Source organism: Vigna angularis, chromosome 4 (assembly GCF_016808095.1).
Source record: "Vigna angularis cultivar LongXiaoDou No.4 chromosome 4, ASM1680809v1, whole genome shotgun sequence".
NCBI classification, from domain to species: domain Eukaryota; kingdom Viridiplantae; phylum Streptophyta; class Magnoliopsida; order Fabales; family Fabaceae; genus Vigna; species Vigna angularis.
In genome coordinates, this window is record NC_068973.1 from 18,674,717 (window position 1) to 18,818,895 (window position 144,179).

The 144,179-nt window shown below is 35.1% G+C and overlaps 3 protein-coding genes across 5 annotated transcripts; all 3 read left to right on the plus strand.

Moving 5' to 3' along the window:
* The first annotated feature begins 44,827 nt into the window (after positions 1–44,827).
* LOC108331905 (F-box protein At5g39450) lies at positions 44,828–48,488 on the plus strand. Its single transcript, XM_017566908.2, has 2 exons — positions 44,828–47,164; positions 48,189–48,488. The coding sequence occupies exons 1-2, from the start codon at positions 45,291–45,293 to the stop codon at positions 48,199–48,201; spliced, it is 1,887 nt and encodes a 628-aa protein (XP_017422397.1). The 5' UTR covers positions 44,828–45,290; the 3' UTR covers positions 48,202–48,488.
* Positions 48,489–60,678: 12,190 nt separating this feature from the next.
* Positions 60,679–105,277, plus strand: LOC108331574 (DNA topoisomerase 3-alpha). 3 transcript variants are annotated; one of them, XM_052876375.1, is made up of 25 exons: positions 60,679–61,126; positions 61,217–61,395; positions 61,477–61,549; positions 61,721–61,843; positions 61,936–62,057; positions 62,152–62,224; positions 62,307–62,423; positions 62,932–63,015; positions 77,368–77,547; positions 77,633–77,761; positions 84,008–84,082; positions 85,266–85,355; positions 85,480–85,584; positions 86,426–86,460; positions 89,352–89,481; positions 91,263–91,315; positions 91,388–91,484; positions 92,170–92,208; positions 93,136–93,214; positions 101,890–101,961; positions 102,136–102,207; positions 102,625–102,780; positions 103,713–103,833; positions 104,157–104,442; positions 105,011–105,277. In XM_052876375.1, exons 1-24 carry the CDS (start codon positions 60,851–60,853, stop codon positions 104,398–104,400), a joined length of 2,724 nt encoding a protein of 907 aa, XP_052732335.1. In that variant the 5' UTR covers positions 60,679–60,850; the 3' UTR covers positions 104,401–104,442; positions 105,011–105,277. The 3 variants fall into 3 exon arrangements, with proteins under 3 accessions (XP_052732335.1, XP_017421836.1, XP_017421837.1); XM_017566347.2 differs by lacking the exon at positions 105,011–105,277 and having other exon boundaries at positions 60,680–61,126; positions 104,157–104,601; XM_017566348.2 differs by lacking the exons at positions 60,679–61,126; positions 61,217–61,395; positions 105,011–105,277 and having other exon boundaries at positions 61,478–61,549; positions 61,728–61,843; positions 104,157–104,601.
* Positions 105,278–128,327: 23,050 nt separating this feature from the next.
* Positions 128,328–131,801, plus strand: LOC108329905 (proline-rich receptor-like protein kinase PERK9). The gene is made up of 10 exons (XM_017564284.2): positions 128,328–128,693; positions 128,809–128,891; positions 128,974–129,217; positions 129,370–129,954; positions 130,050–130,298; positions 130,385–130,548; positions 130,668–130,744; positions 130,818–130,965; positions 131,118–131,267; positions 131,356–131,801. Exons 1-10 carry the CDS (start codon positions 128,540–128,542, stop codon positions 131,593–131,595), a joined length of 2,094 nt encoding a protein of 697 aa, XP_017419773.2. The 5' UTR covers positions 128,328–128,539; the 3' UTR covers positions 131,596–131,801.
* Positions 131,802–144,179: the final 12,378 nt, after the last annotated feature.

Genomic DNA, 144,179 nt, shown 5'->3' on the forward strand with positions numbered 1-144,179 from the left:
AGAACCCAATTTTTCATTCATCTATTCACAGTATTCATCTAATCACAATAATCTATTAACAATTTTAAAGCTGCACAAGAAAATGCTACTATCATGAAAAGGAAAAACCTAAAGCTATAGCTATTTAAAATGTTTATTCAAATATCCTGCCCAATCCTCTCTTATCGTCTTTATTATTGAAGTGGACAATGAAGAGGTAGTGTTGAACCGCTGCAAAATCAAGGAAACTTTACTACTATATTCATTTTAATGTCAAAAGTTTATTAATATTTGTAAGATTTTCAAATGTAAATTTCTACCTCAGTCCATTCCCCTCTGATTTCTGCTCGGATGATTGCCTTTATCCATGACATGATGTAGTAGCCACATGCCCAGGAATCATTATGCTTATTACACTAAACATGTGAAAGAACTTAGTCAAATGTAATGGTTTAAATTTGACTACGAAAATTAAAGGTTAAAGATCAACGAATTTCAACCTTAGGATATATAATTTCAAGTTGTTGACCTCTGGTCCTAGTCACAACTCTAAACAAATTTGAAACATTAGAAACATAAGTTAATATATTAATATCATAATGAATTGATAAGAATGAATGTAATACTTATGTTTGTATCAAGGACTTCAACTCCGTTTTCATCTTCCTATGAAGAGAACAAAACCATACAACTTGTGTTTTTTTGGGAATGATCACCATGAGTTGCCAATGGCTCCTATCATGTACCAAAACCTAGTGAGTTTATTGATTAAAATTTGATAAAAGTTGACAATATTGGGAAACACATACGCATCAATGTATGGCACGATATATATCTCTCTGTTAGAATCAGTCATCCATGTTTGAATATATCATTTTCTGGAATCTAATGTGTTTCTAGATGGTTGAATGGTCTGAGGTTCAAGAAAGCCATAAATTGACGCCCGACCTGATTCCACTACGATGGTGTCCTTGTACCTATATGAATAAAGTTAAGTATATTTATTAAAATGTAATAATACTAATATACAAATTGGAAAATAAAAAATAAAAAACTTACATGCACCATAGTTGTATGCATGCAATGTTCAACGTTTTTTCTCCACCAATGATCTCATATGCATCATCAAAATTAATATACAATGGAACATGGCACTCGTGGCGAAATGTTCTTAACTCCCATAGCAGCTCTATTGCTCCTTTTCTCAACTTATTTAATCACGAGGTCAATATGGATACAGGATTGAGCCATTGGTTGTTTCTCAGGATGGTAGACCTGTAACTCACATTTACAAAAGTTAGGAATCATTTAATTATAACTTGAAGATTTAAGATAATAAAAAGAAGAATATAATACCGCTGGTGGGCCGAAATATGGCATCATGATAGCCTTAGGCCAAGCTATAAATGTGCCTAAGGCCTCCCCCACAAATTGGATTTCAGATATAGGCATTGGCACTCGAGCCTGGGGGTCTCTTGGATCATCAATCGTTACTCGTGCGTGAGTGGGCAATAAAGGAGCACAATGAATGGTCTGGCCTCCTGCAATTTGTCGTCCCACGGCCACTACGCGCGGAGGATCCTCATCAACCAAAAACTCATACTGAATATTGTAATCAGTACGATCTGCAGTAGAGCATGAGCCTTTTGTGCTCACATGAGGTGCAGTAGGATCATCTATAGGGGCATCCTCCTGCTGTGACTGTTTTTGTTGCTCTTGTTGTTGTTGTTGATGTTGTTGTTGTTGTTGTATCTGTTGTTGGGTGATCATTGCGAGTTTTTTTTCGAGCGTTCTTAAGCGTTCACCCATGCTTTCCTCTAATTCGACTTGCACCTATTGCCTGATGCTATTAACCATTTCCTGAGTCACGGCTTCTATGCTTCTTCGTTTAGGGCCAAAGTAGTCCCTCAATCCAGTAGCTCCTCCTACAGCATGCACACGACCTGGACGATCTAGCTGACCTGTGGCTGCTACTAGGAGGTCCTCCATACCTTGTGCCACAAATGTGCCTTGACTCTGTTGGTCAACCAAGTCATCCTGCATATCATAATGAAGTTAAACACATTAAAAAGTTTGTTACATAATTTTTTTATGAACTATGGTAATTAGTTAAAAGTTTCCACTTACAATTCTCTGGGATATCTCCTGAGTAGACTGGGATGTAAACTGGCCATTGGACTTTGTCCGTGCAGCCTTCCACAATTCATGTCTAGCTGGTGGAGGTGCTAGATCAGGTGACTCAAGACCTAACTCCTTAGCATGAGGTTTTCTCATCTTTTTCTCTAATAACCCATAACCACCACGTGACAGTACGTGTGGTGTATCATTAAGCTTCTACCTCTGCTGGGCGGCTATCCTTTTCACCTATGAAAAAATGAAAATCATTAAGCATAAATCACAAATTAACATCTTGTATGACTAGAGCAAAATATTAAAAAACATACCTGCCATTCAGGAGTAAGTCTAGATTCTTTAAACTACACCTACTCCTCCTCAGTTATTTTATATTTTGTACAAGGAGTGTCGTTCTGTTTAGAACCAAAGACGTATTGGCGTGTCATTCTCGTTTTGAAGTCCCTCCATCGGACTGCAATATGGGATAAAATCTTCTTCCTTATCCTCTCATCATTAGGGATATCCCAATTTTCCTGTTAAAAACAAAATTAATGTTAAAGCATGATCAACAAAAATAAGTCAATGATGGAAGTAAAACATCTTAAACATACCAAAATATCCTGCCATAGTAGATTTTTGTCAACCTGTGGGACATCATCCCAACAGGTAGCGACAATAGGGACATGATATTTTGTCATCACGCCCAAGTAACTCCTAAACGATGTTGCATGTGCCCCAATAGGCACAAATGTTCGGGGATCAAACTCCACCGTCAATGGTTTATCATTAACCCAACGGGATGTGACATCAGGCATCCGAGTCACAGATCTACCACCTCTTCCCGTCGGACCTGATCCAAAGCTCGTCATACCTGTTTACAAAGTGTTAGTAAATTTTAGATAGATTAGACAAAATAAATAAATTGTACAAGTAATTAAAACAATGTTAAGACACCTATTTATCCCATATGCCTTCGTTGTGATCACATCGAGTTGCATGTATTTCATCGGGTACATCATCAACCTTATTTTCAACGGTTCTTGATGAGAAGGAGCTTGTCTCAAGTATATCTAGAGAGTCTTCATCATCAGTTGTGTGCATGGCTCTGCCTTCCAATACCACTGACCTTTTATGATTCACTAGGTCAGTGGCATAGAATAGTTGTCTTGCTTGACTAGCCATAATAAATGGTTCATCCGTGTAACTCATTTTGTTAAGATCCACCAAAGTCAATCTGAGGTCTTCTGTCACCACACCAGAATTACTATCAACGCATTTACACTTGAAAACTGGAACTCTAAAAGTGACATAATCAATTTCCCAAATTTCTTGTATTATTCCAAAATAACTGATTGATGTTGTAATTGGATTCTTATCCTTGGAACTGGAAAAGTGTACAGCCTCACCTTGTAGGGTAACTCCACTATTTTGAACTCTACTTTTATCCTTTTCCTTCTTTGAATAAAACAAGTAATTTTTTATGTAATAGCCGCCGAAAGTGATCACATCAGTGTGAGGTCCACGAGCTAGTCTCAATAGATTTTCAGAAACATTCAGAGTCGCATAAATATTTTTCTTAAACCAAGCTAAAAAGGATTTATGTTCATTAAGTGTCCACTTTTCACTCATACGTGGATGTGCTGACTTAATTTTATCAATGTGTTGGGAAATGTAAGGAATAACATCCTTTGTGTTGTTTAAAATGTACAAATGAGCTTGATTAACTTCTTTCCCACTAACACTTTCAATCCTTACTCCTTGAACTCCTTTTCCTTCACGTCTGTTTTCATGTCTTTTCTTTGGAAGTCCTATTGGGTCTCAACTTGGCATATAACTTAAGCAGAATTCAATGGTTTCCTCTGCAATGTAGCACTCTATAATCGAAGCTTCTGGTGTCAATTGATTCTTAACATATCCCTTTAAGATCTTGATGGAAGCTTGCTTTGGGTGATACTCATCGAACCAGGAAGCCAAACAGCAAACGTTCCAGTGAGCAGAATGAATGCAGCGGAATTCTGAAATAGATGTAGAGAATGGTATGGGTTCAGTGAAGAATGGAGTGGGTTAGAACCTCTCAGCTCAGAGGGACTTCCTACTTTGGAAGGAAGCTAGAGGTAAGGAGAAAGAAAGTGAAGAATTGGGTTGACTCAAGAGCAAAGGTAAGCTGGAATTTCATTTCTACATCAATTAGACTAAGCTCAAAAGTGACTACAAAAGGGGGAAGAGGTCTCCTATTTATAGGAAGATAAGAGCCTCAAATCTGAAATGAAATTCAATCCAAAAGCAAATGAAATTAAAGGAAAAGGCGCCAATTTGCTTCAGCTTCAAACATGCATCATTCCAACTCAGCAGCACACGTGAAACAACACATATTCTGAAACGCTGGGCTAGCTAGGTTATTGGCTGAGCTTTTTGATAGCTTTGGCAGCAAGCTTCTCCCTCCAAGTCTCTCTTTTCACGTGCTCAAATGATGTGCTGGCAGCTGCTCCCTCCAATTTTATTAATCCTACAAAGCAAAGAAAAATGTGTTGTTAATTATGGGAAGAAGGATTAATGTAAATTACCTTCCATAGAAGCAAAATGGTAGGTGATCCTTCTTCCTCTTGAATCCTCTTTGCCATGGCTCTAGTAAGAGGTCCAATGTGTGTCTTAGATGGTCTTCCATCAGATCTTCATGTATCTTTCAACCGGGTACCTCCACCTCAAGAAAACCGGCCCACATATTCGAATTTCTCTCACTAGATGGACAATCAAATGAACCATGATATCAAAAAATGAGGGTGGGAAATACATTTCCAATTGGCACAATAGTCTGATGCCCTCATTTTGCAAATCATCTAACTATCAAGGATCAACAACTTTCTTGTAAATGGCATTGCAAAACAAACTCAAACGTGTGAGAATACCTCTAACAGAAGCAGGTAATATGGCTCGAATAGCTACTGGTAAAAGTTGTTGCATTAAGACATGACAATCGTGAGACTATAAACCAACTAACTTCAAATCTTTCATAGAAACAAGGCTACTAATAATCGATGAATAACCTTGTGGAACCTGCACATTATGTAAACATTAAAAAAATTATTTTTCTTTTTTTGAAAGAGTGTGACAAGTTGAAGGAAGATAGGTGCGTCTTCCTATGGATTGCAGATGTAACTCAGAACGGATTCCCATGTCAACCAAGTATTGTCGTTCTTTCACTCCATCTCTTTTCTTTCCTTTAACGTTTAGTAAAGCCCTAACAACACTATCACATACATTTTTCAACATGCATCACATATATGCAATGTCGTACATCAAGTTTACTCCAATATGGAAGATTAAAGAATATTGATCGCTTTTTCCAAATGTTTTTCTCAATGGTCTTCTTTTTATGTTTTCCGAAGACAACATCAATGTTCCTAACTTGGTCATATACTTCTTCCCAATTACGTGGTCTGCACACTACATCATCCCCAATTTCGAGGAAGGAATCTTCGATGTCTTGTGTACACACACTAATACAAAAACAGCGTATAACGTGACGCGGTCAACGTTGAATAACGCAATATCCAACGTTATAAATGACCGGTGGCATTTTCGTAAATAAAATGAATCGCTCCACATCATTTACTAAAACAGTTCATCGTCTAAAATATATTAACGTCAAACAAGGAGCATATCAACGTAATCTAAAATGTATTAACGTAAAATAAGGCCCAGATCGACGTAAAACAATGACCTTAGAATCACATAACGTCAACTTAAGAAACATCTGACGTTCAATTTAAAATAAAAAAATAACGAAATATTGGTTTGCTTCCAGCAATATTACTGCTACCCACATTTGACGTCAACCACGACAAATATTCGACGTTTTATATGCCAGCATGAAGCCAAAGACTAAATCCCTTTTTTATTCTTTATTTTTTTTTCTCTTATAAACCAAACATAACGTCACACACTTTATGGGGTCGACGTTTAAAACAATATAGAACGTCGAACAAGTTGGGGTTCGGACGTGATGATCGTAATCACATAACGCCCAAAAGGAAATACGCGACGTCCAATACAAAATAAATAAATACTAAATATTGATTTAATTAATATGATGTCAACCGTAACAAAAGAAGGACGTTGTATATTATAGCTAACAGTTATTTGTTAATTTTTCATTTAAATCAACCCATAAAATGTCAGTCTTATACTAGCTAAGACGTTGTTCCATTTTTATTAATTTTTCTTTTTCTTTTAAACCAACCACAAAACGTCGAATTCTTCTTCGCGTTCGACGTTTTAATTTCCAGAAATTATATTTTTAATTTTTTCTTCTAAACCAAACGAAAAAAACGTCCTTGTACTCGTGGCTTCGACATTTAATTAAGCGGAGGAAGCGTATAACGTCAAAGTTCAACGTCCCATAACAGAACAAGCAACGTTAACAATAACCTCAGTCCCTCTTTTTTTTCTTTTTTCTTTTTTCTTTTAAACCAACCAAAGAATGTTGAACTCTTTCACCAATTCGACGTTTTTTTGCTAGAAATAATTTTTTTTTTCTTTTAAACCAACGAATAAAATGCCATAAAAAAAAGAACACATGATAAAAAAGGACATCACAACTTAATACTATGACTTTAAGACCATATTATGATTTAGACGTCTTCCTAGAATCTTCTTCAGTAGACTCTTCATCAGAATCCTCTATTTTTGGATTGTTGGATTAAAAGAAAAAAGAATTAAACCAAAAGGACACTATGGAAGTCTGAAGAAATTGACGTCAACCTCTTCGTTTCTAGTCGCAAACTGCATTTTTCCATATATCATTTAAGTAGACTGTCTTTTATTATTGAAGCCCATATCAGGCTTTTCCCAACAGTAATTATTTATTATGATATCCATTTATAAAATTTATTGTAACAACTCCAAGGTTTCTTTGTGTTAACTTGTAACAACTCCAAGGCCTTTCAAAACGCTACAACTTCCATTCATAAAATTCGTAAACTCCTTCAAGGAATTTCAAAAATAGACCCTATAGAGGAGGTCGAATATTTTCAAAATCAACGTGTTATAGGAGGTTAAAAAGGAAAAAGAATAAAAGATAAAAATAAAAAAAAGGAGTTATTATATTCAAAAATGATCAAACTGTGCAAATTGTATAGAGTTAAGCATTACATTTATAGACTCAATTCAAAACCTCTGGTAACAGCACAAAATGAATTCTCACACACCTTTCACGTCGAAGTCCCTAGAGTACGACGTTCTATGAGTATTTAAAAAGGAAAAAGAAAAAAAAAGGAGTGACCTTTGCCTTCGGACTGCCTTTTAATTGAAGCCAAAGGTCACCCACATCAGGCCTTTCCCAATAGTCATTCCTTTTTTCGGAGCCTTAGATATCCTGTAGACATCCATTTATAACACTTATGAATTTAAAACAGACTCTATAGCGGACGTCCAAATATCTCGTAACAATCTGTTAACTTTCTTCTTTGTTTCGCTATCATCTCTTTCAAGTTCACCAAAGCGAGTAATTTCCTTGTGGTTTGATTCTTCGTCATGGCGAAGAGCTTGAAAGAGTGTGTCATGACGAAGAGCTTGAAAGAGTGATAGAGAAACAAAGAAAAAGGTTGAAAGATTTGGATTTTGCACCCTTTCAAAACGCTACAACCTCCATTCACAAAAATATTTCTACATTTAAACAATCCTGCTCATCTTTTCGTGGTTTGATTTTCATTTTTTTCCTATGTTTAGTGTTATTATGTTTTTCCTTTGTTTCGTTTCCATTTATGAACATACGTAATAATGGATTTCTTCTAGAAATCCTTCAAATAATTTTACGTCGAATACTGAAGGAAAAATGACGTTCCTATGTATTTCCCAAATAACGTGGACATCAAGTGGTGTCAATATTTGACATGTATCTCTTCGTTTTAACGTAGCATTTATCATGCCCTGCCAACAGTCTTTTCCCATATACCTGGACGTCGAGTGGTGTCAGTATAAGACGTGGATCTCTTTGTTTCTAACACAACATTTATCAAGCCCAACCAACTGCGTTCTATTTGAATTTAAAAAGGATAAATAAAAAAAGGGAGCAACCTTTGGGTTTGGTTAACGAATAATACGTCACATGCCCAAGAAATTAGACATTTATTGTTGGTTTAAAGGAAAAAGAAATAAAAAGGGAGTAATCTGGCTGACAATAATACGTTAACCTCTTCATTTCAAAACTCTTTCTATTAATAATACGTCGAGTACTTTACCAATAGGCGTACTATTGGTGTTGTAAAGAAAAAAAAATAGTGCAATGGTATATCAATGTAATGATGTAACATTAAAGTGTTCAATTACATTCTTTGTTTTAACGTAGCATTTATCATGTCCTGCCAACCGTCTTTTCCCATATACCTGGACGTCGAGTGGTGTCAGTATATGACATGGATCTCTTCGTTTCTAACAGCATTTATCAAGCCCATAAAAATTTGGACGTTCTATTTGAATTTAAAAAGGATTATTATGTCGAGTAGCTTTACCAACAACGTACTGGTGGTGTTCAAAAAAAAACAAAAAGAGTGTAATGGTATATTCAATGTAATTATGTAACCTTAAAATGTTCAATTACAATCATACAAATGATTTAATCAATTTAAATAATTCAATCATTTATTAATATTCAAAAGATGATTACAACCAGCAAAACAAAAGATGGCTTAAAAAGTCACTGATTACAAAATTAAAATCAAATAACGAAAATCCATATTCTTTTGTTGCAGAATTATTATTGATCCTTTCTGATTGTTCACATCACCTTCCTTTCCATTTTGATCGGTAATTTTTCAATCCATAGAGTCTTTTGACAATGACTATGTTAGCTTTCAATTTACTTGAGTCCCAAGTATCTTTTTGAGCGATTCTAACATACAATCTATTTTCACCGCATAACCATCTAGCCCACTCATCTTCTTCAGTTTTTGTCGAATCTATTTTGTTTGCACTCAAAGATTCAGATATGGGATAGACTTGCTGATGATCATCATCTTTTATCATGGTGAATCCAATAAGTCCTTGATGACCAATCCAAATTTGAAAGAGAAAAACTTCTTTGCTGATTGATTAAAAAACGGCAATCCCAATCCAAACCTCTTTGATCAGCTTCATATCAACCCCCTTGACTTTGTTACAAAATGTTTCATCACTCATTTTTAAGTTGGAGTAGAACACGTTCACTAGTTTCAAATATCTGTGAGAAACCACGGTTTTATTCTTCCTTAGACTAAAATGCTTTCGTCAAATGTCTTCATCACTAATCCTACCTGTAGGATTAGCATTCCTTGAAATCCAGGCAACCTTCCATTTTCTTCTTGATGATGATGAAGAAGCCATTTTTTATCAGATTCTGGAACGTCTTTCACATTTCTAGGGTTTGTAACTCTTCAGTTTAGAAAACACTAAGTCCGTTTTCAAATCTAGTATTTATAAAGTTGTGCATCAAATCTTATCAGTTTCAGGCCAACTAAAATTTTCAATCTTATATATCCCAATAAAATAATTTCAACAACGACGAATTTCTAAAGGCCTCAACGTTTTATTATGCAGTTGAAGTTGAACTCTGACAATATAAGGATTGACTTGATGGGCGACGAATTTCTAAAGGGTTCGATGTTTTATTATGCATAACTCTGACAATATAATTTTCAATCTTATATATCCTAATAAAATAATTTCAACAACGATAGATTTCTACAGGGTTCGACGTTTTATTATGCAGAACTCTGACAATATAAGGATTGACTTGATGGGCACTAGAGTAGTTGGGCCCATTAGTGGCTCCCAGCATTTTCTTTAAATACAGTTTCGGATCCTTTGGAACTACCATTTGAAAACCTACACTACAGAGGTTCCGTAACCAAATTATGTTAACTTTTTCCTTAGGGTTTCCATTAGTTCCTCTACTTAAACGAAGACATTTCTTTGTTAACGATGAAGGCATGGTGGAAATCCTACGGAAAATGTTAACACTTATGAATTTCAAAAACATTCTCCATTGTTTTTCTGTTTTTTTTAATGTAGTTTCTTGTTCATGTAAAATCCTGAGGAAAATGTTAACACTTATGAACTTCAAAAACATTCTCCATTGTTTTTCTATTTTTTTTTATTTAATTCCTGTGTTTTTTAATGTAGTTTCTTGTTCCTGTGTTTTCTTTAAATACAGTTTCGGATCCTTTGGAACTACCCTTTGAAAACCTACACTATAGATATAGCAGGTCGAATTGAAATCGAATTCGACGACAAACTTTAAGAGGGAAATTAAAAGTTAATAAACTTCAAAGTTTAAAAATGAATACTTCTGCAGGCAAATAAACCGTCATATAATTTGATTAAATCTATCATGTATCATTGTCAGAAACAAAATTCTTAAACCCTTCCTGTAAATGTCTAAATCTTGTTCTCAAATGGCTTCTTCATCTTCACAGCGTGGAAAAAAGGCTGCACACTTTGTAAGAAATGCTAGTCCAAATGGGTGGATCAGTGATGACGAAGAATGATACAAATTTGGATGTTATTGAAAACTCTTCGAGGTGGTCCCTCACAAGTTCTTGGATCTAGAATTATTCAGAAGATAGGGGTTTCTCTTTCAAGATTGGCTTGTAGATGTTGGTCTTGCAAAATTTGTAGAAATGACCAGTGATTGCTATCCTAACCTGGTACAGGTCTTCTACCACAATCTAAAGGTTGTCGATGGTGTTATATGCTCTCGGGTGAAAGATGTCGATATCAAAATTGATGACGAAATATGGCTATCTTTTACTGGTCTCAAAGTAGAAGGCTTCATGTCTCATGAAAGAAATTCTGAACTCAACCAATGGACCAACAAGAAGAAAATTTATAAGGAATATCTGAGAAGTCCAACAAGTCTAAAGGTATACAAGCCGTATCTACTTGATGGTTTGAAAATGGAAGAAAAAATGTGTGCTTTTGTACTAACTTGGGTAATACTACATGGAAGATGTTTACGTGATCGTCTAACTATTGCAAATTTATTTTTGGTTCATGCCATAAAAACCCGGATACCAACCAACTGTTGCTGCTATGAGTGAGCACATGATTGAAATTGCAAGTAGTCATGGACATATTCTGCCATATCGTGTTTTTATCAGTAATGTATTGAAGCATCATCAAGTTGATCTTACTGGTGAAAAAAATAAATTAGTGCACCGAATCAAATGAAATAGGAAAAGCGGCATTGCGACATAATGGTCTAAAGAAAACAAAAGATGGTTGGGTGTTCAACGATGTTGACGAAACTCCTTCTACCTTCACTCCACAGACTGAGTTTGAAAGATTTGTTGTGGATCAATTTATATGGCTTTCAACAAGAATTTCAAAAGTTGAAAAATCTCTGATCATGATTCATAATAAATGAGATGAAGACAATGCTCTCATAACTCCCTCAGCAAGTCAATCTGATGATGAAGACGACACAACAGAAGATGAGTCTATGGAGACATTTGACTCAGATTAGGAAGAAGAGTCCATTTTAGTTTATTTTTCTAAAATTAATGTAATATTTTAATATATTATAGTATGTTTTTCTATGTTTGAATTTTGTTTGAAATTTTAATATATACTTTTCGTTGTTATATTTTCATATTTTTCCTTTGTTTAATGTTATTATGGGTTTTTTTTTAAATCCTTCAAGTTTTTTTACGTCGAATTGTGACGTTTTAAAAGATAAAAATAAGAAAATATGAATGTTATGTCGCATATTGTCAAAGTTGACGTCAAAGATCAAGCCCATTTCTTTAAATACAATTACGGATCCTTGATGTAGTCCTCCACTTCTAACATTTAGGCGTAACTTGTCACTCTGATAACATTTTTTTTTTGTTTTCTCAAAGCTCTTTCAAGGTCACAAAAGTTAGGGTGAGGCATGAAGGAGCTATAAAAATCCAAAGAAATAAGTTAACAGATTTGGATTTCGTTTCAAGTAGTACAATTTCATTCATATTCATAGTGATTACAATCATATTCAGAAAAAACAGACACAAAATAGAAACACAAAACAAACTCCATACTAAAATTCTAAGCCTCTATTCGGCTTCAGAAAATTTCCATTGAATTCTCCTCACTAAACTCTTCACTTGAGTCTTCAGTTAGAGAATCATTTTTATTCTTTTTTTGATGCAGAGCGTCTATCTTCTGTTCGAGTCTCCTAAGTTTTTCAACAACAAATCTTTCAAAATTGGTTTCAGGGAAGAAGTTGGTGCGGTCATCATTTAGTGCAGGTGTGCTTCTAGAACTTTGAACCATATTCTCTTCATCCTTGAAGCACCATCCCTTTGTGGTCTTTACAAGGCCAATGGAAGTCAAGTTGTTTTGATTTATCACATTTGAGCAGTTACAAAAGCATTTCTTTTCACCACTAACATCCATACCTTGAAGGGTCAGGATTTTGCTGATAAACACAGCATATGGTAGATGTCATGCATGTTTGGTTTCTGCATCAATCATATGATCTTTTATTACTTCCACCCAATTGGTAGGAACATCATTCTTGATGGCATACAGCAGGAAAACATCTTCAATTGTCATTTTGTCTTATACAGGTCTAGCAGGTAACACCACCCAAGCAAGAATGTGTGCTGTTATCTTTTCTTCTTTATTCATTCCCTCATGCAGATATAATCTTTCAATTGTGTATCTCCCAGGAAACCTTAACCAGTTACTGTACACGTCCTTTTTCTTCAACCATCTGTTTGTTTCTGAGTACCGTAAGTGCTAAAATAACCCTTCGGCTTTTAATCCTGCAAGTTGAAACCAGACATCATTGACAATGTGAACATTTACTCCTTTTACTCGAGAATGAAGGACACCATCTATGTTTCTCATATTATTGTAGATGACCCTTACTAAGTCAGGGTACGAATCACCCTTCATCTGGACAAGTATAGAGAGACCTTTAGTTTCAATCCATTCCTCGAAGTGAAATCCCTCTTTTTCAAATAAGTCGAGGTTTAGATATTTATGACAAACAATATGTTTAAACTTCATCCACCTCAGAAACTCTAAACGAGTCTCGCTGGGATTCGACGTTCATACAAGATACTGAGCATAATTACACAATCTAAAGTACGTCATCGGTTCATATATTGTCAATACCAAATTTCGTCCGGATTGATTTTTGGCTTTACTGTAGTCTATTATATTATTTACTTATTTTTATTTTTATTTTGTTATTTTTATTTTTTATTTTTATTTTTATCTTTTATTTTCGTTTTTTTATCTTTTATTTATTTATTTATTGTTATTTATTTATTTATTTCTTTTCTCATTATTTTTTATTATTATTATTTTTGTATTATCCTAGTTTTATTTATATATATATATATATATATATATATATATATATGTATATTTATTTCTTCTTACATTTTTATTATTTTATTTTTTATTTTTTATTTTATTTTCATCTTTAGTTTTACCTATTTAAAGTTTATTTTGTTTAATATAATTAATACGGTTAAAAGAGAAAAAAAAAAGAAAAAAGAGAGATATGAGAAACGAGAGAATGTTTTCGGGTTGGGGGAAAAAACGAAATAATGTGTGTTGGAGGGGGAGAGGCAGAAACGATTTTCTGCAGAGAGCGAGTGGTGGCAGATGCATGAGGGACGTACGAAATTGGTACAAGGCAATTTGGGCATACGGGCTGGGTACGGAACGATTTGGGGGCAGAGAGAATTGCACAAAAACAAAGAGAGAGCAGAGGGAAGGGGAGGATTCTGGTTTTGGGGAGAAAAGCAAAGGAGTGGATACTACTTCTTCGGACCTTCATCTTGAGTCATCATCCAGTCACAGAAGGGCATCCACCATTGGCACCGGCAAAGAAAGACAAGGGCCAGAGGAGGAAGGAGAGGAAGTCAATGGATACTCGCAGCTAGCAGCAGCCATAGAGCTCCGAGAGGTAAGCCTCTTGCTCACCTGTGTGGTCATGTATGCTTACTGCATAACTGCCTTTTATGCTTATTCCATTTTCCTTGTGCTACGGTGAGTCTGCCACATTCCCCATTTTAGAATCTTATAGCATTCGTTCATCCTTTTCCTCTAAGCATCAATCTTCATCCCTTCATGACACTGAACCTCCAACACCCATCATCCATATTCACCCACTACCACAAGCCATATTGACACCCACGGCCAACATCTATCATCTTCGTCCCTTCCCTCTTCGTTTTCACCTCCAACATTTTATCTCAAGCACACTGACACAATTCCCTTTTTGCTCGCCACCCCATCTTCATCCTTACCTCTCAGCCAACATCCATCTCGTCTTCCCCACGGGATACCACCTCCAGCATCATCATCTTCACCCGTAACCATCTTCAACACGGCAAACATTCATCATCAACCGAACAAACATAACCTGTGTCACTCCCCCTCACCTGCAATCAACCAAACTCAGAAACAGAAACAAAAACAAAACTCATTCTTCTCTTCTCTTTTCTTCCCACTTTCATGGAACCCTTCAACGTTTCTGTTCATCTCCAATCCCCAGAAAAATTGAATCCTCAAGCAGCAAATACCACATCTCCAAACACACGCATAAAGTCGAGCCTCTAACCGTTTTTTTTCTCACCATCTCCACGCCTTCATCTTCTTCCTCACCAAACAACACCCACGCACATAACAACCCATCATACAATCAAGGAAATAATGACAGAAAGAGGGAGAGATTGGAGGGTGGCGCACGTCGGCGGTTGGCTCTGCTCGTAGTGGTGAGGATTCATCGTAGAGCAGCAACGTGTCTTCCCTCTCGCGCGAAGAAGAGGAGGAGAGCCGAGAACCTAGAGCTGTAGCCGGCGGCGACGGGCATCGTTGGCGGCGGCGAGCGCATGTCCAAACTCGCGCGCGACGAGCGGCGGAAAAGGGAGAGCTTTCGCCTCGACTGGGGACGGCTTTGGCGACGAACGTCGTCACGGGCGACGACCGTGGCTCGCGGCTGCCAGTTGTGTGAAGGTTGAGTGGTGATCGTCGTGTGGTAGAGGTGAATGTCCACGGTTTCTGTTTGTTCAGAGGAGGAGGAAAGGGGACCTCTCGGACGCTGAGGTAAAAATGGGGGCATTCAACCAAACCCCTAATGGGATTAGGGTTTCTGAATAGAGAGGCTTTGGGCCTAGTAGGGGCTGCCTCTTCTCCATGTTGACACGCATTTCTCACTCACACCCCCCTCTGTTTGGGTTGAAGCCCATTCCGTTTCTGCAAACCAAAAGAGCCTCGATTCCGTTATGCATACCCTGTTTTCTCACCCCCGCACCCCCATACCACCCCCAGGCCAGTGCTGGGTCAAGCCCAAAAAAAAAACTCCTTTCTCCTTCGCGCAGCCCCTGTTTCTCACTTCTGCACCCCGTTTCAGTTTGGGTTTAGGCCCAATCTGTTTACAAAAGAAAAGAATAGTTTAGACACCCCAGTTTATCATTTTGGCACCCCCTACTATTTGTTTTATTTTTATTACTTATTTGTTTTTCTTTATCTATTTTATTTTGTTCCCTTATTTATCTTATTCTATTTTTTTTTTATTTTATTATTTTTATTGTTGTTTTGGTTTTTATTGTTTTCATTTTATTTTATTTATCTATTCTAAATATTTATTTATTTTAAAATACATATTTAATAATACATAAAAAATAAAATATTTATATATATATATACAAAATTTATAAAAATATTTTAAAGGTTTAGGCACATGTGTGATCGCACGCATCGTCCTTGTGCTAAAACTTTATCTTCTTCTTTTCTCAAATAATAATAAAATATTTTAAAGGTTTAGCCACATGTGTGATCGCACGCATCGTCCTTGTGCTAAAACCTTTTCTTCTTCTTCTCTCAAAAAAATAATAAAATATTTTAAAGGTTTAGGCACATGTGTGATCGCACGCATCGTCCTTGTGCTAAAACCTTTTCTTCTTCTTTTCTCAAAAAATAATAAAATATTTTAAAGGTTTAGGCACATGTGTGATCGCACGCATCGTCCTTGTGCTAAAACCTTTTCTTCTTCTTCTCTCAAATAATAATAAAATATTTTAAAGGTTTAGGCACATGTGTGATCGCACGCATCGTCCTTGTGATAAAACCTTTTCTTCTTCTTCTCTCAAAAAAAAATATTTTAAGGGTTTAGGCACATGTGTGATCGCACGCATCGTCCTTGTGCTAAAACCTTTTCTTCTTCTTTTCTCAAAAAATAATAAAATATTTTAAAGGTTTAGTCACATGTGTGATCGCATGCATCGTCCTTGTGCTAAAACCTTTTCTTCTTCTTTTCTCAAATAATAATAAAATATTTTAAAGGTTTAGGCACATGTGTGATCGCACGCATCGTCCTTATGCTAAAACCTTTTCTTCTTCTTTTCTCAAATAATAATAAAATATTTTAAAGGTTTAGGCACATGTGTGATCGCACGCATCGTCCTTGTGCTAAAACCTTTTCTTCTTCTTTTCTCAAATAAAATACAAAAATACATTTTAAAGGTCAAGCACATGTGTGATCGCTCGCATCGTCCTTGTGCCAAAAAACCTTTTCTCTTTCTTTTATAAAAAAAAATACAAAAAATATGTTTTTAAGGTTTAGGTACATGTGTGATCATTCGCATCGTCCTCGTGCTAAAAACTTTTCTCCTTCTCATATGAAAATACCAAAATATAAAACATTCACATCTTTAAACAACAATCAACCTTTCTGCCAGAACTACGTGATCCTTGATTCTCCATCAAGAGTGGAGATACGTAGGAGCAAGGTTAGTCCTTGTCAGGTTCACTTCCCAAAATCCAAAATCATTTCAAAACAAATTTTTCAAACAATTTCCAAACAAACTTCTCAAACAGTTTCAAAAGAACTACGTAACCCTGATTTCTCATTTTGAATGAGAATACGTAGGAGCAAGGTCAATCCTTGTCGGGCCCAAAAAACTAAAAAAATATGTTTTGTTTATTTAAAATTTGATTTTAGGGGATAGTTAAACATTTTGAAAACCACATCATATTCGTGCATTTAGTTAAAGGTACTGCCTTAGGGCAGGCGTTGTAGGGTGCTAACACCTTCCCTATGCGTAACCGACTCCCGAACCCAGAATCTGGTTTTCGCGGACCGTGTCTTATTATTTTATGGTTTTTCCGTAGTTTTCCATAATAAACTATGGTGGCGACTCCAAATCTCTTTTTCAAGCCCGTTTTCTTTGGATCGTCGTCCCGTCGCGATTTCCGGTTTCGACAGATGGCGACTTCACTAGGGACTTTTAGAGAGTCAAGCCATTTAATTAGATATGCGAATTTGATGTGGTTTTTCTTTATGTTTTCCTTTCCTTTTTCTTTATCTATGTTTGATATTTATAATAATTGCATGTGAGTTGTTTTGCTTGTTCTTTGAAAAAATTGTTGTATGTTGAACCCTAGGGTAGAAACCATGTTTATATCTGCCTGGGAATTTTTCTGGTTGTTTTGCAGGTGAGGGTTTGGGTATGCATTGCATTCTCCCTTCACACACGTACATTATGCATATCATGAGTGGGACCCTATACCCGGGTCTGAGTGTAACTTAGAAATAGAGGGGTTGTGTAGCAGTGCCATTTGGGACATACTTCCTATTTGGCTATCGTGAGAACCCTAGCTAGAGTCTGTTCTCTTCATTTGTGTTTTCACATCTAGTTGATTACTCGACTGTTGTGGAGATGTTGTGAAGGGGGCCATAGCTCTAGTGACCATTGATCTTTAGGTTCAGGTAACCATCCCTGTGAGATTCCATATACTTAACCTTGGATCTTAAGTGCTCAACCTTCATTAGGGCACAAAGGGAGATGTGTGTAGTCTTATAACCCTCATTTTTGCTTAATAAAATCCAACACCTTGTACATATCACTATATCTTTGGATACATTTTTTTTTCTTCTTTCTTTTCTTTCTTTTCTCATGCATTTTTATGGTCTTGTCACTGGTTCTAGTCAGGAAATTATAAATTTGTGACTAAGCCTTTGAGATAAAATGGAAATTAACATGAGATCTGAGGTCAAGGGGGTTCAAGTTCAGACATTTTAAAGGAAATGTTAGCCATTGAAGTAAAGGAAGGTAATATGGATGGCTTGAGAGAACGGCTGAAGGAAATGAAGACAACCCAAAAGGATGCATTCAGGAAGGAGTATGGGAATTTGTTGAGCCTGTTAGAGGTGGAAGTTCAAACATCGGCCATTACGGTTTTAGCCTAGTCTTATGAACTACCATTGAGATGTTTCACTTTCTGGGATTTCCAATTGGTGCCTATGGTAGAAGAATTCGAGCAAATTTTAGATGTACCTCTCGAGGAAAAAATTCCCTACAACTACCTAGGACAGTATACCCCTATCCTGCAGCTAGCAAGAATCATGAAAATACACCCTATGCAATTGGAAAGTGGGTTCACAATCAAGGGCAAAGTGAGGGGGGTTCCTCAGGGATACCTAGAGGGATACTTGCATCGTTTGGATGAAGAGGAAAATAGGAAACAATTACGTAGCTTTTATCCTCTATGGTGTCATGCTCTTTTCTAATATCATGGATTTTGTCGGCTACGTCGTCATGAATGTATTTGTGGGATACAAAGTTCGCTCTAAAGGATCCAGTCAGTATTGTCCTAACTGAAGTTTCCAAGACCCTTAGTCAAGGTTATAAGCCGTGCAGAAAGAAGATCTCTCGCATGAGTAAGGCCATTTTGAATGCCACATGTCACATGGAGGAGTTATTGCGGTGTAAATCGAAGATGAAAGAGGCAAATGAACGAGCGCAACTCTGTGCAGTCTCAGAGGAGGAAAGGTTTAAGTGACGTGTTTTCTGGGCAGCAAAGACCGCACATCATATATCATTGCGGGAAGTACCATAATGTACCCCTCATGGGTATTCGATGTTGTACTAATCACAATACTGTGTTAGCACAAAAGCAATCTGGGTACCGCCCACGCCTGCATCTCTGGTCATATCGCAGATCTTAAGAGGAAGGAACCTTTGCTGAATTGCTTCATCAGGTTAGAGACGCTTGGGGCAATGTTCGGAGGGAGGCTCAAGATTATGGATCATTAATGAAAGTTTCCCTTAGGAAATGGAACGTAGAAAGGGTTAAGACAATCAAGTTGTAATTCACGTTAATTTCGCCTACCCAAATTGTGAAAAACAATTTCAAAATGACGAGCAGTGGATAAAAGCAGTAATGACAAAACTGAATAAGGAATGTTGACATCAAGCTAAAAAGGAGACATAAAGAATTGATAATTCAGATGAAGAAGCGTATTGTTGAGCAAGGGGGAATTGAAAAAGAAGTCTCTCATAACTAGCTTCCCTCGCCAATGAAGCCATTGAAGGTCTTCTAAAGTTATTAGCTGATGCTGAGTTTGCAATGCCGATCTCTAACCCGCCCAAGGGGATTGAAAATTTCCTCAGTTGTTGCAAGAATCTGATGGATGAGGCCCGAGTCAGTTGACCAAGACTTCCTATGACTCACTTTTTTGGAACTTCTAAATGATGAGCCACCCTATTGACTCTGTTTCGTGTTAATTTCCAAACTATGTTGGGGCAATGTTTTCACAGCTTTATAATTTCCAACTAGAGTATTTGAACTACATTGTCTCTTCTTTTTCTTTTCTTTTTCATTGTCTTTTTCTTAATTTGTTTCATCTAACAAAAAAAAAACTTAAAAATACGGCTAAACATCCAAGATACCCTAAAGGAGAACCAAGGAGAAGTTCAAGAAGGAATGAAAGTTAATATCCAACAATTGAATGAGCAGATGAGCTGAAGCTTAGAGCTTCTGAATGCCTTACAAAAAGCCTTGTAGATTCGCACACATCACGAGCGCAACACAGAGTTCCAGGATCATAAACTTTCCCTCCTTATGGTCTCCCCTAGAATTACACTACACCCTTGGGAGTGGACTCGGGACACCTTTGCATTCAAAAGGCCAAAATAATAAAGTGATGGAGGCAACAAGCTTAGGGCAACCACTTTCATGGTCCTTACAGAAATGATTCATCCCAGTGTAGTGAGCAAGACAATGACAAAGCAACCCGAGTTGAAATCTTCTCCTCATGTTGTTACGCCAATGGATTTTGAGGCTAACAAGTGTAAATTGGAAATGTTGGAAAAGGGCGAGAGTCATAGAAGTTGGAGGAAGCCTTAAGTTTGAAAATATTGTAGGGCTATGCTTAGTCCCAAATGTGCTGATACCTCCCAAAGTATAGATGACAAGGAGAGACCACTTGTCTTAAGACTCATCTCATAACACATGGGAAGAAAATGTTTGTTCATGCATGTGATGGAAAGTTGCTAATTCATTTGTTCCGAGAATTTGGTTGGCATGGCACCAAACTAGGGCACTCATCTTGAATCTTCGTGCATCCAGTCTTGAGAGGACCTGGTGGATGCTTTCTTGAGGTAGTACAAATACAACCTGGATGTAGCACCTGATAGATTACAATTGCAGAGCATGGTGAGGGAGTTCGAATCATTCAAAGAATATGCCCAAAGGTGGAAAGAGATTGCTGCTCAAGTAGGGTGTCCTATGAGTGATAAAGAGATGGTTGTCATGTTCTGAAAAACTCTACACTCACCCTTATATGAGCATATGGTGAGTAGTTTTCCTCAAACTTTGCAAACTTGAGGATACTTGGAGAAATAATTGAAATTAATGTGAGGAAAAATCCCGCACGATCCTACCATGACGACAAATGTTAACGAGTTCGGGTCTAAGCCTAGGAAGAGAATAGAAGGAAGAGTTTAACCATTTCCCACCGCTCAAATGCCAATTGCCTACCCTCCATCTGAAACTGTTCTGAGACAAAATTGGACTCGACCCAAACTCAACTTCCCACCAAGCTGTCAGGCAGAAAAATGTTTGATCAAGAGAAAAGGCCTACGAGTTTCACTCCTATCCATATGACTTATGTAACGTTTCTTCCAAGTCTCCTGCATAAAAGGCTTGGTCTCTACTTGTTACATGAAGCCTTTAAAGCCTCAATACCTCAAGACTCGTGATGCATCATATAAAAAAGGTGATTATCATGAAGGAGTTATTGGTCATCCCACCAAAAAGTGTTGGGTGTTCAAGCACAAAGCGCAATCTTTGATTGATTCAAGATGTTTAAAGTGTGAAGAAAGTCAACCCAACACTGAGGCAAGGCTTGAGAATGCCTCTACAAATGCCATGAAGAAATGAAGTGGGCTTTAAGACCAGATAAGAAAGCATAAGTTATTGTACTAGAGAATTTGATGTTGTGAAGTGTCTTGCTACCGAGGAGGCATGTGCATTGCTATCGCACTTTCATCCATGACTTTCAATGTGAACATTCACTACAGGGTTTCTCCAAGCCGTGCTAGAAATCGAGTCCTGAAAGGGTATTGCGGAAAAAAGGAAAACGAAATTGAAAAACAAAAAAATAAATGAAGGAAATCTTAAGTCACTTATCTTTCTTGTGAATCGTCAAACTCTTGTTTTTCGAAAATAGATAAAATGACGAATATTCAAAAGGAAAATTGGGATGTCAAGTTTTTCTGAGGTCAAGTGTTTAATCAAAAATAACAATTTGATGTTTCCTTTCGAGATGTTTGTGCACGTGTTGCTTGAAAGCCTTCACCCTTAACTTTCTCTAAAATAAAGGATTTTCCCCAACAAACACTGTCACTGCCCTCAGTAACAAAAACCTTTACACTGGGGCAGATTGGCCTGGCCAAAATTTTCCTCGCTTGCGCTAGTTGGGTGATCCCTGAATCCATTGAGACAAACAGAAGAACTTTCAAAAAGAGAATAAGCCCACTAGATTGAAAACCCGAAAGGGCAGTCTAGAAAGGAAAAGAAAGGAAAAAAAAGAACTCATGTTGAGGTCATCTAGTCGTAGAATTAATCTTTTGAAAATAAAGCAATCAGAATTTGAAATGATGTGTGGCCATCTTTTCTTTATCTAAAAAGCAACAAATATATATCCATTGTCACCCCGTTTGAGCCAAAAATAAACTCTTTTTCAAAATTATCCCCAAGCAAGGGTTGTCATCAAGTAGGAGTCAACTCATGATGCAAATAAAGAGCACTCAATGATCGAACGAAGAAATTTCATCAAGAAGAGTGAACAAAGAAAAAACAAAAAGAACAAAAAAATCACAAAGTGATGATGAAAAAAAATGAAAAATGGAGTTCAAGAAAAACAAAGTGCTCAAAAGGTCAAATAGTTGACACAATGATAGATGACAACCCTTGTTTCAAAAAATGTATCCAACAAGCATTCATTTGGGCCTTTAACCCTTTCTCTCAATACCTTCTAGCCCTAGCCACATTACAAGCCTAATAAAGTCCACACAGATTGAATAATGTTTGCTCAAATTTTCATAAAGCTTAATTTTGCGATAAGACGAAATGACTTGCAATGTGTCCAAAAAAAATAAAATAAAACAAAAAGAACAAAAAATTTGAAAATGAATGAAAAAAAAGAGAGAAAAAAGTAATGTCTCAGGAAGAGGGGATCTCCCTGCCAACTAACCAGAAGCATGCGAAAAAATCAAACCAATTGGGGGCGATCCTTTTAGCTTATCCTTTTCATGCCCACTACCTCTTCCAGGAAAGAACCCATACTCGAAAAAAACTGGGGCAGATTTGTGAATCTCACACGAATTCTTCGCCTTGCAACTCATTGGCCCATAATCCCAAGACTGGAACAGCTTTGCGGGTCTTACATGAATTTTTCACCTGAACTATCATGGATCCAAACTTAATGCTCATTTTCCCAAACACCAAACTAGGGCAACTTTTAGGTATCTCGTGTTTCGCTTTGGCACACACATACTAGATCTCCTTTGAGGATTATAGAAGGAATGACGTGCCCGCATGACTCTCCCAGTCTTCTCCAAACCTTTCTAAACATCTCACATTTTCCACTTGTCTACGAATTCAAGCATGTGTGCATTGATGTCGAGAAAGAGAAAGTCAAACATATAATCATATTGGACATTAGACCTCGAGATGTATGACATTCCTCTCTTTCACAAAATATTAAAAATAAGAATAAGTATGATGATTGCAAGAAAGATGACTGACTCAAGCAGAAAAAACAAGCGAAACACAAAACAAAGCAAATGTTTTCCATGTGTGCATTCATCCATCAAAAAAAATCTTTCAGATCGAAACTCTCTTCATTGATATGAATGGTTGTCGAATCCTTCTTCAAAAATACAAAAAGAATAACATTATGGTTTTCTCTTTCAAGTCATGTTGTTTCATGTTGATCATGTTTTTTCTCTCATTTTGGGGTTTTGACACCCACATCTTTACACTCTGTTCACCGCCTTTAAGTTCGTGTTTCAACATTCTACCATGGTCTTTACACTTTGTTTCTCCTATCCTCATATTAGGACCTTCTCTTTGGAAATGGTCACTGATGCCTTTTCAAAAATCAATTTTTTGTCAAAAATTACAAAAAAATAAAAAACCATTTCACAAAACTACAAGTTTCAAGAATTTCTATATCCAAAAGCCCAATTTTCACATTGGCCCCCAAGCCCAGTTTTCACACTGGCCCCCAAGCCCAGTTTTCACATTGGCCCCAAAGCCCAGTTTTCACACTGGCCCCAAAGCCCAGTTTTCACACTAGCCCCAAAGCCTAGTTTTCACGCTGGCCCCCAAGCCCAGTTTCCACACTGGCCCCCAAAGCCCAGTTTTCACACTGGCCCCCAAGCCCAATTTTCACACTGGCCCACAAGCCCAGTTTCTACACTGGCCCCCAAAGCCCAGTTTCGACACTGGCCCCAAGCCCAATTTCCACACTGGCCCCAAAGCCCAGTTTTCACACTGGCCCCCAAGCCCAGTTTCCACACTGGCCCCCAAAGCCCAGTTTTCACACTGGCCCCCAAGCCCAGTTTCACATTGGTCCACAAAGCCCAGTTTCTACACTGGCCCCCAAGCCCAGTCTTCACACTGGCCCACAAAGCCCAGTTTCTACACTAGCCCACAAAGCCCAGTTTCCACACTGGCCCCAAGCCCAATTTTCACACTAGCCCCCAAGCCCAGTTTCCACACTGGCCCCCAAAGCCCAGTTTTCACACTGGCCCCCAAGCCCAGTTTCACACTGGCCCACAAAGCCCAGTTCCCATACTGGCCCCCAAGCCCAGTTTCGCCTGGCACCCAAAACTCAAGTTTTTTCTTTTTGTAACGGCCCTCTGCTTGGCAATGGTCGAATTTAAGTTTTCTTCTACGATATTGGCTCTCTGCAAGGCAATGGTCAAATCCAGGTTGTTGTTCAACGATATTGGCCCTCTGCAAGGCAATGGTCAAGTCCAGATTTTAGTTTTTCTAATGGCCCTCTGCAAGGCAATGGTCAAGTCCAGATTTTAGTTTTTTTAACGGCCCTCTGCTAGGCAATGGTCGAATTCAGGTTTTCGTTTTATGTTGTTGGCCCTCTGCTAAGCAATGGTCTAATCCCATCTCGTTGTTGTATTACTGGCCATCTGCTCGGCAATGGTCAATTTCAGCTCGTTGCTCTGTGTTGTTCACCCTCTGCTCGGTAATGGCCAAATCCAGCTTGTTGTTCTGTGCTACCGACCCTCTGCTAAGCAATGGTCGAGTCTAGATTTTCGTTTTGTGCTAATGGCCCTCTGCTAGGCAATGGTCAATTCCAATTTGTTGTCCTGCAATGTCAGCCCTCTCCTACGCAATGGTCGATTTCTTTCATTACAATATCACATTTTGCATGGATTTGGCTAAACTTATGTCTCGTATTCATCTTCCTTCATTTCGTCTTACTAGAAATCCAGACGAAATTAGTATTTCTATCTTTACTTATATTTTACAATATAATATGAAAACATCACTTTGTCATATTATCTAGTAAAATTTAAGTAAAGAGGGGCAACTGTCAATACCAAATTTCGTCCGGATTGATTTTTGGCTTTACTGTAGTCTATTATATTATTTACTTATTTTTATTTTTATTTAGTTATTTTTATTTTTTATTTTTATTTTTATCTTTTATTTTCGTTTTTTTTATCTTTTATTTATTTATTTAATGTTATTTATTTATTTATTTCTTTTCTCATTATTTTTTATTATTATTATTTTTTTTGTATTATCCTAGTTTTATTTATATATATATATATGTATATTTATTTCTTCTTACATTTTTATTATTTTATTTTTATTTTATTTTCATCTTTAGTTTTACCTATTTAAAGTTTATTTTGTTTAATATAATTAATACGGTTAAAAGAGAAAAAAAAAAGAAAAAAGAGAGATATGAGAAAAGAGAGAATGTTTTTGGGTTGGGGGACAAAAAAGAAACAGTGTGTGCTGGAGGGGGAGAGGCAGAAACGGTTTTCTGCAGAGAGCGAGTGGTGGCAGATGCGTGAGGGACGTACGAAATTGGTACAAGGCGATTTGGGCATACGGGCTGGGTACGGAACGATTTGGGGGCAAAGAGAATTGCACAAAAACACAGAGAGAGCAGAGGGAAGGGGAGGATTCTGGTTTTGGGGAGAAAAGCAAAGGAGTGGATACTGCTTCTTCGGACCTTCATCTTGAGTCATCATCCAGTCACAGAAGGGCATCCACCATTGGCACCGGCAAAGAAAGACAAGGGCCAGAGGAGGAAGGAGAGGAAGTCACCGGATACTCGCAGCTAGCAGCAGCCATAGAGCTCCGAGAGGTAAGCCTCTTGCTCACCTGTGTGGTCATGTATGCTTACTGCATAACTGCCTTTTATGCTTATTCCATTTTGCTTATGCTACGGTGAGTCTGCCGCATTCCCCATTTTAGAATCTTATAGCATTCGTTCATCATTTTCCTCTAAGCATCAATCTTCATCCCTTCATGACACTGAACCTCCAACACCCATCATCCATATTCACCCACTGCCACAAGCCATATTGACACCCACAGCCAACATCTATCATCTTCGTCCCTTCCCTCTTCGTTTTCACCTCCAACATTTTATCTCAAGCACACTGACACAATTCCCTTTTTGCTCGCCACCCCATCTTCATCCTTACCTCCCAGCCAACATCCATCTCGTCTTCCCCACGGGATACCACCTCCAGCATCATCATCTTCACCCGTAACCATCTTCAACACGGCCAACATTAATCATCAACCCCAACAAACATAACCTGTGTCACTCCCCCTCACCTGCAATCAACCAAACTCAGAAACAGAAACAAAAACAAAACTCATTCTTCTCTTCTCTTTTCTTCCCCCTTTCATCGAACCCTTCAACGATTCTGTTCATCTCCAATCCCTAGAAAAATTGAATCCTCAAGCAGCAAATACCACATCTCCAAACACACGCATCAAGTCGAGCCTCTAACCGTTTTTTTTTCTCACCATCTCCACGCCTTCATCTTCTTCCTTACCAAACAACACTCACGCACATAACAACCCATCATACAATCAAGGAAATAATGACAGAAAGAGGGAGAGATTGGAGGGTGGCGCACGCCGGCGGTTGGCTCTGCTCGTAGTGGTGAGGATTCATCGTAGAGCAGCAACGTGTCTTCCCTCTCGCGCGAAGAAGAGGAGGAAAGGCGAGAACCTGGAGCTGTGGCTGGTGGCGACGGGCATCGTTGGCGGCGGCGAGGGCATGTCCAAACTCGTGCGCGACGAGCGGCGGAAAAGGGAGAGCTTTGGCCTCGACTGGGGACGGCTTTGGCGAAGAACGTCGTCACGGGCGACGACCGTGGCTCGCGGCTGCCGGTTGTGTGAAGGTTGAGTGGTGATCGTCGTGTGCCAGAGGTGAATGTCCACGGTTTCTGTTTGTTCAGAGGAGGAGGAAAGGGGACCTCTCGGACGCTAAGGTAAAAATGGGGGCATTCAACCAAACCCGTAATGGGATTAGGGTTTTTGAATACAGAGGCTTTGGGCCTAGCAGGGGCTGCCTCTTCTCCATGTTGACACACATTTCTCACTCACACCCCCCTCTGTTTGGGTTGAAGCCCATTCAGTTTCTGCAAACCAAAAGAGCCTCGATTCCGTTATGCATACCCTGTTTTCTCACCCATGCACCCCCATACCACCCCCAGGCCAGTGCTGGGTCAAGCCCAAAAAAAAAAAACTCCTTTCTCCTTCGCGCAGCCCCTATTTCTCACTTCCGCACCCCCTTTCAGTTTGGGTTTAGGCCCAATTTGTTTACAAAAGAAAAGAATAGTTTAGACACCCCAGTTTATCATTTTGGCACCCCCTACTATTTGTTTTATTTTTATTACTTATTTGCTTTTCTTTATCTATTTTATTTTGTTCCCTTATTTATCTTATTCTATTTTTTTATTATTATTATTTTTATTGTTGTTTTGGTTTTTATTGTTTTCATTTTAAAGGTTTAGGCACATGTGTGATCGCACGCATCGTCCTTGTGCTAAAACCTTTTCTTCCTCTTTTCTCAAATAATAATAAAATATTTTAAAGGTTTAGGCACATGTGTGATCGCACGCATCGTCCTTGTGCTAAAACATTTTCTTCTTCTTCTCTCAAAAAAATAATAAAATATTTTAAAGGTTTAGGCACATGTGTGATCGCACGCATCGTCCTTGTGCTAAAACTTTTTCTTCTTCTTTTCTCAGATAATAATAAAATATTTTAAAGGTTTAGGCACATGTGTGATCGCACGCATCGTCCTTGTGCTAAAACCTTTTCTTCTTCTTTTCTCAAATAAAATACAAAAATACATTTTAAAGGTCAAGCACATGTGTGATCGCTCGCATCGTCCTTGTGCCAAAAAACCTTTTCTCTTTCTTTTATAAAAAAAAATACAAAAAATATGTTTTTAAGGTTTAGGCACATGTATGATCGTTCGCATCGTCCTCGTGCTAAAAACTTTTCTCTTTCTCATATGAAAATACCAAAATATAAAACATTCACATCTTTAAACAACAATCAACCTTTCTGCCAGAACTACGTGATCCTTGATTCTCCATCAAGAGTGGAGATACGTAGGAGCAAGGTTAGTCCTTGTCAGGTTCATTTCCCAAAATCCAAAATCATTTCAAAACAAATTTTTCAAACAATTTCCAAAAAAACTTCTCAAACAGTTTCAAAAGAACTACGTAACCCTGATTTCTCATTTTGAATGAGAATACGTAGGAGCAAGGTCAATCCTTGTCGGGCCCAAAAAACTAAAAAAATATGTTTTGTTTATTTAGAATTTTATTTTCGGGGATAGTTAAACATTTTGAAAACCACATCATATTCGTGCATTTAGTTAAAGGTACTGCCTTAGGGCAGGCGTTGTAGGGTGCTAACACCTTCCCTACGCGTAACCGACTCCCGAACCCAGAATCTGGTTTTCGCGGACCGTGTCTTTTTATTTTATGGTTTTTCTGTAGTTTTCCATAATAAACTATGGTGGCGACTCCAAATCTCTTTTTCAAACCCGTTTTCTTTGGATCGTCGTCCCGTCGCGATTTCCGGTTGTGACACACAGTCTAAAGTACGTCATCAGTTCATATATAAATATAGCTTGCATTTCACTTAAATCCTTGCTTCCTGTTTCCGTATTGAACATATTGTAAGCCATAAACAAAAGTTACTCTCTTTTTAATTCTTTTTTCTTTTTTCTTTTAAACCACCAAGAGTATGTCGAACTCTAAGACATCCACGTCCAGTATTGATACCACTCGATGTGGATTGAATGAATTTATTTACAACAATGCCACCGGTTATTGTTAACGTTGGCTTTTATGTTATTTGACATTGAACGCGTGATGTTGCGCATATACACTGAATTTGAAAATCTTATGTACACTGAGTTGTTTCTATATTGCACGAGTGACTTAAGATACTAGACCCTAATACTGAGGAAAATTATCTGGTATCCAAATTCAAATGGCTTCTTCATCACATCCATCAAGAGACAGAGGAAAGGCTATTGTGGTTGTAAGAAATGCTTATCTCTTCGGGTGGATCAGTGATGAGGAGACTCATCTAGAGTTTTTGAGGTGGACGAAGTTTAAACATATTGTTCCTCACAAATATTTGAACCTCGACTTATTTGAAAAAGAGGGATTTCACTTCCAGGAATGGATTGAAACTCAAGGTCTCTCTACACTTCCAAATGAAGGGTGATTGATACCCTGACTTATTAAGGGTCTTCTACAACAATATGAGAAACATAGATGGTGTCCTTCATTCTCAAGTAAAAGGAGTACATTTTCACATTGACAATGATGTATGGTTTCAAGTTGTAGGATTAAAAGCCTAAGGGTTATTCTCTCACTTACGGTACTCAGAAACAAACAGATGGCTGAAGAAAAAGGACGTGTACAGTAACTGGTTAAGGTTTCCTGGGAGATACACAATTGAAAGATTATATGTGCATGAGGGACTGAACAAAGAAGAAAAGATAATAGCACACATTCTTGCTTGGGTGATTTTACTTGCTAGACCTGTACAAGAAAGAATCACAACTGGAGATGTTTTTCTGCTGTATGCCATCAAGAATGGTGTTCCTACCAATTTGGTGGAAGTAATAAAAGATCATATGATTGATGCAGGAACCAAACATGCAGTTCATCTACCATATGTTGTGTTTATCAACAAAATCCTGACCCTTCAAGGTGTGGATGTTAGTGGTGAAAAGAAATTCTCTTGTAACTGCTCAAATGGGATAAATCGAAACACTTTGACTTCCATTGGCCTTGTGAAGACCACAAAGGGATAGTGCTTCAAGGATCAAGAGAATATGGTTCAAAGTTCTGGAAGCACACCTGCACTAAATGAAGACCGCACCAACTTCTTCCCTGAAATCAATTTTGAAAGATTTGTTGTTGAAAAACTCAGGAGACTCGAACAGAAGATAGACACTCTGCATCAGAAAAAGAATAAAAATGATTCTCCAACTGAAGATTCAAGTGAAGAGTCTAGTGAGGAGGATTCAATGGAAATTTTCTGAATTAGAATAGAGGCTTAGAATTTTAGTATGGAGTCTGTTTTGTGTTTCTGTTATGTGTCTGTTTTGGTTTATTATTTGTTTTGTGTTTGTTTTGCTATTGGCATTATATGCCACATCTTTTTGCTTCTAATCTGATTGTTATCACTATGAATATGAATGAAATTGTACTACTTGAAACGAAATTCAAATCTATTAACTTATTTCTTTGGATTTCTATAGCTCCTTCCTGCCTCACCCTAACTTTTTTGACCTTGAAAGAGCTATGAGAAAACCAAAAAAAATGTTATCAGAGTGACAAGTTACGACTAAATTTTATAAGTAAAGGACTAGATCAAGGATCTGCAATTGTATTTAAAGAAATGGACTTTATCTTTGACGTCAACTTTTACAATATGCGACGTAACATTCATTTTTTCTTATTTTTATCTTTTAAAACGTCAACATTTTTCAAAATTCGATGTAAAAAAACTTCAAGGATTTAAAAAAAACATAATAACATTAAACAAAGGAAAAATATTAAAATATAACCACGAAAAGTATATATTAAAATTTCAAACAGAGTTCAAACATACAAAAATATACTAAAATATATTAAAATACTACATTAATTTTAGAAAAATAAACTAAAATGGACTCTTCTTCCTAATCTGAGTCAGATGACTCCATAGACTCGTCTTTTGTTGTGTCATCTTCATCATCAGATTGACTTGTTGAGGGAGTTATGAGAGCATTGTCTTCATCTAATTTCTTGTCAATCATGATCATTGATTTTTCAACTTTTGAAATTCTTGTTGAAAGCCTTCGAAATTGATCCACAACAAATCTTTCAAACTCAGTCTGTGGAGTGAATGTAGAAGGAGTTTCGTCAACATCCTTCAACACTCAGCCATCTTTTGTATTCTTTAGACCATTATGTCTCAATGCCGCTTTTCCTATTTCATTTGATTCAGTGCACCAAATATTTTTTTCACCAGTAAGATCAATTTGATGATGCTTCAATACACTGCTGATAAAAACACCATATGCCAGAATATGTCCATGACTACTTGCAATTTCAATCATGTGCTCACTCATAACAGCAACCCAGTTGGTTGGTATCCGGGTTTTTATGGCATGAACCAAAAATAAATCTGCAATAGTTAGACGATCACGTAAACATCTTTCAGGTAGTATTACCCAAGTAAGTACAAAAGCACACCTTTTTTCTTCCATTTTCAAACCACCAAGTAGATACGGCTTGTATACCTTTAGCCTTGTTGGACTTCTCAAATATTCCTTATAAATTTTCTTCTTGTTGGTCCATTGGTTGAGTTCAGAATTTCTTTCATGAGACATGAATCCTTCTGCTTTGAGACTAGTAAAAGATAGCCATATTTTGTCATCAATTTTAATATCGACACCTTTCACCCGGGAGCATATAACACCATCGACAACCTTCAGATTGTGGTAGAAGACCTGTACCAGGTCAAGATAGCAATCACTGGTCATTTCTACAAATTTTGCAAGACCAACAACATCTACAAGCCATTCTTGATAGATAAACCCCTCCCTTCTGAATAATTCCACATCCAAGAACTTGTGAGGGACCACCTTGAAGAGTTTTTTGTAACATCCAAATCTGTATCGTTCTTTTTCATCACTGATCCACCCATTTGGACTAGCATTTCTTACAAAGTGTGCAGCCTTCTTTCCACACCGTGAAGATGAAGAAACCATTTGAGAACAAGATTTAGACATTTACAGGAAGGGTTTAAGAATTTTGTTTCTGACAATGATACATGATAGATTTAATCAAACTATATGACGTTTTATTTGCCTGTAGAAGTATTCATTTTTAAATCTTGAAGTTTATTAACTTTTAAGTTCCCTGTTAAAGTTTGTCATCGAATTCAATTTATGTTCGATGTCCTATATCTTTTAGAACATGAACAAGAAACTACATTAAAAAAAAACACAGGAATTAAATAAAAAACCAGAAAAACAATGGAGAATGTTTTTGAAATTCATAAGTGTTCACATTTTTCTCTGGTTTTCCACCATGCCTTCATCCTTAACAAAGAAATGTCTTCGTTTAGTAGAGGTATTGATGGAAACCTAAAGGAAAAGGTTAACATGAATTTGGTTATGGAAGCTCTTTAGTGTAGGTTTTCAAAGGGTAGTTCCAAAGGATCCCAAACTGTATTTAAAGAAAATGATGGGAGCCACTAATGGGCCCAACTACTCCAGTGCCCATCAAGTCCATCCTTATATTGTCATAGTTCAACTTCAACCCCATAATAAAACGTTGAACCCTTTAGAAATTCGTCGTTGTTGAAATTATTTTATTTGGATATATAAGATTGAAAATTTTAGTTGGGCCTGAAACTGATAAGATTTGATGCACAACTTTATAAATACTAGATTTGAAAACGCACTTAGTGTTTTCTAAACTGAAGAGTTACAAACCCTAGAAATGTGAAAGACGTTCCAGAATCTGATCAGAAATGACTTCTTCATCATCATCAAGAAGAAAATGGAAGGTTGTCCGGATTGCAAGGAATGTTAATCCTACAGGTAGGATTAGTGATGAAGACATTTGACAAAAGCTTTTTAGTCTAAGGAAGATTAAAATTGTGGTTTCTCACAGAAATCTGAAACTAGTGAACGTGTTCTACTCCAACTTAAAGATGAGTGATGAAACATTTTGTAACACAGTCAAGGGGGTTGATATGAAGCTGATGAAAGAGGTTTGGATTGGCATTGCCTTTTTTCAACCGATTAGCAAAGAAGGCTTTCTCTTTCAAATTTGGATTGGTCATCAAGGACTTATTGGATTCACCATGATAAAAAATGATCATCATCAGCAAGTCTATCCCATATCTAAATCTTTGAGTGCAAACAAAACAGATTCGACAAAAACTGAAGAAGATGAGTGGGCTATATGGTTATGCGATGAAAATAGATTGTATGTCAGAATCGCTCAAAAAGATACTTGGGACTCAAGTAAATTGAAAGCTGACACAGTCATTGACAAAAGACTCTAAGGATTGAAAAATCACCGATCAAAATGGAAAGGAAAATGATGTGAACAACCAGAAAGGATCAACAATAATTCTGCAACAAAAGAATATGAATTTTCGTTATTTGATTTTAATTTTGTAATCAGTGGCTTCTTAAGCCATCTTTTGTTTTCCAGGTTGTAATCATCTTTTGAATATTAATAAAATTCTGTTTTTGAAATAACATTAGTCAATAATGATTGAATTGTTTAAATTGATTAAATCATTTGTATGATTGTAATTGAACATTTTAATGTTACATCATTACACTGACTATACCATTGCACTCTTTTTGATTTTTTCTTCTTTTAGAACACCAACAGTACGTCGTTGGTAAAGCTACTCGACGTAATAACCCAAAGGTCGCTCCCTTTTTTATTTATCCTTTTTAAATTCAAATAGAACTTCCAACTTTATATGGTAACACGCAGTTGGTTGAGCTTGATAAATGTTGTGTTAGAAACGAAGAGATCCACGTCATATACTAACACCACTCGACGTCCAGGTATATAGGAAAAGACTGTTGGCAGGGCATGATAAATGCTACGTTAAAACGAAGAGATACATGTCCAATATTGACACCACTTGACGTCCACGTTATTTGGGAAATACATAGGGACGTCATTTTTCCCTCAATATTTGACATAAAATTATTTGATGGATTTCTAAAAGAAATTCATTATTACATAAATTCATAAATGAAAACGAAATAAAGGAAAAACATAATAACACTAAACATAGGAAAAAATTGAAAATCAAACCATGAAAAGATCCGTAGAATTGTCAAAATGTAGAAGGATTTTTTTGAATGGAGGTTGTAGCGTTTTGAAATGGTGCAAAATCCAATTCTTTCAACCTTTTTCGTTGTTAAAATGTAGAAGGATTTTTTTGAATAGAGTCTGTTTTAAATTCATAAGTGTTAAAATTTTCCTCTAGTTTACTACTATGTCTTGATCGTTAACAAAGAAATTTCTTCGTTTAGTAGAAGAATCGATAGCAAACCAATGGAAAAAGTTAACATGAATTTGTTTACGGAAGTTCTGTAGTCTAGTGAAGGAGGAGTAGCATTTTGAAAGGATGCAAAATCCAAATCTATCAACCTTTTCCTTTGGTTTTCTATACTCTTTCAAGCTTTTTTGTGTCCTTGAAGGAGATAACAGAAAACACAAAGAAAAAATTAACAGATGGAGTTCATAGCAGAAATTTTATAAATGGATGTCTACAGGTTATCTAAGGCTTCGAAACTGTATTTATAGAAAAAAAGAATCACTGTTCGGAAAGGCCTGATGTGAGATGACCTTTGGCTTCAATAATAAAAGGCAGTCCCAAGGCAAAGGTCGCTCCTTTTTTTTCTTTTTCCTTTTTAAATTCTCATAAAACGTCGAACTCTAAGGAACTTCAACGTGAAAGGTTTGTGAGTATTCATTTTTTGCTGTTACTAGAGGTTTTGAATTGACTCTATAAATATAATCCTTAACTCTATACAATTGCACAGTTTGATCGTTTTTGAATAATTCATTTTTTAAGTTTTCCTGAAGTTGTTTTATCAGATGGTTTAAAAGAAAAAATTAAATGGAAAAATAAACGTCCTTATACGCTTGACGTTGGTCGCTCCTTTTTTTTATTTTTATCTTTTTTTTATTTTTCCTTTTTAACCTCTAATAACACGTCGATTTTGGAAATATTCGACGTCCTCTATAGGGTCTGTTTTTGAAAATCCTCTAAGGAGTTTATTAATTTTATGAACGGAAGTTGTAGCGTTTTGAAATGCCTTGGAGTTGTTACAAGTTAACACAAAGAAACCTTGGAGTTGTTACAAGAAATTTTATAAATGGATGTCTACATAAATAATTACTGTTGGGAAAGGCCTGATATGGGCTTCAATAATAAAAGACAGTCTGATGGCAACCCCTTTAGGGACTTCCCATCTAAAGAAGTATCAACTTTACTCTAAGACCAAGAAAGGGAAGTTGAATAAAGGACTTAATCTTTTCTTTCTAAAGTCTTAGCATGTTCTCTTTAACTAATTCCATTTACATTGTTTGTAGGACAATAAAGGTTGGAAAGTTCCTAGGAGAGTTGCCAAGCAAAGAGGAAACAAAGGAATCAAGAAGGAATGCATGTTGCAACCAGCCATGAAGCATGTTTTCCACACTTTCCATATGCAACACATTCAGCCATGGCTCTTCTTTACTTTGAAGTACACTTTACTTGCTTTCACGTGGAACCCAAGCCACACCGTGAGCCATCTTCATTTGTAGCACATTCTCCATGCTTCCCACGTGAAAAGTGCAACTCACGTTCATTAGTTTTCAGCACATGTAATTAGCATAATTTAGTAGCTTTCCTTGCACGCTTCCAAGCTCATCTTCTCCTATAAAAGAGAGCTTCATCATTTGTAAACTCAACTTGAGTTTGATAATGAAATGCTGCTGAAATCCAGCCATTCTCTCAAGTTCATTGCTCAAAGCTATTTTAGCTTGTCTTCCTCTAGCTCCCTTCCCCGTTGGAAGGCCATCTGAGTTAGAACTCTACCTCACACACACATCCAAACACTGTCACGCATTCTAACAAACACCTTGCATGCGCCGAACTCCTTCAAACCATTCTTCATTCCGCTGCGTCATTCTGTCCAAGGAGTCGCTCCAGTCTTGAACGTGGAGGCTGCTTCCATCATTTGGCATCCAGAGCCAGTCGTCCACGCTTTTCGTCAAGAGCTAAGTTGCTCTTTCCTTTAATTTTCTTACTTCCGTGTTGTGCAGTTCGTATTCTCTGTTTGCACTTCTGTTTGATTCCAATTTTTTTTTGTTTCTGTGGATGTTTGCGTGCATTCACGTGTTCCTTAGAATTCTTCCATCATTTTAATCGGTGCATTTCTTTATTTTCATTTCAATTCAACTTAATCATCATTTTCCAGTTTTGTTCGGTCATGTGCTAGTGATTGTCGTGTTTCACTGTTCCATTGGTTTTAATCTACTCCAACTTTTATTTTTCTGTTTTTAAGTGTGTCCAGTGCAGTGATAGCTCTTCCTTGATCATATAAAGCAACAAGACATTGTCTAGCTTTGATCATATGAGCTAAAGCATTGACAAAACAGTTCATTCTGTTTTGAAATTCTGCATAAAACGTGATTTCTGGATGTATTTAGTGTAATCTGTTGTTGTCCAGATTTCTTGTTGTTTGTCCAAAGTGATTGCAACTCATATTCATCACAGAATTGCAAAATGAATGGTTAAGTTCATCCAAATCTGATTCAAATTCTGCATAAAAAGTCACTTTTGGTTTGATCATGTGCACACTGTGTCTGTCCAGATTCATTGATTCTAATGCTTGAGACAAGTTTATTTGATGCATTTATACATGTTTCAAGTGTTAGCAATCAGAATTCACCACTGAATCTCAAAAAGAGTAGTTGAGTTGCTTAAAGTCCAGTAGCTTGTGCTGTCAGTGTTTCCAAACTCAATTTCTGGTTTAACTTGTAATAAACCATGTTTGTCCAGATTTTCAGTTTCTGCAGCTTTGCACAAGTTTGATTATGTGTTTGACCAGTTCTTAAATGATTTTAACTGCTGTTCAGTGTTTAATTCAAAAATGAGTGTTTGAGTTGTGTGAAAGATTGGTTTCTGTACTGTTTAATCCAGCTTTGCACCGTGCTGCTGTCATTGTGTGTATTAGGATATCTTCTATTTCCCTAGCTCAATTTCTGAAGCTAGATCTAGATTTAGGCAATTCTTAATCACTTGTTTGAGCAAGCCAGCTTTGCTTCCAGTATTTGTTTTCCAAACTGCTATAGTTTTCACTAGTTTTCTGCATAAATTGGCAACTGCTCCACTGCTTTTGAGATTCTGTGACTGCCTGTGCATTTTCAATGGTTCAGCAAGTGTATTTGGTCAATTAAAACTAGTGCCTACTGTTCATTTGGTCAGTTTTCACCAAAAGTGCAAAATCAGTTTTCAGACCATTGAAATTGCTTGAATTTGGTAAGTGGACCAGTGATTTTCTGTTGTGGTCCCTTTCTTTGTTGTTTGACTGTTTGAACACCTTCAAATAATGCATACAAAGTTGCTCCAATCATCAAATTAGGTGTCTAACCATAGCTGTGAAAAATTGCCTCTCAAATCATCCATTTTAAAGTGTTTTTGGCCAGATTTTAGTTTCTGCACATAGTTTGAATCTGTTTTGGTGCATTTGCCATTGATATTTGGATTGTAGCAAGAGCTTGGTACCACTAATGCTGAATCATACATCAAAATATCATTAAACAAGTTTTTTTTTAAAAAAACAAGCAATTGGACCAGTACAATCCAGTTTTGAAATATGCTGCACCAGAATCAGAATTTTGGCCAAAACATTGATTTTTCTTTGAGGCATTTTGTCAAACACTTTTGCCAAATTTCTGAAATCATTGAGTTCGATGTCTTTGCAGCATGTTTTGATTTTCTTGATTTCTTAATCCTTTCTAGAGCATCTCTTAAGTTCATTTTGTGTGCCAGCCTTCCTTTCCAGCCTTTAATTACTTGTTTTACATTGTTTGGAATTTCTGCACATAACCTGTTTGATACAATGCCAAAGTGCAGTCTAGTTTGGAAAGTAAATCTGGTGCAGTAACGTGTTTGATGCTTACTGTTTTTGCTGGTTTTGTATGGATGTGTGATGTTGTGGTGAAGTCTTAAACATCCAGATTGCTTCTCCAAAGGGGTAGCATCTTAGGGAGTGGAAGACTTGTTAAAGTGGCCAAAAGCTTGGACTCCAAGAGCACTTTATCCTTGCTGTTCTAGCCCCATGGCAGTAGCAAAAACACACCATTTTTATAGTCCAACAATCTGAAACAGCAGCTATACTTAGTTTTTGTTCCATTTTTCCACAATTTTCAATTGTAAATTTGGATTGGTATCACGGAACCTTTGTAATTTCTTTCCATTTTGTGTTCATTTTCAACTTAAAGTGACTTGGAAAAATGTTTTTCAAGCAATTCCAAGTGCACTATCAAACATTGTAATAGCTTAGTTTCCACTTCTTAGTGTGAAAGTGTGTCAAGGGACTCAAAGTGTCACTTGCACTTTCACTTAGGACCGCATAGCATTTTTCATTTGCATTGTTTTCCTTTACTTTGCTTGCTTGACTTTTATGTTTTAAGTCTCCGTGATACATAGGAGCGCGTTTCATTTAGATAAACCTTCATTTGGTTTCTAGGTGCATAACATTCTTGCATTTAAAAAGTTTTGAAAGATTTCTACCTAGACACTAAGGTAAGAAACAACCAAAGACACTCTGGCTAGGAAGGACAAGGTTCTTAAGCTTGTCCATTTGTGACTCACCTCTCCTTCCTGGGAGCTATTTGGTTCATTTTACCTTTAGAATCTTTCTAGAAATCCTTCACACAAAAAAATAATAACAAAAATCAAAAAAAGTTTTTGATGTCTTGTTATACTTCTTATCCGTCTTCTTGTTCATATAGGTCCTCTTGGTCTTCTAGTTTTGATCAATCTATTAGTTTCAACGAAATTAAAAGAAAATTTGATGAAGCTAGAAGAAGGACTTGTTCCTTTCATGAATTTGATCGGATTGAGGATGAATTGTATAAACAAGCTCGGGCAAATATTCCATACTTTGGTGTGGATATTGGTGCTTTAACATACCTAGCTTGGGAAAAGGACATTAATGACATGCATCCATTTATTGCTAGAAAAAGTAAACCAGAATCCTATTTTCATTCTAGCAATAGTGAATCTTATGTCCTTAGTCTCTACACATCTAGATTTGAAATGCATGCAAGAGAGTGGTGGGATGAGAGACAATATCATGTTAGGATAGGTAGAAAATCTCTCATTCATGATTGGTCTGAATTAAAAGCTTGCATGAGAAAAGAGTTTGTGCCTTCACATATTAAGAGAAACCTCCAATTATTAAGAGCTTACATTAAAGATGGAAAAACATTTTTTGAAAGCTTAAATGACAATGGTTTCCTTATTAGAGAACTAGAATTTAAGATTAACCTTAAGGAGCTGCAAGCTAAGCAAATAGAATTAAAACTAAAAAGAGATGTTGAGAGACAAAAAGAGGAACAAAGGCAAGAAGAAAGAGAGAAAGAAGAGAAGAGAGAGAGCGAAGAAAGAGAGAGAAAAGAAGAAGAGATAAGAGAAGAAGAAGAGATAAGAGAAGAAAAAGAGAAAAGAGAGAGAAGAGAAGAAGAAAAGAAAAGAAAAGAAGAAAAGAAGAAAGTAGAGGAAAGTAAAGAGAAGGAGCTCTTGCTAATGATGGCAACTCCTACTCTTACCATTACCATGGAACCTAAAAGGGAAGGGTTCTCATTCTTTACTTCTTTTCCCATTATTGTGCACTCTTCCGTTATTAATTTTTCTTTTAAATCAATTGCCATCCCATATTTTGTGCAATCATTTTCCAAATATGGCAATTCAAAACTTGAGTTAATGTTACCCTTGTGTAAACAAGTAACTCAAGATAAAAATCAAATAACTTGGGATTATGGAATTCTCCATTTTTCCAAGACTTATTTTCAGAAAATATTTTTCAAAAATACAAGACTTTTCTTTTTCCTTCTTATCTTTGTTTACATCTTCTTCATCATACTCATTTTTGCAATCTTTTGTAGATATATTTTTGACCCTGGAGGAACATAAAAACCAAAGTTGTGCTTCTTTCTTTCTTCCCGATTTGAGGACAAATCGTTTTTAAAGAGGGAGGGAATGATGGCAACCCCTTTAGGGACTTCCCATCTAAAGAAGTATCAACTTTACTCTAAGACCAAGAAAGGGAAGTTGAATAAAGGACTTAATCTTTTCTTTCTAAAGTCTTAGCATGTTCTCTTTAACTAATTCCATTTACATTGTTTGTAGGACAATAAAGGTTGGAAAGTTCCTAGGAGAGTTGCCTAGCAAAGAGGAAACAAAGGAATCAAGAAGGAATGCATGTTGCAACCAGCCATGAAGCATGTTTTCCACACTTTCCATATGCAACACATTCAGCCATGGCTCTTCTTTACTTTGAAGTACACTTTACTTGCTTTCACGTGGAACCCAAGCCACACCGTGAGCCATCTTCATTTGTAGCACATTCTCCATGCTTCCCACGTGAAAAGTGCAACTCACGTTCATTAGTTTTCAGCACATGTAATTAGCATAATTCAGTAGCTTTCCTTGCACGCTTCCAAGCTCATCTTCTCCTATAAAAGAGAGCTTCATCATTTGTAAACTCAACTTGAGTTTGATAATGAAATGCTGCTGAAATCCAGCCATTCTCTCAAGTTCATTGCTCAAAGCTATTTTAGCTTGTCTTCCTCTAGCTCCCTTCCCCGTTGGACGGCCATCTGAGTTAGAACTCTACCTCACACACACATCCAAACACTGTCACGCATTCTGACAAACACCTTGCATGCGCCGAACTCCTTCAAACCATTCTTCATTCCGCTGCGTCATTCTGTCCAAGGAGCCGCTCCAGTCTTGAACGTGGAGGCTGCTTCCATCACAGTCTACTTAAATGATATATGGGAAAATGCAGTTTGCTGTTGGAAACGAAGAGGTTGACGTCAATTTCTTCAGACTTCCAAAGTGTCTTTTTGGTTTAATTCTTTTTTCTTTCAATCCAACAATAAACGTCAGATTCCTTCGGCATCTGACGTATTATTCGTTATCCGAAGGCAAAGGTCGCTCTATTTTTTCTTTTTCCTTTTTGAATTCCCATAGAACGTCTAACTGTAGGGGACTTCGACGTGAAAGGCATTGGAGTCGTTGTGAGCATTAATTTTGTGTTGTTACAAGAGGTTTTCAATTGACTCTATAAATATAATGCTTAACTCTATACAATTGCACAGTTTGATCGTTTTTGAATGATTCATTTTTTAAAGTTTCTTGGAGTTGTTTTCTCCGAAATCAGATCCATTAATTCTCTAGAAAACAACTTCAAGAAACTTAAAAATTGAATCATATAAACAAGAAACTTCAAGTTATAAAAGCAGTTATGTCCCTCCAAGGGTTCTACAGATTTGAAAAATCACTTATCCTCTTACTATTTTTCTTTCCTCCAGATTTCTGTTGTTTAAATTCTTCTTCCCATCAAATATGTTGGTCATATTTGGATTGTTAACAGGATGACAACAGAAGATGTTTTTCTGTTGTATGCAATTAAACGAAAGTGGATGCTTGAAAAGAAATTAGATGTGCTCTATCAGAAGGAGATTAATAACAATCCAAAAATAGAGGATTCTGATGAAGAGTCTACTGAAGAAGATTTTAGGAAGACGTCTGAATCAGAATGGGGTCTTAGAGTCATAGTATTAAGTTGTGATGTCCTTGTTTTATTATGTGTTCTTTTTTTTATGGCGTTTTATTCGTTGGTTTAAAAGAAAAAAAATTATTTGTGGAAAAAAAACATCGAATTGGTAAAAGAGTTCGACATTCTTTGGTTGGTTTAAAAGAAAAAGGAAAAAAAGAAAAAAAAAAGGGACTGAGGTTATTATTAACATTGTCTGTTATGTTATGGGACGTTGAACTTTGACGTTATACACGAGTACAAGGACGTTTTTTCGCTTGGTTTAGAAGAAAAAATTAAAAACATAATTTCTTAAAAATACAACGTCGAACTCGAAGAAGAATTTGACGTTATGTGGTTGGTTTAAAAGAAAAAGAAAAAATAATAAAAAAGGAACTAAATAACAAAACGTCTAAGCTAGTATAAAACTGACATTTTATGGGTTGATTTAAATGAAAAATAAACAAATAACTGCTAGCTGTAATATACAACGTCCTTCTTTTGTTACGGTTGACGTCATATTAATTAAATCAATATTTAGTACTTATTTATTTTGTATTGGACGTCGGCTACTTTCTTAGGGACGTTATGTGATTACGACCAACACGTCCAACCCTAGTTTGTTCGACGTTCTATATTGTTTTAAACGTCGACCCCATAAAGTGTTGGACATTCTGTTTGGTTTATAAGAGAAAAGAAATAAAGAATAAAAAAGGGATTTACTCTTTGGCTTCATGCTGGCAAATAAAACGTCAAATATTTGTCATGGTTGACGTCAAATGTGGGTAGGAGTAATAATGCTGGAAGCAAACCACTATTTCGTTATTTTTTATTTGGCTTAATACCCTATTTTGTCCCCAGTTTCGCTCGAAAATGTCAAATTAGTCCATCCTTTAAAAAAGCGTCAATTACATCCTCACTTAATAAAATTTGTATCAATGAAATCTCTTCCGTTAAATCCGTACAAATGGCGTTAATTATTTTTCTCTCTCTTCTATTTTTTCTGCTTTTTCTGTGCAACGCAGCAGCTTTTTTTGTGCAACACAGCAGCTTTTTTTCTCTCTTCTACTATTCTTCTTCTCTCTCTTCTACCAATTATAAGAATTGTTCTGACATCATATGCCAAGACAGTTGATTCTTAATCTGTTCTCCAAAGGTTCTTTTTCATTATTCTTGTTTTCTCTCTTAATCATATTTATTTGCTTAATTTTGTTTTCGGACAAGGTTGATAAATGTTACCTTTGTTTGCATTTATCTCCTTAAAACCTGACCTCGACGCTTGAGTCTCAGTCTCAGTCTCACTTTAGCTTTCAGTTTCAGATCTCTCTTTCATCACACCAATTTCCAGGTCACATTCCAATCTTCAATCTTTTTGCTTTTCTCTGAATTTTCATTCCCCTTTTCTTCAATCTCTTACTTTCTTTTCCACTTTCATATCTCGAATTTTATGTAAAACAACTCCTCCTTTTAATTCTTGGTTTGTCGAAAGTCTGTATTTTTTTCCTGTAAATTTTGTTTGAATGCATGTTGGAATTTGAATGTTGGTATGGTTTGGATCTTATGCTCGTCGTTGTTGTCACTAATCTGATTTTATTATCAATGTTTATCCCATGGATTTTGAAAATTTCAAAACATTCTTACCCTTTTAAACTAGGGTTAGGGTAGGATGATTTTGCATGTTTCGATAAGTTTATTTGGTATCCATTTAACTAGGTTTTTCCCTTAGCTTGAAATATTGGATGAGAAATGTTGGATAAGCGAGAATTTCTTGTTCAAAACCTATGTACTAAGAAATTGTTAATTAAACCTTTTATATTAGGCTATGTGTTAAGATCTTACAAGATTGGGCTAGCGTGCATTACTGCTGTTTTTATGTTATCTCATTTGACGTTTTTGTGGCTTTTGTATAGGATTTGAAACATGGCAGATTCAAAACCAGGATTGAGGAAGCCAGTGTTCACCAAGGTTGAACAGATTCGCCCAGGAACAAGTGGGCACACTTTAACCATGAAGGTGGTCAATGTTAAGATGGTGATGCAGAAAGGTCGCTCTGATGGTCCTCAATCCCGTCAAAATAAATATGATTAAGAGAGAAAACAAGATTAAGAATAATGATAAAGAGAGAAAACAAAATTAAGCAAATAAATATGATTAAGAGAGAAAGTAAGAATAATGAAAAAGAACCTTTTGAGAACAGATTAAGAATCAACTGTCTTGGCAGGAGGAAGAGGCTGCTTTGAGGAAGAAATGTTGTTGGGTTGAGCAGATTCATTGTTGCCATGAATGGTGTTAGTAGCCATATTGAGCGAATGGAATGAATGAAAAGAATAAATAAATAACCCTTGATTTGCATAAAGAAGAAGATGAAGGAAGACAAAGGTAGCAGTGTTCTCAATATGAATCTTCCTTCTTGCAAAGGGTTATGAGAAGAAGAAGTTGTGATGGCTACTGAATGAGAAAAAGTGTGACTGTAAAGGTTGTACTAATTTGGTAAAAGAGAGAGAAGAAGAATAGTAGAAGAGAGAGAAAAAAGTTGCTGCTTGCATAGAAAAAGCAGAAGAAAGAGAAAAATAATTAACGTTATTTGTACGAATTTAACGGAAGGGATTTAATTGATGCAAATTTTATTAAGTGAGGACGTAATTGACGCATTTTTTAAAGGATGGACTAATTTGACATTTTTGAGCGAAACTGGGGACAAAATAGGGTATTAAGCCTTTTTTATTTTAAATTGAACGTTAAATATTTCTTAAGTTGATGTTATGGGATTCTAAGGTCATTGTTTACGTCGATCTGCGCCTTATTTTTTTGCTAAGATAGAATTATAGAAATTGAAGAGAAAATTAGTTAAAATATTGTGTTATCATGTTACTCTTCCTATTCTGGTAACCCTTTCGTTTATGTGTGAGGTATCATTTATTCTCAAAACCAATTTCTGAAAAGAACGAACCATAACTTTGTTTGACCATGTTATTATTCTTGAAGGAGCTATCCTTGTATTTGTCTAAGTCAAAATCAATTTTAATAAAGAGAACCTGTTGAAATAAATTATCAATTGGAGAAATCAAAGAAAATATCATGGATTTAATTATTTATAAATCGTAATTTATACTTCAAGTCATAATATTTATTTGCAATTTTGTATTTGATTGTTATGAATATGACGTTAATATTTGATTAGAATTAATTATTATTATATTTGAAATACTTTTTTCTTTAAATATCAGATGATTTTGTTCTCAAAAAAATTGAAAGGTAAAAAAATATTTAAATTATTTGTAGTTTTGATTATGAAATGATGTAGATGGTTATATATATATGAGAAGAACTTACGTGATAAAGAAAGAAAAATAAGTATAGGTGGAATAAAAGGTAAAATAAAATATTATTATTTTCTTTCAAACTAGCTACGTTCTGGTTTTGTTATCTTAGGTAATGGTAAATAGTCTCTATTTTCACTTTCAATTTGTTTTTTTTTACTTTCTTCCTTCATTCTCTCCCTGTATTTATTCTCCGCTGCCAAACATTGCGTATGCTTGGTTTTGTTTTGAACATTGAAGGAAGAAAGAAACCGAAAAAAGACAAGACAACGAAGCAATCAAGGCTTTCTCTCTTGGACTCTTCCTCTCTTCCACTCCTCTGTATTTACCATCATCTTCATTGGAGAATCCAAAACACCAACAACCTTCCTTGCTTTTTCACTCCCCAATTTCGACCGTCTCTTTTTCACTCTCTCCATTTCTGTCAAACTGTCTCTGTCACAGACTCAATAATTGAACCCAACCTACCAAACCCTTCTCAATCACCGAACAGGAAGAATCACAGTACACCTATCAAGTGCAGGGTTCTTCCACGTGCTGCCTGAAAAAAATACCAATTTTCAGGGTTTGTTCTTCGTTCACCCCAACCCTGTAGTTTTCTTCGCTATTTTGATTTTTGGGCATGCGCTGAAGCGTGCAAGTTTTGATTTTTATTTTGTCGGATCGGCATGGAACCCGAACATTCTGATTCGAACTTGCTGTTGTTTCTGCCGGACGATGTTTTCGCCGTTGTTTCTCGCTTCCTGTCGTCGAGAGACGTGTGCAATCTGTGTCTGTGTTGCAAGAGTTTGAACGCTCTTGTGGCCTCTGAGAAACTATGGCTCACGCAATGTGACGATTTGGGCATAGTGACCCACAAGGATCTTGTGGAATGGAGAAAGGGTGTGGCTTCTTACAAGGCGCTTTGTCGGTTTCTGGTGGGTGTGAAACCATTGATTGGAATATGGGTTCACCAGAATCCTGAGCTTGGGAACGTGGTGTATGTGATGCCTGGTTTCGTCTCTGTTGTTGGGTGCAGGATAATTCCCCAGGAGCTTGGTCCTTTGGGGATTGAAGAGGGTCCCATACTGTGGGCTTCTGTGTTTGAGGTTGTTAGTGATTATGATGGTTCCATGATGTTTTTTCTTCATGGGAGGGAGAAGGGGGTGAATTATGTTTATCCCGGTTCGGTCAAGCTTACAGATAAGTCCTGTAATGTACTGTTGCTTGAGGTTGAACCTGGGGGGTGTGGCAGTGTTAGTGCTTTGTTGCAGAGTAAGAGCTTTGTGCATTACTCGGGCTTGGAGTCTTCATCGTCGAGGAAGGTTTGTAGGTCAATTAGCGATGTGTCTAGTTCACAAAGGGTGGTTGGAAATGCTGAAGGGATGGTTGGTTTTGGGAAGTTAGCTTTTAGTGATAGGAGAAAGTTGCTTGAGGTTACTACTAGCCATGTTCGACAAAAGGTTCCGGATAAGATGATTGGGCCGTTGTTTCCTAGGTTGAGGGATGATGAGGAGAATTTTCAGAAGGATTTGGCGCTTTTGTGGGAAAGAAGATCACTCCTTTGTCAAATGTATAAGGCTGGTAGTGGTGAGGTTGATGAGTATAATAAGTTGAGTTCTCAAGAGGCAGTTGATCCAACCCAGTTGGAATTGGGTGATGTTAGGGCGAGATTTGACCTAAGGTCTATCTCTCATCCTCTGCCCGAGGAGGATGGTAACACCCAGTGCATCAAGAGGAAAGGTCTTAGGGGATATTTCTGGAATGGCATTAAGCAAATGCTTGGAAGATCAAATTCAATGAATGGCAATCATTCAGTTTCCAAGAAGAAGCTTATGTCAAGCGGTGAGATTAGGCATGCACGGCTTCAAGAATTCCTTAGATCGAGTGACACAGTAAGGCTAACGTTAAAAGCATCAACTGTGAAGCTATCTTCTTACCGGGCATGGCCAAATATGCACGACAGTAGGTTTGCGCTTTACAAGTTGCCATTGCGAGTTCCTAGAGATGACCAAGAATATGCTGGTTTATGGGGAGGAACTTTTGGTTGGCCTCCTGGAAAACCTTCTGAAGACAAACCTGGAAAGGCTTTGTTCTTTCTCCTGCTCTCTTATGAGGAGTTCCAGGGACAACAGCTTCTCATTGCAACCAAGATTTTGGAAGGCACACACTATGTTTTGCATCCTAATGGTTCAGCAATGTTCACAGCAAATATCAATGAACCTTCGTCCGAACCCTTTCCCTGGGATACCGATGCAGATTTGGTTCCTGTGAATGTCGACTATGCTTTTGTGGGAGAGGGTATTGCAAGTGGTTATGGGTTCAGATACCCTGGATCAAAGCCTGGTTCCCTCTTTGTTTTTCAAAATGGCATCCTTGCTTTTATGTGGAAGGAGTCAAGAGTTGTTTTGACCTTGCAAAGACTTAACTTACAAGAACTTTTGAAGAAGGGTGAAAGGGTATCTTCTCTGCCTCCGGTTACCAATTTTTCATATCTGACAAAGTCCTACTCGAATGTGTTTGCTGGCCTCCCCAGCTCTTCCAATTTTTTGTCTTCACCAAGGTTTGCCTTAACCCTGACATTTCACCTTTTATTTAAACTTTCCCCTCAATCCGGCGTATCGTATTAATTTGTGTGGTTTGCTAAAATTTTTTGGAATTTGGAATTTTTTGGACTTGTCATTTGAAGTATTGATAGGATGCCATTATACTTCCTTGTTTTCTGAGTATCATTCTTAAAGTTGGTAAATTTAATATACTAATACCTGTCATCTGTTCTATTGTTATTATATTGATCTTGAAAAAGGACTTGTGCTGAAATTTTATTAAATTTATGTTGGCTTTTGGGCTTACAAGAAAATCAGAAGTCTGTTGATGATTCTGGCAAAATATTAAAAGAACTGTTGTCAACAGACTCCTTGCCTTAGTTCACTACAGGCATATATTATCCTGCTTTGGTAGCATGATAATATTGTCTAGAGTTGCGAATGGATTATCAATTCATTAGTTCGCTATTGTGGTTTTTGGATGTGACACTATTTTAAGGTGTGTTGTTGTCTTAATGTTTAATATATATGCAGTAATCTTCATAATCTAGGAAAGTTAGTAGAATAGGGATCCACAAATTACTAAAACTATTGAAGTTTAGAAACGTATCAGCGCAGCAACAATTTTGGAATCTTAGTTTATATGTCTACATCAATTCGATCAATCTGGTAAGGAAAGAATGATGTCCACAAAATCTGACGGCAGGGTCAGCACCAATATACCGTTCCCTCATTCAATGTAATGAATGCACTGTAACATTACTACTTAGTATTAGAAAAATGCAACTATTGTATCTCGATTAGAGATAGTGTCTCGCAAAACAGAAGCTAGAAGATCATTACATATCTATGCCTCTTTTGTTATAAGATCGCCCTAGCTTGGTTCACTGTTTTGTTATCTCCCTTTATAGTGCTAGAAAATCTGAGATGTATGCAATTGAAATAATTGGAAAACTGATCCTAAATGTAGTTACAATTTACCAGTTTACACCATTCCCTTTTTAACATAAATCTAAGCCTTGATTTCATGTTTCTGTACAGGAATGGACAGTAGTATTAAGGACCCTTTTGATGTGGGACCAGATCATGATTAACAATGAATATATTCTACAAGCTTCCTAGCTGTTGGTGACTGAGGGAATTACATTGCTTGTGGATGTCACAGAGTAAATTTTCCCTGCTATGATGTTTTCATGTTACTGCTTCTTGTGATTTGACAAGTAATGTATTATGAATGGCTTTTGTTGTGAGTTATCATCTCATGTTCTATAGGAATATCAGGCTGTTTATTGTGCTATATACTGAAGAATGAAATGAGGATCTTCATAGTCTTTCTCTCTACACATGATGTTGAACACCCATGGTTGCATATCCTGTCATCATGCAAAACATAATTTTACCAATTAGCTTTAAAACATTTTTTTCTTTAATTCTAATTTGTAAATTATGAAAACTAAACTGATTTCATATCAGTTTGCAGATAGCCCCAGTTTTTTTAGTTATTTTGACTGCACTGGATAACTAGTTTCACAAATTCTAATGAAATGTATTATATGAGAGCTTATTTATAATTTCACCTAAAAGTTTACCAACATTGGATGAAAGAAATTTTGATAACTCTTTCTGAAATATATTGAAAAAAAAATCATTAATATAAAGTTGTTATTGAATTCTCTGTCAATGGTCGTAGTGAGAAGCAAAACAACTTTAGTGGCTTCACCAATATAAAGATAACTCAGAAAAATGAGAAAAGGATAAATTTATGATATCTTCAATTTTTCCCGTTAATCCCAAAAAGATAAAAAAGAAAAAAAGTAGTTAGTAATTTATAAGTATTATAATTTACAGCAAAAAATTTTAAATTTCTTAAGCATTATTATTTACAGCAAAATACTATAAGCAGTTAACTAGTCATAGTTTGATAGCTTTTTTACATAAAATTTTAACTAAATTCGATTTCATGTTTTTTAAAGTAATTTTATCTGCAGAACAGAATATATTTTTGTATGGAAGTAAAATGCAATGATCCAATTATAATAGATAATTTTACCAAATAGGTTACCACATTATTTGTATCAAGAGCACAATTCAAATAGTATAATATTATGTCATGTAAAATCCTCAATTACAAAGTATATTTATATAAACATATACGCTATAGACTATACACTAGCTCCACACACTCTAATGTATTATTTTATGTGAAATATACTATCATCCCAAATGGATAGCTACAACCAAACACTAAGATAGAATGAATTTAAATCATATTACTTCCAAATTAACATCAACATATGAGAATCATTCATCCTTTCATAAATCACATATCATACTCAAATATCAAATGTCTAAAGCATTTCATAGTAAGAAAGTCCTCAAGGCTCATTTATACACGATAAAGACACCTAACTCTACTTATGGGGATAAATGTACTAAAAAGAATCTCATATCATTCACTTGTACTAAATCATCCACTTCTGCCTCCCAAGAGTTATAGTTATATCATGGTCGGACCACATCCCAAACAAAGAGTATGACAATGTAAATTCCATATTTGGGAGTCTGATATCTTATAGAAGCTTTAGGTAAGAAAATCATTTGATTCTCACAACTAAGCATCTTTCTCTATATGAGTCCAACATTAATCTTATTGCAGACTCTATCATTAATACACTTCGCATAACACTATATAATAGTATTTTTATCCTAGGAATCACTACATTCTAATTTCATATAATTCATACTAAATCACACCACATAATACATGAATTAAATACTATATTCACAAGATCATGAATGTATATTCTCGCTCAGCGACCCACTAGAATGATACTCATCCATTAACTACATCACTCATCCAATAAAAATATATCACTAATACTCTCTATTTTCACACAAAAATTATCACTCGGTGAAGTGTAGGCTCATCCAACAAGAAAGTACAGGAACTAAAATCCTCAAAATATGTCTAGTGAAAATCCTCTCGTCTAGTGAGTTGAGTACACACCTTGCTCTTGGGTTTTTTTTTGTTCAACCATTCTTTTACTTGTCCAGTGAACCTTGAAAGGGAACCATAAATCTTGGGATGAGTATCTTCCCTACGTTGAATTTGCTTACAATAAGCTAGTTCATAAGACTACCAAATTATCTCCTTTTGAGGTTGTTTATGGGTTTAATCCTCTCACACCTTTGGATTTGATACCTCTTCCTAGTTCTTTTGACTTTGTTCATAAAGAAGAGGTATCCAAATCTCAATTTATTAAAGAACTTAATGATAAGGTCAAAACACAAATTCAACAACAAAATAAGAGATGTGCAAAACGAAACAATAAGGGGACGAAATAATTAATCTTAAAAGAAGGGGACTTGGTTTGGTTTCACCTTAGAAAAGAAATATTTCCAAAACAAAGAAAGTTTAAACTTAGTCCTTGTGGAGATGGTCCATTTCGTGTTCTTAAGAAGATCAACAATAATGCTCATCAATTAGATCTTCGTGAGGAATATGGAGTACACACTACTTTTAACATATATGACCTTACTTCTTTGTAGGTGATGATGAAGAGGATGAACTTTTAGATTTGAGGACAAATCCTTCCTAAGAGGGAGATGATGATGAAATAGAGCCAACTAGAGGACCTTTAACAAGAGGAATGATCAAGAGGAGCTTAAAGAAGAAGCCTCAAAGGATCCCAAAGTCCTATATGTCAAGCTTGATTGGTAGCCAGAGGTCCAAGGAGAAGCCCATTCCAAAACCATGAAGCATGAAGCCTAGGAGAACAACTTACCACTACGGATTGGACTTCGCTCAATGCATTAGGGTTGGCACACAATGGCCTGCAAGCACATTCTTTCTTTTACATGTTTTCCTTGTTTGTACACGTAGATTTTTCATGTAAAACGTGTTGTATATGTGGCACATGATCCCTAAAGCATGGCTGATGATTAGCTAGGTGTGTATTCTCGTGCAAAAGTGTTGAATAGCTTGTAAATTCAGCACCCCTTTCATTGTATAATCACTTTTGATGCTTCTAGTAAAGATACTTTATTGAGATTACTCCAAACTTTTTTCTCCTTCAAAAGTCACGGCCAAAGAGAGAGTGCAACCTCCTCTAGCGACCTTTCCTAGCTAGGCATCCTACTAGGAATCGAAATCACACCATATACCAACCGATGATAAATAGGCCACATAAGGATTTGCGAATGTTGTTTTAGGCCATATAAGGATTTGCGAAGACGACATACCAACCTAGAATACTCCTCACATAAGAAAAAAATCTTGGAGGTTGCTCCATATAAATCTCTTCTTCCAAATCTCCGTTAAGGAATGCATTTTTGACATCCAGACCTCTATATCAAATGGTATGTCGTCTTCAAAAATTTTATATTTTTGGTTTAGTTTATATTTCTTTTATTATAATTAAAAAAATTTTGGATTGGTACGTCGTATTCCCAAATTTTTATATGATGTATAATAGTCTCTTAGGATATAGTTTGGAAAATTTAGCAGCGTTGTTCAATAATTTAGTATGATGTGGTGTAAGACAGATCATTTAGTCTTTCAATCAGAGATGTTGGTCGAATGAAATAGCAGAACAATGGAATGGAAGCAAAAATGTTTAATGAAATGGCAAGGAAAGCTCTCGGTGAGTGGATAATAAAAAATATAAAAAAAATTCAATTGATAAAGAGGTCAGTGTTGGTGAGTTGACATCGCTATAAATAAACGAACAAATGTCCTCTTTGCCACTAGAGAAAAAGTATCACCATAATCTAACCCAAATATTTGTGTGTAACCTTTGACCACAAGACGAGCTTTTAGGCGATCAATAGTTCCATCAGGACCAACTTTGATAGCAAAAACCACTTGCAACCAACAACAGATTTTCCATACAGTAATGAGACAAGCTCCCAAGTTTCACTACTATAAAGAGCACTTAGTTCATCTAGCATGGCCTAACGCCAACCAAGATGGGCTAAGGCATTAATAACTGATTTTGGGATGGTCACAGAAGAAATAGACGAAAGGCAAATATAAAAAGATGAAGACAACCTATGATAACTTAAAGCAAGATAATGTGGAGAGGTATTATGAGTAGAAAGTATACCTTTTCGGAGGACAATTGGAAGGGTAGACTCAATTGTTGGAGCCGAAGGAGACAAGGCAGTTGGCACTTCAATTGAGTCACTTAGTGGTTGTTGAGAAACACCTGGTGAACTAGGCACAATTGGAGGAGCACAAAAAATAGAAATATTGATAGTATTAGAAGGAGACATATCAGAAGAAGAATGATCATTAAAATAAAAGGAAGACTCATTGAAGGTGATATTTGCAGTTATAAAATAACGATCAAGAGAAGGAGAAAAACACTTGTATCCTTTTTTTGATTTAGTAAAGCCTAAAAAACACATTTGTTTGATTGAGAAGCTAACTTATCAAGACTAGAACTAAAATTATTAACAAAACTGTAGACCCAAAAACTTTTAGAGGTAAGGGTGAAGGGGTTCATGAGGAAATAAGATAGAATGAGGTATTTTATTATCTAAAATAGAAGAGGGCATGCGATTAATGAGATAAAATGCAGTAAGAATAGCATCACCCCAAAAATATTGAAGAATGTTACCATGAATTAAAATAGTACGAGTTATTTCAATTAGATGTCTATTTTTGTGCTCAACCACCCCATTTTGTTGAGGTGTATAAGCACATGAAGTTTGGTGGAAAATACCATGAGAAGCCATAAATTGTTGAAAAGAGTGGGAAAGATATTCACGACCATTATCATTATGCAAAATTTGAATAGAAACATTAAACTGAGTTTTAATTTCATTATAAAAGATTTGAAAAAGATACAATAACTCAGAACGATTTTTCATTAGAAATAGTCAGGTGAATCTAGAATAATCATCAATAAAAGTAACAAAATATTGAAAACCTAAATTAGACTTAACATGACTAGGTCTCCAAATGTCAGAATGGACTAAGGCAAAAGGGAACGAAGCACGTGTTGAGACATTACGAGGAAAGGAAATACGAATGTGTTTTCCTAATTGACACGACTTATAAACCAAATTGGGCAACTTGGATAAGATAGGAACAAGTTGTTGCAATTTGGCAAGACTGGGATGACCTAACTGAGCATGAAGAAGAGATGGAGACTCCATAACTGCACCAATATGTGTAGAGGGACGAAGATGATAAAGACTATGAGACTCATATCTGATGTCAATCACCTGTCTCGAACTCCGGTCTTATAACTAAACAAAATCTTTGTTAAAAGAAATATAACAATTAAGAGAACAAGTTAGACAACTAACATATAATAAGTTAAAGGGAGACCTAGGGACATAAAGAACATTATCAATGGATAAAAAAGGAAAAATGTTAACATTCCCAACACCATGAGCAAAAACTCTAGATCCATCAACCATTGTAATAGAAGATAAAGGATTCAGAGAGGACAAAGAGGAAAACAAAGATTTGTTACCAGTAATGTGATTTGTGGCTCCCGAGTCAAGAATCCAAGAGCCTAGAGAAGAAGATGGACTCAGACAATAAAAGATATACATGTGTGTGCTATAGATGCAGTGAAACTAGAAGGTTGTTGATCCTTATACCATTTGATAATAATAGAGTCATCAGTAATATCAAATGAAGAAGGATTCCCAGTAGGTGATTGTGACGGAGAAGCAGTCTGAACAATAACAGCAGATCTAGGAGGACGACCATGTAATGCATAACACTTGTCAATCATGTGGCCTAGCTTGCCACAATGGTTACACTTGAGACGTCATTTTCCTGGTTTACGAGAGTGATTGCGATCATGACGTTGAGATGCCAACATAGAGAAAACATATGTATCATTGATGGGTTTACTAGGTACATGCAAAAGAGTGAAAAAAGTAGAAGTCAAACTAGGAACAACAGGTAAACCCAAAATCTGATCACGAATATGAGAATACTCATCAACAAGGCCATGAAATGCTAGTAGCATGAAAAACTTTGACCGTTGCTCTATTTATTTGGCAGGAGTAGAGGCAGGAGGCAATAATTCATTAAATTCATGAAAAATAACATGAATTTTACCCATATAATCAGTCATAGAATCCTGATGCCGAGGAGCAAGAACATTGAGAAGATCATGACAAACACCATAAATACATTTGAGTATCATTGGTGTATAATAAATTAGCGTGTTCCTAGATTTCAAAACATGTTTCATAGGAATGAAAAATTTGTTTTAAAGAGGAATGAAGGGTACCCTTGAGAACAATGCATAACTAAGCATCAAATTTCAACCAATGGGTAACTGCAGCGGAATCAATAGTTGTCACGTTCTGGAGATATCAAGAGTTCGTCAATTCAAGTGATAAATTAACATATTTTCACTAAGTCTTTACAGGGACCGAGAATTTATTATATTTGTAACAAGCTTGGTACATACGAGTTATATGCATGAACTTTAGGGAGAGTGTTAGATAAATTATCTTTATTTTATATTTATCTTTTATCTTTAGTTAGTTTGTTATTATTTCTTATTTATATTTTGAGCTTAGCCCATATTTCTTCTATTATAAATAGAGGGCCCTATGTGTATATTCAACACAAGAGAGATTAATCCCATATATAGTTTTTCACTATATTAACATGGTACCAGAGCTATGGTTAGAGTCTATCCTAGCGATATTTATTGTTTGTTGGGCATGTTGTTCCACCCGTTATCGGGCCGTTATCGAACCACCTATTAATGTCTAGTCTCATGCTCGAGATGATGTCTACACCTCGGCGTGAGGGGATGTGTTGGAAGTCTCACATCCACTAGAGATAAGACCAATTTAAATTATACAAGTGGATGCAAATCTTACCTTAAAAATCATTTTTATGGATTGAGTTAGGCTTAAAGTTCATTCTTAACCATTTGAAAAAGTAAGAATTAGAAATTTCTTCTATTGAAATTAATACCTCTTTTCTATAATTTCTTTTTTACTCAAATGTTGGTTGAAGCATCATCTACTTTATTAAGATTTAAAACAACAATATTTTATTGTAATAATCTTAACATTTGTTTTCCAATAAATGTTTGAGAAAGTTTCTTTCATATTAAAGTTAGATAGTTTTTATTTTTCGAATTATATCATTCAGATGGTTTTATTCTATGGTAAAAAAAATATTTAACAGCTAACATTAATCAAGATTTTTAGTTGATGTTAACAATGTTTTAAGTATAATGTCAAACAAAATTTACTCAATGTGTGTGTAAACTAAAATTGTTTTTAATGAATGTCAGTATAAGCTTTTTAACCTATATCAATCAAAAGTTATTTCCTTTTAGAACATTAATTAATATTATTTAAAAATTTCATAATCAATATTGAGAATATTACTTCTTGGCTGATGATCACTATATTGTTACTCTGGACAATTATTATTTTTCGTTCAGTTAAAATTTTATGAATTTATATAAAAGAAAATTACTTTTCATTATCTATATGTATATATAAAAGATTTTTTTTAATGTTCATATTTATTTTTCAATTTTATCATTTAAATACAAATTTTTAACTAAACTTATTATTTTATTAATTTTACTTTTTTAGTAGTCGTTTCTCTTTATTTAACATTTTTGAAAACTTAACATTTTTTAAATTGTAAAACTATTTACAATGTAAAATAGAATTACAAAAGTTATTTTAATTTTATAATTATAATAATAATAATTTTATTATTTTGTATTATCTTAATATATAATAATATATATATATATATATATATATATATATATATTATTTTGTACAATATCAATGTTATTATTTCACTTTGATATTGTTTAGGAAAACTTTTAATTCATGTCAATGAATAATTATAACACCATTTAATAATGTAAAATTACTAAATAAAATATTATAATACGATAATCAATAAACGAAGAAGACTAACATATAATTGTTATAGTAAAGTCATTTATATAAATATGTATTATATATAGATAGCCATGTTACTAAACTAACATAAGTAGAATTCTGTCAAAGAAAAAGGATTATACAAAACAAGACTATCTTAAAACTATGATGTTGCATCATCTCGTCTTATATTACATCAATTGCAACATCTTACTACGTTTACACTATTAAGGAGATCATTACAAACAAAAAGAACAAATAGACAAAACAAACACAAAAGAAAAAATAAGCTAATGTGAAAAAGAGAAATCATAAAATAGTTTAGAGATATTATTACATATAAATCATTCATAACCACAAACATATCACATACAAAAGACTCATATAGACTCGACAATCGAGATACATGTAATGATATCAAACTTTGGCAAGTTATGCACTTGTAGTGATTTTTACTACTCTGCATAGTCATTACCAATGATTTTCACCCTATCACATCCATTAACATCTTTGACCAACGTAAAGCCCTTAGAGTAGGACCTCATACATCTCTCACCACTTACCCCATCATTCTCTATTTGAGATTGGCTGGCTATTAGAGTGATAGGATAACTCCTAATATGAAATCCACCAAATACATTATTTTAACCACTACTAATCTTCTTTGGATTAGTACTAACCATGATCAAATTACATTATAAACCAATCATCATTTTAACATCCACAAAATTACACACATTTAAACATATCATAAGAGACATATGAAAATGTTAGTTAAACTCTGATGCTTTCGCTTAGTGAGAATATCTACTTGCTTGACGAGTAGTGCCTGAAAGCATACTTGCCCAGTGACCAGATAGCCCATCTAATGAGAGTATCACTAAAATTTATAAACATAAATTCTCACAAAAGTTGCCCAAAGAGACTTTTCTCTCCCAATTATTGTCAAGTTAGTGAATTCTCTGACTTTGGTTGCATCTAATGACATTATTCTTACCTAAAGACCACCAAGTCAATAACTATCTAACTTTAACCTTGCTCAGTAAGTATATTCTCGCCTATCGACTATCAAGTCATATAGCTCTTTGACTTTGGTTCCGCCTAACAAGATTATTCTCGTCCAATAACCACCAAGTCAGTAGGTCTCTAACTTTAACATTGCCCGAGTATGAATAATTTTGTAGAACATAATTCTACAAATTTATGTCATTCCAACCCTACAATTCAGTCCAACAACAATCACAAAAGCCAAAACATACCAACTATCAAGTTATACACAACTCACTAACTCAATTAATCTCAATTGCAATATCAACCATACAACATACCAAATTTCAAAGTACAATTCATGTGAACCAAATTGAATCCTAACTCAACTCCACCCATCATATTTCATCAGATCACACAAATCAAATATCATACAATCATTATGTACGACTCGAGAAACATGTAGTAATTAGGGAATAAAGTGGTTTTGAGACTTTAGTATTATTGTTTGATAATTGGTGTTTAATGTTTAGATGTTTCTTAGAATTATAATTGTTATGTTAATTATTTAGTGTTATTATTGATAAAGTGCAATACATGTTTGTATGTTATTAATTTGGTGATTTGTGTGTGTGTGGCATTACCATTGTGATGTGTTGGTTTGTTGTTAAAAATGTTGTTTAAGAATGAATGGATGAGGGTTCAATTCTTAGGGAGAAGAGTTTAATAGAAATTTAGATTTTAATTGTATTTTTGGCCTAGGGGCAAAAGGTTCTTTTTATCTTTATTAAATGGTGTAAAAATTATCTTAAGGGGTAGAAAGTAAAAGGACACAAATAATAGAAAATCTAAAACGTAAATGGGAGATTATGTAAATCTTATGAGGATTTAGTAGTTATTGATATTTTAAAAAGTAGTTGAAATAAAATAGGAGAAAAAATCTTGGTGGATTTTTAGAGATTAAGTGATAGATTTTATTAAAACCAAAAAGATAGAGATAGAGGGAAAAGAGATAAAAAAGGATAAGAAGAAAAAGGTGTTGCACATTGGTACCCTAATTCTGAAATGAAAAAGAGAGAAATAGGGAGAGAGAGGCATTTCTCGGAGAGAAAAGGAAGAGCTATAGAAAACCTTAGTACAAGGAAAGATTTGTGGTGTTTTGGAGTTGTAGATAAAGCCTTAGGTTTGACTAAGGTATGGGGAAGCTTACCTTTGTTTGCTTGTTGTTGTATGTTATATGTTCTTGATTATCTTGATTGATAATCCTTGTTTTGATGCATGTTGCACATGATTTTGGTTATAGTTATATGTGGTTTTTGTTGTGTAGGGTTTGTGTATGCATGTGGATATGGTTTATGTAATATTTGTGTTGGGTTTTTCCTATGAAAGTATGTATGGTTTTGTTGGATTGTCCCATAATAGGTATTGATGCAAAGGGGGAACAAAGCTATGATGCTTGGGGGTTTACCATCCAAATATATGTTATAAAGATGCTATGCTATGATAATCTGTATGTAGAATATTGGGTTGTTTTGGTTATAATCTGCGTAATGATGGGTTTTGGATGATTCAAGTGATGTAATGAATGTATTAGGGTCTGTTCATAAGGGTATATGAGGTCTGAATACATGCATAATGTGTTGGTGTTTGCTCGTGGTTTAGAGTTGATGTATGTGTGTTTTGAACACTTGAATTATGTCCAGAATGTGTTTCGATTTGGCAATAATCGATTATTACTAGTTATAATCAATTATTTGCGCATTAGTTTGGAGTTTTGTTTCGAGAATAATCGATTATATGAGATTTTGGATGGTATTGTGGATGCTCATGTTAGGGTTAATAATGATGGTGGTACATGTGTTAATGATCGTAATGCTTCGGAGAATGTTATGTTGATAGTGATGGTATCACGTGGTGTAGTTAGCATAGGTGCTAATGAATAGATAAACCGGTAGTCTAGGCTTAGCATCGTGGATTAAGAATCAAGTAATTTATTATGATTGAATTGTTATGTTAAAGGATTAAAACTCTATTGTTACTATTGTGTATGAGGTGATTGTTTATGGTTATAATTCGTATGTTTATAACTTGTTATTATAATTGTTTATTGGTAGCTTACCCCATACATTTTTGTGTTGTGTGTTTATAAGATCATATAATGTATCATACGTGAATAGATGATGTTGCAGATGCTGCTGAGGCATGATAAAATCGAGATATGATGGGGGAACAAACTTGAGACTTTTATTTAAAGTTATTTCATTCATTATTTTCCTTATCTTGAATAATGTAATTGGACAAGTCTTTTGGAACTCATATGCTTTGAATAAAGTATGCATGCTTAAATGATAAGGTTTTGAAAAATACATTTCCATGCTATGATAGAAAGTTGAAATTTTTGGGTTTTTGAATAATCTGTGACACCCTAAAATTTGGGGCGTTACACATGCAATTAGTAATTACAAGTTGTCTATCACAATGCAATTAACTTCCCTTGCTTGAAAGACAAACCAAATTGTTCAAAAATCTTATAAACATCTCCAAATGCATAGAAAGCTCTTTTTACCCCTATGAACAACACAAACATGATCAAGACACACCATTATGATTAATGATTAACAAAGACTTTTATAGAAGACTCATACACAACATGCAAACCAAGATTGTCCACGTGCACAAAAAGAACATACCAATCAAGAAAAGGGACAGAAAACCAACTTACTCTATTTGAGAAATTTATCCGACAGAAGTGGAGAGTTTACCTCAAGAATTACCCTAGTAATCTCCGATCTTCAAACATATGAACTTACGGTGAAAAATCCTAAAAAGAAGAGAAAAAATTTTAGAAGAAAAAAGTTTAAAAATAACATGCTTTTAAAATAATAAAACTCGTTTATAAGTGTTCAATTTATGTACACGATTTTATAGACTCTCACAGTAATCGAAAAAAATTTAGACAATTCCAATAAAAATCTTTAAAAAATTTCATATAAAACAATATAAACTAATATTCACTAAAAATGTATTAAATATTAATATTTTAAAATTTAAATAATGATTTAAATTTTACATAAATTTTTATAATTGAAATGTTTTGTAAGCGAGAATTTAATATTTAAAATTAACAAATTTGAAATATTTAATCTAGATAAAACATTTTAAAAACAAAATAATTACAAATAATATCAACTTAAATTTAGTATAAGTAAATATTTTTAAAATTTTTATAAATTCTTACCACCTAGAAGTTAAAGTTGTTATCATTAACATTTGGTTTGCTTAAAAACTTTTTTATGCAGGTATTTTAATTGTAATACATGTTACAATTTTCAAAATATTTATTGATTATAAACTAAAATTATATAAAATAAATATTTATTGTGCATAATACGAAATCTAAAATATTTGTTATTCCTGTAATAATTCACACACATAATTTTGTTTGCATATAATTTTTCTAATATAGTTAAAGTTTGGTTTTCATGGTCGAAAAATAAAATAAAAGATTAGTATATTTTGTCTTAATTTTTCTAATACGGTTAAAAGTTTGGTTTTCATGGTGGAAGAATAAAAATGATTAGCACTTTATCTTGACAGAACAAATGACCAACAATAAACAATTAATTACTATTGTTATTTATTTTATATTTTTTCCCGCTAACCCAGAATCATTCTGAAGAAACTTTCCCGTTCATTTGAACTTCAAAATGTGACCTCCCTCGCCGGAGCTCGCACTAGCTGGTAACACTTATTCATCGGGGCGTAACCGCCGAAACCCTAATATTCTTTTCACGAACCAACCCGTGGGTGAGCGCAGCATGAACGTTCTGAACGTGGCGGAGAAGCCCTCTGTGGCGAAGTCCGTCTCCACCATCCTCTCCCGGAACCAGGGCATGAGAATGCGGGAGGGGCGTTCCCGCTACAATAAGATCTTTGAGTTCAACTACACCATTCGAGGCCAACCCTGCCACATGCTCTTCACCTCCGTCACCGGCCATCTCATGGAGCTCGAGTTCGACGAGCGTTACCGCAAGTGGCACGCGTGTAATCCCGCCGACCTCTTCCGCGCCCCTGTCCATAAATCCGTCCCGGAGGTTCGCATCGAAGAACAGCGTTGCTCTTTATCTCTCTATGTTTTGTGTGTTTAATTTTCCGTTGCAATTTGTTTGCGTTGTTTACCCTAGGACAAAAAGGATATCAAGAGGACGCTGGAGGAGGAAGCGAGGAGGTGCCAGTGGCTTGTTTTGTGGCTCGATTGCGATAGAGAGGGTGAGAACATTGCGTTTGAAGTGATTGACGTCTGTACTGCGGTGAATCCTCATCTTACTATAAAACGGGCTCGGTTTTCTGCATTGATTGAGAGGTTCAGCTTTGCTTTGTGTCCTGTTGTAGTGGTTGTTTTTTTCTTTTATTTTTGTTGTTTGATTGCTGCTGCTTTTCATAGAGAGATCCATCATTCTGTTCAGAATCTTGAGGAGCCCAAGAAAAGTCTTGCTGATGCCGTCGATGCTAGGCAGGTGAATAGTCACTCTTTTCTGACTTAGAAGGAGCTGATTTTATCGTGGATATGTTTGTTTCAAATTAAAACTAGGGTTTGACGCTATTGTCTTTTTGTTTTATATATTAACTATTACACGATTTTTCTATTTTGTGGGTGGTGAGGATGATTGTCTAGCTTTTTTTTGTAGGAAATAGATCTCCGTATAGGCGCTTCTTTCACGAGGTTCCAGACCATGTTGATGAAAGATGCTTTTGCCATTGACACTGCTACAGATGGCAGAAATCTTGTCCTAAGTTACGGCCCTTGCCAGGTATGCTTCTATTGAAAATAGCACCGAGATTTTTGTGCTTAAAACGTTATTGATTCGTATTGTGAATTTTAGCTGTATTTTTTTTACTACAGTTTCCTACACTTGGATTTGTCGTGGAAAGATATTGGGAGATACAAGCACATGAGCCAGAAGAGTTTTGGTCTATCAACTGCGCTCATGATTCGGATGGACGCATTGCTAAGTTCAGCTGGATGTAAGATACGAAAGCTTTAAGGTTTTGATATATTCATGGTTCTTGTTGTTTCACTGACTGCAGGCTAAGATTTAATCTAAAATCCATTTGGCAGGCGGGGGCACTTGTTTGATTATACATGTGCAGTTATAATATATGAGATGTGTGTTGAGGAACTGACAGCAACAGTGAGTCTTTTTTAAAACATCTGGTGGGGCATATGCTGAATGCAGAGTAATTCTTTCATTACACGTATTGATTACCTTTCAGGTGACAAACGTTAGACTACAGGAAAAACTGAAATATCCTCCACATCCTTTGAATACCATTGAGCTTGAAAAACGTGCTTCAAGATACTTCAGGATGAGTTCTGAGCACACAATGAAGGTGACCGGAGATTACCATTTGTTTGTGTGCTTTCAAGCTGTCAGCTTTATAAAAAATGATTTGTAATAAGTAGTAATTATTGTGTATAAAAGAAGAAACCGTATACTTCTAGATGATGCCAAGTAAAACATAAAAGACTTTCACATCAGTGGGAAGAAGTTTAACTATCAAACATTTTATCCATAATTCTCTATACATATCATCATATGTGTATTTATGTGTGCATGCTATGCCATTCAAAGGCATGTGTTGTTTGCTAGTATTCCTAAAAGCTTTTGTGCTGGTGTCATTGTTATCTGGAGTTCTGAATAATATCTCACCATTTATGTGTATGTCTGATTGTATAGTGACGTCGATGAATTAAAAGATTTACATAAACAACTATTTTGTAGACAAGTTCAAAGTGGCAAATACTTGTTATTTTATTCCCAATTCTATTTTTGCATAGATTTACAGATTTTATATTTTTATATGCAACTATGCTTACAACTTATTTAAATATTTATAGGTGGCGGAAGAACTTTACCAAGCTGGTTTCATCAGTTATCCCCGTACAGAGACTGATAGCTTTTCTTCAAGGACTGACTTGCATGTGGGTTGGCTTTTCATCTATCTAAACATGAATAATTATCACAGTTGTGGTCTACTGGATAGTCGGGCTTCAAAGATACACGAATTTTGCTAATTTGCATGTGATAATACTTGAGATTAAACAGAAAATATATTTCTAGAGGGCTTAGTTGATCCCTTTCACAATCTTCTATTTATAATAAAGAACTGATACAAGAGTACATGGAAGATTAAGGGACTGCTCTAGACACTTAGGTGCAGAACTAGGTACTACTATAGATACAACTCATAAAAGCTAGCACACTACACCCTAAGTAGGCTTAATGATGATATATAGATGTAGTTATCCTAACAATAATCAACCTGAATTGTGATTTTAGAAGCTACTATAGATACAACTCATAAAAGCTAGCACACTACACCCTAAGTAGGCTTAATGATGATATATAGATGTAATTATCCTAACAATAATCAACCTGAATTGTGAATTTAGAAGGGGAGGCCTTCACTTTTACGGTTATGGAGAACATGCTATTTGGCATGGATGCTGTTTGATTCTTTTTTATTTTTGTAAGAAAATATTGTATGCATCACTTGAGAATTTTAATTGTTTTACATAGATGTAGTTATATGCATGTTTTTTGGTGTCTTATAATACACAAAAAGGAAAGGGGCTTAGTGTTGACATTTTGGCATAGATTGAACCATGGAGGAAATTAAACATAGTATACTTGAGAAAGATACAAAGGAATTAGAATGAATTTGAGAGTGTTTCCCTCTCTTAGGATTTCATATTTATAATCATTTTGGATACATTAGATACAATGTATAGAGTGAAGAGAGGAGAATTCCAAGAGATACATTTAGGATCTAGGTTTAGCATAAAGCACACATTATCTTATAATAACTCCTTTTTGAGACTATTTATTCTAATACCTCCTCTAGCTGGATCATACAAATTGTACGTGCCAAGCTTAAAACAAATAAATTCAGTCCGAGGACCTCTTAAGGATTTTATTAAAACATATTTAAGTTGATTATTTGATCTGACAAACTCAATGCAAATTTTGTTGGACAACAACTTTTCTCGAATTAAATGACAATCAATTTCAATGTATTTGGTTCTCTCATGGAATATGGATTGGAAGCAATGTGGAGAACAACTTGATTATCACAATACATCGTCAGGTTGAATGTCACAAAAACCTAATTCTTGTAGGAATTGTTTTACCCATATGAGCTCACGAGTAAGGGATGCCATTGTTGTATACTCATTGCTTTATGCTCAACTTCAATAGATGATTTGACAACAACATTTTGCTTATTTCTTTTCAACGAGATAATATTTCTTCCAAAAAGAACACAATATCTAGTAGTAAAGCGTTTATCCAAAGGAAAACTAGCTCAATCAACATCACTATCCAAAAATTTGGGTATTCCCTTTATTTTTATAAAGTAGTGTTAGGTTCCTAGATAGAGGAACCCAAGAACACCACTACAAAGCACCTAAAGTCATTGAAAAGATCTTGTATTATTGATTCTAGGCACAAAGAACAACAAGAATGCCTCCAAGGGACAATGTTCCCTTCACATAGGATGCCAATGATCCTGTCAACAATTTTCTGAAACATCTAAAACATCCCCGACCATTAGGTTTCTTGGTGACAAGGAACTTATATTCTATCTCAAAATGAACAATCTCAACTGATAAATGAATCCTCATTGTGATGAAAACAACTTTATTGAAGGGAAAACACTGAAAACAATCAACTGCAATAAAGGAAAAATATTCCCTTTCATAGGACAAACCTTGTTTTTCTAATAAAACACTCAATAACCACCCAAATACATGCCCCCCTCCTTAAAAGACATAGATGAAATAGAACATCAAAGGAAACTGTCAACTATCAATGGAAACTACGCATAGTTGCTATTAAACTCCTGCTAACTCCCCTAACTACCACTTTTTAACTTCTATGTTTATTTTTCCTAACGTTAACCTTCCAAGACCTATCACCTACCTACAAAGACCCCCCTACTATATAAAGGAAGTCTCACTCAAACTAACAACTAATTTTTAATCTATTTCCTCTTGTCATACACATTATATCCTATCATTACACGCTGCTACAGAACAACTTTGTCCTCAAGGTTGGAACAGTGAAGCTTGATCCCATGGCTCATTTTCATCAATGTGTTATCATAGGAAGGGAACCCAATTCAGGTTTGGAGGCTTGGGTGGTGGTTGATATGAGAGAATTGTTGACTCATTCTGTTCCATTAATGATACGAACTGCTTCAAACCAAAAGACCTGGAAAACCAATGACTTTTTGCCAACTCAAATTCTATAGCATATCTTCCCGACAATTTCCGTTTTCTCATTTCTACTTCTAGATCTTCCAAAATTACTTGGCCATCCCCATACCTATCCAACTCCTCAAAGTACCTCCTCCCTTCAGCTTCTGTGTATCTAAAAAAATCTTGCACCAAAATGAGTTTCTTCTTATCAGGATGGTCTTTAGAAGTTTTTCCTAGTTGTGGTAATAGTTCAACCAGTTCTGTTAATGAAATTGTGAACTTCTTGCAAGAACTCGGCTTATCTTCATCACACACTTTATGACACTTCTTCACCTCCTAGATCTGAAATTCACTACCTTCCCGGACAATCAGCAAACACCCTTGACCTTGTTCTTTGGCCCTGCCAAATAATGCTCAAGATCCTTCGCCTCCTTCCAAAATCCCTCTTCCAGTGGCAACAACGATTCATTCACAACCTGAACGAAATCTAGATATTGAACCTTGGACTTCACCGGTGAAAGGGTCTTTTGGAACCTTGCTTCACTTTATTTCTTTCCTTCCTTGAGAAAATCATAATCATCCTCTTTCTCAGCAGTCGTACTCATATTTCCCTTTTTATTTCCTTTCATGACAAATTTCTCACTTCCTTCCACCTGAGCCCCTGATAGGATGTAATATGATAGGTTATAATGGGTAATAGGTGCAGGACAGAGAAAACAGTTTAGGAATTAATTGTTGTTGGGTAGTTAGAAGAGGGTTGCCTTTATAAGAAGGCAAGGGGGGTCTGGTAGAGGAGAGACTTTTGATATTTAGTGTATTGACAGGAGGTTGTTCCTGTGGAAGGGAGAGTGCTCCCTTGGGTAAAGATTGTAAAAACTTCATTCTTTGATTACAAAAGCAATATACATTCATATTCTTTCTTTTGTGTGTGAGTGGGTACTGTGAGGAGTGAAAGATTGGTTACTCCCTCTTTCTTGATGTCTAGCAAACTATCTTGCACAACATTTTTAAACATTGAATGAGTTTATTTTCAAAACTGATGCTTTTGCTTGATGCTTTTGTTGATCATGTTAGCTCATCCTTTTATTTTGGTGGATAGAATTAGAATCTTGTGTAGCATGAGGGAATAAAGGAGTTGGTTGAAAAAAAGTGACATTGGTAGACATGTGTTACTTCTTGAGAGTAATATCAATATCTTTTTTAAGTTGAGAATAACCTAAGAAGACAACTTGATGACTCTAATTGAGAGTTTATGTAAAATTGGAGATATATCATGGGCCAAACATACACAATCAAAAACCCATGGAGCAATATGAAAGAGAGTTCTTTTGGAAATAGAATGGAGTAAGGAACTTTATTTTGAAGAGAAGACAATCTGTTAATGAGGTAAAAGGAATTCAGGATGGCATCATCCCAATATTGAACAAACATATTTGCACCAAGCAATAAGGTATGAGTAGTTTCAATCATATGTCTATTTTTCCTTATTGTTATTCCATTTTGCTTAGGTGTATAAGGACAAGTAGACTAATGCAAAATGACGTGTGAGTTTAGAAGTTTGGATAATTAAGAGGGAAAATGTCTTTTAGCATTATAGCATCTTAAGATTTTGATTAATGGTACGTTGTCGTTGAAGCTATCAAATTAATACTACTTTTCAAGGAAACTTCAGTATTGCCAAGTAGTATTCAAGAAAGTAAATAGGATTAAAGTAACCCTAAGTCGTTTCCCAATGAATACGAAATTGTTTTTCAATATTTGACTCTTATGAATGTTATGCAATGCTCAAGAATAAAAGTGAGAAACTATGCTAATGAAGTTAATGTACGAAGAATGTTTGAAGAACAAATAGGAAACTTAGAAACAATTATGATGAAATAGGCTAATTTCACTGCTTTTCCAAGATAGATTCATCATTGACTATCCACAAATCATTGTTCAATTGATTATTGTTCAAGTTTCAAATTAATTAAAGTACATTCTTAATTAATTTGAGGGCGATCATGTAGTTAACCAAAGTAGATTCTCAATCAAATGCAAAACCTTTCTAGATTATTTACAATGAATTCAACCAAAGTACATTCTCAATCAAATCCTATTGTGTTTAATCATGTCTATTTTTAAATCTCCTAACCAAATTAAAAGCTAATTAATCAAAGTAAATTCTCAATTAATTATAGTTGAAATTATTACCACCAATCAAAGTACATTCTCAAGTGATAGCAAAATTTCATTTAATCATATGAAAGTTCCTAAATTCAAAGTAGATTCTCAATCAAACCTAGAAATCCTTGAACTCATATGATTAATATGCATGTAGATTCAAACACCTTATGATGCAAAAATCATTGCTTTTAATATGATTGAGAGATGAAAGACATAAAAGAAGAATAACTCAAATCAATAATCAAAAGAAACAAATTCATTAATTCAACTTAACCTCAGAATCCATAATGAAATTACAGTGGAAAAAAATTCATTAATTCAACTTAACCTCAAAATCCATAATGAAATTACAATGGAAAAAAATTCATTAATTCAACTTAACCTCAGAATCCATAATGAAATTACAGTGGACTCTTAGAAGCCCCTCCATGAATGTAGTGAAACACATGGTAAAATAAAAGTGAGAGGAGTGGTGGATGATGGCTTCCAGTGGAGGAGTCAGAGAGAATGAATAAGTTATGATTTCTACCTCCCCTGAGCCTCTTTATATAAGCTTGATTGAGCTTGAACTCTGAATCTTCTGTTGATAAGATCTTTTATCTTATATCTAATATCTTCCAAATATTAACAAATTTAATTGGTTTTTGAGAATATTTGATAATATCTTTTCTATATTCAAAAAGATTTGGCAAATATTATCTTTTGATATTTATTGATATAGTTAAATAAGGTAATTATTTAACAATATCAAATAAAATATCTTAAGATATATTTTCTCCAAATTATCTTTTAAAATGTCTAATAGATTTAAACTTGTCCAAAATTATATTTCAACCCTTTTTATTTTATTCAAAATTGCACATAAGTCTAGAAATTTCCTCTAATTGCACTTTAGCCTTTTCTTTCTTTTCAAAATTGCAATTCAAACTTTAATTCCAGCTGTATCAACAAACATTAGACTATCCAAAATAATTCATGCAACTAAAATCACATTTTAAATTTCTTTAATTCCCAAACCCGATAAAGCCAATAATTACAAATCTTATTCAAATCAATCATTTAAGCACAATTATTCCACTAAAATTTTGAAATTAAATCTAAAATATGGGCATAAATATGCACTCATCAATTAATTTTCCAAATTGATTCTTGATTTCATTAAAGAAAGACATGAAAATTGATAGAAGTTCAGAATGATCTTTCATTAGATAAACCTAATTACATGTAGAAAAGTCATCAATAAAAGTAACAAGATATGTAAAACCACAAGATGACATACTACTTAGTTTCCAAATGTCAGAATGGGTAATGGAAAAAGCATAGTCACTTTTAGATTCAAAATGATTAGGAAAAGAATACCTAACCATTTTTCCTAATTGATATGATTCACATTCCAAAGTTTGGAGACTATTAAGTTTAGGCACTATCTTTAATTTGTACAAAGAAGGAGAAAGAGCAACTTGAACAACCAATTCCTTTGGAAGTTACTTTAGATTTGTTGGCAATGGTTATGAAATGAGATTATAGGTATGGAGAGACAAGAGAAAGAAAAGATATTACCAAAAATATGATTAGATGCATCTGAGTCAACAATCCATGGATTTTGACTCTCCATAGATTGTAAAGTGCAAGTTATTGACAAATTGGGAGATGTAGATGATTGGGGTTGGTTGTTAGATTTCAACCTTAAATATTCATGATATTTTTCATTAAAGAACTTTGGTTCAAAACCTTTAGATTTGGAAATATTGGTTAGGGAAGCCTTGTAATAAGTGACAATTATCTTGGGTGTAACCCACTCTTTTACAATATGTGCATTGATGACGTCTTCTACCACCACACCGTCCTCTAGATGACTTCCTTTTCCTCAAGTAGAAACCATGGTAGAAGACTTAACAAATTCTTGAATATTTCTATTCTTAAGTGTTGGAACACGAAAGAGCCATGTTATCAAGTTTTTCATTGAAGGAACTTCTTGACCAATCAAAATTTGATCTCTAACATGATAAAATTCTGGATTCATTGCTTAGAGGATTATAATTGTATAAAATTTTGCCAATTTCTTTCTTCATTTTTTATCTCATCTAGTGAGTCAACTTCCAAGAACATCTTTAATTCCTTAACTTTTGATTGAGCTTCAACAATAAAAGTCATCATGTCATTATTGGGCTACTTGAGAGAAGCCAATTAATAGTCGAATTGTAGAGGTCTTGGGTATAGTTCACAAAAACATTTTGGGCTTTTTTTTTGAAAAAAATTACATGTTTTGAAGGATATGAGAGTACTCAAAATATTTGGCTCTACTAATTGCCAAAGTAGAGCACAAAGCTATTGAATTTGATTCGGAGGTACCAAACTCATCTTCTTCCAAGTGATCAGGGAAACCTTGGCCAAGGAACCAAAGTTCCACTTAGGCAGACCATGACAACTAATTTTCCAGAAGTTATGGAAGGAGTTTCGAAAAAAAGATGATATAGCTCTTGAAGATATGATGAGCATCATGAAGGCAAAGATATAGTCTAGTAATACAATAGAGAAAAACAAAATGTAACTAGGGTTTCAGGGGAGATAATTCTAGAAGACCCATCAATTGATCCTGGAACAAGGAACATGTTAGGTTTCTAATTGGGAAACCTAACCACAATGCACTCTCACACGCACAGAACACCAGAAAGAATGAAAGAATGCTGTTATTCACAAGTAATCTTAGTATACAATGAATGTCCGAGAGCATAACCTCTCTCAACAGAGTTCCTAGAACCTGTTATGTATCTTACAATCACCCAAAAGTCCTCTACCCTTTTCTAATAGAGGTATTTATAATACTAGCTTGTCCCACCCATTTACTAACAGCCACTTAACCGTTAAGACGGTTAAGTCATCTAGTTCTCTCCCTCCTCTTTGTAAACTAACCAAGGTCTATCATTACCCACCAAGGTCTATCATTACCCATCCCCCCATGTTCAACCTTATCCTCAAGGTGGAATTCTAGGTATTGATCACGTATGATAATGACATCCTCCCATGTTGCTCCATCACGGCCTCCTTCTTGCCACTCAACCAGCACTTGTGGAACTTCCTCGTCTCCCCTTTTTATTCGCCTTCGGTCAAGAACCTTAGTAGGCCAATAAGATGGCCCTTCCCCCTGCAAATCTTCAGGCAGTTCCTTCTCTACAGTCCTCTCCCCCACAGCCTTCTTCAATTGGGAAGCATGGAAAACCGGGTGTATACGAGCTGATGTTGGTAACTGGAGTTTATAAGCCACTTTCCCCACCTTTTGTTCAACCTGATACGGCCCATAATATCGTGCCGCCAGCTTAGCGTGCAGTTTAGATGGCATTGATGTTTGTTTATGTGGCCTGATCTTAAGATATACCCAATTGCCCTCTTCAATATCCTTTGCCCTCCTTTTCTTATTGGCTTGTCTGACCATGAGCTCTTGTGCCCGAACTAAATGAAACTTCAATTGTTTCAAAGCTTTGTCTCGGGTCTGTAGTTCTTGAGCAATTGCTTCCACAGCTGTTTCCCCTAGAATAAACCTGTGTAGTGATGGGGGCTGTCGGCCATAAACCACTTCGAAAGGAGTACATTTTGTAGCTCCTTGGAAACTGGTGTTATACCAGTATTCCGCCCATGGTACAATCCCACTCCACCCCTTCGGTTGTTCCGAACAAAAGCAACGTAAATATCCCTCCAGAACTCTATTTAATACTTCTGTCTGTCCATCTGTTTCTGGATGGTAAGCCGTGCTCATTTGCAGTTGAGTTCCTTGTCTCTTGAATAATTCTTTCCAGAAAATACTCATGAACAAAGGGTCACGGTCACTTACTACTGAAGCTGGTATTCCATGTAATCGGACCACTTCCCTTATGAACACATCAGCTATAGTGCGTGCCGAATATGGGTGTTTCAGTGGCACGAAATGGCCATATTTGCTTAAGCGATCTACTACTACCATTACTGCATCATACCCATTCGACTTTGGTAGTTTAACTATGAAATCCATGCTGATTTCTTCCCACATAGCATTTGGAATTGGTAGTGGCTGTAGCAGACCCTGAGGAGAAGATGTGAGATACTTATGCTGCTGACACACTAGGCATCCTGCCACATAATCTTTCACCGTCTTTTTCATTCCCACCCAGTAAAGTGATTGGGCCACCCTCCTATAGGTTCTGTATATCCTAGAATGTCCCCCAGTCCGGGTTAGGTGGAACTCGGCTAGCAGTTTTGGAATCCATGTTACTGAGCTGATACCACCAACCTTCTTTTGTAATGCAACCTCTCATTTTCTAGCGTGAAAGGAGGATGTGAATCCGGGTCTTTCTTGATGTCTTCCACTATCTTCCTCAGATAAGCATCCTCCTTTACCTCCTTCATCATCTCTTCAAAACTCTGCTAGTAAGGTTTAGACAACACCTTCAGTTCTTTTTGCCCTTCCTCCGATTCCTCCATTCTCTTGGACAGAGCATCTGCTGCTCTATTAGTCTTGCCGACTTTATAAACTATTTCGAAATAATACCCAAGCAATTTGGTCAGCCAATTCTGCTGGTTTTGGGTCGTGATTCTCTGCTCCAACAAATGTCGCAAGCTCTTCTAGTCGGTGTGCACTACAAACCGCTGTCCCAACAAGTAAGGTCACCAATGTTGTATGGCCATCCCAGTGCCATAAGCTCTTTCTCGTAGATCGATTTTGCTTAATGATCCAACAAATAAAGCTTTGCTAAAATATGCTATAGGCCTCCTGTCCTGTGTCAAGACTGCTCTGACTCCTCCTCCCGAGGCATCACATTCTATGTGGAATGGCTTCTCAAAATCGGGTAATATCAGTACGGGTGCCGTGGTCACTGCCTCCTTCAATCGTCTCATCGCCTCTTCAGCCCTCTCATTCCACTTGTTCTCCCCTTTCTTCAATAATTCGGTCAAGGTTTTAGCCACCTTGCCATAGTCTTTGACGAATCGACGGTAATAGCCCGTCAATCCAAGGAACCCCCTCAATGCCTTCACACTCCTCGGCCTTTCCCATTCTACCACTGCTTTAACTTTTCTTGGATCCATCTCTACCCCCTTCTCTGAGATCAAGTGGCCTAAGTATCCAATCTGAACTCTTCCAAATTCGTCTTCTTCTGATTGGAGACCCAGCTATTCTCCTCCAACCTCCCCAGCACCATCCCTACATGTTTCATATGCTCAGCCCATGTTTGACTGTAAACTAGAATATCGTCGAAGAAAACTACGACAAATCTCCTTATGTAAGGTTGCAGCAACTCGTTCATGGCGCTTTGAAAGATCGATGGGGCATTGGTCAAGCCAAATGGCATTACCACAAATTCATAATGCCCCAAATGTGTTCTAAAGGCTGTCTTTGGTATATCTTTCTCCCCCATGCGTATCTGGTGATATCCAGATTTCAGGTCCACCATGGAGAAGTACCTCGCTCCTCTTAACTCGTCCAGCAACTCTTCTATAACTGGGATGGGAAACTTGTCAGGGATCATGGCGCGATTCAAGGCTCTGTAGTCTACCCAAAATCTCCAAGAACCGTCCTTCTTCTTCACCAGTATGACAGGACTGGAGTACGGGCTGGTACTTGGCCGAATTATTCTGGTTTGTAGCATATCCGCCACCTATTTTTCGATCTCATTCTTTAGGATATGTGGGTATCTATAGGGTCTTACATTTATCGGGTCTACCCCCTCCTTTAGGGGTATCTTGATGGACGAACGCCCGAGGAGAGGTCGACGACGCGACGCGGACTCCTTCGAAGCTTCCTCCAGATGTGAACGCAGCGGAGAAAAACAAAAAAAACTCGAAGAAGAACAAGAAAAATAGAGGGTTAAATTCGATAGAAACCCTAGAAATAGAAGGAAACCCAATATTAACCGATTAATCGGTTCAAAATGAAGATTGAACGGTGGAAAATGGATTGAATCGGGAAACAAGGTTTGATCGGTGGAAATTGTGAAAAATATTGTTTCAATCGGTGAAATCGAAGGAAACCTAAGGAAGAGGTGTTTTACTCGAAAAATAGAGAGGAAGCAGAGATCTGGAGATGAGATGAATGAAGCTAGGGTTTGTAGCGAGATTACCTTAAGGTGCAAGTTGGGGTTGAAACGAGAAATGGAATCTCGCGAGGCTTCGATAGGCAGGGGACGCGAAGGAGTATGGTTTTGTGAAGAGAAATGTGTTGCGCAAATGAAGAATCCTCTCTGATGCGCGAGAGATTCAATGCAAATGAAGGAGATGGCAATGAAAGGAAGGTGTGGCGAGGCTTTGCGCGAGAGAAAGGAAGACGAGGGCTAAGGAGAGCGGACGAGCAGATTGAAATAACGGTGATGATGTGTGATGAGAGAGAAGCACGGTGGAAAGGAAGTGAAAGTGAGAGAGGTGCTTGGAAGGGAAGGTGGCTAGAGGGAGTCTTTGGACTCTCTAGCCTGACTTTCAAGAGAGAATTGTTTCTATTTCAGAAAACTTAATTCTCATTAATTTCAAAAGTACCAATACAATAGAGAAGCTGGGTATTTATAGTAACCCATGCTCCTTAAGAGCTAAACTATAAAAGGTAAAAATACAAAAAGAGGACTACGTCAAGTACGATTCCATCATATCTGGTTTGCCATACGTCTTTCCGGTGGTAACCCATTAAATTCTTGAAACACCCCTGCATGCTGGTTCAACAGTTTATCCATCTCCCTTCTTTGGTCCTCCGCTATTTCCTGTTTGTTAATTGCACCATCCCCCTTCTCCATCTCGCCCAGTTCCCAGACTAACATCCATGCCTCTACCTCCTTTATTTTTAATAGCGCCTCCGGAGTCACCAAAGTTCTGGCTAGTTTAGGATCCCCCTTGATAGTCACCTCCTTACCCTCTTGGCTGAAGGTCATCGTCAGTTTGCTCCAATCCAGAGTCACCTTCCCCAGCGTAGCAAGCCATTCTACCCCCATAATCACATCTACACCCCCCAAGTCAAACAAGTGTACCCTCGTTGTGACCTCCACGTCCCCTATACGAATTTGCACCCCTTCACAGCACCCTCGGGTTTCCTTCTTCCACCCATCCCCAAACTAACCACGTACGGCTTAGTATCCGTTGTGGTCAACCCCAGTTCCTCCACCAGTTCTTTATTAATGAAGTTGTGACTCGCTCCGCTATCAACCAATACTATCACCCTTCTCCCCTTGATCTCTCCCTGCATCTTGATCGTCTCGGCGTGCGTTAGGCCCTCGAAAGAACATGTCGAGAGTTCCATCTGCAGCTGGGTCATTTCCGACTCACTAGCGGTTTCGTCCTCCTCTTCGTCCTCCGCCAAGATCAACATTCTCAAATTCCTTTTTGGGCATTGATGTCCAGGTCCGAAAGGCCCCCCACACCTAAAACACTTGTCGTCTTCCCTGCGTTTCACGTATTCCGTGTAAGGTAAGTTGCGGAAGTTTCGGCTTCTGTTTTCGATGTTGTTCGATGCCGCTACACTCGCCTGGGTCACTTCTTTGCGCTCTGACCTTCCACTCTCTGTTGGACCCGTGTGGCCCGAGTTTTGTCGGACATGCAGCGATACGTATTGCAACCATCAACTCCTGTTTTCGTACTCACATGCAGGGCTTCCCCATCGCGCGCGATACGTATTGCAACCATCAACTCCTGAGGGTCTAGTAATCGCACCTGGCTGCGTATCGGCTCCTGTAAACCACCCATGAAATACCCCAACAGAATCTCCTCTGGCAGCTTCGACGTTTGTCCTACCAAGATTTTGAATTCTTTGATAAATTCGTCCACCGTCCCGGTCTGCTTGATGGTGGTCAACCTTTCAAAAATGGTTCCCCTGCTTCTTTCCCCAAATCGCGCTACCAGTCCTTCCCTCAGCCTCGCCCAAGATCGGTTCTTGGCCTTCTCCTTCCAGAAGCGGAACCAATACTCGACACTGCCCTCCATACTTATGTATGCCAGCTGCAATTTCTCATCATCTTCTTCTACCCCTTGTAGGTCAAAGAAGCGATCGGCTCGGTTGATCCAATTGAGTGGATCCGGACCTTCAAATGTGGGCAATTCGACCCTCTTCCTCCAATTCGGAGGGTGCTCGTGTTTCCCGCTTCTTCCTCCTCCCTCGTTCTCGTCTTGCTGTACATTGGCATTGACCGAAGACTGACTATCCTCCGTCTGGTTACGTCGTCCTCCCAACATCCTCGTGATTTCCTTCAATTCTTGGCGAATCGCAACCGTCTCTGCCTTAATCCCGTCAACAGCAAGTTCTACTGTCTCCAGCCGTCCCTCCATCACCCCGAATCTTCTGTCAACCCTTCCTTCCATGTTAATTCTCTCCCTCCTTTTTCGGATCACAGGTCGGACCAAATTGTTAGGTTTCTAATTGGGAAACCTAACCACAATGCACTCTCACACGCACAGAACACCAGAAAGAATGAAAGAATGTTGTTATTCACATGTTGTTCTACCCGCTATCGGGCCGTTATCAGATCACTTGTTAATGTTTAGTCTCATGCTCGAGAAGATGTCTATACCTTGGCATGAGGGGGATATATTTGAAGTCCCACATCGACTAGAGATAAGGCCAATTTAGTGTATATAAGTGGGTGCAAACCTCACCTTATAAGCCGGTTTTGTAGGGTTGAGTTAGGCTTAAAGTCCACTTCTTAACAGATATAATTATGAGAAGGAAGTGAAAGGAATTTGATCAGATACATCTAGTAACTAGGTTTAGCACAAAACACAAATCATCTCACAGGAAGTGCTATTTAACACTATATTTATTCTAAAAGTTATACTTATTGATTTGAATGTTATTGGAAGTGTTGGGTTTGTTATAACTTTAATGTATTAGCGGTTGTGGCTAGTTAATATACTAGCCTTTGGAGTCTAGGTAGTTAATGAGTTAGTCGTTTATAGTCGCTCTTTTTTGTTGAGTACAACAGTCATAAAATTGTAGGTCTATAAATTGTATTGTTGATTGCATGAATAATACAAGAGGTGAATCAAGTTTTTTCACAAGAGAGGTTTGTTTTCTTCAAAGTGGTATTAAGAGTCAATTACCTTGATTGTTTGAGTGAAAAAAAGAGAAAGCTAGAGAGCTTAAGTGTTTGAAAAAGAAGAGAGAGTGAGATGGTCAATCTTACAAACAGTGTGTCCCTGTCTAAGTTGACAAAGACGGTCCAATCTCTTAAAATGAGTTCGACCTATTGACAAAAAACTTAGTTAATGACAAGTTGGCCACAAAGATAAAAACGAACCCAATTAAGGACAAGTCGGCCATGAAGAAAGGTAAGAACCCAATTATTTATGAAATGAGCAAACATGGTGTGAAAGGAGTTAATGCACGTGGAAAGCCGGGATGAAGAATAGAAAAATGGAGATAAAGAATAAAAGAAACATTTAAGTTTATAGGAGAGTTTTGTTTGGTTTTTTATGAACTTGTATTAGCTGGGTAATTAGCCATTATGGGTAGTTAATGTACTAGCTGTTGGAGTCTAGGCAGTTAATGAGTTAGCCGTTTATAGCCGTTTTTATCTGTTTTGAGTACAATAGTAAAAAAATTGTAGGTCTAAATTGTATTGTTGATTGCATGAATAATACAATAACAAGAGGTGAATCAAGTTTTTTATAAAGGAGGTTTGTTGTCTACAGGAAGCACTTAACATTTTAATATATGGTGATGTTATGCACGTCAGGTAATTTTCTTTTGTAATATATGGTAGTATAGATTAAAATATATTCTTTTATGCAGGTAAAGAAGATCTGGCTTTTACAGCCACCATACTAAATTATTGTGCTTTAAGATTTTGACTTGTGTTTTTCAACCTGTCTTGTTTTAACAATATTGTTGTTTCACCCTTAATCCTTGGTAAAGCTTTTTTCATGAATGACTGATCTTTCATTTTTCTTTTTTATTTCCAATTGTAGACAATTGTGCAAGAACAACAAGGGCATCCAGAGTGGGGAGTATATGCACAACGGTTGTTGGACCCTGGGACAGGGCTTTGGAGAAACCCTAGAGGTGGTGGACATGATGACAAGGCTCATCCACCCATTCACCCAACAAAATTTTCTACTGGAGAATCTGGATGGAGCCAAGACCACCGTGTCAGACATGATTCCAATACCACTCTTTTTACTTTAAGAATTGCATTTTGCTTGGACATTCATATTATTTCTTAAATTGACACAGAAACTGTATGAGCTGGTTGTTCGCCACTTTTTGGCGTGTGTCTCAAAGCCTGCTGTAGGAGCTGAAACCACCGTTGAAATTGGTATTGCTGGTGAACTATTTTCTGCATGTGGGAGGGTGATTCTAGAGGTGAGATGTTTATTGTGCATGATGCGGATGGCCCATATTGGGATCTAAGACAAATATTGGATCTATTTTGAAGCATTTGGATTATGAGGAAGGATGAATATATATTTTCTGATCATTCGAACTTATAAAGATTACTATTTATACAACTTTCATTGTAATGCTAGAATTATGGACATCAAATCATACCTGATAATTACAAATTAGGAAACCTTCATCAATCAATACTAACAAACGAATAAATCTAATTATATCTGATAGGTACCCAGAATTGAAAAGAGACAAAAGAGTAATATTCTTTATTGTATAGACTTAACAAAACACAAAGAATAGGAGAGCACTCTTTCCTCCAAGGGTTTGCCCTTCACAAAGAGCCAAAGCTCAATCTACAAGATTATCCAAAAGTGTCCTGACACAAGAGCTACCTACCTTCTTATAAAGGCCCCCCAACCAACTAACCAAACTCAACTAATTCCTAAGTTGTTTCCTTTTATTCTGCACACATTATCCATTATAACCTATAACATTATATCCTATCATTACACCCTGCTGCTAAACAACCTTGTCCTCAAGGTTGGAATCGTGAAACTTGATCTCATGGGTCATCTTCATCAACTTTTATCATATGAAGGGAACCCACTGGCTACTGCTTGCAAGTTTAGATCTGGAGGCTTGGGTGGTGGTTGATATGAGAGTGGTTTTGCATACCAAAGTCTGAACCCAGTAATTTGGAATCCCAAAATTCCAATGTCATCGATTGTTGCTTGGTTGCATCTCCACCTTCAGCTCTCTTTATTGTTGCACCCCCTTCCTCCTCCATCATACTATATTTTTATGTTCCCAATTTCCCTTCTGTTTTGGTTTTTTCTTCCCTACATAGAGTGTGATTCTTCATTGCTGGCCTTTCTCCCACAATTAGAGCACTTTGTGAATCTCTAATCAAGTTCTTTAGATCCTGTTGTGGCAACCAATTGTGAATGTTAGATTGCAGCCCTGCAAAGAAAAATTTCTGCAATTGATCTACTGGTGTTTTACTTGCTTGTGACACCAATATCTTAAATTCTTGGATGAATTTTTCCCCACTCCCAGACCATGTTACTGCTGCCAAACTCTCAAGTAAAACTCTCCGTGCATTTTCCCCTACCTCCTCAAGAATGCCAATATCTTTATGGATTTAAAGAATATCCATATCCCATAAACCATAAAGTTGCGTATTATTACTAGGCAGAACATCAATAGCATAATAAAATTCACTCCTATTGTTTTTTTCCTCTTCAAAATCTTGAATGTAATCTTCCACCCCGTTCTTGTTTAAATGTTGCTCATTTTCCAGCAATAGCACTCTGTTTTCTACCCCCACACTTTTCAAAAGTGCTGCTGCATTCTCTGCCCCTGCAACTCCTACAGAGGCCTTTTGGAAGATCTTCCCAAGAAAGGTTCTTGGATATTTGTTGCTCGGTCTTGAACCCTTGGACTGCCTTTTCTTCCATGTTATTACTGTTGGGTGTACTTTTGGTGATCCTTTGATGTTCTCAACTTCAAAAACATATGTTGCCCTTGTTGTTTGACCCTGGGTGCCATTCCTTTCAATTTTGGACAACTCCACTCCTTCAACCCACGGGAAAAGTGGTTCTTCATTTGGTTAATGCCCTGTGGATATCTTTCTTTCTTCTTCTCTTCATCATTAGCCAAGTACTCTCCTTCTTCAAAGAATTTCTTGCCTTTCTTGATGTTTTGCAGACTGCCTTTCACAACATCCCTACTTGTTTTTCCCTCTTTCTTTCCTTTCAAGACATCTTGAAGAAATTCTGCTCTCCTTCCTATTTTTCCTCCGTTAACAGAATTTTGATCTCCATCTACAAACCCTGGACTGCCTTCTAATCCTTTTTCCTAGTTTCGCGCCCTTTGTTACGTATCCGTGTAGGAGACGTAATTAAACACGATCACAATAGGTAGAAAAGACAATGAACGAATGATAATTGATGAATGAATCTCTTTTATTGATGGTAATATCTGAATAAACAAAGGTAAACAAAGATAACTGGGAGCATTACCTCCCTCATAGGACTCTAGCTGCCTGTCAACAAAACTCAATAATCAAAAGCATGCCTTCAACGATAGCGTCTAGGCTTTATTTATATTAATTATTTCCCTAGAATATAGTTCTATTTACTATAATTAACTTGTGCTGAATATTTTCCTAGTTACTGTAATTAACTTGTACTGAATATTTCTCTAGGATATAGCTATAATTACTGTAATTATCTTGTTCCCTAGGCAATTCTACTTTTTTCATCCACCCCCGCTGGTTCTCTCTTTTTTCTTCCTCCCATTTTTCATCCACCTCTTCTCTTCTTCCTACTCTATCCCGATTTACGAAATCTTTGATTCCTTCATAACCCTTTTCAATATTCTTAAGTTTGCACATCACATCCTCCATGATCTCGCCAAGCCTTTGAAAATTGGCTTTGGACTCTTCCCTCGTCTCCTCCATTGTCCTCTCTAAAATATGTTCATTCTACGCTCCATGATTCTCTCGGTGTTGTTGGATCTGGCAGGTCGGACCAAATTGATAGGTTTCTTGGAAACAAGAAACCAGTTGTCTGATCTAATATAAGAATTAAACACTCAGATGTTACAATGCAACTTAAATTAACACTTGAATTAAGGAAATACGAAACTGAGAAAGCATTCAATAGCATCCAAGGGAAGTAAATCCCTTTCTACAAGAAACACCATGTCCAAAATAACCAAATTACCCACATTGCCAGCAGAAACCCATACTACATAAAAACTACCTTACTAACCACTCCCCTAAACCGTCCAACCCATCTTAACTGTCATGTAACTTCTTATTTTAATTCTTCCTCTTAACATAAACCTTTAAAGTCCTATCACCATAGCATATCTATTTTTACTTAAAAGTGTAGTACCCTAAGCGTGATGATTCAATTATGACTTATGTCATGAGACAACTGATGCAACTCAACAATCTTACCGTCAACAATTCTCTTGCTGAGGATTGAACTTGTGACTTTGATTTTGATACCAATTGTTGGATAGAGTGCTTACCTTTAAGCTAAAAGCTATAATTAGAGATTATACTGGTCTAGGGAGCCATTAGACCAATACATAAGTGTTTTGGATATTTAGCAATCTTTATCTTAAGGTAATAAGCAAGTCACGAGGAATAAATATCAATATGAGCGCTTGTCTCTAGCTCAGATGATTCAGGATATTTTAGGTCAGGTCTTATTGATTACATTCTGAATCTGTTCAAAGGCTTTTGATTTGGTGTGAGTGATAGTTTTAAAGCAAAATATTATTTCTTGGGAAGGAAGAGAGACAAAGGTAAGAGGAAATTACTCACTGGACTCAGGATTCAATTAAAGACTCAACTTCTATATATCCCTTCCATTTGCAACTGAGCTATAGTTTTCTGAAACTAGCATTTCTAATGACTTACCCTGCAACCCCTCCTCCCATTTGGCTAGGCTGGTACTTTCAACTATAACATACTAATTGATTCCTACAATGTATTCAATTCTCTAACTTCTTGGGTCCTACATATTATAATACTTTATGGTTGAATTTTCTTGCTACCAATTTGAAGCCATCATTCTATCTTCCTTCCTATTCCTTCTCAAGCTTAAAATTTTGTTTCCTAAACATGGCATGTTGAAATTGTTGGAGATTCCACATTGACTCTTAGAGATAATAATGATTTACTGTGTATAAGTGAGTGTAAACCTTATCTAACAAGTTGGTGTTGTAGAGTTGAGTTAGACTTATAATCCACTTTTAAAGATGGTATCATAACTATGTAAGTCTATCATAGCAAGATTTGTTGTTTGTTAAGCCTATTGTGTCATCCGTTTTCGGACCTCTCTCAAATATCTAGAGTCTTTCTACAATAAAATTAAAACTCAATTTGGAGTTTCTTTTTGAAGTGATAATGCTTGCGAGTATCTTTCTCCTTCCTTTTAAAATTTTATGGTTTCTCACGACATTTTTCATGAAACCTCATGTGCACTTATGCATCTCAACAAAATGAGGCGATTGAGTGCAAGAATAGACATCTTGTTGAAACAACTTGCACAATTTTAGTACACGATGAGGTTCCTCAACGTTTTTGTGGTGATTTTTGAGTGTATATTATCTCATTAATTGTATGCCATCTTTGATTTTAGATAATAAAATTCGTCATTTTATTTGATTTCCTCATGAATTGCTACATCCCTTACCATTTAGTATTTGAGTCCACAGGCTTTGTTTACAATCTTGGTCTTAGTATGAGAAATTATCTACTACATTGCATAAATGTGTCTTTTTTTAGGATTTACTAGATCACAATAAGGGTATAAATGTTTCTCTCCTTCTCTTAATTTAGTAGATGTCACCTTTATTGAGTCTTCCCTCTACTTTAGGTCTAATCTTTCTCTTGCTGCGTCTCCATTTGATCAAGTCATTATCCCAATTGTTTGTGATCCTCCTATCGTGTCAAGTGTATCTCCAGATCCCCCACCTCCACCAGCTCTTCGGGTGTATTGTCACCATCAGAGTACCCATTGTCCATTTGTCTGTCCTAGTTGGGGTCAAGCCATTCTTTATGAAATAAGTACTCTTTGGAGTAGTGAAACTTGGGAACTTGTCACTTTACTTGGGAAATCTGTTGGTGGTTGAGGTGGATTTTTGTTATCAAAGTTGGTCTTGATGATACTATTGATTGTCTCAAACCATATCTTACAAGTTAGTTTTGTAGGTTGAGTTAAACTTAAAGTCCATTGTATCAGAGCCATTTAGAGTCTAAACATAAAGTCCATTGTATCAGGCCTCCAAAAAATATATAGTTTCATGCTTGAGATGTAGATGCCTTGACATGAGGTTTGTGTTGGATATCCCTTATAGAATCTTAGAGACAAGGACAATTTACTGTATAAGTGGATGCACTTGAAGAGTTGAGAGAAGATGACGAGTCTTATATTTTTCACTTAGAAAGCCTAATACAACTTACTACTGTCTTTATAGGAGATAGTAGTTCTGAAAAGTAAAAGGGCGGGAAACCCCTAACAAAGCCCTAACATAAATATTAATAATAATAAAGGCACTATACTTCAACACTCTCCCTCAAGCTGGAGCATATAGATCATATGTACCAAGCTTGGAACATATAAATGAATTCTAGGCCCCCTTGTAGGATTGAATTAAGTTTAAAATCTACTTGTTAGAAAGTGGACTTTAAGCCTAACTCAACCTCACAAAACCGGCTTGTAAGGTGAGGTCTGCACCTACTTATATATTATAAATTGGCCTTATCTCTAGTCGATGTGGGACATCCAACACACCCCGTCAAGTCGAGGTATAGACATCATCACATGCATGAGACTAGACATTAATAGGTGGTCCGATAACGGCCCGATAGCGGGTAGAACAACATGTCCAACAAACAATAAATATCGATAGGATAAGCTCTAACCATAGCTCTGATACCATATTAAGAAGTTGACTTTAAGCCTAATTCAACCCCACAAAGCTGGCTTGTAAGATGAGGTTTACACCCACTTATATATTATAAATTGGCTTTATCTCTAGTCGATGTGGGACTTCCAACACTACTTAAGAGAAATAAAGTATTAAGAATCAATTTTTTTCCTTCTTAAAATTAAAGTGAGTAAATTGCTGACTAATCAGCAATAGTGACGGTGCAGATTGAAAAAATCTCCTTAAAGCTACAACGAGCTTACTGCACTTTGATTTTATTCTGTACAGCCTATTTTGGAATAGTTCTTGCTGGTTGTTTTCAACCTTACTGCTGTTTGAATCATTCAAAATTCTTTTCAACTCTTAAAGCTACAACGAACTTACTGCACTTTGATTTTATTCTGTAAGCCTATTTAGGAATAGTTCTGGTTGTTTTCAACTTTACTGCTGTTTGAAATCATTCAAAATTCTTTTTCAACTCTTAAACATCAACAAGAACTGCCTATTCATGCTCCCTTAATCATATTTTGAACCTCCTTGATTATTTATTGCTGTATGAACTATCAAACTAACACTTTTTTTCCTTTTTACGAACTCAAATCTCTAGTGATAACTTCAGCATTGAATTAGTTTTTGGAATTACTAAAACTCGTGTGGTGCATGTCCATCCATTAATGTTTTTAATTTTATTTACTAAGCATTTCATATATGTTAGGGGCAAGTTGCAAATTTTCTGATTATGTTATTGTCTTATTGTAATCTGATCAGAAAAACTACTTGGATGTTTATCACTACGAATCATGGGGTGGATCACTGATTCCAACATATACTATTGGTCAACAGGTTTGCTTTGAATTATTGCATCAGATTTTATAAATCCTTCTTGTACTAGTCATTGGTGACTTTGTTCTATTTTTTTTGTCTTGTCGTGTCATATCTGGCATTTGGCATTTTCCTCACATGCTGTTCATTGTCATAATTGTCAGTTTCCTGATGAAATTTCAACACAACAAATCTCAGTACGGCACATTTTGATAAATTACTTATTCTTGTGCAAGCTCCTGTGTGGTATTTTGTTCCATATTAGGGGCTGAATATTTAGGAATTTGACAAATTTTGTTTTTATGGCAATGTTACCAAAACATAAGATTTTTCATGTATTACCTCAAGTATCTATTTAATGTGCTAATAACCATGAGTGAGTTGACCTTTTTGTTGCAGCAGAGCTCTGTGTGAAGCTCCACTTGCCATTTTCCTCATTAGTTGGGCATGCTAGACATCAATGGACCAACATGTGGGGACGGGGTTTTATTCTCCTTTATTTATTATGTAATGAGGGTGTTTATAATTTCTATTAATAGTCTTTTCTTACATGGCTGTAATGTAATTTTGATCAATGTAGGATAATAAAAATCATATTCTTCTCCCAAAATTACACTTTATAATAAAACTTTTGTGATCCTTTTCCTCTACAGATAAATTTCGGTATTGACCTAGACTATGCTTATTTCTAATATGGCATTTAAAACCTATCCAATATTGATGTTGGTAGCGTTATGGCATTGTAGATGCGCAATCATGCAACTTCACACTTCCAATTTCCAACCTTAGTAGTGAGGGTCTCGGTCTAAGATGTTACACATTCACTTGGATTATGGTTCATGTAGCCTTTGTAATCCTAGACTCAATTTTTTGATACTTTTTCTGCATATTATAGATGTAATATTTGGGTTCATGTTTCCATGTATGCTATTTGCATCCTAGCTGAAGATGCTAGAGTAAGGTAGGATAGGGGTGGTGGCCTTATTCTGAGCCTGCTGGAGTGTATGTTTTCCTTTCTGTCAGTTGACTGTTAGGTTTGTCTAACAGTTCAGCTCCAGTTGAACCCTTGTCATATTTTCCTTTATAGACTCTTGTGTTACAGTGTATCAAAGCATCCAGTAATACATTTTTACCTTTCTTCAATCCTTTCTCATCTTCTGAAAAATCTAAGAATAAATATTCACCAGTGCTATTGATATTGCAGTTCATTCCATCAACATTTATCCTTGATTCAGGAATAACCCGCCCACCACCACTTTTAAGTGAAGCTGATTTGCTGAGTTGTATGGACAAGGTAAGAATTATTTAGAATCTGATTGACTAGAAATTTGATCCTTTGTTGTGCACAAGTCCAATTATGTGCCATTAGATTTAGATATTAACAATTGTATACCTATTGTTTTTATTTGTTCTCTTAGGAGGGTATTGGTACAGATGCTACAATGCATGATCACATCAAGAAGCTACTTGATCGATTTTATGCAACTAAGGATGCTAACACTCGTTTCACACCAACTAATCTTGTAAGTTCATACTGTTAATTTGCTGTTGCAGTAGAAAATTGTGACTAATCTCTATCTTTTGTCATATTTTTCTTGGGCTGTCTTGACTTTTGTTAAGAAGAGTTACTATATAAGATTATTGGGCTAGAAGAGGATGCTTTGAACAATAGATAGGTCATTACGTGAATATTTCATATAATAAAATCAATTCTGTCTACACTGTTGTAGTATTATTCTAAAATTGAATATGCTGACCACTGAATGTGTATATTAAGTTGTCAACCATCTGGCTTAATTGACAGTTATGTGAGTGAGGCTTTACACTGAACATTGAGAAGTTGACCGTGCCCGTACATATATGTGAACTAATTAATACATTTACAGACTTATTAGTGATTAGAATTTCTATGTGTTCCTGCATTTAATTTTACAACAATTAAATATACAGTAACATGAACAAAGAGTAAATAATCTATCATGGAGTCTACTTAAAAGATTCTTTCACCATAGCATGACATTAAGTCTTGCTATTGTCTATTGTTATTAATTTTATTATCTATAGAGCATTAGAGCTGCACAACAGAGTGATGTGGGATTTGACATGATTATTAATTTCATAGATATGCTTTAGTTGTATCCTTGTGGTTTTTACTTGGATAAAAATAGAAGTAGATCAATATAACAAAAAATTGAAAAGGTTACTGTATTTTCATGAATATTTTCATTGAAGAATCATTTTTTTAATAGCTTAGTTATCATCTATCTAATTCTCAAAGATGCACTTGCACTGGCATAAACAAAAAAAATGATGGTATTTTTTCGTATCACATTGTTATTATTGACGAGCTTGATATTATTGCAGGGTGAGGCACTTGTCATGGGCTATGATGACATGGGGTATGTAATTCTATTGATTTTAAAAGTGTCTCTAATCTCATTTAATATTATTAATATATTCTTGACCTAACTTGAGTGGAATTCTATTTTGTCAGTTAGATTGTTAGGTATCTGAGTTAGAGACCTAACACTCTCTCACCAGTAAGCTCCAAGAAACGCAAAACAAGAATGAGTAAAAAGAAACGTATTGTATTCACAACCAATGAACAAAGAATACAATCAAGAATCCGGGAGCTTAACCTCCCTCACCAGGTTTACAACCGGTTTGTACAATGAATGTAGTCACTAACCCCCTGAAACTACAAAAGAGGTCTCTTGTATAGACACCTTTCCCGCCCCATTTTACTACTCAGCAGTTAGGTACTCTCCCTTATTTTTCTACTCTCTTTCTCCTTTCATATACTTTCCAAGTCATAACATTACTCCCCGCTGCCGAACAACCTTGTCCTCAAGGTTGAAACCGGGAAGCTTGATCTCATGGCTCCTCTTTATTCTCATGTTATCATATGAAGGAACCCCACTAGCTATTGCCTTCCAATTCAGGTCTGGCGGCTTGGGTGGTGGCAATTCCTCCTCCAAGGACTTCCATTCTTCCTGCCTTTTATTAGCTTCCAGCATTATGGTCACCTCTTTAGCCAATGTTGGATCCCCTTGGATCACCACCTCCTTTTCTCCCTGCCTGAAGGCCATGGTGAGGTTCCCCCAGTTGGTCGTTACTTCCCCCAATTTCGTTAGCCAATCCACCCCTAATATCGCCTCTACTCAACCTTCCCCATTTTCAATATTACCCCCCTGCATAGCCCCTGGGTCCTCCTCTTCTGTCCATCCCCCAGGCTTACGTGATACGGCTTGGTCGCCTCTACCTCCAAACCTAGCTCCTCGACCACCCCTTGCGATACGAACTTGTGGCTTGCACCATTGTCGATCAATACGAGCACGATTCTCCCCTTTATCTCTCCTTGCAACTTCATCTTCCTAGGCTGTGTTAATCCTCCTGCAGAGAACAAGGAAAGTTCCATCTGCCTCTGGTCCATGTCCGCGTCAGTCTCTTCCATATCCTCCTCTTCATCCTCGCCCAATATCACCACTCGCAAGCTTCGTCTCTTCAAGAACTCCGGGTAGGGTAAGTTTCTGACGCCCCTCCCCTTGTTGTCCCTACCCCCGGTCATCCCGGTCCTGTCCGGCGTCTGGCCCTAGAGTCCTTCCCTCTTGACTCACCCGACGCTCTCCGCTCCCCCTGTCTTTCCCACACTGCTCCGATTTGGTTCGACTCTCGCGTCCGCACCTCCTCCGCCTACACTCTGCCCCCACGCTGATGGATTTTTATTTCCATTCCAGCCCCCATCCTTATTTCCCTTGCAAGCTTCCTCCACGTCCCTGGCGATTTGCATGGCGGCCATCAGTGCTTGGGGATCTTGTATTCGAACTTGATTTTGTATATCCTCATGCAAGCCCGCGAGGAAATACCCCAGTAGTTGTTCGTCCGGCAACCCCTTCGTCTACCCTGCCAGAACCTCGAATTCTTGGACGAACTCATCCACTGTCCCCATTTGTTTAGTCGCCGCTAATCGCTCAAAGATTGACCCTCTGTTTCGACCCCCAAACCTCATTACCAACGCATCCTTCAGCCCTTCCCAGGATTGGTTCCTGGCCTTCGTTCTCCAAGCCCGGATCCAGTATCCTGTACTCCCTTTCATACTAATGTATGCTAATCGCACTTTCTCCTCCTCCGAGACACCTTGCACTTCGAAAATTTTTTCCGCGCGATTGATCCAATTTAGCAGACTAAAACCCTCGAAAAGGGGCAATTCTACCCATTTTCACCACCCGCCGTGATTTTCACCGCGCTCTCCGTCTCTCTCTCCCTCCACATCGTCCCTCCGATCCCTCCGTTGGCCATTGATGGACCCCTGGCTCCCGTTCTCTTTTGTCTGTTTGGTTTGCACACCCATGATCCTCATCAGTTCTTGGATATCTTTGCGCATCGCAATAGAATCTTGACGATTCGCCGCTGATTCCGCCTTTAAACCGTCCACGGTCATTTCAATATGCTCCAACCATCCTTCCACCCCGTTCATTCTTCCTTCAATTCTGTTCTCCAATGCATGTAACGTCCCTTCCATCTTGCTCTCCCTCTGATTTGGATCCGGCAGGTCAGACCACTTTGTTAGGTATCTGAGTTAGAGACCTAACACTCTCTCACCAGTAAGCTCCAAGAATCGCAAAACAAGAATGAGTAAAAAGAAACGTATTGTATTCACAACCAATGAACAAAGAATACAATCAAAAATCCGGTCACCAGGTTTACAACCGGTTTGTACAATGAATGTAGTCACTAACCCCCTGAAACTACAAAAGAGGTCTCTTATATAGACACCTTTCCCGCCCCATTTTACTACTCAGCAGTAAGGTACTCTCCCTTATTTTTCTACTCTCTTTCTCCTTTCATATACTTTCCAAGTCCTAACATAGATGCAATCATTTCTTTTTTGAAAACAATTAGGAAAGAAAAAAGATGAATCATCAATGAAGTTATTTCTAGTTTAAGGACAATTAACCATTCAGCTAAAGGTGTTGAATGTATGGTTCATCCTAATAATTATTCAGATGATTGATGGTGTTCAAAGCGTGGTTAATATTTTTCCAGCTGTTGACTCAATTATTTTGGTTGTTATTGTTGCTAAAGCAGAACTCATTTGTCAAATATTTTAGTTTTTATAATTTATATTCCTTGTTTGCGGTTGAATCCAAAAAGTGATTTTCACATTTAATGCTTCATCCTTTTCTTTACTGAGCATGTTGCTTTCCATATCTGCATTCTACCTTGTGACACCGTTAACCTAACGTAGACTTTGTTGTGCCTTTGCCTTTTGTTACCGTTGAGGTTTCAGGTACAAACTATGGAAACCTTATCTTAGAGCAGTTATGGAACGTGACATGAAATTTGTTAGTGAAGGAAATAAAAGCAAAGCTGACGTTTTGGCAACTAGCTTGCAGCTGATGGAGGCTTGTTTCCTAGATGTAAGCAATTATTTGTTTCTTGCTCAGTTGCTTTTAAGTTATTACTTGTTACCTATGTTTGATTATTCAGAAGTTCTGTAGTCCCATGAAATTTTTGAATTGTTATTTCAAAATTTTCTTTATCATTGAGGTTGCAAACTATTTTAGGTTTCTTATCATATAATAGTCACCCGTCTAGATAGTAATAATCATTGGTTGTTTGTTTTATAATGGTTAAATTGATTTGTTTCTCTTAACATTTTGAGACTTCTTTTAATAGGTTCCCTGCTAGGATTCTGCAAACTACATGGACTTATTTGCAAAGTTTCAAATAGTTTAGGGACCAGTTTTCTTCTTCAAATATTTTCTAGGTCCTTGAAGTATTTGAGAATTTACTACAGGTACCTGTATGTACCTTTATGGAACCCTAGTGAGGGACCTGTGAAGGACTTCATTTACAAACTTCTATATGGACTTGTGTCCAATGCCGTGTGCAGGGAGCTCAGTGGTGAGTCCATGTTTGTGGGTTGGGTTATATTGGAAATTTCATATCGACAGGAGATAAAGTCAAATTATAGTATATAAGTGGAGACAATCCTTTCTTATAAGCCAATTTTTGTGAGGATAATTTAAGCTTAAACCTACTTTCTAATAGGTTGTACTTTTCTAATAGCTTAAACCTGTGGAGGACTTCATTTACAAAATTCTATGTGGACTTGTGTCCATGCCTTGTGAAGGGAGCTCAGTGACGAGTCCATGTTTGTGGGTTCGGTTATGTTGAAAATCTCATATCAACTAGAAATAAAGTCAAAAGTATAATATATAAGTGGGGTCAATCTTCATTTTATAAACCAATTTTATTGAGGATAAGTTAAAGTTAAACCTACTTTCTAATAGGTTGTACTATTTTTCGTTTGTGGTTTAAGTCCTTGCATCTTATAAAACAGAAATTTTGGTCTAATTCTTAATGTTATATGTGTTTTTTTTTCTGATTAATTTTATTCAACTGAATCAAATCAAATATATTCATTTAGAGTACTACTAAGAATAGATTTAATTATTAAAATGCAAAGTGTAAAATAAAGAAACATTTACAAACTTGAATATTTGATCAAAATTGCGGAATTCTGAAATAGGGTACTAAAAACATTGGAATAAAATAGGGAGATTAAACTTGGGAATCAGGAATTAAAGGAAGATTAAAATTGTACTTTGGCCCTTTTTGTGTCTAATGACTCCATGGAATCAATCCTGAATGCCAGTTGACTGGCGTCTTCCCTATCCTTTGACAGTGAGAGCAACTTAGCTTTGGATTTGAAGCTAAAACTGTAGGGAATATAGTGGAGGGTTGAGTATAATAGTTATGCAAGCAAGAAATTTCTATAGATGGGATAATTGTTACAAGTGATATATCTATTGAGAGTATAACAGCAATGCATTACTAATTGTGCATTTAATTATTTCTGAACTATTAAAACTCCCTTAGATGTCATTTTGTCGGGTCAGATGTGCTCTATGATCATATAAAATTTATTGGTACAGCAGTCTAACTTTCCTGATGCTTGTTGCCTCGAACTGAGTTTATGTCTTTTCTCCACACTTTATGGACTTTTTGTGGGGGAATCATGAGCAGAATTAGAATTTTCGATGTGTTGGCATCTATTGCCTTCAATTGCAATTTTTTTGGTAACAGTTTTTCGATTCAATCTGCCTTTTCAATTATTTGAAATCTTTCATAACCAAGTTTATTCAGTTATGTAGATTTTGAACTTCAATGTCTGATAATCTGTAAATATATGCAGGCAAGATTGAATAAAGGAAAACTTTTAGAAGCCATGGCAATATTTTTTGAAAGGTATCTTTCATCCTTCAGTCATATGGACTCCTTATGCAAAATGCTAATAGGTATCTTCAATTGCTATTGCAGATCTAGTAGATCTGCCAATGATGAGCTACATGCAATGGGGGTTGTTCGACGATGCGGACTTTGTCAAGAATCAGACATGGTGCTAAGGAAAAATCGAGTATGTGTTTTCGGTAGTTGTGATTCCCTACCAAGGGAATGGTTACATTTAATAAACAGAGTTTGGAGCTTTAGTGTTAATTTTTTTATTCTTTTCATGTGATTTATTAGGTGGTGACATTTTTGGGAATTAAATAAATGGCTCAATCATGTGCATTTCATGTTCAATTCCATTCCATCATATAGTGGTTAATCAATGACATGAGACTAGGAGTCTACGTGTGGAATTTAGGTTGTTGGTAGTAGTAAATAATTTTATGCCTGGAACGTAAAACACTATATAAAAGACAGTAGGATTTATCTGGCTGATTTACTTTAATTTAGGTTTTAAGTAATAAATGTTTTATCATATCTTCTTGAATGCAGCTGCATATTTTCTTATGTGTATACTTGCTGAATTTCGTTGCTAATGTGTATGAGGGCTTCCGTAATCATAATATTCACAGTGGCCTTTTGTTTTATGGTATTTATAGTTTTGAAAGGTGTTCGATATTGTTAGTTACAATATTATGTATATTTGAGCGTAGTCCATATTTTTCAGTATTATTCTTTATTATAAATATGTTACCCAACGTGTATTTTATACACCAGGGGAATTAATCCTATACTTCGTTTTTCTTTATTTTCACAAATGGAATAGAGGCATAACCTTTTATCTGATTAATTTTTATATTATCATTTACCAGGATGGCAATTTTATGGTTGGATGCTTGGGTTACCCTCAGGTTGGTTTTTTCTTTTTCCAGGTATCTGTTAATTGCTCTTTTAAAAGTTACAACATATTTTACTGTGCCCTCCGGGACATAAGAAAGAAACACGTAAATAAAAGTAAAATTAAATTTTAATTGCTCATCATTTTGTAACGAACTGGTATGAAAGGCCGTTTCAACTTGGTGGCTAATGAGTACTCCTGCTTCAGACAATGTGGGTAATTCCCCCATGAACTTGTCATTGTGTAAAATGAGTCAAACCCCATACAGCTGAGTTACTTTTAGATTTCAGTTTAAAACCAAGTGGTAGGTGATGAGACTTCCCAACATTCCCCCTCCACAGTTGCCTGCTGAACTAGACGATTACCAAGATGAACTATAGGCTCTTGTATGTTAGATTTTAGCTTAAAAATTAAGTGAAATTATCTAACAGACATATAAGCCCACTCCAAGACTTGGGGCGGGGGATGTGACACTTTCCAACAGTTACATGTATGTACGTCTCAACAGTAACTGCTATTTATAACTTGGTTGCATGAAAAAGAGTAATCTATTGCTGTACAAAAATGTAAAGTAACAGGAGTAAAACACTCATTAACTCTGTAAGATAGATAACAGGGACTATATATGCACCAATAAGTTGGGACATGTAAACAAATTAAATTTCAATAGTTTATACTTAAGATGCATAGTCCTGTGAATACCTCTTCATATTGATGATAATATTTTGAAAATAGTTTCCTCCAGTGTGCTATTTTTAAATGTATTGTTGTAGTAGGCATCGTTAAAAATCTGATAGATATCTGATTTTTATCCTCTCCAAATTCATATTAACTGATTTGTGAAAGTTGTGGTTTTCCTCCCTTGTTGCCTGTGTCTATTTCTTCAGATCACAACTGACACATGCTAATATAAATTTGATGTCTACAAATAAATGAACAGTGTAGGAATGCTGTCTGGCTCCCTGGATCACTGTCAGAAGCGGTTGTGACCACCAATACGTGCAATATTTGTACTCCTGGTTTGTGACTTAATTTAATCAAAGATACTAATGTGGGATTCTGGCCTTTTCCCACTTTTTCTTAATAGAATAATAAAGTCTTGAATTTAAAGACTATAAGCACTTAAGTTGAAATCATAGGGATTTAAGTGAGATAAGAAAGAAATAGAAATTTCGAACAATATTATTTCCTTGAATATGATAATACTTGAAAAAGAGAATGACTTTATTATTTTCATTCATATCAATTACATTCTCCTTACCTCTATTTGTAGCAATCTATTTTTCTTAAAAACAGAAATAAGGAATCAATATACTGAAAAATAATCTAGAAGATTCTACAAATATTTTTTCTAATTAGGAATATTCTATAGATATTTTCTCTAATTAAGAAGATTCTATAGATATTTCCTCTAATTACAATATTCCTCTTCAAGTTGGTAAATGAATATCAATCATTCTCAACTTGCCTACAAGATCTTAAAATCTAATCGGAGGGAGCCCTTTTTAAAAATATATGCTATCTGAAGTTGTTAAGAATCCAGAACTGAAAAGAGAAGGAAGAGTAATATTCTTTATTGTATAAACTGAGAAGAACACAAAATAGGAGAGCACTCTCTCCTCCAAGGAGGGTTTCCCCTTGTTGTAATTTGAGATAATATCTTTAGAATCTTCCTAAGAGGAAATAGATATATAATCTTTTATTTTATTTTACTTTCCTAGTTTCTCTATTTCCCTTTTTAGGAGAATTAGATTATTACAAATAGAGAGTATCAGAATGTATTTTTTATGATTGAGAATAATAAATCACTCTTATTTTCAACTCCCCTTCACAAAGAGCTAAAGCTCAATCTGCAAAATTATCCAAAAGTGCCCTCCATATTAGGACCCCCCAACTATATAAAGGAAACCTCACTCACCCTAACAACCTAACTCACAACTACTTCTTAATATGTTTCCTCCTATCATACACATTATCCTATCATTACACGTTGCAAAACAACCTTGTCCTCAAGGTTGGAACACTGAAGCTTGATCCCATGGTAGTGTGATATTGTCTAATCATCAGAAGGGAGCCCGTTGGCTATTGCTTGCAATTTTAGATCTGGAGGCTTGGATGGTGGTCTATATGAGAGTGGTTTTTACACATTATATCCTATCATTACACGCCGCTGCAAAACAACCTTGTCCTCAAGACTGGAACACTGAAGCTTGATCCCATGGTAGTGTGATATTGTCTTATCCTCATAAGGGAGCCCATTGGCTATTGCCTACAATTTTAGATCTAGAGGCTTGGATGGTGGTCGATATGAGAGTGGTTTTTGTATACCAGATTCTGAACCCAATAATTTGGAATCCCAAAATTCCAATGTCATTGATGTTCCAATCATTATCACATCTAAGTTCAACCATGAATTTGATAGAGTATTAAAGGTATATGAAATAAAGAAGATGAAAAGAGTGCAGGGTAAGGAGATTAGAAAGCGGGAAAGGTTGTTGACCGTTAGTCAAGAAGTGTGAAGGGGAAAATTACTATAAATAAAGGATGTACTGTACAGGGAGTTAGTTAGTTCTTTTGTACAATTGGGTATAGACTGGATATTTGTTCCAGTGGAGGGAGAGAGGGCTTCCTTGGTGTGATTCTTTGTACATTGATTCATTCATGTAGCAATAATATACATACTATTTTGTTTCCTTTCGTGTGTGGTTGAGACGAGGGGAGTGTTGATCGACTTCTTGATAAAAAAAGCCTATTGGAATTCTTATTCATATTACGTGAATCTGATTTTGGTAAAAATTGTTGCTTGGCTGCATCTCCACCTTCAACTCTCTTTATTGTCTCATCCCCTTCCTCCTCCATCATACTATATTTTTTTGTTACAAATCTCCCTTTTGTTTTGTTTTTTTCTTTCCTACAGAGGTGTGATAGGTTTCTGGTCAAGAAACCTATAGAAACTCCCACTAACACACCCAAACAACTCAACAGAAATATTGTATAACCTCTCTTTGTATTATCAACAGCAAAGAATACAAAGTACAGCGAATGATGAGAGCTTAACCTCCCCCCTTACAGGATTAAAGAATTCTTGTCAGACTAATACTTGATCCAAAAAGACCCCCCTTACAATTATACAAGACCTATTTATACAACCCCTTCCCGCCTTTCCTAACTGCTAAGGCAGTTAGGCTAACTAATGTTTCTTTCTTCTTTCATACACTCTTAACCTCCTAACAGGGTGTGATTCTTCATTGCTGGCCTTTCTCCCACAATTGGAGCACTTTGCAAATATCTGTCTAGATTATCATTGATGAAATGTCTGTCAATCTCAATGTGTTTGGTCTTGTCATGTACTGGATTATGGGCAATGCTCATGGCAGACTTATTGTCACAGTGTAGTTACACAGGGTTGTCCACCTTGACTTTTAAGGTCATTCAAAATGATTTCATCTAGATCCCTTCACACATTCCTTGAGCAAAAGCTCGAAATTCTGCTTTTGCACTAGAACAAGATACTCTATCTTGCTTTTTGCTCCTCCATGTTACCAAACTATCTCCAAGAAACACACAATACCCAGAAGTAGATTTTCTGTCAATAATAGAACCTGCATAATCAACATCAGTATATATTTTCGTAGTCAATGTGTCTTCCCTTTTAAATAATAGCCCCTTTCTTGGACTTAACTTCAAGTATTGGAGAATTTTGTCAATTGCTTGCAAGTATCTCTCTTGGAACATGCATAGATTGGGTCACTACACTAATTGCAAAAGCAGTGTCTGGTCTTGTGTGTGATAGATAAATCAATTTTCCTACCAATCTCTGATATTGGGCCTTCTCGACAAGAGCACATTCTTCACTTCCAATTTTGTGATTCTGTTTTATAGGAACAATTGAGGTTCTACATCCCAACTTTCTTGTTTCTTTGAGAAGATCAAGTACATATTTTCTTTGGGAGATAACAATTTCGTTCCTAGAGTAAGCAACCTCTATTTCAAGAAAATATTTGAGTTTTCCTAGGTCTCTCATTTCAAATTGGGATGTCAATTTTTCTTTTACGCCAATTTTTTTGTTTCATCATCTCCTGCAATAATCATATCATCCACATAGAAAAGTGAGTTTACCAGTAGAAAAGTTCTTTATGAATAGAGTATGATCTCCTTGGCTTTGTCTATATCCCAAGGAAACCATTGCTTTTTTAAATCTTCCAAACCATGCTCTAGGGGATTGCTTAAGACCATACAATGCTTTCTTTAGGAGGCATACCCATTTATTTTTCATTTTTCACTTCAAAACCTAGGGGAATCTCTGTGTACACTTCCTCTTCTAGATTTCCATGACGAATACGAAAGACATTTTTCACATCCAACTGGTGTAAGTTCTATCCAAAGCGAGAACAACTCGAACTGTATTCATCTTTGCCATTGGGGCAAACGTCTCCTCATAGTCAATCCCATAAGTTTGGGTATATCCTTTTTCCACCAATCTAGCTTTATATCTTTCTATTGTCCCATCTGCCTTATGTTTCACTGGGAATATCCATCTATACCCTACTGCCTTCTTGTCTCTTGGCTTATCAACAATCTCCCAAGTTAAATTTCTTTCTAATGCATTCATCTCTTCTTTCATGGCCTCCTGGATTGAGGTAGGAATTGTGGCATCAATAACATCAATAAAGCGTCTATGCTTATTAGAGAGATTGTTAGTGCAAACATAATGAGAAATAGGACATTTAGAACATGATCTTCTTTCCTTTCTTAATGCAATGGGTAAATCCTCAGTAATACTTACCTCCTCATTGTTATCTTCAAGGGTCCTCACCTCCAGATTAGACAATTTTTCTTGCTCGTGAGTCGAAGTGGGTTGTTTTCTTCTTTCATATTTTTTGCCAAAAAATGTCTTCTTCCTCTTCTTCCTCATTGTGGACTATGGTAGCTTCATTGCTTTGATCTTGAGCATCCTGCAAAGGCAAACATGGTAATGACAAGAAGGAGAGTTCATCCACTTCAAGTGTTTTCTCCCCCTGAAATGGTACATAAAAGGATTGTTTCATGAAAGGTGACATCCATTGTGTCAAAGACATGGCGACTGTGATGATGATAACATTTGTGTTGAAATGTCAAATGTAATATTTATTTATGTTAGGAGGTGCCTAACTTGTCTAAGAGGTGCCTAACTTGTGTCTTTAGGATGTGCCTAACTTAGGTTAGGATGTGCCTAACTATTAGGTTCATAGTTCTATAAATAGGTAGTATCTTGTAATAAGTTTTATGGAAGAAATATAGATTACATTGTATTTCATGTTTTACAACATGGTATCAGAGCTTTAGTCTCTTCCATCACTATCTTTGTTGTCTGCCGGCGGCCGGCCGCCGTGCCGCCGGCGGATCCCTAAAAGTCTCTTCTTCAAACATGTGCCTTTGTGCGTTATTGGCCTGCAATTGCCCCAGTCAAGCTGTTAGACTTATGTCTCTTTCAGCCTTTGTGTTTCAGTGGGCAGCTCTCTAAAATTAGAATGGAGTCATTTCTCTACCTTAGCCAAATTCAGTACGTCTTTATGTGCTGGCCTCACCTAGCCTTTCTCCAATGTCACCAACACTTTCTTATTCTGGAATTCAATTCACCTGCATCCAGAAACTAAGTGACAAAATCTCAAAATGGGATTCGAACCCATTTCAGACCAGTAGCTGAAACTGGTATTTTAAGTGATGCTGAGTTATTTTTGGCATTATCATGTTGCTGTCAATCAATGACCAAGACCAAGAGAACTAGGCCACTGCTGCTCTCCGCCGTCACCGCTGCTCTCCGCCGTCACCGCTGCTCTCCACCGTCGACCGCCGAGTCGACCGCCGCCGGCCACCACCGTCGCAGTTCCGTCCGATGACCAGCGGATCTGGACCGCCTCCTTGAGCGACGGTCAACCCCGCCGGAGTCAGGTACAGAATCCGCTAAACGTGCCTCCACGCGCCTCTTCTCTTAGTCTGATCTCGGATGCGTGTTTGCCACGCGCCGCCTTCTCGCCGGCCACCGTCAAGGTTCCGACTGTCGACCAGTGGATCTGACTCGTTTCTTCGAGCGTGACCTATCCTTGGTGGTCACCGTCTCCGTCTCGTCCGCCTGCGCCGTCACGCGCCTCCTCTTTCTGGTAGTTCTCGGACAAGTGTTTTTCACGCGCCGCCTTCCTGACGTCGAAATCCAACCGCGACGCTGCCGGTCGTCTCGCCGGAGCATTCTCTCTCTGTTCAGACCCTCGAGAGCAGCCATTGCTGTAAGCTGCAATGGGTTTCTTCTTCCGCATCGTCGGACCTCACTCTCGTTGCATCCTTCCGCTGTTGTCTCCATTTCGAAGCATTCCGTCTTCGTTCTCAGTTTGGTTTCTCGAACAACCGCCGCTGTGCACTTCTTTCTTCTCCATTCTGGAAAGTTCTTCTCTGTCACACCTTGCTGAAGCATTTAAAAGCACTTCTCAGTTTGGTTTGCCTTGTTCTTCCCAGAAGTGGTTGCAACTTGCCCGTCGTCTCCGCCTGTGCCGCTGAATGCACCGGCACTTGTGACCAAGTCCGCTTCCATCATCTCCTTCTCCATTGAGAAGGGCTCTTTGCCTTCACCAATGTGAAGGGCTTCCTGTCTCTACATTCCCTCTTGTTCTCCAGTTTGGTTTCTGCGTTTTGTGCGTCGTCTTCGCCGCTTTGATGCCACACAGTCGAAGCTGGTGTAGTTAGCCGCCGCTGCCTCAGTCGTTGCCGCAACTGCCAGTTCTTCTTTGGGCTCCAATTTAGCCCGTGCTTATTGTGATACACAACTAAGTATCACCATATGGAGAAATCCAACAGAGAATATTTGGACCTCCAACATCTCTCTAGCTCTTTGATGCCATCTGTCACTGTCAATCTCTCTGCAACCTTTGCACTGTCAATCTTGGAGGAGTTGGAATCCATACACACTCCTTCAGACCAACCAAGCGCTCCTTCTTTTCCTTGCTGCTCCGCTGATTCAACTTGTGAGCCAAGCCTGTTCAAATTCTTGAGGACCACAAACAACGCTACTGCTGCGTCAGTTCTTTCCGCCATGTGAAGGGATTTTTACACCGCCAATGCCTTGTTGAAACAGCATATTGAGAGTTGTTCTTTGAGATCGACCGCTGATTTGACTCGCTTGATGCTATGGGATTGAGTTTGTCCCTCGTACGGATCGGTTCTCACCCGTTCTTTCACCTCCGTGAGAGGGGAAGTCTCAGCCGCTGTAGGGTGATTAAGTCCCTACAGGTTTGTTGCTGGTTGTTGCTATTTAGGGCAGTTAAGACCCTAAAGGTTCATTGGTGTTCAAGATAGTGAAGTCCCTGAAGGTTTATTGCTACACAGGGCACTGAAGTCCCTGAAGGTTCATTGTTTAGGGTGGTTAAGTCCCTACAAGTTTGTGGTTGTTAGCCTTTGAAGGCCTCTCAAGTAACTGATGGAGATCTCTTGCGTTTGAAGACTTTCTGAGTTGAAATCAAGTTGAAGTTTCTTGGGCTACACTTGTTTGTGTGTGCAATTTGGATTATTGATGTTATTTCCATTTGAGTTTTGTCTAGTCCAAGCTTGGTTCATACAATCTTGTATGATCCAGCTTGAGGGGGAGTGTTGAAGTGTCAAATGTAATATTTATTTATGTTAGGAGGTGCCTAACTTGTCTAAGAGGTGCCTAACTTGTGTCTTTAGGATGTGCCTAACTTAGGTTAGGATGTGCCTAACTATTAGGTTCATAGTTCTATAAATAGGTAGTATCTTGTAATAAGTTTTATGGAAGAAATATAGATTACATTGTATTTCATGTTTTACAACAATTTGTATACATTTTTATTAGAAGGATACCTAATAAAGACACATTTAAGAGCTCTGGGATCTAATCTATTACGGTTAGGATGATGTGAGTGAACAAAAACAATACATCCAAAGACTCGACTTGGTAGACTCGTTATTGGGGGGAAGAAGGAAGAAAAGACAATAGAGATTCTATAGGACTAATGTCATTTAAGATACTAGTGGGTAACCTGTTGATGAGATATGTGGCAGTTAACACAACTTCTCTCCAATAATGTTTTGGAACAAACATTTGAAAAAGAAGAGCTCTAGTTACTTCAAGATGTTAGTTCATGTACAATACCATTGAGACAAAAAATTGAAAAATTCATGAATCACATATTTATTAAACCTGAGTCTTTTTATATTTTTTCCAAATTGATTTTGGACAAGACAGAAAAAATTAACAAAGATTTGGAAAACTTCTGATGTATTTTTCATATGATATGTCCACGTGACATAGGTACATTCGTCAATAAAGGTAACAAACCATTTGGCTCCAGAAATAGATTCTATGACAGGTCCCCAAACATTAGAATGAATTAAATCTACTTAAGATTGAAACTGCAAAATAATTCTAGAGGGCTTGATTGATCCCTCTCACAATCTTCTATTTATAAGAATAAATTGATACACAAGTACATGATAAATAGGGTAACCCTAGACACAATATAATCATGATAAATAGGGTGATCCTAGACATAATATAATCATGATAAATAGGGTAACCCTTGACACACTATAATGGTGATAAAATAGGATAAATATCCTAACAAATCTAACAATATTGAGACAAATCTTACCTTTCATGGACATTGTTCATGATTCAGACGGCTTACTCATTGATTCAACCATTGCTTTCAAGCGCTCGAGTTCCTCTTTGTAAGCTTCATATCAAGAGTCATAAATGATAAGATATTGGACAATGATGACGGTGGGTACTATTGCAGCAGAAAGGGAGCTCCCAAGATCTGTAGCTCTGATACCAAATTGAAAAAGAGACTGACTTTATTATTTTCATTCATCTCAATTACATTCTCCTTACTTCTATTTGTAGCAATCTAATCTTCTAAAAAAGGGAAATAAGGAAACAATATACTAAAAAATATTCTAGAAGATCCTACAAATATTTTCTCTAATTAGGAAGATTCTATAGATATTTTCTCTAATTACAACAAACTTTCAACACACACCCCTTACATCGAGGTATATATATCTTGAGTGTGAAGCTAGACATTAATGAGCGGTCCGATAGCGGGTGCAACAATATCGCTAGAATAGGCTCTAACAAAGCTTTGATAACATGTTAAGAAGTGGACTTTTAGTCTAATTCAACCCCACAAAACCAGCATATAAGATGAGGTTTTGCACCTACTTATATATTATAAATTAGCTTTATCGCTAGTAGATGTGGGGCTTCTAACAATAATGTATTGGAAGTAATAATGTGCAGTACTTTGAAGAAAAATATTTTAGGAAATTTGTGATTTACACAGATTTGTGCGGTTAGAAATATTCCATGAATCAAGGTATCTTAGAGTAGAGTAGGGAGATGTTTTGTTTCCTAGAATACCAAAATAGCTTTGAGAGTGTAGTTTTATCGTGTTGTACTGTATTTTTTCAATACTTTGTACTGCAGTAGATCTCATACAGTTGTAATTCTAACTAAGCTAAGTGCTAGTTAGAATTAGTTAGCTGTACAGGCACATATAAATGCCTGCTGTAAATCTGTTTCAGCGGGATTGAATTCATTTTCACAAATACTAATTTCTCTCTAATTTATTTATGTTTTAGTGATCTTAACCCTGCGTCTTATTTTGGATATTTTTGTCATATCTGATTGCATACAATACTATAGGTCCTGTTTACTTAATTCAGTTCAAGTTTAGGCAGCTGGAAATTCCACCAAACTACAGTGTCAACCATTTGGGTAGGTGCACCTCTGCAAGATCAATTTCTTTTCACCTGATTTCACCTTTAGATATCTGCCAAAAGTGAAAAATTAGTCTCAATATGGAAAAATTTGTTTGTTCATTCAAAGATATGACTCAAACCCCTTTTTTAGTCAAAATGTTTTTGTTTGATTAATGCATGTGATATGTAGGATGCATTGGTGGCTGTGACGAGATTCTTTCACAGGTGACAGAAATATGTGGCAGGGGATCTCGCATGCCAGGTCTGTTTAAATGACTCAGTAATTGTTGGAAACTCTATTAAAAGTATTGCTGGATTATATCAATGTAGGCGGATGTTGTGTAGGACAAGAGTTATAAGCATTTAAGGTGAACATACTTTTGAAATAACCAATGTGTATATGGCATTTTTCAATACAAAATTTGAGTGGATTAATGTCATCCAAACATTTTTAGGGGACAATAGCATTCATTTCGTGGATATTGTTAAAACCTTTTTGCTAGTTTTTACCTTTTGTTTTTCTTTTAATCTTCAGCGTTGAGTATGTTTTATAATTGTGGTCACAAGCCAGTGACTGGGAACAGGATAGAATACATGTTTTAATCTGTTTGCTGCTATTCCCAATGTTTCCATGAATAAATATTGGAATCCTCACAATATACCTTATCATGTTTTCCAGCAAGACCTCGAGGACCAACTGCACCACCTAGCAATGCCCATCATACTAACCCACGACAAAGACCTTGTATGAACTGTCAAGAAACAGGACATTCTTCTAATGATTGTCCTTTACGCTCTCGGAATGTCGGACATCGTGGAAGAAGTGAACATAACGGTAAGGTTTCTGTGGATTTTAAAATCCTATGCAAGTTTAGACAGTTTTGAGAAAAATAAATAAATGTATTTCTTGGGTATCTAGTGTTGTCACAGGGATATGAGCAAATGCTTACAGTGAATCATGATTCATGAATACTGACATTGATTTTGGAATATGTGGAGATGGATTATTGAGGAATTTACTATAAAATAGTTTGTATTAATTCTAAGGGCTTGGTCTGACATGTGATACAAATTTATTTGCTCTCGTGATATGCATTGCATTACACGGTGATCATTGTGTATTGGGAAGGCCAGGAAGCTATTCACTGTAATCTTTCATTGATAATTTCTGTTATTCTCAGTCCATGTTGGTCTACGATTTACTGTAGCTGTTGGTCTAACCACATAAAGCGTGAAGCCACAATTTCTAACCACGTATAAAGCTTTGGTTCTGAAATCTTTTTATTATATTTTTCAATTTTGAAGATTTCTCGTATGTCTTCATATTTCAGGCATTTAATAGACACTACTGCAACATACTTTGTCCTTTTCACCTCTTTCTCTATTTTTTTTCCTTAATTTGTTTTTATTCCGGATTGCCCTACAATGTTTTTGTTATCAACCTTCCATGCCCTAGGAAAGAATTTGTCTGGTCCATGGCAACCTATGTTATAGATAATTAGTGTTAAATTTTAATGTTTTACTAGTTTTTGTGTGTCCTCATCACTCAAGCTCTCAAGTTATGGTTTGTGGTCATAACTTGGGTATATTTTTCAGTGGGATGTTAAAAAGTGAAAACTGACTTATTTTCCAAAAAGTAATCTTCTCAGCTTGTTGCATCATGTTGGGAAATCTTGTTCTTCTTTTATCATGCTTTTTGCAGTCATTTAGCAGCTGTCAAATTTGAAATTTAAAGCTTTGCCTTTTATAAACCATTAAACAATGCAGGGGAAGCTTCTGTTTCATGCAGTTCGTGTAGGACACCATGTATCTTGAGAACTGCAAATACAGCAAATAACAGGGGAAGGAAGTTCTACGCATGTCAATCGCAGGAATGCAACTTCTTTGTGTACGTGAAGTCTTGAATTTTATTTTTTTTGTATGATTATATTTCAGTCTTTTCTGATATATTTACTCCTGGTGTCTGAAATACAATTTTTGTTTACTGGCTGGTGTTCCAATTTTATGTAACTGTCTCATCTTTGGCACTTAATAGTATCTGTCTCTTAACAACTGAATGATGAACCTGCCAACCTCTTTCTCTTAAGGCTGCTTTCCATCCACCCAAATAGCTCAAACTAACATTATGTTTTGAACAGTTTATAGAAATGGGACCATATTGCATGGTTTTGAGATAGTTATGTTTTTATAAGCCTCATCATCCTGCCACAGATGGGAGGATAGCCTCAATGACGGAACTGGAGCCAGAAGTGCCACACGTTCAAATAGTATTCCATCCTCCAATCCGGGGCGAACTGGTGGACGTGGATCTCGTGGTAGAGGTGGCCAGACTGGAGCTCATACTGCTGCCACAACATTTGTTTCAGCCACCGGAGATCCTATTTCTGGTAGAAGGTGCTTTAGGTGTGGTGATCCATCTCACTTTGCAAATCTCTGCCCCAATCGTGGTGTCTGATCTCTTCACATTTATTCACCTTGACTGTATATAGAAGGAAAGGTTGGCCATCAAGAACCTTTGTGTTTTCATTTTCTATTATTATGCATGTGCTTGAATAAACACTGGAATAGTGTGTCAATCTTTTTGAGCATTCATGAACAAGACTTGTACTGGTTCTAATATGCCAATGCTAATTGTCAAATCTTTTTTATTCATTCATCCACTCTCTTGTATGAAGGAACTTGTAGCATTAGCTTAACTTAAAATAACTGAAGAATCTATTTTAATTGGATCTCCTTTGCTTATGGAGATGTTGTAGTTCCCGAATTCCATGGATTTTGGAATACATTTTTGCCCTTGAACCCTTTTGATACAGGGTATTGAGACGGTATTGTTATGATCTTTTATTGGTTGGGTGATGAGTAAAACTCGCCCTCATGGAATCCAGCTGAAATAGATCTCAAACTTTGTTCCCATGAAAAAAATGTTTTGTAATACTGCATGTTCATATTTATTTATTCATTCAAATGTGAATGAGAACTGCGTATGCTCTACAATGACATAAATTATAGACATTTATGTTTTATTTCCATCACACAGTATGTACTATTCAGTAATATTGAAATAGGTCCAATCCTTTTCAAATCCTGAAAATTTGGTCACACCGTCTGTTTGTCGAGCACATGGTGGGTATGCTGTCACGAAACAATCCCTTTGCCAAATGTGGAGGAGCATGTGCGTGGGCGAGATCATAACAATTATGTTACTGCAGCTAAGGAGGGGACATTAAATCCATACTTAGTAACGAAGGCATAATTCATGTCTCAATTTTCTGTCTGTCTAATTTATCGTGTTTAACCAAATATATAAGTGGAGTGGCACGGAAATTTAATCTGTATTGTAAGCTTAATTTAATAATGCAAAGCCATCGAATTACTTTTTCTTTATGAATTTCTTTTGGAGTTATTCTAGCCTCTAGTAAGCTTGTTGTTAATGTCCAAATCATGTGCGTATGGGCTTCAACAATTTGAACAGAATAAAGACACGTCATCTTTGGCTACATAAACATGTTGCTGATTTTTCTCATCGCAAGCAAGCAGAGAGATTCACTTGTTCGCAATATATTTAGGTGGAGAAATAGGGAAATGTCCCTTTTAACAACTTGTTTTGATAACTTTTTTACAATAACTTATGTGTTATGTGGTAGTATGTGATTGGTCCGTTTTAAATATATGAATCAATAAAATAATGACACATAGTCTGTTGTCAAAAAATTGTTATAAAAAATTATTAAAATATCATGGTCCGGATAAATAATGTTGGCAATAACTTTTTGTTTTTGTTTATCTGCCTTATATATCATGCACAATATTTTGTACTATAGTTCTAAATGATTGGCATTCCTCGAGGGTTTGAGGCTTCGCCGGATGGATGCTGTTTGAAGAGAATATTAATTTCCAGCCAAATTAAAGCATCAAATGTAATTAGCTCTTTCTTTTCAGCCCCATTACTCATGCAAAGAGTTTGGTGAAAATAGAGTTTTTCACTTAAAATCATTCTTAGCCAATGGAATTTTTACACATTATATTTTCCATTCTCTTCATCTAAAGGTTAGAAGTAAACAAAACTTTCTAGAGTCATTTATACGTCGACTATTCCGTTGATCAGTTTTCAAAAATCTCCGTACTAATTTTCTAGAATTGCTAGTTTCTAAATACTAGTTTGAATAGAAGCAAGTGAATTAGAGCAACTAGGGAATAGAAACGACAACTTGGATTTTTGTTTAGGTTTACAAATATGCGTCAAGTTAATTACGCCCAATGGTTATGCGGACAATAATATTTTACCAATCTCTCTAATTAATTGTTCATATATTAATTTAATATGTTTTGTACAATATTCTTTTCCTTTCTTTCCCATCTTACCCCATTTGTATTTTAGATATAACTTTAGTGCAAGTTCTTTTTGTTAATTGAATATCTTCTCCTGAAAGTAGGTAACCGAGAAAAGAGGATTAAATCATAGTTGATGGCCAGAGTTGTCCTTCGGCTTCGAGGAGTGCAGTGGGTAGCATAATTTTCAACCAGAAAGATGAAAAGCCTTTCACATATGCTCTTTTTAGAATATTATAAATGTCCCTTTACCTTTTTGTATTCTCTGCTATTAAAGGCTCACTTGCTTTTTATTATTATTAATTATTATTTTAAACTTGACTTCAATAGTGGAGCATGGAATTTGAAGGTAGGGAAAAGGCAGCAAATGAAACCCACCGGTACCCCCAAGGTTAGGTGCATATATAGATGTTGAGGGTTTAGCCATATTCGTAGAGGACAAATAATATCTGCTGAGTGTGCGCACTTCTAACACGTGAAATAAATAAACACGCACCTTTCCATGTTAAGAATAATAAAATTAGCCACTTTAGTTCTCACTGGGAAATTTTTTCTTTAAACTTTTTCTATCAATAATTACCGGAGAAAAAAAAATAATTATTGTGCTTCATTTTATAAAACTAAAATACTTACAAGCATAATTCTTCTCACTAGTATATAGATCGAGGAACCGTTCCAATGTTAAGGCAACGACTTTGAGAGTGAGTTTGACTCACAACAACTTGAAGTTATTATCTCTTCACACGATTAAATAAAAATGTTAACACAATTTTTTATTATATTTCAGAGTCAGATAGTCTTTGCTGAAGAAAAGGAGTACATTTCAATTTAACTATCTAATAATATTGATGTAAATATATAATAAGGCATGATGTACATAAAATATTTTTCTTTTCATAATTCGGTTCCTTATTTTATGAAAAACTGTGCATGATGCAGACTTATATATCATGTATTTATATAAATTTATTTTAAACTAATTTAGTAAACATATTTAGTATTATTGTAGTAATTTGAATTTTGACTTATAATACAGTTTTTATGTGTACAATAGCTATAATAAAATTAAATATAACATTTTATGATATGAATATAAACACTCTAATAATTCATAATAAATCATCAGCAGGAATGTCCAAGTGTCCGGTTGTAGTGTTAAAAGTCATATAATACATGAACAATTATTGAAAATTTTCTAACGTAGCAAGGCTTATGTATCGACAGATTTAACAAGTGTACGAAATAGCAAATCTATTATTTACATTATGTAGTAAGTTTTCAGAAATTTTTCGTCAAATACTTTATCAGTAACCATACAAAATTTAATTAAATTTCCATTAATGTTTGGTTGATGGAAACCGTCGCAAACCTCTTTTGTTTTAGGCTTGACGTTAAGTAAATGCAATAGTTTAATTTGATAATAAAGCTATTAAGATATTTTACCTAATTCTCTTTCTTGGCTTCCACTGTAACGAAAAAAAAAAGGCATGAAATCCTCCGCTGGAGATCCTATGATGATATAAATAATTTAGCTTTCGATACTTCCTAACGTTACTGCGATTATTTTTATTAGAAAAAATATAATTTGTTACAATAGCTTTTAAATAAACGTTACTAAATCATTTTTCAAAGATAACGAGTAATGGTTGAAGTTAGCCTTTATGTTATTTTTTATTTATATAAAGAAGAATTCAATACTATTTCAAACTTACAAGAAAATAAATTAATGTAACAATATTTGAAATTAATGTAATCATATAATGGACATTTTAAAAACTAGTTGAAGTGTTTACTTATTTTTATTAAGTTAAACAAATAAATTAATCTCCATGCAGGCGTGAAGGATTTCTCAAATTAATGTTATATGTACGATTTATTGAATTAGTTTTGTGTGTGTAGACATTACTGGGCTAGTCTTATTTTATAATTATTGCTGATTCGTAGGCATGGAGATCAAATTAAAAATGCGTCAACGAAATCATCAATATACAATAATAACAACTACGTTAGAAAGCTTATATATATATATATATATATATATATATATATATATATATATATATATATATATATATATATATATATATATATATATATATATATATATATATATATACTTCTTTTCCTTTTGATTATTACTTGAGATGGCATCAACATAGACCATGATGATGATTTCAAAGGAACGGATTATGAAGAGTTATATTCATTTACTTTTAATAAGCTTTTGTCTTCCATTATTTTATTGTTGGGCATACTTTTAAATTTTGATGATAAAAAAATATTGTGAGATAGTAGTAAATTCAGAAGAATGGTTAAATTTGCATTAAAACTGAAAGATTATAGCTGAAGTGGGGAAAAGAATAAAGTGTATATTTTGAAGGTATCTCTGACTTCGTAAGCAACATTTCATTGTCTTTGGTTTACTTTTAAATGGGTCCCTTCTACTAAAAAAATTGACCTTCATCACTTTCCTTTACGATCACATCTCCTTCTATTCAAATTTTTATTTTTCATCACCATAAATTAAGACTTAATAATAAAATATAAAGAAAAGGAAAGAGAAGTTCTCACTTTAATTTCCTTTATTTATATTTTAAAAATATAAAGTAAGTTTGGTGAATTTGAAAAAATTATAAAAGAGGTTATAAGTTCATTTCATCCCACTAACAAATTATTAACAATTAACCTTTATCTATAAAAGAGACATCCTCATAAATTAATTAAAGGTTAATGAAAATGAAGATATAATTCCTCAAAAATTATTAATATTATCTTAAAATTCGACTCTACAAATTCATCTTTAAAAATAAGGTTTATTTGAAATTAATTGTATATTGTAAATTTGTCTTAGGAAATATATACATATTATACGATTAAAATTTATGAGTAATTTAATAATAATCTAATAATGGATAGCACAATAGAATTAATAAATAATAAATTTTGGTTAACTTAAATTTTAACTTTAATATCATCTTAAATAATAAATTTAAAATCTAAATTAGTCCTATAAAACTAATCTATAAAATAAAATTAATAATTTTTATTTATTTATATATTATAAATTTATACCAACATTAATTTTAAAACACACGAAATTGCCTAATTTTATAAATCGGTAGTTTAATGGACTAAACTGTAATTCTGCTCTAAATTTTGCTTTATGTAGAATTATAATAATGTTGTTTTCTATTGAATGATTGATACTGCATTTAATGGTGAAAGAAGCAATCCACAAATCATGGCTCATGCTAAATATCTTAGTCATAAATATTGTTATATAACTTTTTAAATAAATTTATCTTGTGGCTTTGGGAAACACGAAGGTTATGTGAGGACACGTGGCTGACAACAATTGATACTATGAAAATGAGAATAAATTGGATCATTTAAGTTCGGTTTGATATTAGGTCCGTCATAAATAAGTCAGGTTGATTTATTAATTAAAAGTATAATAATTTTATAATTTAATTAGACTTGTTAGATTAATTCGGTTATTTTTTTTATCATTAAAACAGATTCATGATGAGGTTAATGATAAACTATTAAGATAATTTCATATGTTGAAAAGGATTGTCGTTCAATTTCAAATCTTAGTCGATATTTTATCAAATTTTAATCGAAATGTATCATATTTTGGTCATATTGTCATACTATGTTAATATAGTATTGCAACACAAATTTTCTTTTTTAATAAAATTAAAGTGTCAAATTTAACCATTTTTGTCATTATATGAGAAGAAGTAAATGATTATTCTTGAAATATTAACAATTATTTAGAGTTATCAAAGGTATAAAATTGGTAATTTTTATTTTCTTTCATGCGGATGGATTCTACTTATAGATTATTTTATATAATTTTCTCTGAAAAAAAAAAGTAACTGTTTTATATTTGTTTAGTTATCTAAAAATACATATATTTTATTATTTTTTATATATTTTGATCTTAAACATTAAAAAGTAAATTAGTATAGTCTTTTAATTGTATTACATTAAGGTTGTGTTCGCATGAACAGATAACACTGTTCAAGCGAAATTGTGAGCGATGAATTACAAACTGTGTGTTGTTCGTTTGAGAGGAAAATCGTCGAGGATGGATTTGCAGGATACCCTCGATTTTGGTCACTCGCAAAATCGAAGAGATTTGAGTGGATTGTTGCGGAAAAGTCGTATGTGCCCTCCAATTGTTACGGAACAACGAGCGTGGCGTAACCGGTTACAGCAGAGTCGTAACCGGTTACAACGGTATGAAGTTTTGACTGGCACATGTGTAATCGGTTACGCAAACGTGTAACCGGTTACAGGGCTATACATTATAATTTTTATAATTTTTAAACATTAATTTTATAAATTATTCATAATTTTTTTTTCTTTATAAACATTTTTACAATTAAATATAACATTTATAAATAACATTTTATATTACTTTTATAACTAGGGGCATTTTGGTAATCTTTAATTTCTACCAATTAAACTAATTTTTAAAATCTTTCACATCAATCAAATCCTACACTAATTCTCACAAACTTTACTTTCAAATCCACTCTCAATTACCCACAAATCCACTCAAAAAAACAACTAAAAAATTATCCTCAAATCCATTCAAATCATCTCCTCCAAATACACCCAAAAGAACAAAGCCTAAGATAATATTTAAACTATTTATATTAAGATAATATTTAAATTATTTATATTGATATATTCAAACTTAAATGTTAGTTTCACTTTTTAACAAATCTTAAAAAATTAATATCATTAAATTAAAAATATTATATTTATTTATTTTTAAAATTTAAGAATCAAAATATATTAAATTGAGAAATTTAAATTTCGTATTCAAATTTAAAAACAAAATTTATTTTTAACCTTTTATTTTATTATTTTTTATGTGAGGTTGAGGCAATGACTAAATATTTGAGACTTACTTTTTTCCATCTCTCTAAAAGACACATTAATAAAGACATATTTTTTACTGTATAAGTGTTCTTATATACATGTATGATGAATTCCTTATCTTGTTGCCATGGAATTTATAGTGACGATGTAACTAAAACGTTTACAACACCAATCATTTCACATATTAGGATATTGTATAAAATGATATTTTAAACTTTTAATTAATGTGTTTCTATATGGTACACTCAGAGGTCGTATTTTTATTTCATTTCATGTTTCTAATGATCATTATTACAAAAAATATACAAAATAATTTGTAATTGTTGAATTGTCATAAATAAATAAATAAGTATTTATATTAATTGTCCATGTAGTTTCTAATTTTGTAATTATTTTAAAAAGTATTTCTTAACATCTTAATGTTTACAAACTTACAAATCTATCATAATTTTTACAAAATATAATGTGAAATTATAAATAGGGAAAATCTAATATTAAGAATTAACTGACAAGTTACATCATATTTTAATTAATATAAAAAATTCTAAAATACTTTTCCCAAAATAAATAAATATATATATATATATATATATATATATTATATAACTTCATGTTTTATTATCGCTAAATTAATTACATAAACTATTGATGGAATATAATGAAAAGTATCTATTGAATTAATATTTCTTATGCATATATATATAAAGTATTTTATTTATAATAAAAGAAATAAAAATTAAATCCAAAATATAAATAAGAAATAATAACAAAGTAACAAAACATAAAAGATAATGATAAGATAACGATAATGTATCTAATACTATTCCTCAAGCTGGTACATACAAACGAGATAATATATGTTTCTGTCATTGAGTGACATCAAATTGTTAATGATTTGCGAAGACGACATAGAAGACAAAATATCAAACAAAAAAGTCCTCCTGAGCAACAAATTTGGGAGATTGCTCCATATAAATCTCTTTTTGCAAATCGTCGTTGAGGAATGCATTGTTGACATCTCGTAGATAAAAATTTCATTCTTGAAGAGACACCACAATTATAAATAACCTAACAAAAATCATCTTTGCCACTGACAAAAGGAATATATGGACAAGTCAAACACAATGGTGACAAAAGGGAGGTCAGAAGAAACAACAACGGAAGGAGCCATTGATGAACAAGAGAGAGAAATCCTAAAAAATATGGAGAATAATATTGGATAGCGGTGGACAACTATGAAACTTCAACTAAGATGACTTTGACAAAGGAGATTACGTATCAGTACTGACGACGGTCAATAGTGATTGAAAGTGAGAAACTATGGTAGACTAGATTACCATTAACAACGAATGACAACCTGTAGTGGTGGACGACAATAGACTACGGGGACTAGATTGTCATCAGTAACAGATAAGGTGATGGAAACTTATCCATGCTTGAATGACCTGGCCTTGCAGACAGAGCTTCAAAAAAAAACCGAGAACAGTATTGGTGCAGTGGATGGAAAACAGCAGTGTGGATGCAGCGGAAATTGAGTAAGATTGATTGATGATTGGTGTATTTGAGTGGAATGAATATGTGTGGGAACCTCACAGCTCAGAAGGCCTTCCTACAATGGAAGGAAGCTAGAGGAAAGGGAAGAGAAAGTAGAGAGAATAAATGACTCAAGAGCAATAGGGATGGCAGGGAATTTCAGCAGCAATTTACTAAGCTCAAAAGTGAATCAATACAAGGAAAAGGCCCTCTTATTTATAGGTGAAGAGGAGCCTAATTTCTAATTTTAATTCCCTCCTAAATTCAAATGATTCAGATTTATTTTGATCAAGCAAAGTCCATGCCTCTTTCCAGCTCATCCAGCAAGGTGTGTGCTTCCTTCCACATCAGCCAATTCATGTGGAAAATGCTGGTGCATGCCGTAAGCACCTCCTTTGCTTTTTGGCTCCTTTGCTTGGTTCTTCTTGGATGGCTCAATCATAGTCTCCAAGATTTATTAATTCCTACAAAACAAAATATAAGTGCTTTAGTTAAGAGAAGAAGGATTTTTATAAGTAACCTTCCATAGAAGTAAAATGTTAGATGATCCTTCTTCTTCTTGAATCTTCCTAGCCATTGCTCTAGTAAGAGGTCCAATGTGATTTCTTGATGATTTTCCATCAGACCCTCCCTCTTGAAAAAGATCTGTCCTCAGATCTGCTTCATCCTGTTGATCATCTCCTGTGAAAGGAATTAAATCGCAGATGTTAAAAGTAGGACTGACACCATAACTTTCAGGAAGGTCTAATATATAGGCATTATCATTTATCTTTTTGACCACCTTGAATGGACCATCTCCTCTTGGACTAAGTTTGGATTTCCTTTGAGAGGGAAATCTTTCCTTTCTCAAATGAAGCCAAACTAGGTCTCCTTTTTCAAAAACTATTTTCTTTCTCCCTTTATTGTTGTATTCTGCATATTTTTGAGTTTGTTTTTCAATTTGGATTTTAACTTTCTCATGTAACTTCTTGATAAACTCCGCTTTAGAAGCACCTTCTTTATGAAGAAAAGAAGATGATTCTGGAAGAGGTAGTAAATCAAGAGGTGTGATAGGGTTAAAACCATAAACAACCTCAAAAGGAGAAAGATTAGTAGTCTTGTGGACTACTCTATTATAACCAAATTCAATATGAGGTAGATGTTCATCCCAAGATTTGTTATTTCCTCTTAATATTACCCTTAATAATGTAGATAAAGATCTATTTACTACTTCAGTTTGCCCATCAGTTTGTGGGTGACATGTAGTAGAAAATAGAAGTTTAGTTCCAAGCTTTTCCCATAAAGTTTTCCAAAAATGGCTTAGAAACTTCACATCTCTATCAGACACTATAGTTTTGGGTAAGCCATCCAATCTCACTATTTCTTTAAAGAAGAGTCTAGAGATATAGCTAGCATCATCTACTTTGTGGCAAGGTATAAAATGAGCCATTTTACTAAAACGATCTACTACCACAAATATAGAATCATACCCCCTTTGAGTTCTTGGCAATCCTAAGACAAAGTCCATGCTTATGTCCTCCCAAGGGGTATTAGCTATAGGAAGAGGTGTATAGAGTCCATGAGGCATAATTTTGGACTTAGCTTGTAAACAAGCTATACATTTAGAACAATGCCTTTGAACATCTATTCTCATGTGTGGCCAATAAAATTTACTTTTCAAAATGTTTAGAGTTTTATCAACTCCATGATGGCCCATGAGTCCTCCTCCATGACTCTCTTTGATAAGAAGTTTTCTAATGGATCCTTGGGGTATACAAAGTTTTCCTTTATTAAAAAGATACCCCTCAGAAAGATAGAATCCATCAAAAGGCTTCTTAAGACATGATGAATAAGTGGATGCAAATGTTTCATCATTTTCATATAACTCTTTTATGTCATCAAATCCTAATATTTGGGATCCTAGGGTTACTAATAATGCATGTCTTCTAGATAAAGCATCCTCAACAACATTAGTACTCCCTTTTTTGTGTTTGATGACATAGGGAAATTGCTCAAGATATTCCACCTACTTTGCATGTCTTTTGTTTAGCTTTGCTTGCCCTTTAATGTACTTGAGAGATTCATGGTCAGTGTGTATGATGAATTCTCTAGTTACCAAGTAATGCTCCCAAGTTTTTAAAGCTCTAATGAGGGCATACAACTCTTTGTCATAGGTAGGATAGTTTAAGGTAGGTCCCCTAAGTTTTTCACTAAAGTAAGCTACGGGATGTCCTCCTTGTATTAAAACAGCTCCTATTCCTACCCCAGATGCAGCACATTCTAGTTCAAAGGCTTTGGAAAAATCAGGCAGAACTAGAATAGGTGCATGTGTTAACTTGTGTTTCAAAGTCTCAAAAGACAACTCTTGCTTATCACCCCAAATAAAAGGCATATCTTTCTTGACTAGCTCATTTAAAGGAGCAGCTATGGTGGAGAAATCTTTCACAAATCTCCTATAAAAACTTGCTAACCCATGAAAACTTCTCACCTCTCCTACATTTTTAGGGGTTGGTCATTCTTGTATAGCCTTGATCTTCTCTGGATCAACATGTACACCTTCTTTTCCCACTTTGAATCCAAGGAAAATCACACTTTCTTGACAAAAAGTACATTTGTCAAAGTTGGCAAAGAGATGATGTTCTCTAAGAAGAAGCAAGACTTTTCTAACATGGTTAAGATGTTCTTGAAGGCCTTGACTATAGATTAAGATATCATCAAAGTAGACCACTACAAATCTGCCTATGCATTCCCTAAGCACATGATTCATTAATCTCATGAATGTACTTGGAGCATTGGTCAAGCCAAAGGGCATGACTAACCATTCATACAAACCAAATTTGGTCTTGAAAGCAGTTTTCCATTCATCTCCTTCATGAATTCTTATTTGATGGTATCCACTTTTAAGATCAATTTTGGTGAAGAGATTTGCTCCATGTAATTCATCCAACATGTCATCTAGCCTAGGAATGGGATGCCTATACTTGACAGTTATGTTGTTGATGGACCTACAATCTGTACACATTCTCCAAGACCCATCCTTTTTAGGGACCAACAACACAGGCACAGCACAGGGACTTAAACTCTTTTGGATCCACCCTTTGTTCAACAAGTCATTAACTTGTTTCTCTATTTCTTTTGTTTCCATAGGGTTGGTTCTATAGGCTGGCCTATTGGGTAGGCTTGCCCCAGGCACCAAATCTATTTGATGTTCTATTCCCCTCAAAGGTGGTAATCCACTTGGTACCTCTTTGGGAAATATATCATCAAATTCCTTTAAAAGTTTTTGCAACCCCTTTGGTAGAGAACCAAGTTCATGAGTGATTGAAACAAATGCCTCTTTGCAATAAAGAAGGAAATGAGGTTGTCCAAGAAAAAGATTTTTGGAAATATTCAAGGTTTGAGGTTGGACAACTTCATGGGCTGAGGCATGGGTTACCAAATTCTTTCTTTCTTTCTTATTTTCTTTTTTCTTTTCTCCATCCAACTTCTTCTTAAGAATTATTTGGTCCTCTCTTACTTGTGAAGGTGTAAGAGGACACAAAATAATTTTCTTTCCCTTGTGTTGAATGGTGATTTTGTTGGTGACTCCATCATGTAAAGCTTGTTTATCATATTGCCAAGGTCTTCCAAGTAATATGTGCCCAGCTTCCATTGGTACTATATCACAAACAATTTGATCTTCATATTTGCCAATGGAAATAGGTACACTTACTTGTTCTTTAACTACTATTCCATCATCCTCTTTTATCCATTGAAGTTTGTAAGGTTTAGGATGAGGAGTAGTTGTTAAGCCAAGCTTCTCTACCATTCTAGAACTACAACAGTTGCAACAAGAGCCACTATCCACTATCATTGAACATGTCTTTTCTAAAACTTTGCATCTTGTGTGGAATAGGTTATCTCTTTGTGACTGTTCTAATTCTACATGTTTACTTTCCAGGAGTCTCCTTACCATAAGTAAGTCACCATCACAAGGTAAAGCTTCTTCTTCTTCAGAAGTGGATGTCTCAGCCTCACTATATGAAGAACCCTCACTTTCACTCTCATGCTCAAGGATGTAAGTTGACTTTCTATTGCGGCACTCAGATGCATAGTGCCCTTCTTCCCCACATCTAAAGCACTTAGTCTCCTTACTCTTATGATCTCTTGAAGGTTCTTTGACTTTTTCTTTTCCTCTCTCTCTCTCTCTCTCTTCATATCTTGGCTTGGTTTGACTACCCTCCCTCTTATACTCTTTCTTATGGTAAGAACTATGAGGGTAATCTTTCTTGGTGGAGTTTTTCCTCTTTAGTTGTTGCTCAACCCTCACACAAAGTTGGACTAACTCATTGAGATCATTGTAGGGTATAAGTTCAACCCTATCTCTTATGTCATAGTTAAGTCCACTTTGAAACCTAGCTATTGTTATCCTAGGTTCTTCTCTTATCCCAGCTCTCAACATGAGTAACTCCATTTTTTGTCTATATTCCTCAACACTCATGTTCCTTTGTTGGAGTTTATGGAGTTTATCCATTATCTCCCTATCATAGTAGGCTGGTACATGCCTCCTCCTCAAGGCAGCTCTCATTTCATTCCAATACCTAATGGGAGGTAAGTGTCTTAGCCTATGGTCCTTGACTAAGGCTGTCCACCAAATTAAGGCATAACCTTGAAAGCTTAGAGAAGCCATGGTGACTCTCCTTTCATCATCTATTTGGTGGCACTCAAATAATTGCTCAACTTTCATTTCCCACTCTAGGTATTCTTCTACATCATCTTTTCCATGGAAGGAAGGAAGATCAATCTTAGGCTCTCTTGGGTAATGCTCTCTAACTCTATGTTGTCTTCTAGGAGGCATTTGGTAGTGATCATCATTGTGATGACTACTATTTTGCTCAATTTCACTTGGAGAAGATGATGATTCTTCTCTTCTCCTATGGGAAGACCTCTCTTTCTTTTTATCTTGATTAATCAAAAGTTGACTAATCATATCTTTGAGCTCACTAATCTCTTTATCCCTTTGTTCAAATCTTTGCTCAAATTCTTCCCTTAAAGACATTTCACTATTGGGTTTCAAACTTCCTTGCACACTTGATTGACTCATTCTTGTCAAAGGAAAGTTTTTCAAAAGGTTTTCAAAATGTTTGACAAGTAATGAATGAAAAAGATTTTCACAAACTTTCTTTGTTTTTGGTGAAAAATTTCTAAGAGATTCTAGAAGTAAAAGATGTTTCTAAGTAGCTCCCAGGAAGAAGAGGTGAGTCACAAATGGACAAGCTTAGAAACCAAGTTCTTCCTTAGCCAGAGTTTCCTTAGAATGTTCTTTTACTTTAGTTTCTAAGTAGAAATTCTTCAAATTCGTTTTAAATGTTATGAACCTACAAACCAAAGAAAGGTTTACTATATGCTATGCTATCCTAAATACCACGGAGACCTAAAAACAAAAGGATTACTCAAGACATTTAAGGAAAGCAATAAAGATGCAAGAATGTAAATGCTAGACGGCCCTAAGTGAAAGTGCAAGTGACACTTGGAGCCCCTTGACACACTTCCACACTAAAGAAAACGAAATTGGACTATTACAATGTTCAATTGTGAACTTGGAATTGCTTCAAGAGCATTTTCCCAAGTCACTTAACTCAAAACAGCAAAAATAAACTGAAATACACTTTTCAAACATCAAATTCCGTGATATAGACTTGAAATGAGGCCAGGAATTTAATGAAAACTTTGTCTTGGAGATGCAAGTTGCTGCTGTAACAGAGTTTACAGCTTGCTGGACAGTGATGTTTAGCTGCTGTTGAGTCTTCCTTCTTGCTCCACTTTCAATGCTCAAACCACTTCCTAGGAGGCTACCAAAGTAGGAGAAGGATTCTGGTACTGGATGCCCCAAAAAGCTTGCACATACACTCCAAAACTCAGAAAAATAACACCAATCAGTTTAAAAATCTGCACCAAACTATGCTGCTGTTTGCACCAAACTATGCTACTGTTTTGAAACTTAGGATGCCAAAAAAATAGACACAACAATTTGGAACAGCACACCAATGAAAGGTACACAAAAGGAACTTATCAAGGCACTAGAATGGATGAAGAAAGCAAGAAAAAAAAACACAAGCATAGTTCAAAAATTCTTCCAATACAAACTGTTTGATAATTTCAAAAGTGTTTGATAAAATGCCTCACTGACTTTCAGCTTTGTTTTTCAAGACTTGTAATCTGGATTGGTTGGTTCTAACAGCTTTTTAACACTTGATGGAAACTTATCCATGCTTGAATGACCTGGCCTTGCAGACAAAGCTTCAAAAAAAAACCAAGAACAGTATTGGTGCAGTGGATGGAAAACAGCAGTGTGGATGCAGCGGAAATCGAGTGAGATTGATTGATGATTGGTGTATTTGAGTGGAATGAATATGTGTGGGAACCTCACAGCTCAGAAGGCCTTCCTACAATGGAAGGAAGCTAGAGGAAAGGGAAGAGAAAGTAGAGAGAATAAATGACTCAAGAGCAATAGGGCTGGCAGGGAATTTCAGTAGCAATTTACTAAGCTCAAAAGTGAATCAATACAAGGAAAAGGCCCTCTTATTTATAGGTGAAGAGGAGCCTAATTTCTAATTCTAATTCCCTCCTAAATTCAAATGATTCAGATTTATTTTGATCAAGCAAAGTTCATGCCTCTTTCCAGCTCATCCAGCAAGGTGTGTGCTTCCTTCCACATCAGCCAATTCACGTGGAAAATGCTGGTGCATGCCGTAAGCACCTCCTTTGCTTTTTGGCTCCTTTGCTTGGTTCTTCTTGGATGGCTCAATCATAGTCTCCAAGATTTATTAATTCCTACAAAACAAAATATAAGTGCTTTAGTTAAGAGAAGAAGGATTTTTATAAGTAACCTTCCATAGAAGTAAAATGTTAGATGATCCTTCTTCTTCTTGAATCTTCCTAGCCATTGCTCTAGTAAGAGGTCCAATGTGATTTCTTGATGATTTTCCATCATAAGGCCTGTAGTGGCAGACAACGACAGACTGTAGGGACTAGATTGAACCATATAGAAATAAACTCTCCCTAAAAAAACAACGAAAATTACGATTGGATGATGACAAACAGTGAAGGTGGAAGATCTAGCTCTTTTAAAGGTCTCCTTTATTCATCAAAGTACTTATAAACAAATTGGGGAACAACGATGGATTGAGGCAACGGTGACAACAATGAAGAAGACATTGTAGATAACTAAAATTCAGAGAGCAAGATTGAGGTGCTCAAACATAGATGTTGAAATACAAAATTCTTAAGACGGTAGACGATGTTGTTGGAAGTCCCACATCGACTAGAGATAAGGTCAAATTATAATATATAAGTGAGGTGCAAACCTCACCTTACAAGCCGGTTTTTTGGGGTTGAGTTAGGCTTAAAACCTACTTTCTAATATGGTATCAAAGTCAGGTTAGAGCCTGTCCTAGCAAGTTCTAAGTGGGCATTCTATTCTTCTATTCCACCCGCTATCGGGCCGTTATCGGACCATCCAATTTCTACTATCACGCACAAGATGTCTATACCTCGGCGTGAAGAGGGTGTGTTGGAAGTCCAACATCGATTAGAGATAAGGTCAAATTATAATATATAAGTGAGGTGCAAACCTCACCTTACAAGCCGATTTTGTGGGGTTGAGTTAGGCTTAAATCCTACTTTCTAATATGGTATCAAAGCTAGGTTAGAGCCTATCCTAGTAAGTTCTAAGTGGGCATTCTATTCTTCTATTCCACTCGCTATCGGGTCGTTATCGGACCACTCAATTTCTATTATCACTCACGAGATGTCTATACCTCGACGTGAAGGGGGTGTGTTGGAAGTCCCACATCGACTAGAGATAAGGTCAAATTATAATATATAAGTGAGGTGCAACCCTTACCTTACAAGCCAGTTTTGTGGGGTTGAGTTAGGCTTAAAACCCACTTTCTAATAGATGCTGCCGACAACAGCCGTGGGTGTAGTGATAGAGGCAACAAAAAAATTTATACAAAAGAACATGGTTTTGATACTATATTAAATATAATAAAAACTATGTATGAAATTAATCTATCGTGTTTTTAATATATATATATATATATATATATATATATATATATATATAAAAGGATACTTTGTTCTTGTCTAAAATTTTGATACAATTTGGTAAGAAGGTGTTATAAAAAATAACATGTCTTTGCAAATGTTCTATCTCATAACCAATTAAGCATGATAAAGGATACTCATTAAACAAGTAGTCTCTTGTTTAATGGTATTAATCTAAAGTAGACACAAGGAAAAAACTGAACACCAATATTTATAAATATGAAATAATACTGTAATTAAAAAAATTATGAGATAAAGTGTTTCCTAACCTTTTTCATTTCCCAATTAAGAAGGTCAAATAGAGGAAAATGAGTACTTCATAAAACATAAAAATGAAATTGATTATTTTTCTTTAGGAACATAAGCACCAATGCTTACGTAAAGTAAGCATGTTAAAGAAAACTATAATTTAATCTTTGTCTTGTGTGTAAGAAGTATGCAAAAGAACCTCTTTCTTATGCGTAGGAAGAATGTTAAAGAAAAGAAATTTAACGTGAGAAAGGTTTGAATGCATGGTCTCATTTGCATTGCATTGGCACCTTTGAATCCTTCATTAAGCATCTCATCACTTTTGTTTGTTTGTTTAATGTTTTGCGTCCGACTTCAGCTTCTCGAATGAACTCATATTCCAAGGAGTTGAGAAGCAGATAAAGAAGTGATTATGAGAGGAAATGGCAGTGTAACTAATAAGGAGGATATATATATATATATATATATATATATATATATATATATATATATATATATATATCGTATTTTAAAAAGGAAAAAATGACAGTTAAGATAGTTATATTATAATGAAATTTGTGACAATTTTATAGAACAACCATATGAAACTCTCCTTTATTATGTCTTTTTAAGTCACTTCATAAAACTTTACTAAAATTGAGAATATACATATAACATCTTCAATCTACAAAATGTTAAGGTAGTGATAATTTTAATCAAAACTCTTTGATATTTCTACATCTTATATATTTAAACAACCAATGAAGAAAAAATGTTTGCTTTCAATTTTTTTTAAGGCAAAATAAATATAATATCAATTAAATGAAGAATGCAAAAAAAAATTAATATAAAAATTTCTTGTTTTAGTAATGATATATCTTATATTTGTTATTAAATAATATTATTTGATATTCTTAAAATACAAAATAGAGACATAGACTGAATTTCTAATGTATATATAAAATAGACATAAGATTATGCATTTATAAATTAGAAAATATAAAAAAGATTGACCAAATAGTATTACATATATATCTCTGGTGCATATAAATAATATATTTTAAATTGGTTATAAATATAATCCATTATAGAACTTATAAATATTTTGTAAAAATATTTATTAGGTGAAAATAAAAATTAACAAACTCAAACTTGATATTTTCATATACAATTTTTTATGAACAAAATGAAAAGTAATTACAATATATTTGGTCATTTCTTAAAAGCCAATTGAGATAATATAAAAAACAATTTCATTCTCACTAAGTGTCACTCACCTTTTCAAATTGTAATTTTTATGGTAATTATTAAGTCAAATAAGTTCATAAGTATCTAAGTTCTGAAATCACAGGAAAACACTAAAAGAGGGAGAGAAGTGGAATAGTGTTATGGAAAAATATTTTCATAAATGGATGTTTAACAACCTTGGTGACACTTAGACGGTCTACTCAGGTTGTTAGAAGCTGATTTACAAAGCACTATTTAAATCACAACGTTCAGAGATAAAATATTTTTCAAGCGTTTAGCAAAACTACTACATCATTTAAGAAAGATAACTCTTAAGGATGACAAGAGTGTTTATCAATTATTAGCTTTATAAGAAATTGCAGTGTTTATAAATAAGATAAATAAGATGCTTTGTAATGCTAAAACAATAAACATACAATTATTTTAGGTTAAACCCCTTTAGTTGTCCCTATTTTTGTGGGTTTTTTCCAGTTTGATCCCCGTTTTATTAAAATTTCCAATTTAGTCCTAAAAAAGGCTAATTTGAGTCAATTGGGCCCCTGCCGTTAAATTGACTTAACAGGGTTAATTTTTTTATGAGATAGGACGTTGACATGGGCCATTTTTTGAAACGTGGCATTCTCATACCTTATACGTGGAATATATAATTTAAAAAAATTCTTATTAAAATATCCAGGAACTTTGCCTTGCACTGTCAATTTCTGATTAAGAAACTCCGACATCTGCAACTCAAACACCGCTTTAATGGTAACTCCTCTAGTTCTAGGAATCAAGATATCCCTCTTGTTATGTTCATCAAGCACTACTAACCTCTCTCCACGAATCTCCTTTGCAAACCTCAACCGAAAATCATTGGTCATATCGAACCATTTCCCTAGACACTCCAATGCCACCATCTCAACACTCTGGGAGAGGTTTGGAACAAGTGGAGTGTGCCTCTGGGTTCGCTGAATTTAGGGTTGTTGGATTGGGAATGAGATCGGAAGTGAATCCTAGATTAGTTTCCTGATAGACTATTCATGCAACTCAGATTTTATTTTCCCCCAAATCTTTGAGTTCCTCTCTCGCGGACAATAAGTTCTCTTCCTCTCGTGGCGACGACGAGACTGAAGGGTGTCAATGCCGACATCCCGGTTTCAGGCAGCGGCGTTCGCAACAACATTAGGTTGCTGGTTTGTCACCTGTTGTAGGTGAGAAGATGGTGACCAGGTTCTTCATGACTTTCACCACGATGTCTTGGGTTTCATGGCGGCTCGCATCTGTTCGCGCAACAGCGTTGACGAGACGATGGAGGGTCGTGTTGGTCCTTATTCGTAGGTTCAGATATGCAGAAGTTGAGTTACGGCGGCGTTACGTCACGGTAGTCCTCATTCTCGCGATGGCAGAGGCACAATCAGTGGTGACCTTCATTTTGTTTTCTCTGGTTTCCTGCAGGTTGAATGTGTGACTAACAGTGGGTTTGGTGGTGGTTTCTACCACCAATGGTGACTTGCGAACGAGGGAGAAGATGTTTAGGTTTTTCGGTTCAGATCTGGTCTTCTCTTGCTTTTGGTTGGCGTGATGATGCTCGCACTTGGTCGCGATGTGGTTTCTGTTCTGATCTGGTTCTCTTGCAGATCTGGGGTTTGATTTTGGATGTTACGGGATGTCGGCATTCGGTGGCTGAAGGCTTTGCAGGTGGCAATGACGAGACTAAAGGCTTCGCAGCGACTTTACGGCGGTGACACTAGGGTTTGCTCGTGGCAGCTAGGGTTTTACTCTTGATAGAAATTAGGGTTTCTATTGTTGGGGAAGATGACACTGACGTGGCAAGAGTGATGTGGCAAAAACTGGCCACCTCAACATCCTATCTCCTAAAAAACTTAACCTCGTTAAGCCAATTTAACGGTAGGGGCCCAATTGACTCAAATTAGCATTTTTTAGGACTAAATTGGGAATTTTAATAAAACGGGGATCAAACTAAAAAAAACTCACAAAAATAGGGACAACTAAAGGGGTTTAACCATTATTTTATATTGGTTTACTCAACTAAGCTATGTCTAGTTGTCCTCTAAGACCTCTTAGAGGGTTCTATTATAATCTCAAATAGATTACAACTGAGTATTAGTATCACTCTTAGTTACATAGTCAATCCTGGTAACATTTGTAAACTAAAACTAAGTATTAACATCACTCCTGGTTACACTAGTCAATCTTGATAACTCCTGTTACGCTCCTGGTTTTCCCTAGACGACTAGTATGCGTTTAACTCAACTGAACTAACCACCAAGTATTTGAATCTTTTTCAAAATGTACAATCAATCAGATTCTTTACAAGTCTTAGATGATAACTCTTACTGAGAGAATGTGTTTTCAATACAACTTAATCTAAAAGACCTTGTAAGATTTTCTCTCTTCTTATATATGTAAGCTTATGAGTCTATAAAGCTTCATAGTGTATACTCATAATTTTTGTTCTTACACAAGTGTGAGTTTTGCTTTCAAAATCAAATAACAATAAAATAAAGCATAATAAAATAAAATAAAAAATAAGATAAAAGATAAAATAAAACAAAACAAAATTAAATTAAATTAAATAATATAAGATAAAATAAAAAATAAATAACAAAATTAAATATATATATATATATATATATATATATATATATATATATAATTTCTCAACTTAACAAACATATTTTGTTTTCTATCTCGTTTTTTGTAAATTATAATTTTGTTTTATCATTATTATTATTTCGAAGAAATTAGATATTAACAAGTACATAAAGAAAAATATATAAACTAAATCTCATACACACAAATACACTTATATATATATATATATAATAAATTATGCAGTTATAAATAAAAAATACTATGAAATAATCTAAATATGTGACATCTAACAAATATATAAAGGTAATGAGACGTCACTATTTCTTAGAGCTTTATTACAATATCCTTAATCATATTTATAATAAAGAATATTCACATTTAAACTGATTTAAAGGTGATTTCAACAAAACATAATAAAATTAAATTGGTTAAAGTTTATTTATATTTTAGTCACGCGTGAAAACATTAGATAGTAACTAATGGTTAATTATTGATCTGTTAACAAAATAACCCATACTATTAGTAAACTACAATTTTATATTTCTAATGGCCATACAACAATACTCCATAATAATAATAAAGAAAAAAAGCTTTGTTTAACCATTTTACATTCGCAGATCATCATATCAGGATGTGATTAATGGAAAAGAAAGCAGAATAATTCTAAATAAAAGTGGATCCCACGTTAAAGTTTGCTTTAAATGATTTGACCTATAAATTATTATTTGTCACTTAATTGTATATTTGACCACACAACATCTTAGCAACTTTCATAATTACGAACACTAAACATGTAACATGTCTACCTATGAGTGAGTTTCGTTTCAATATTCCATGTTTTGAATTGTTCTGAGACCCTAGTTTTAATTCAACGCCGTTATTGAATCGTTGTCATATATATTTCAGAGATTTGATACTTGACACAACATCTTTTCACGATTTATTTCCAAATAATTACTTTTATACCACAATACCCAGGATAATTTTTGTAAACAATTTCATGGACATTCTAATGTAAAATTTTTATAATATTAACTATGATAAAATTCCTCTTTTAGAATAATTTTAAAATAATTATTATAAAAAATCATAAATTTAACAGTTAATATGTTCAATCGGTCGTGTTTAAATGAAAATATAATTAAGATAATTTAAATTAATGTGAAAAACATTTCACATTACATATCATGGTAAATATTGTATTTTTTAAAAGGGTGAATATTGTTATAAGGAATGATAATTGTTTTTTTTTTTCAAGAAGGAAAAGGAAAATAGATAAGCAAGGAAAACTATGATTTTGAATACTTCACTTAAAGGAGTTACAAAATAAATTTGCATTGAATAAATTTGGTTATTTATCATGCGATTATATTAATATGTTTTAATAATAAAAAAACAAATCAAGTGAGAATTTAACCTTTAAGAATTTGCATTCTGAAATATTTTCGAGGTCAATGCTTGAGTTTTAACAAATCCTTTTCTAATATTCCATTTTAAACCGTTTACATTTAATAAAAATAAAATAGATCAATAAAACAAAACAAATTATATATATATATATATATACAAAAAATAAAAATATAAAAATAAAATATAAATAAAATAATTAAGAATAACTTAGATTTTATAAAATTTCTATACAAAATTATTATTATTATAAACCGAAGAAAATTACTCTACATGCTTTTCACCGTATATGCATCAAGACTTATCTCTCACCTGCTCACACTGATAAGGTAATAATCATATTGATAAGATAATAATCTCAAAAGAAAGAAATATACAGACAAAATAATATAAAAGAAAGGGTACGCTAACATGAAAAAAAAGTTTTCATAAAATATTTAAATTACATCAATTATAAATTAAGTCGATATAAAAATATAATAAATTATATATATAGTCACACAAATCATTGACACTAGACTCAATTATCCGAATATATGTCTTTAACATAGGATTTTATCGTAGGTGTTTACTTGTAATAATATTTGTATACATATAAACATCACAAGAACGATCAAAACATATCATTAGCAGAGATTCATATATATGATTAAAAAGAAAGATGCAAGTGATAATAAGACTCACATATAACAAATAATAGAAAAAGACTTGGAAAAAAGTTTGAATTTAACTTATACGAAATGAGAAATTGATTGGTCTAAATTAATAAATTTGGCAGAAAAATTAATCCTAGTGTTTCAATTTTTCCAATCAAACCAGTAAAAAGAAAGAATCCTAAAGAAAAATCAGAAAACTTTAGAAAAATATAATATGTTTTAATAATAAACTTGAACATAACAAAAGTATTTATATTAAAATATTTTAATATTAAAATAATCAATTTTTATTATTTTTAAATATTGTTAGTTTTAAATATTTATTTTTGGGTCTTTACACTTTCATTTACCAAACAAAAAATTATTCTAAATTAGATTGGTCAATCTTTTTACATTTTTTAAATATAGTTTAATTTAAGAGTATATTTGGTATTATTATTATCTTTTTGTAAATTTCCCATACCATGTAAAGTAAGAAGTCTTGTGAATTCATTTAGTTTTTCTATGTAGATATTTTAAAATCTTAAATATTTCTTTTGTGAAGAATTCACATTAAATTTAGTTATATTTGAAGAAGAACTCGTTTGAACTATTTTCTTTTTAGATTATATTTCTCCTTCTAATATAATATTGTATAAATAATAAATATTATTTAAATCTTTGTTGATTCACCAATAAAAATGTCCAAACTCATTTTCATTAAATTGGATTAATTAGATTACAAGTTTTTGTTAGATTTGTTTAATAAACTTTATAATTTGTGTTAGTAAATATAAGAAGTTCTAGTTATAAAGTAAACATAAAAACCAAAATAGATTACGGATAAGAAATAAAGTAAATTTTGGTTGTATGTGAAGTTGGAGATACATAATTATTTCTCATGTAATTAGTTTGAGCTGGATTGAACTCCCATGGCCATGACAACGAAAATTTAATGCAATTTCTCTGATTTGAGTGATTATGGATTATCCTATGAAACCAATTTCAGGGAAAAGTAACAAAATCAACCTCAGAATTGGATTGGCAGCCAATTCTGCCACGGTTGAAATTAGTAAATAATAATAATAATAATGTGATTTTTGATTTATTATTTTGCAGTTTGGGATTATTTGAGAAAAAATTGTATCTAAAAAAATGTACTAGGAAACATGGGAAAAGAAAAACATTTAACTCAACTAAAAACCCATAAATGGAGTGTGAATTTTACTGTGAAGAAGGAATCAACTTCTGTTCTGAAACACAAAGCTGTCCTTTTCAAGAATGGACTCTGCAGTATCGTCCACAGTACCTGCATGCGTCTTGCCACACTGTATAAGCGCCTCAACGATTCCGCGTTCGCCACGTCATCATGATCCCATGTCCGATAAATGATGAGATCGAGACGAGATTCAGCGGATCGTGGTCGGTACAATCAACGGTGTACAACGAATCTGTAATGGCTTGCTGACCCGAGATGCAGGGTAACATTCCCCTACGACAGTTCGACACCACGGTCCTCGAGCACGATTCGTTCTATCTCGCCATTCCCAAGATAAAGCAACCAAACACGAGAGAGAGAAAAGCGAAAGAAAGAGAAAACGAGACAGGAGAGAGAGAAAGCTCAAGGAGAAGAAGAATAACATAGGCACTCTTCCAATGAAGTTAATCGGCGACGGAGCCGATGGTCGGAAAGTACTCGTCGGAGTGAAATTGGATCCTTCCAGCCGCGAATTGCTGACGTGGGCGCTCGTCAAAGTGGCTGAGCCCGGCGACATCGTCATTGCGCTTCACGTCCTCGACTCAATCACTGGTCTCTCTCTCTCTCTCTCTCTCTCTCTCTCTCTCTCTCTCTCTCTTCTTTCTCTCTCTAATTCTAAGCTAGTTTCGTTCTTCATCTGAATCGTGATGTTTTTTTGTTGTTGCAGAGGGAACGGCATCGCTGTTATCTCTCGTGAAGACTTTCGACTCCGTTCTCGCCGTTTATGAAGGCTTCTGCAACCTAAAACAGGTTCGTTTCGCCATTAATTTTCCGTTTGGGTCAGGTGAAATAAATGTTTCGAAACTCTGTAACGGCGTTTGTGGCGTTTCAGGTTGGTCTGAGGCTCAAAGTGTGTCGCGGTGACTCGGTTCGAAAGGTTCTGGTGCAAGAGGCTAAGACGTTTGGCGTTTCCACGGTGATTTTGGGAACTTCTAAGTCTCATCACACTATTCGCTCGTCCGCGTGGGTCGCGAAGTACTGTGCGAAGAAATTGCCCAAGTGTATCTCTGTTTTCTCTGTAGATAATGGAAAAATTGCTTTCCGAAGAGAAGCTAATGGAAATTGTGGTGATCGAGGTTTTGATTTATTTTCCATTCTTTCTGCTTTTATTTTGTTTTTTTATGTAGTGCGTTGTTGTTTGATAATATGTGCTTTGTCTGTGAAATGTGTTTTAGTAAGGTCAGACAAAAAAAAAAACGAGAATGATAGAGTTTTACTTTCGTGGCAGAAAAATCACCCGAAGGGTCAAGTTTGTCGCCAAAGTCGTTGGTGGTGTATACAAAGAAGAATCTGAAGACTTGCGAAAGTTGTGCATTGCAAGAGATTTCTGGGACTGAGTTTGAGAGAGGTTTGTGTGATGCTGTTGAGAAGGGTGATTCGCTTGCTTTGGTCCCGTTTAAGAAACTTGAAGATGGTCCTTGTTTTTCAGTTGTTGTGGATAATTCGAAGCGTAAACCTGGCTGGTCACTGCTTCGCAATGTGTTTCATCACAAGAAGCATTCCCCAAAATCTTCCACGAAAAATACATATATTTTTCAACGGGCGTTGCGGCAGCCGAGTTTTCATTCTTCTGCTGTAGTCCATCCAGATCATAAACAAATTGGTATTGAGCAGATTGATGATTCCCCTCTCGATGGGGTGAGTGGTGCCATTGTGCCATTTGGATCTTCTACTATTTTTACTCCTCCCTCCATTAGCTATGAGTCGGGTAGCCTACCTGAAGAATTGTTGATATTACAAGAAAAGTACTCATCTTCGTGCACTTTACATAGTTTGCAGGAGCTTGTATCTGCAACCTCCAACTTCGCACCAGGTTAGCTTTTACTGCTTCAACTTACGCTTTTCAGTTTTTGTCTTGCTTTCTTGCTTTTGGGGGTTTTCTGATAGGTATTTTCTCAATTGTTTCAGAGAATTTGGTTGGCAAAGGTGGTTGTAGTTATGTTTACCGAGGATGTCTTCCAGATGGCAAGGAATTGGCCGTGAAAATTTTGAAGCCGTCTGAAAACGTGGTAAAGGAGTTTGTTCAGGAAATTGAGATCATTACGACTTTGTGCCACAAGAGCATAATATCTGTATCTGGCTTTTGTTTAGAGGGCAACCATTTGCTACTAGTATATGATTTTTTGTCAAGGGGAAGCCTAGAAGAAAACCTCCATGGTAGATATTTATCTGGTTTTGTTTTCTAGGGATTGCACAAATTTTCCATTCTAATTTGTCATTCTTTCTTGTACTTTATGACAAAGGCAACAAGGCGGACTGTAGTGCATTTGGTTGGCAAGAAAGATACAAGGTGGCTGTGGGTGTAGCTGAGGCACTGGACTATCTGCATAATGGCTGTGCTCAGGCTGTTATCCATAGGGATGTGAAATCTTCTAATATCCTTCTTTCAGATGATTTTGAGCCTAAGGTATAGTAATACATTTTCTTTCCTTGCTCAGTTAGGTGACGACATTGTTACCTTGGAAACATCTTCTACTTGATTTCAGTTATACTTGTCCTTAAATCTATGTTTTTTTTTCTCTTCAGCTTTCAGATTTTGGACTGGCTAGTTGGGGTTCATCTTCTTCCCATGTTACTTGTACCGATGTAGCTGGAACTTTTGGGTCAGTATCTGTTCCTTCTTTGGATTGTTTACCTTCTTTTGATTTCCTCTTCTGAACAACATTTATCTGGCAGATACCTCGCACCTGAGTATTTTATGCACGGTAAAGTGACTGATAAAATTGATGTATATGCTTTTGGTGTTGTACTCCTTGAGCTTCTCTCAAATAGGAAGCCCATTAACAATGAATGTCCAAAGGGCCAGGAGAGCCTTGTTATGTGGGTAAGTTTTCCTTCTCAGCTATAAATCCAGCATGTAAGATTGTTATAACACCGTACTCAAATAAATGAAATGTGGACCAATATATGAACAAGACTTCCTGCATGTACTATATTCTATGACTTGACCCAAATGAGATTAATGACAATATCCAGGCAACACCAATATTGAAAGGTGGGAAGTTTCCTCAGTTGTTTGATCCAAACCTAGGCATTGAATACGATGATGGCCAGATGAAGAGAATGGTTTTGGCCGCTAGTCTCTGCATTAGACGGGAACCTAGACTGCGGCCTCAAATCAACCTGGTTAGTCTTTTGCCGGTGCAGAGACGCTCCATTCCATTCTTCCTTTTACTTCCTTTTGAATAACAGCCATGTTTGAATAATGATGCAGATATTGAAACTTCTTCGTGGTGATGAAGAGGTCACAAGATGGGCAGAACAAGAAGTTAATTCACCGCAGGAACTTGATGGTTTTGAGGAGGAACCAATTCCAACTAACATACAGTCCCACCTGAACCTTGCTTTGATGGATTTGGAGGATGATACAGTTTCTATAAGTAGCACTGAGCAGAGTGTCTCTTTGGAGGACTATTTGCAGGGAAGATGGAGTCGCTGTTCAAGTTTTGACTGACCACTTCATTTCGATACCATATTGGAATCGAATGTTTGTTTCATTTATTATTTTCGTATATCTTAGGTTAGATTTTAAATTCTGCCGTAGCGCAGATTAGGTCTTGGAAGAGAGGTCCAACAGCAAAAAGTTCTGCCCCCCTCCTTGACTTTTTAGCTGTATTCCCAAAAGCTTTTAGCAGTAAAAAACACATCGTTTTGGCTTTTGAGAGCAAATTCTAACGGGCTAATTCTGTAAAATTTTACGAAAAAAAAAATGTAAATTACATATTTCCCAATGGGAGATCGATGTCTTGCTTCTTAGTTGCCTGGTGCCACTGCCTGCTTTTTTTATTCTTTTTGAAAACTACAATAACTATTTCGATGTTTTCTTGTGTGAAATTGTGATTAAACTGAGCAGAAAAAATTGAGTTTAAGGCCACTTTCACTGGATTTAGATCTTTTGTTATAGATGCAAATATAAAGGAAGTATCTATATGTAGCGATGCACAGTAAAGTTCGTTTGAACAAAAAAAATAGCGGTATGTTCCCAGCTTAGGCATGTTTGGGCCTTACTGGTTTTCTACTGCCAGACTATTAACAAGTAACTAAATCGTCTTTACCAACATTATTCATCAAATCAGAGTTTAAATAAGGTTAGCGAATTAAGATGAATAAAATAGAATATAAAAACAAAAGGATTAAGTAAATGCCTAACTCAAGAAGTTAAAAAAATAACACCACTCACAATCATTAAATCCGAAATTAGTGAGATTCTAGTTAGCAAAAAATTGAAATGGAATGAAATCTTACATCAACTTAAATGATTCTACGAAAAACCTTCATGCGATAGCCAGTGGAAAAGAGTTACAACCTTTCTTTTTCTTCTATTTCTTTAATAAATAAATAACCATTCCAACTAAATTACGTCGAATATAAGATTTGGAAAAATAATCTAATCTTAAGGATAAAGATATTTGAAAATGAATATGTAACTTGCTCATATAATTTGACCTAAAATTTGGTCTAATTAGCTTTGTCCGAAGTAAATTAAATTAACTTTCAGATGTCATGAGAATGAGTTTAATTAGACACGAGTCCGTAGAAATATGACTTGATTTTTATTTTTAATTTTAATGTTCAACTTATAATTTCATCATAATATTATAGGTCCGTTAATCTTATATAGCATAAATAACATTAAAATAATATAAAAAATTATAAATTAAATACTAAACAATATAAAAACTTACATTAATGCTATAAAAATTAAACTAAGGTCCAATCAAATTTAATAGCAAAAGCGTCCCAAACCAATCCAATTATACACAAAAGAAATACGTCAGATATCATAGAAATTATAGATAAAAATGTCAATTCATATGAGAAACTTACATATACATTAACTTGTAGACTGGAAATGAGTTCATGTTTCCTGGACCCACAAATTTTTTTAAATATGCATTTTTGTCCCTTTGTCATACGGTAGTTTCATCTTGCACCTTCATAACTTTCTTCCTGCACCTTCGTAACTTTTTTTCCTTTTCATTTTTTCCTTTTTTCTAAAGGATTTTTGGATTGTGCAATCTTGAAAATTTTAATTTATAAGTTTTTCAAATTGTATAATTTGAAAATAAAAAATAACTTTCAAATTTATAATCTAAAAAATGAAAATAACTTTCCAATTATACAATTGAGAAGCTACAAAAATTTAAGTCATATGATTTTTAGATTGTCTTTTTTAAGGAAAAATTGTACAAAGTTTTTTTTCTTTCATATATCATAATTCATGAGTCAAAAATGACCTGTGAATTATGCACTCTGAAAAAAGAAAAATGAAAAAAAAATTATGAGAATGCAAGAAAAAAGCTATGAAAATATATTTGATTATAATGGAGTCTAACTAATAAATCTCCTGAAACACATATTGGTATCCATCGTATAATTTTTACATTATGGATTAAAGGGTTTTTTTTGTTGCATTTATTGAAGAAGTTAGGTGACAGTGACAAAACGATGGGTGATGTTGGGTTGAAATTGTGTAAAAGATCCATTGGAAGTGATCGGTGCGGTGAGACTGATCTGTTTTGGTGCTGCAAAGAGTTTCATATTGTTGTGTCTGAAGAAGAATTTGGATTCATCTATACGAACAAGTTTTCCGAATTAGTCTGTCCAAAAAAGAGTTTCAAATTCTGTGATTGCTTCCCATAAAGATTTTGGTTTGTTTTATATGGATTGCTCTATCCAAAACATAATTCTATATTACTCTATGCGGAATTCTTCTTCAGATTGTTTAAGAAAACATTACTTGCATGGTTTCCATTCATGTCGTCACATTTGTAATATAGTTGGTAATTTAATTCTATATCTAGTTATTTGATTTATTTATTTTTTATATATATTTTTACTTAGTTGAGTATATTTTTATAAAAAGACTTAATATGCTTAAATCAGCATTAACATGATTTTGAAGTGTTATCATCAAAATTTAAATTTGTTTTGAGCGGTGATCTTTCAAATAAAAAATTACTCAGATTTTGATACATGATACCTAACACTTATAGACAATATTAATATCAATTTAATTGAATGATGATATTAATTTATATTTTAAAAAAAATAAAACTCTGTTAATTTTTTTTAAAAAAAATAAAGAACTCAATTAAGTCAAAAATAAATATAGAGTCTACAAAGAATAAAAAAATGTAAATATATGAACTAAATTATTAATTAAGTCTTGATGATATTTACAAATTTCAGTTCAATCTTTTATTTTTTAATATATTATATATTATAATTTTCATCATTTAAATTTAGATTAGTTTGTTACTTTCAAAATAATAATATTTTGAGTTAGGATATGATTTTAAATTATTATTTAATGGATGTGAATCTTGTTTTATTAAATTCATCAACATGAAAACTAGAATTTAGCTAATATGAAAAAGAAAACATGAATTTTTGTAACAATTGATTAGCTGTGACAAAATTTTGGAAAAATGATGAGATCTTTTTCGTTATTTGTGAGACTCAATTTTCAAGGTAAACTAGTTTTAAACTTGTATTTACATATAATTACTATTTATTAAAAGAGATTTAAAGAAAAATATAGTAAATATTTTTAAGTTTATAATTAAGTTTTGAATAGAATTAATATGAAAAATTAGTAATACATTTAGAAAGTATATATATATATATATATATATATATATATATATATATATATATATATATATATATATATATATATATATATATATATATATATATATATATATATATATATATATATATATATATATATATATATAAACAGAGTAGATTTTGTAAAAATTTAAAGAATAATATATATAGAAATAATATAGAATAAATTCTCTAAAAATATAAAAAAAATATAAAGTTGATTTGTTAAAAATATAAATTGGTATATGAACAAAATGATTTAATGTGTATGGTTAGACTCGTCTAATTAGTCCATTATCTATTGTTAGACTCATATAATCAGTATATGGATATATTCGTCTAATGCGTATTGCTAGACACGTTTAATTTGTATATGGACGAACTCGTCTAGTGTATATTGCAATATTTATTTAATCAAATAATTGATAGAGTTATCTGATGTGTATTAGTAGAGTTACATAATACGTGTATGAACAAACTCGTTTAATTAATATTGCTAGACTCGTCTAATCAAAGTATGGATAAACTTATCTAGTGTTGTTGTAAGACATGTCTGATGAACTTATGGACATACTTATCTAATGTGTATTCTTAGACTCATCTAATCAATGTATGGAATGACTCATCTAATGTTTTCTGTTATACTTATCAAATCAGTCTATAAATAGACTCGTCTAATATGTATTGCTACACCCATCTAATGTTTTTTACTATACTCATCTAATCAACGTATGAAGAAATTTGTCTAATGTGTATTGTAAGATTCATCTTATCATTGAATGAACAAAGTTATCGAATATATATTAAAGACACATTTAATTTGTGTATGGAAAGACTTGTGTAATTTATATTGCTAGAGTCGTCTAATCAATATATGAAGGAATCATTTAATATGTTTTTCTAGACTTGTCTAATGAGTACATCAATAGAATCGTTTAATATGTATTTTTTCTAAGCAATATATGAGTACACTCATATAATGTGTATCAATAGACTCGTTTAATCAGTGTTTGGATATACTCATTTAATCAATGTATATGCAAATTTGTTTAATGTGTATTGCAATACTCATACAATCAGTGAATGAATGAACTTGTCTAATGTGTATTAATAGACTCGTAAAATTTGTGTATGGATAGACTTGTGAAATGTGTATTGCCAAACTTGTCTTATTATGTATGAACAGACTCGTTTAATAGGTATTTCTAGACTCGTCTAATCAATGCATAAAATGATTTGTATAATGTTTTTTTTCTATACTTGTCTAGTGATTGTATGAACAACCTCATCTAATGTTTATTGTTAAACTTGTTTAATTAGTTATCGACAACCTATGAACAAACTCGTTTAATAGGTATTTCTAGACCCGTCTAATCAATGCGTAAAATGATTTGTCTAATGTTTTTTTTATACTCGTCTAATGATTGTAAGAACAAACTCATCTAATTCGGGTAGCTTTGTGGGTCTCACACGTTTTTCTCTCACTATTGACATTCGTAGATCCATACCCCTATACTCGTTTTCCCAAACACCAAACCGGGCAACTCTTTTGGGTATCTTGTATTCGTGTGGCTATCCTACCTCCTCAAAGCTCTTTACAAACATCTCTTTCTAGCCTTTCACTTGTCTACAAATTGAAGCACAAATGTATTGATGTCGCAAAAGAGAAAGTCAAAGTAATGACCATCTCAAACATTAGACCTTAGGATGTATGTCATTCTCACTTTTATAAAATATTGAAAATAACAAGGAGTTTGATTAGTACAAAGAGAACAATTGACTCATATGTAAAAAAAAAAAAACAAAGCAAAAAGAAGTCAAAACATAATTAGTTTCTCATCATACATTCATGCATGTCCCTGTCCATTCACTTTAAATAAATATTCATGCAAGACCATTCCCATACCACAACATCATAATGTGAGTCAGCATAATCATGCAACACACCTTTTCAATAATATTGGTTTTTAGAAATAAGAATGATATTACAAAATTCACCTTAAGCCTAGTTTCGTCTAGCACATGTATGCGCAATTTTGTTTGACAACTATAAGCCAAATTGTCTAGCACATGTAAGCCCATTTTATATGGCACCCCAAGCCTAGTTTTGTTTGACACCTTTAAGCTTAGTTTTTCTAGCACTTTTAAGCTCGATTTTGTCTAGAAACTATAAGCCTATTTCGTCTGGAACCTGTAAGCCCAATTTCGTCTGGAACCTGTAAGCCCAATTTCGTCTGGTAACTATAAGCCCAATTTGTCTAACACCTATAAGCCAAGTTTATCTATCCCACCAAGCCCAATTTTGTCTAACACCTTTAAACCCAATTTGTCTAGCACCTGTAAGCCTAGTTTTGTCTAACAACTATAAGCCCAGTTTGTCTAACATCTGTAAGAGCAGTTTATCTAACACCCCAAGCGTAGTTTTGTTTGGCACCTTTAAGCCCATTTTGTCTAACACCTGAAAGCCTAGTTTATTTGGCACCCCAAGCTCATTTTTGTTTGCAACCTTTAAGCCCAGTTTCTCTAGCACCTGTAAGCCTAGTTTATCTGGCACCCAAGCCCAATTTTGTCTCCCAGCTTTAAGCCTTGTTTGTCTAGCACTTATAAGCCTAGTTTATCTGGCACCCTCAGCCTAGTTTCGTCTAACCCCTTTAAGCCCAGTTTCGTCTAGCACTTGTAAGCCTAGTTCCATCAAGCCCAACTCACTTGGCCCTTAAACCTAGGAATATCGGTTCTTTGGTAGGAAATGGTCGAATTTAGACACCCTCCACAAGGTTCGTACCCTCATTATCTACATCCATAGGGTTGCTACACCCTCCACAAGATTCGCTCACCTCATTTTCTACATTCATAGGGTTGCTACACCCTCCACGAGGTTCACACACATCATCATCTACATCCATAATTGCTAAACTCTCCATAAGGTTCACACACCTCATTATCTACATCCATAGGGTTGTTACACCCTCCACGAGGTTCGCACACCTCGTTATCTACATCCACAAGGTTGATACACTCTCTACAAGGTTTGCACACCTCATTATCTACATCCATAAGATTGTTACACCCTCCATGAGGTTCAGACACCTCATATCTACATCTGTATAGTTTCTACACCCTCTATGAGGTTTGCACACCTCATTATCTACATCGATAGGGTTGAAACACCCTCTTATCAGATTGATAAACCACATGACGTTCTGCGTGGTAATGGTCGGTTCAATCTTTTTTTCTCTTTAAACCCGAACAAAATTAATGTCTTTATCTTTATTTATCTTTTACTATGATAACATAAAAATTCAAAAGTTCATGCTATCTAGTAAAATCCAAATAAAGAGGGAACATCTATCAACACCCAATTTCGTCTAGGTAAGTGAATAATAAAAAAAAAAATAACAATAAAAAAAGATAAAAAAAAATTATGTTTTCAATTAATGGTTGACAAAAAAGACAAAAAATAAAATAACTTTTCTTTAAATTTTTAAAATTTAATTTTAGTGCAAAAACAATAAAAAATATAATAACAAAAATGATAATATAATAAAATAACACAATTTGTTTTTAATCCATTTGGTAAGCACAATAGCTTAAGGGCTCTACATATATCCTCACCCCATTTTTTCTTTTCACACCCCTTACCTGGCAACTTAGTCTTTAAAAACAAAGGTGATTTTAATTAGAATTAATATATGATATTATGCTATGATTTGCCGTGTCAGCTTTTTAAAACAGGATATGATTATAAAGATTTACAAAATTAAGATCAATATCTCATATATTATTTGATTTGATTAATTTTTGAAATATATTGCTATTAAGACCAATTCTTTTCTATATTGTTCATTGCTAATTAATTCACAATTAAAACAAGATTACAAAGATATTACAATGTGGTGTGTATAAATACCCATCTCATCGTAAAAAGGAGACACGAAAAAAAAAGATACATAGAGATATTAGTACTGTAAAAATGAGTTCGAACCCGTGAGTCAACCTCTGACTTATCACGGGTTTGAGCTGGTTGGGTTTGAAGAAAAAGAAATTTTTTGACATGTGTAAATTTTCAACCCGACTCACTTAGAACTCGACTCACTCGGGTTGAACCCATGGTGAGCTAGGTTGGCTCACCAACTCACCTAGTTTAATTTAATTATTTATTATTCTGTGTTTCAATATTATTAGTTAACATTTTTTATTGTATTGTAAATGAGAATAAAGAAAAAAGATGTTTCAAGAGAGCGGAATATTATAAATTTATCCATTCAAGACTCTAATATTAAAATAGATAAGTGACACAAAAATTATCAATATTATAAACTTATTTATTCATTTTTGGGTTTGCTTTTGGATTACATTTGAGTTTTATGTTATTTTTTTATTTTAAATTGTCTTTGGAGTTTATCATCATTTTAGAGTGAAATTATTTAAATTTGAATTACAAACAAATTGTATTTTTTTATTTAAAAATAAAATTTGTAATTAAGTGAGCCAACCCGTTTAACCCATCAATTCGTGGTGGGCCGGACTAGGTTCAGATTTTTTTGGCTCGCTAATAAATGAGTCGGGTTAGGTTGACTCACTAAGTGACCAACCTGTGGTGGGTTGAGTCAGGTTGGGCTGGGTGATCCATTTTGACAACACTAAAATATAGAGGGGAATAAGTTTGTGCATAAAAGGGGCTCTACTAATAACAATTACCAAGGAAGAAATAGTTTGAGCACTAAAAATTTGGAAGTATGTGAAAAGGTCGTTGTACAGTTTTGGAGGTATGTCACTTCCATTTTTTTTTCTTTTGATTTAGGTATTATATTGTCTTAATATTATACGCGTTTTACTTTTACACTTAACTTTGACATTGTCTTCTAAGGGCATTATTTTTACTATTCACAAATATCTTGTTTTAACAATCATAAAAAGAATGTTTTTCCTTATTTCTTTTACCGTTGGTTTGATCCCTTGCATCGTGTGACACCCATTTTCAAATTTCTTTTTTATAACAAAAAATGTAAAAAATTAAATAAAAATTTTTAAAAAATAAAAAATATTTTTTTATTTTGGTGTCTATTTGACCATTCGCGTCAGCCTAAATACTTTTTAGGCTTAAATGCTTACTTCGTCCTCATGTTAAGAGGTAAATTTCTGTTTAGTATTCAGTTTTAAAAATGAAGACATTGAGTCCCTTTGTTATGAAAAGTGTATGAATAAGGTCCTGTCCGTTAAGTTGACAACAACAACATTAAGTCCATGCTGATGTGGCCGTACTTTTTCTCTTCTCTCTTCTCTCTTCTGCTGTCCAGCTTTTTCTATCTCTTGTTTAGCTTTTTCTTTGATGATTTGTTGAACTTGTTCTTCCTTTGTGGACCTTATTCATATATTTTTCACAATCATGACAAAAATACGAAAAAATTCCAAAATATTAAAAAACTAAAAACATCAACAGTAAACAAACAATCTTTTATAAAGAACTACGTAACCCTGATTTCTCATTCAAAAAGAGAATACCTAGGAGCAAGGTCAATCTTTGTCGGATCTAAAACAACAATTTTTTTTCTATAGTGTTATTTTTGGGGAAAATTAAACATTTTGAAAACCATATCAACTACGTACATTTAATTAAAGGTATTGCTTTTGGCTAGGCGCAGGCGCAATAGGGTGCTAATTCATTCCCTATGTCTTATTTTGTGGTTTTCCATAGTTTTTCTAGAATAAACTATGGTGGCGAGCCCAAAACCTCCTTTTAAACTCGTTCTTTTTTGGTTCGTTGTCCAGTCGCGATCTCGATGGTGACAATGTGAACCGTGATCGAGATATTTGGTTGAGTTTACTCATTTAGCGTTTCGTAAAGTACAAGGGATAATTAGGAACATTGTTTACGATGACTAGTTTTGAAATTTTCATGATGTGTTTTAATATATATGTTTTATGTATTGAATGTAAGTAAACAATGTAAAAACTAATGTCTAATTAACTTATGTTATGCAGATTATGTTGCAGGTTTAAGTAAATTGTTTCAAAATGAGGGATGACGTTCATAGCTTTCCTTCAAGAGTTTGTGATCATGTTTCTCAAATTTCTACTTTTGGTGATTGCTTCTTCCTTTTGATCCTTCTAGCTTGGGAACATATACTTTTCTTCAATTATATACCATTAGGAGCCACTTGCTAGGTTCCATAGTTGGAGTTTCCATTTGATCGTCCAAAACATCTTCAAACAAAATGATTTGATTTTTTGGTACTCATCTAGCTCTATGCCCTTTCCCACTAGTCATAACTATTTTTGCCCCCTTTTTTTTCATGCTTGGGTATTTTAGTGAATTTGGAGACATAACCTGTATTGTTGTTATTATCTTTGAGATTCACTTTGTGTGCGGGATATTTGTTACTTTTGATAAGGGGTTTTAAGCATTTAACTTCTCTAAAAGTTTTTTTCACTGTCTTGAGCAGAATGTTTGTTTTGAGTGCAAGAGACTCAAGATGTTTAGAGTCTTTTGCAATTGTTGTGTTTTCTACCAGTTCTTTATTTTTCCGCACTAGTTTATCACTTTCTCTTTCTAAGATAGCTAGTTTGCTTTCTAATTTGTAAACATCTTTTTCTAGAATTTTAGCATTGCTCTTGGATGATGTTAATTCATTCTTGAAACTATAATTTTCTTTTGAAATTCTTATGTTTACTTTCTTTAATCTTTGACAGGTTTTACCTATTTTTGCACATTTTGTCAGTAATCTATAATAGGCTTTAGTAACTGAGTCTAACTCAAGAAATCTACCTCATTGTCAAAGTGTTCTGATGAGCTTTCAGAGTCATTTACTTCTTCTGCAGAGTTCTCCAATAGAATTCTATCATTATTCTTGAGGTTGTCTTGAGTTTCCCATGTGTTGATCAGGCATTCCATCTTCGTTGTGCCTTTTTTTAGTCATGAGTCCTTCTGCTTCTTGTACACGACTCTCCTTTGGATTGAGAAGGATTGTTAAAGTCATAGCCTTCATTTTCCATGTCTCAGGATTGTTTCCTTGAGTCTTGTTAAGAACTAACTCCGCGAGGTTAGCTTTGATACCAACTGAAATATTTAGAAAACACTAGAATGAGGGGTTGAATAGTGTTATAAGAAAGCTTTTCGCAAAGGAGATAATTTAACAGACTTGTCAAGAATCAAAAGATTTATATATAAGTTGTTAAACACTTTGAAGTACTTGAGAAACATTAAAAGGGGGACAAGTGAATAAAGTTAATGGAAAAATTTTCGCAACCCTTCCGATATAGCACATTATCGAGCTCTAAAATTTTCTATTAAATGCTTAGATTCTCGACTTGATAAATATGAATAAACGATAATGGTTTTTGACGTGTTTTTCAGAGTATATCCTGCAGAGTTTTGTAAGAACTTCCTTTATGAAAAATGAACGTTTTATCTTGAAAGATTCTTGTGTTTAAAGGTAAAGCACAACTACAGGTTTTTGTAAGAGGATTGTTTAGATAAGAGAAGAGATAATTGCACAAGTGTTTTTATACTAGTTCACTCTAACTGAGCTACGTCTAGTCTCCTCCGTAGAGGGTTCCACTAGAATCTTCACATGATTACAAATGAGTATTAACACCACTCCTAGTCTCTAAATATTGGCACCAGTCCTGGTACTCAACATCCCTAGTTGAGATTTCCTTTGAGTATTTGTACCACTCCTGGTACTCAGCAACCTTAGCCGATATTTCCTTTGAGTATTCGCACTACTCTTGGTACTCAGCAACCTTAGCCGAGATTTCCTTGAGTATTCGAACCACTCCTAGTACTTAGCAACCTTGCTAAGATTCCTAAACTCAAACTGCGTTCAGTTGTAAGTATTTTGATTTTCTTCAGAATTGTAATCAATGATTGCTTACAAGTAGTTCAGACTATATCTCTCGCAAAGGGGATGTGATTACATTACAAAGCAGTCTAAACACTCGTAGGTGTTTCTCTCTTTTCTCTTACAATAGTAAGAAATACAACAATGAAGTTTGTGAAAAATTCTTTTCTCTTTTTCTCTTCTCTTCTATTCTCTTTTCTCTTCTTCAGCTCAAATGTATTCTTTTTCTTGAGCTCTTTGTTTTCTTCTCTTGAATGCTTATAGGATGAATGTTTCGTTGTAAGCTTTTCACTTGAGTATCATCTTAAGCTATCCTCTTGATTTTCCTTTTGAAAGTTATTCTATTTAAAGGCTTCATGAAAATTTGTCTATTAGACTGAGCTTTAGCCTTGATACTCGTGCTTTCTCTTTCTTCTTCGTATAACAACCATTAGGTAAGTCAACTTGTCAGAGCAGACATGCTTTATCAGTACTTTGCTTGAAGTAGGTTGTACGTTCCTTTTATGTATGACTTCAAGAGAAGAACATTCTGTGAATATCTCCTATGTCTCTAAAATCCACTTTTGATATTTGATTTGTAGCTTTGTGGATGCGTGTATAATAACTTATCTGCAAAGAGTAGAGTAAATTGTGTATGCAACAAATATGTTTTTTCTTATCACTTTTGTTGTTTTGGAGTGTTGAACAATTAATGCTATTTAATGCATGCTCAAAACAACAAAGTCTTTTTGATTTCCTACCGTTAGGTAGTTTTTTTCAATTAAACTCTTTTCGAAAGATACCAAGCGTTGTATAATGAATTCATCGTTGGGCGTTGAGCTCATGGTATCTTTTATTCAAGTAAACACTTCTTTTGGTTTTGTCTCTTTTTAAATAGATAACGTTTAACTTATTAAAGCTTTCTTTTTATATTTTAATGATTAAAGTCTTTTAACATGTTTTGTCAGAGACATCGTCTCGACTCTTTTACTTCCTAAAGTTATGTTGAATACCTTTTTCAGGTATGATAAGCATTAAGCATTTTACTTCAACTCTCTTAGACGCTTTAGGCACACTAGCGTTTAGCCATGCGTTTGGGTGTTTGTAGCCTAGATGTTTTTTTTACGTAAAATCCTAAGTGTTTTCCTAAGCTTTTCTATGTTGTGGATTCTAGTTCTAAGTCTTTGTGTAGGTTTTCTATGTTTGGGGATTCTGGATTTAGGTCTTGTGTTTTAACCCTAAGTTGTTTTCAGATTATTATACCATTTTAATGTTATTTGATTAGACTTCAAAACATGAGAGCGTTTAGGCATATAAACAATTTTGTCTTAACACGCTTAACTTGAAAGTTCTGTTGAAACTATAAATTTTGTAGCTAGTATTTTTCAATCGTTTAAATAAGTTTACTACAATGTTTTAACAAATCTAGCTCTTAATAAAAATAAAGTTTGATGACATTAGCTTTTATAATGTTTAAGATAGTGCACAAATGCAGAGTTTGTAAAAAGGAGCGTTTAGCTAGATTAAAGCAATAAACACACAGTTGTTTTTATACTGGTTTGCTCTACCGAGCTATGTCCAATTCTCCTCTAAGACCTCTCAA

Bases quoted from the DNA above. Each gene is read 5' to 3' on its own strand.
- LOC108331905 (XM_017566908.2), top strand. From the start codon at position 45,291: ATGGAACCCGAACATTCTGATTCGAACTTGCTGTTGTTTCTGCCGGAC.
- LOC108331574 (XM_052876375.1), top strand. From the start codon at position 60,851: ATGAACGTTCTGAACGTGGCGGAGAAGCCCTCTGTGGCGAAGTCCGTC. The intron at 92,209-93,135 runs GTTGGTTTTTTC...ATAAATGAACAG, and splicing joins GATGCTTGGGTTACCCTCAG to TGTAGGAATGCTGTCTGGCT. The intron at 102,208-102,624 runs GTCTGTTTAAAT...CATGTTTTCCAG, and splicing joins CAGGGGATCTCGCATGCCAG to CAAGACCTCGAGGACCAACT.
- LOC108329905 (XM_017564284.2), top strand. From the start codon at position 128,540: ATGAAGTTAATCGGCGACGGAGCCGATGGTCGGAAAGTACTCGTCGGA. The intron at 128,694-128,808 runs GTCTCTCTCTCT...TTGTTGTTGCAG, and splicing joins CGTCCTCGACTCAATCACTG to AGGGAACGGCATCGCTGTTA. The intron at 130,745-130,817 runs GTCAGTATCTGT...TTTATCTGGCAG, and splicing joins GATGTAGCTGGAACTTTTGG to ATACCTCGCACCTGAGTATT.